The 144,179-nt window shown below is 39.6% G+C and overlaps 2 protein-coding genes and 1 non-coding gene across 5 annotated transcripts; 2 read left to right on the top strand and 1 right to left on the bottom strand.

Moving 5' to 3' along the window:
• Positions 1 to 80,797: 80,797 nt before the first annotated feature.
• LOC126376547 (non-canonical poly(A) RNA polymerase protein Trf4-1-like) lies at positions 80,798 to 121,177 on the bottom strand. Its single transcript, XM_050024014.1, has 9 exons — positions 120,702 to 121,177; positions 102,247 to 102,440; positions 95,433 to 95,572; positions 94,648 to 94,710; positions 93,561 to 93,848; positions 92,911 to 93,015; positions 92,386 to 92,613; positions 91,351 to 91,507; positions 80,798 to 90,015 (listed from the first exon to the last, which is right to left on the bottom strand). Exons 1-9 carry the CDS (start codon positions 121,037 to 121,039, stop codon positions 89,837 to 89,839), a joined length of 1,692 nt encoding a protein of 563 aa, XP_049879971.1. The 5' UTR covers positions 121,040 to 121,177; the 3' UTR covers positions 80,798 to 89,836.
• Positions 99,023 to 99,094, top strand: Trnag-ccc (transfer RNA glycine (anticodon CCC)). Its single transcript has one exon. It is a non-coding gene; the product is annotated as a tRNA-Gly (tRNA).
• A 1,572-nt stretch (positions 121,178 to 122,749) lies between the features above and the next one.
• Positions 122,750 to 143,469, top strand: LOC126376486 (DNA ligase 1). 3 transcript variants are annotated; one of them, XM_050023899.1, is made up of 18 exons: positions 122,750 to 122,913; positions 122,985 to 123,063; positions 123,207 to 123,290; positions 123,608 to 123,703; positions 124,950 to 125,322; positions 125,933 to 126,187; positions 127,091 to 127,294; positions 129,390 to 129,474; positions 131,226 to 131,370; positions 133,431 to 133,621; positions 133,896 to 133,994; positions 135,359 to 135,521; positions 136,053 to 136,215; positions 136,790 to 136,953; positions 137,548 to 137,668; positions 138,919 to 139,039; positions 140,247 to 140,393; positions 141,531 to 143,469. In XM_050023899.1, exons 2-18 carry the CDS (start codon positions 122,989 to 122,991, stop codon positions 141,661 to 141,663), a joined length of 2,619 nt encoding a protein of 872 aa, XP_049879856.1. In that variant the 5' UTR covers positions 122,750 to 122,913; positions 122,985 to 122,988; the 3' UTR covers positions 141,664 to 143,469. The 3 variants fall into 3 exon arrangements, with proteins under 3 accessions (XP_049879856.1, XP_049879857.1, XP_049879855.1); XM_050023900.1 differs by having other exon boundaries at positions 122,969 to 123,063; XM_050023898.1 differs by having other exon boundaries at positions 122,750 to 123,063.
• The last annotated feature ends 710 nt before the right edge of the window (positions 143,470 to 144,179 follow it).

Genomic DNA, 144,179 nt, shown 5'->3' with positions numbered 1-144,179 from the left:
GTATGGGAAAACTTCCAGATCTTGGAAAACTGCTCCGCATCAGGGAGACACCCTACGGCCTGGCAAAACTATCGCACCTGGATCGATTCTTTTTTCACAAAACCTATTTAATTCTTAGTCAAATCCTATGGCCGGTGAAAAAAAATCAAAATGGCGGAAAAACAAGATGGCCGCCATACAAAATTTTGTTTTTTCAGAAAATGCATCGGGAGTAAAAACTGTGTATGGAGATGTAATCGGAACGTCTTGTGGAGTATGAAAACACTTCTCTATCTTCAAAATCTGCTCCGCATCAGGGAGACACCCTACGGCCTGGCAAAACTATAAAACCTGGAGCAATTTTTCTTTCGCGAAACATATTTAAATCTTGGTCAAATCCAATCCCTGGTGAAAAAAAACCAAAATGGCGGAAAAAACAAGATGGCCGCCATACAAAATTTTCGTTTTTCCTGAAAATGCCTCGAGGGTAAAAATGATGTATAGGGATGTGATCGGATCGTCATGTTGAGTATTTCAGTACTGCTCGATCTTGAAAAACTGCTCCGCATCAGGGAGACACACTACGGCCTGGCTAACCTATCGCACCTGGAACAATGATTTTTTCGCACAACGTATTTAAATCTTGGTCAAATCCAATCGCCGGTGAAAAAACACCAAAATGGCGGAAAAACAAGATGGCCGCCATACAAAATTTTGTTTTTTCAGAAAAATGTCTTAGAGGTAAAAACAATGTATGAGGGTGTAATCGGAATGTTATGTTGAGTATGCAAGTACTTCTCGATCTTTGAAATCTGCTCCGCATCAGGGAGACACCCTACGGCCTGGCAAAACTATCGCGCCTGGAACATTTTTGATTTCACGAGACCTATTTAAGTCTTGGTCAAATACTATCGCGGTAAAAAAATGGCGGGAAAACAAGATGGCCGCCATACAAATTTTTAGTTTTTCCTGAAAATGCCTTGGGGGTAAAAACGGTGTATGAAGGTTTTTATCGGAACGTCATGTCGAGTATAGAAATACTTCTCGGTTTTCGATTACTGCTCCGCATCAGGGAGACACCCTACGGCCCGGGAAAACTATCGCACTTGAACCAATTTTTCTTTCACAAAACCTATTTTTATCTTGGTCAAAATCTATCACCTGTAAAAAAAAAATGGGTGAAAAACAAGATGGCCGCCATACAAATTTTTGTTTTTCCAGAAAATGTCTCGAGTGTAAAAATGTAAAAATGATGTATAGGGGTGTGACCAGAACGTCATCTTGGAAATCTACTCCGCATCAGGGAGAAACCCTACGGCCTGGCAAAACTATAGCACCTAGAACTTTTTTGCTTTCACGAGACCTATTTAAATCCTGGACAAATTCTATCGCCTAAAAAAAAACAAGATGGCCGCCATACAAAGCTGCGAACTAATACAAGACACGCGAGCAGCTTGCTGCGAGCGAACCACGCGACATCTAGTTATTATATTATATATAGCTGCAAACCCACTGACTCACTCACTCACTGACATAATTGTTCTCCCAGAAGGAGCGTCGGGGGGTAAAAATAATGTATGAGAAAAGTGATTAGGACCTCCCGGTGAGTATGGGAAAACTTCCAGATCTTGGAAAACTGCTCCGCATCAGGGAGAGACCCTACGGCCTGGCAAAACTATCGCACCTAGAAAGATTATTTTTTCACAAAACCTTCTTAAATCTTGGTCAAATCCAATCGCCGTTGAAAAAAAATCAAAATGGCGGAAAAACAAGATGGCCGCCATACAAAATTTTATTTTTCCAGAAAATGTCTCGGGGGTAAAAACTGTGTATGGGGATGTAATCTGAGTGTCTTGTCGAGAACGGAAAATGTTCTCAATCTTGAAAAACTGCTCCGCATCAGGGAGACACCCTACGGCCTGGCTAACCTATCGCACCTGGAACAATGATTTTTTCGCATAACGTATTTAAATCTTGGTCAAATCCAATCGCCGGTGAAAAAAAACCAAAATGGCGGAAAAACAAGATGGCCGCCATACAAAATTTTTGTTTTTCCTGAAAATGCCTCGAGGGTAAAAATGATGTATAGGGATATGATCGGATTGTCATGTTGAGTATTTCAATACTGCTCGATCTTGAAAAACTGCTCCGCATCAGGGAGACACCCTACGGCCTGGCAAAACTATAAAACCTAGAGCAATTTTTCTTTCGCTAAACATATTTAAATCATGGTCAAATCCAATCCCCGGTGAAAAAAAAACAAAATGGCGGAAAAACAAGATGGCCGCCATACAAAATTTTCGTTTTTCCCGAAAATGCCTCGGGGGTAAAAATGATGTATGAGGAATGTGATCGAAACATCATGTTGAGTATGGAAATACTTTTCGATCTTCGAAAGCTACTCCGCATCAGGGAGACACCCTACAGCCTGGCGAAACTATCGCACCTGGAACTTTTTTGTTTTCACGAAACCTATTTAAATCTTGGTCAAATTTTATCGCCAGTGAAAAAAAAAACAAAATGGCCGAAAAACAAGATGGCCGCCATACAAATTTTTGTTTTTCCAGAAAATGGCTCGTTGGTAAAAAATGTGTATGGGGTTGTAATCGGAACATCCCGTTGACTATGGAAATTTTTCTCGATCTTGAAAAACTGCTCCACATCAGGGAGACACCCTACGGCTTGGCGAAACTATAAAACCTGGAGCAATATTTTTTTCACGAAACCTATTTAAATCTTGGTCAAATCAAATGGCCGGTGAAAAAAAAAACAAAATGGCGGAAAAACAAGATGGCCGCCATACAAAATTTATAGCACCTAGAACTTTTTTGATTTCACGAGACCTATTTAAGTCTTGGTCAAATTCTATCGCGGTAAAAAAATGGCGGGAAAACAAGACACGCGAGCAGCTTGCTGCGAGCGAACCACGCGACATCTAGTTGTTATTTATAGCTTAATTGAAATTAAGGCTAAAATGAATAAGATCATTTTTGATCTCTCACGTCTCACATCTATGCATCAGTTAACCAAACTTGCCGAGGAATGGCCGATTCAATTAAGTCACACACCAGAATATTTATAGTTTTGTGCAAAACCCTTTTAAAATAACCATCCAGAGGATGCTCCGGGGATGTAGCTTCTTCCAATGTTGCTTTAAAGGGCGCTGAGCTGGAGGAAGTTTCAAAATTAAAATATTTGGGTTCTCAAATATGAAATGACTCCAAAGTCATCGGAGTTGCCAGCCCGGATAACAGGTGCGGTGGCAGCCTTTGGAAAACTTAAAATATTAGTGTACAAAGTCTCAGCGGCGTACTTGATACGTAACACTTTAAATGTCTAAGGTCCATCCTTCGCATAAAGCGGCAAAATGGTTTTCCAATAACAGAAGTATTACGTCGTTCTGGCATATTCGGAATAGAAGCTCTCATCATAAAACATCACCTACGATGGTGCGGTCACGTCATGCGAATGGATGACCAAGGTTTTCTATTTCGAGGTGTCTAGAAGGAACTGTAAACAAGGTGGACAATACCTGCGGTACAAAGACGTACTCAAGCGCAACCATGTGGCTTTCAACATGCCAACTGATACGAGTAGTTGGGATGAGTGTGTCTGAACCTGGAATAGCGCGTGATATAGTCCTCGAAAATCTTAGTCCAAGACGCCAAATACGGAAAACTCAACGGAAACCTTCCTACAATTACACGGTAAACTCGGCTGGCCAGCTTGATTGTATGCCATGTGACCAGATCTTCAATTCGAAGTTCGGTTCCGCTAGCCACGTCAAAGTCTACCACAACAACGACTTGGGATAGACACAAATAGAAGTCACCATCAACGGATACGGCTTGGGTGACATGATGACACGCACACTCCCGGTCTTCCCAATCGTAATTTTTAGCTGTGTGAACCGCCCAACCAGGACCTGCCCATACTTATTTTGATATGTTGAAGTGATGCGGGCACAAGGTTTCATACAAAATTGCGATGACTGAAATGTTAACATTATTTCTTTTTTGTTTTGGAAAAACGTTTTAAGTCCTTTCAAAAGAAAATGATAGTTGTTTTATACGACAAAAAATTAAAAAAAATGTAGCATAAATAGCTGAAGTCAAATTCTATGAATATTTTCGGTAAAGGCAAAACAGTTCAAGTGCCAATTTTACTTTTAAACTGTCGAAGGCAAAACGGTTGAAGCGACAATATTTATAAAATCTGGATTAAAGCAAAAAGATTTAAGCGCCAAATCTATTTTCGTTTCGTCTAAGGACAAATGATTTAACCGACTTATCTATTACAAAACACTGTCAGGGAAAACGCTTTAACAGCCTTCGAATCATGAAAATGAAAAGACATAACAGCTTATGTGACCGACTCATATCCCGGAATACGACTGATATGCCACCCGCCCAGAATTTTGTGCATTTTTTTGTCGGTTAAAACACGGGTTTTTAAAAATGTACCCAAAGTGCTAATTGTTTGAAGCGCCAAAAAGTAGCTTCGATTGATCTGAAACCAAGATCAGTCGACGCGGAAAAAATCGCTGATTCCGAATATATATATAAGTCAATTTCGCCCAAAATGTCGCTTAAACCCATTTGCCTTTCAACCCTCGATATGTATACCTTGACTGTCACTTATTGCTTCTGACTTCTGACTGTACCCCAATGTCACCATTTTTTTCTTGAGTGGTTACATTTTCAACGGGAATGATTAAAATATTTAATTATATTGATATATAATATGTAAAGTCAGGTGGAATGTCAAACAATTATGATTTATAAGTAATGTCTTGAATAATGCGCGCCCCGCGCAATTTATTCCGTTTATCGGACCAAATCAAACATAATATATATTATAAAACTTTTTGTGAAAATACATTTAAAAATAGTAGTAAAACCAATCTATTAGCTTCGTAGAAAGGAACGGCGTATCGAATGCTGAATGAATCAATAAATGGCGATTTAAACCACGGGCCATCCACGTTTTGTAACTATGGTGAGCGTTAATACTAGTTTTAAAGTTAGTATGGTAACAAACCTGCAAGGCTAACACACGCAACGTGATAAAATTATCGACCGATTCGATTTTAGTCGAAATCGATAAGTTTGTTTATTCCCTAATATGCGTGCTACGTGATTTCGTTCGTATTGTTACGGAAGTGGGTCTCGGGATTGGAAGGAAACTCAGTGAGTCCAAGGAGAAACGAATTTATGCAGCGCACACGGTACAGCTTCCGCACAGGGCTTCGCGGTATAACTCCGTCACCGTCACTTTCACTTCCACTTTTTCTTCACTTTCACTTTTTCACTTCTTCTTCTATGGACTCGTACCAGAATAGGTACGTCTTTTCTCGAATAATCTCGGGTGGAACCTTCTAGTTAAGAAAAACAAGGACGCTGCTACGCGTCAGAAAGGGATGCCGCTAAAAGGAAGAATTTACGATGACATTCCAGAAGTCTCTGCTTCCGTCACAGTATTTTGACAAAACATGACTAATTTGGGTTCACTCACCAATCGAAAAAACGACATAATTATATTGGCAGAATCGATAAAATGACCGTGACAATATTTTATTACGTTTCGCATGTTAACCCTACTAGACTTAAGTTCGGGTTTAAACCTAGACTAACCTTTTGGGACAGACGGTAAATGTAATAAAACATAATGACATACAGACGTAACTAATTGCATAAATACCTTGCGGTGAATTAACTTATCCGTTAAAGTGTTATCATTAGTCATATTTTCCCTTCTAGTGATTCGGGCGCAGCGCAGATTCTAGCAGTTGACCCACAGGACAACGACGACCAGGCGGACGTCGAAGAAACATACCTCGATTTGTTGGCAAATTTCGACCTTGTTTTAAACAGTTTACAACGCGGCAACGCGGCGTGCTCAACATCACGGATAAAGCTACCGAACGTAGTTATACCTACATTTGCTGGTAAGTACACCGAGTACTACGAATTTATAAAAATCTTCACGGCCATGATCCACAAGGACAACTCATTGTCTCCGGTTCAGAAATTTTATTACATAAAGGGCGCGTTATCGGGCGAAGCCCACGCTCTTATAAATAACTTGCCGATGAACGATGCCAGTTATGTAGAGGCTCTTCGATTGCTCAAAGAACGATTTGATATCAAAACGAAAATAGTTCAATAGAGGAAGTCAAGCAGCATCTGGCAGCATTGAAAAACCTGGGTGAGCCCATATGGGACAACATCATCGTATGTTTTGTACTACGCAAACTAGACATGCTGATAAGCCGAGGTTTCAAGATGGAGCGCGACAACAAGTCTATACCAACAGTCACGAAGCTGGCAGAGTTTTTAGACCGGCGAGCGTTGCCTTCAGGAACCAACGACAATGATCCTGTCCAGAACACGCGCCCGCAACGCCTTATTAGCCATGCTGTAGCAACACCCCCTGCTTCTGCTGCATGTTCTTACTGTAAGTCATCCCAGCACAAATTATTTCAATGTGCCAACTTCAAATTGCTGCACCGAACAAGCGCTTAGAGTTTGCATTAGACAACAAAATATGCAAAGTGGGTTTGTCCCAACATAAGCGCTAATGTAAATATCATTTTAAATGTGCAGAGTGTAAAAAAGAACACAACACATTGTTGCATGGTATTGACTCACAAACTACTCCGTCTGTCGCACTGCTCTCCAGTACCATTCAAAGTCAGGTATTGTTGCCTACTGCAAGAGTTAAACTTATTTCTCAGTCAGGCAGAATCATTTACGCCAAAGCTCTGCTTGACAGTGGGTCGCACTTTTTGTAACACAGCGGGTAGTCGATTTATTACAAGTGAGTCCCACTAAATTTAATACAACTGTAGTAGGCATTACTAACTATGAGAAGTCTGTTGACAAATGTATAAACCTTGAGGTTCACTCCACTGTTTATCCATTCAAGATAAATGTCAACTGCCTCCAAACTGCCACAAACTCATGTCGACTTATCATCCACTCCGCTGCTATCAAACTGCAAACTTGCCGACCCGTGCTTTCATAAACCTGGGGTTGTGCACCTATTGCTTGGAGCTGACATATTTTTTCAGGTCCTCCTGACGTCCCTTGAAGCCACCACTACGAGCAGCCAGCATTCTGCTTGCGGTCCGGGTGCAACCAGCTCTGAGCAGCCATCAATATAACATACATCTTTCGGTCACGTCATCGCCGGCAGTACAGACACGCCTACTACATCCAATAACCAGGTTATATCTTTATTTTGTCAGGAATGTAGCACTGGCTTCAAAGAAAACATGAGTGCATTTTGTAGGGCAGAAAAAGTACCTGAAATCTTCCCAGAGCAAGTAGCTAAACAGAATTATTGTGAAAAGCTTTTTCAAGAGACCACTAAGCTTGAAAATAATAAATTCCTAGTCACTATGCCAGCTAAAGTCCCTGTAGAACAAATTAATTCTGAACTGGGAGATTCTTTTAATCAGGCACTACAAATATTAATTAATTTAGAAAAGAAAAACAACCAGTTCTTTTCACAGAATACAAAAAAAAACATAGATTCAGCTATGATCTTAGCAAAGATCCTGTTTTCTTTTAACCACACCATGATGTTATAAAGGATTTTTTTTTGACGTGACTTATTGTAGATTTGCCCTAGATGGCATTAACTACTTGACCGGACAAATGGGGAGCGCTGAAGGCTCTCACAAAGGTACAAAGTTTAAGACAACAGGCCTGAGGGTGCCCGGTTATAAAGGAGAGCAGTCGAACAACAAAATTAAGAACAGTGTTTGATGGCTCCTTGCGCACAAGTAATAATATCTCTTTAAATAGTCTATTACTGAACGGCCCAGTAGTCCAAAAAGAACTTCTTGAAATCTTACTATCATTCAGATTAGAGGTCTATTTCTTTATTTGTAACATTCAAAAGATGTTTAGATACATTCAATTAGGTCCATCACAACGGTGTCTTCAGAACATTTAATGGCGAGAGTCTCCTAAAAAAGACATTCAATGCATACAGCTACCGGGTCCGCATGACAACCGCGCCGCGCGCGGCGCTTATTATATCGAGCGCTTGGACCAATAAACGATACGAATGCTATCTACGTAGATGGATGTCAAACGTCATTTAGAATAGTATACAGGGTGTAACGGAACGGGGGTATCAACCCGAAGTGTGCCTACTCTGTCACTATCTACAAATCACATGCGAGAGTATTGGCCGCCTAAATTCATATTTGCATTAGTTATGAGCAATTGAATTCCAGGTCTTCATGTAATAAATTCAAATTTGCACAACACTACGTAGCAATCAGCTGTTCAAGGTATTTAACTTTTGAGTGAACAGCTACCACCTCTTTTATTTATGCCTGCCCTAGTAAAGGGTAAACGTGCCAGTGATGGCCATAATAATCAATATTTTTTAAATTGTTTTGTTTCATCCTTGTGAGACCAAGATTTCCAGACACAATAGTTAAAAAAACAATTGGCTTTGGTCCCGGTTACTGCTTACTGATGTAATAAGTAGTCGTTACATGAGCCATGTCAGGGGCATTTGGCGGCTCAATAATAACCCTCGCACCAGGATTGACGAGGTTGGTTATCCACCTCACAACCAATAGGATAGAACAAGATGTGAACATAAATAAATCACGGCTTTATCCCTAATGGACCAGACAGAGCTACAAGTAATTACACATATCTAATATCACACTAACTGCGCTACTGAGGTGGGCAGAGTCACTTTGTTGTACAAGTTTTGTCCAAAAATGTAGTCGATTACCTACATTAATAGTTGATAAAGAAATGTACTTTACAATGCATCTCGTCTCCTTGTGTAGTATGCTTTATTTTATGATTACGTAATATCAGGCTCCCTTAACACCGTCATCCAGGTCAAATGGGCATCACGCTAGCGGCGAATGCGTTCATGGCTAGCTAGGTACGGGACAGTTTCATTAGAATACTTTCAGAGTTTTGCAGGCCCTAAACAACTACTACTACTACTCATACACAGTTACCACCAATCACTGACTAAGGTGTGCAAGTACTACCACCTCACTTTACAATGGATCAAAGGACACAGCGATTCAAGAGGTAACGACGCGGCGGACGAGTTGGCCAGAAGGGGAACGGGAGGTAACAGCCATCGGTCCGGAACCGATATTGCCGATCTCATTCGGACAGGTCCGCTCGCTGCTACGAACGAGAGCAGCCAACAAACACACCTTTTTTTGACGTGACTTATCGAAGATTTGCCGCAAATGACATTAACTACTTGGCCAGACAAATGGGGAGCGCTGAAAGCTCTCACCCGGTACAACGTTTAAGACAAAAGGCCTGAGGGTGCCCAGTTGGGCGCGAACCTCGGCTCAGGGCGTCGTCTGAGAGGAAAAATATTTGAAAGAATTAAACGAACCTAGTAAGTCGATAGCGATAAGCGCTGATTGAGGGAAGTCGTCGACCACGCCGGCGGTGTCGGTATCGGGGTCCTGAAATGTTTATTGTCGCGAGCTGATTGGCTGATTCTATGGCTAGAGTAATCGGGTCGTCGGGATCGTATTACATACTTCGAACGCCGATGCTATTCAGTACCGTTCCTAAGCGGGATGTATTCGGAAGCCGCAACTACCAGGGGATTTGGTTGGTGCGGAGCAGAATCGAAAAACTAATTTGAGCCATTGGGCAATGGTTGGCAGACTTAGGTCAATGTGCAGATTTTCATTGCGAATGAACCACGAACGATTTTGTATTTCCTGTAAACGGTGGATTTGAGAGAGACTCGCGTGAGCGAAAACTACCCCTGCATAGGTCATGATCGGACGGATGCAAGTCGTGTAGATTCCTAAGGGATAATTTACTACGCTTGTTAAGGAGACAATGAACACGGCCCATAACAAACGTGGCGCGATCGCGCACTGCAACGCATCATTGAAGCGTTACTAACGGTGACGCCGGAGATGTTGCGCAATACCAGGGCATCTAGCTACAGGCGAGCAGGTCTGTGCATCGAACGGGGAGGACGACATTTCGAACCTTTCTTGTAAAACGTAAGTCTAATTATTAATTACCTACCTACTTACCCACACTTTCACACTTTTTTTTCCTATTTACTATTAAATTAAATACCTTACCTAAACAAATAGGTAATTTTAACTTATTTTACACGTCATAAAATTATGTGAGAATAGTTGTCAAAGCAAAATGACTCCAATTATTAGACGCTTTAGTGTCATTATTGTTTGTTACAGTCGCCGACGCGCCGCCGACTCGGATTGTTCCAATCGGCCGCCGACTCCTTTTGACGTTGCCGCCAAAGCCGCCGCCCGCTCGAATTTCGTACCTATCGCGGCCGTGCGAGCGCCACGAGTACCAGGCGACCAGGACACGCTAGGAGATTTGTGTAGTGCCAATATTTGAGTGGATTAAGAACAGTGACCTCAATAGTGCTGTGCCGCGTTTTTTACATGCTGGGAATATTAAAATATTTTTTTTAACTGAAATTGAAAAAAATATCAAAAGTGTTTTTTTTAAATGAAATTTCGCAGATAAGATCTACATAAGGTATAGTTTTGGCCCCTTTCGGCTTGATACCCCCGTTCACCCTGTATACAGGGTGTTAGTGACATCGTAACGAATACTCAGGGGAATGGTTCAGACCATGATTCTGAGTTAATATCAGGTGGAATTTTTCGTCGCAAAATTCATGATTTTTTTTTAGTTTTTTAAAATTATTTTCAATTCTATACTTTTGCGATGGAAAATTCCACTTGATATTAACTCAAAATAATCAGCTGAATCATTCCCCTCAGTATTCGTTACGATGTCACTTACACCCCGCACAAGTACATACGGTAGCCATACAAGTAGGTATGGGTGTTAGTGACACCGTAACGAATACTGAGGGGGATGGTTCAGACCATGATTCTGAGTTAATATCAAGTGGAATTTTCAGTCTGAATATTCATGAAAATTTTTGTGTTTTTTTAAATTATTTTCAGTTCCATACTTTTGCGACGGAAAAATCCACTTGATATCATCTCAGAATCATGGCCTCAATCACCCCTCAAAGTTTTCGTTACGATGTCACTAACACCCTGTATTTAGATTATTAATATTTATGGTGGAATGGTCCTTTGTTTTTGCATAACAAGGACTACAATTTTCAATCTACGCTTGACATGCCTAATATACTTATCTGAGGCTAATGTAGCGACGATAAAGTTGTATGTAAGTAATACAACTTCTACATCACACAAATGTGTACGAAAAGTTTAAAAAGTTATCTAACATCAATAAAATGACACGTGTATACCTATTCTTACATTCTAAGTTTATGTAACAATCTCAAAAAGGTGGTTTTTTTGTCTACAGCCGAACTTCATAAAGCCTTATTACATAATACATAAACAGCCTATACGTCCCACTGCTGGGCACAGGCCTCCCCTCTATCAACCGGAGAGGGTATGGAGCATACTCCACCACGCAGCTCCAATGCGGGTTGGTGGAGGTGTTTTTACAGCTAATAGCCGGGACCAACGGCTTAACGTGCCCTCCGAAGCACGGAATCATCTTACTTTATCGGACAATCAGGTGATTCAAGCCTGAAAAGTCCTTACCAAACAAAGGACAGTCTCACGTAGTGATTTCGACAATTTCCCCATCGGGAATCGAACCCGGACCTCCAGATCGTGAGCCTAACGCTCTAACCACTAGACCACGGAGTTAAGAAAGTTTGACAAATTAAACCGTAAGTCTCGTTAAATGTCAAATATGATAGTGCGACAGGGTTCTAAAGTGGGTACATGATATTGCTTATGACTGTCCATTGTTATATTTTTCTGCTTCGTGACAAGATATTCATACAGAGCTCGCGTCTGACCTTACCACGGAAAACTTCCTGGCTTGTTTCAAGCGCTTCATAGCGAGACGGGACCTGCTCAGCGACGTCTATTGCGACAACGGCGCCATTCAAGGGGGCAAAGAATCAATTACATGTTCTTTTTTTGTTTTTGACGTGACTTATTGTAGATTTGCCGCAGATGGCATTAACTTGGCCGGACAAATGGGGAGCGCTGAAGGCTCTAACCCGATACAACATTTAAGACAACAGGCCTGAGGGTGCCCAGTTGGGCGCAAACCTCGGCTCAGGGCGTCGTCTGAGAGGAAAAATATTTGAAAGAATTATCGACCCTAGTGGATCGATAGCGATAAGCGCGGATTGAGGGAAATCGTCGACCACGCGCCACGCTGCGCCGGCGGGGTCGGTATCGGGGTCCTGAATCAATTACATGATTTGTATCGCTTACACACTAAAGCTCATTCCTGTAGGAATTGTCGGCGTGAATTATACTTATGTGTATTCACGTACTAACAAAAAACATAATATAGTTTTTTTTTTTTTTTCCTAACACGTCATAGCAGGTGGATGGTACGCGACACAGGAATTATAGTCGTAAGTTAATTAAAATAAGGTTGGAAGCGTAGTGCTTTGAGTAGAAATAAGGGTAGAGTCCGACTTCGAAAGCGAGGTTTTAGAGTAATAATTTCAAATTTCACATTATAATCTCTATGGTGACCTCATCTGTATTCTACTACATTTATTTAAAAAGTATAAACTTTGAAGAGAAGTGTGTCAGGATCGAAGCAAATGGAATTCTATAGTCTCTGCTTACCCCGGTGGGAAATAGGCGTGAGTTTATGTATGTATGTATAAGCTTTGAACAATTGTTTCCGCAGCCTAATTACTAAAGCTAGTGTTCAAGTCAAGAAAAATAAATAAAATTATAAAAACTAAGAGCGAACATTGGCATAACACCAACTAAATGTCAGTTACAAATATTGCTTTTTAATGAATTGGTGTACTAGGTCCAAGATAAATTGTGAAATTCTGATTACCTACTAAATAAACACAGATCTAAAGCTAATGAAAAACGTCGTCTTTTTTCTATGTAACTTATTTTTTTCTACATTGTTTTAAGTTTACGCGGTTATTATCATATCTCATATTCCCATTTAAACGCGGTAAGAACCCGTTATTATGTGCTTTAATTATTTTTTTCTACTCCTCTACTTTAATCTGGCATTTAAATAACCAAAAAGTCTAATATAAGTACATACATAATTAAACTCTTTGAAAAAGTGTACGCTCTATGGCCTATAAAAGCATTGTTTACAAAGTGTAACTGTACTATAATGTCGCCAAAAAAGCATTGTTGTTGTTTGTTTCTTTTGACCTGGAAACTGGCACCTTTACTTTGTTTGGTGCCATAGATATACTATAAAAAAAAAGTATACATTTGCCGCCATTTTCCCGCGCGTTGGAAAATAATTTTTATAAATAAAATTTTTCTTTGTATAATTTTTGTTTCATTTAAAATTACGTCGTCGTAGAAAAAGTATTGTATGCAACGTTGTATAACTAGGTCAAAAAATGCTCGTGGCGTCTCTTATTGCGATGTTCGCCAAGGCTCACATCGCAACTCACGCCACTCGCATTTTTTGACCCTTCTTATACAACTGTTGCATAAAATACTATTTTCTATTTAACTTATTTATGAATTTTAATAAAGAAACATAATAATAGTAAATCCGATTTTATCACTTTTTTCTATGACACAGTGTGCTTTTTCATACTTTCATAGTAATTTCGTGTTTTGACGTTTAGTAAAAAGCAACTGATTTGACTAGTTGGAAACTAGCGTATTGCTTAAAGGCGTTTTTAGCGCTCTGCTCACCGCATGAACTAGCACCTTACCTCAAGGACTTCATTAGAATATACGCCAACAGCGCTGTTATTGCAAAACCAGTTCCACATAGAATATCTCATACCCGCAGACTTCACATGGGTATATTTATGCCTACATTGACGTGGACTCCATGACGCATTTGGGTCAAGCCTCCATTGAATGGAATAAAACGTAATATTACAGGGAAAAATTGTTTAGTCACCGGATTTAAGGTACAAAGTTCAAAACTTTTATTCATATTAATAGTGGGAATATTTTTCTGGTAGCCACTGCGGTTAACACTTGTTTCTCAAACAGAAAGGGTTCGATTCCCGCCTTGCATTATAGAGTTAGGATATTACAGGCTGATCCCCTGATGCTCCGAAGGCAAAATGATACGTGCTTCGGAAGACACGTTAAGCCGTTGATCCCGGTTCATCATCTCCCTAGCATTATCCCGTTTTTCACAGGGTCTGCTTGCCTAACCTGAAGATTTGACAGGTCCGGTTTTTTACAGAAGTGAATGCCTGTGTGATACAGGTTAGGTCACATAGCTCCGAAAATACATTTTTCGTGAATGTGGGTTTCCTCACGATGTTTTCCTTCACCGCTGAGCACGTGATAATCATGTATGATCCAAACATGAATTCGAAAATCAATTCGACAATCATTGGTTTAGGCCTGTGCTGGATTCGAACTTGCGGCCTCAATCACTGGACCAAGGAGGCTACTAGCTTCTAACTCATGCGGATAGATTATAATTTTGAACAGCATATCCATCGCAAGGTGAACTAAGTGCCCACACCTCACAGAGCATTCTGTTAGACCAACGTGATAGGTGGTGAGCCGTATCGCCATCAAGTGAGAGGCTACCACGGCTCACAAAGCCGTTGGTCCCGGTTATAAATTAAATTTGCGAATCAGGCCAGATATAACATAGCACCATGCATATCCCCGAAGGTGTAGGCAAAGCTGTTATAGTGTCATAAGGCTCTATTATGTTAATTTCCTTTAAGTGCAATGTTCGCTGCAGTTGGCTCAACCATTATAGACGTCGGTACTCACCACCTATCACGTTGGTCTAACAGAAAGCTCGGTGAGGTGTGGATACTTAGTTCATCTTGCGATGGATGTATCTCTGACTATCCCAATTGGGATACAGTCGTGAGTTTATGTTATGTTTACTTATATGTATATCATTGTATAAGAAAACCAGGTACCTATGCTCAAAAGTGACAGCTAACATTTCAAGGTTAGCCCAGCTGTCATCACCCCACCCTGCGTTGCCATTTCGTAAAAAATAATTTACCCACGACCAATGTTTTTATATTTACTTTATCGTTTATTGGTCGAAGCGCTTAATATAAGTCGACACGCGCGCGACGCGGTTGTCATGCAGACACGGCTGGTTTTCTTATACCATGTTGTATACATAGGACGTGAGTCATTATTACGTATAATGAGCAGTGACGTCACAAAATTATGGTACAGATTTGGAGTCATCCTTCCATAGGTTGTACGTCACGCGCAAGCGCCGGGGTACTATTCCGTTCTCGTGTGAATAAACCATAATTTTGTGAGTCATTTTCTACATTTTTCTGTGTAATTTTATGCTTATTTCATGGTCATCCTAATTGTTGTTTATGTCGTGTCCTGTGACGAGTAAGTCCATTATTAATAGTCACCACATAGTCACTGTAGCGAGAAACAAATTCGAGTTTGAAAAATAACATAAGCTTCCCAACTAGGGTAGGCAGAGGTACATCCATCGCAAAATGAACTTAGTACCCACACCTCACCGAGCTTTCTGTTAGACCAACGTGATACGTGATGAACCGTATCGCCGTCTATAATGGTCTAATAATAAAATAAACATTACGAACCCTAACACTACATAGTTCATTATAGTAAACACACCCAAAATAATTACCTAATTAATTATTGTTACAAAATTATTGCATTTGAGATGTGGTGTTGGCGAAGGATGGAGGGTATAAGCTGGACTGAAATGGTGTCAAATGAAAAAGTGCTGGAAAGAGTTGAAGAAAAGAGAACCATATTAAAGACTATAGAGAACCGGAGAGGAAATATGATTGGCCACCTGATACGACACGATGCATTTATAACAAACATTATAGAAGGAAAAATTGAAGGGAAGAGAGGAAGGGGTAGACCTAGGATAACATTTATGAAACAAATAAAAGAAAAGGTGCAGGTCGTGTCGTATCGGGAGGTGAAGGTTTTGGCGGGAAGAAGAGAGGAATGGCGGTTACTCCACCGACAAGAGCGCAGCTCTTAAATAGAGAGAGAGACACAATTATTAAAAATAATGTTAAATATTATTTCGTAGGAAAGTAGAAATGTCCTTCTTTTTTAATTAAGTAGCTTTAGAAAGAAAAAAGAAATACTAATTGTAATATAATTAAATTACTTAATAATTATTATAATGCCGAAACGACTTCAGCTCAGCAAATGTCACGGCCTAGCTGTAGGCTAGACTATGACGCTGATTTTCAGCTGCAGCCGGTTGGGGAATCAAAAGATAGTGAAACAAAAACACTGGGCTCTAGAACAGTGGTTCCTAACCTTTTTAATGTCACTACCCCTGTGAATAAGTATGGAAATTGAGTTTACCCCTAATTTAAAATAATTAAAACCACACAAATTCGAACGAATATATGTTTTTTTTATGTAAGTAAGAAAATGCACGTTTAGGTAACTAGTAAAATAATATATAAATCTCGGAGTTAACTAGTGTGAAGGTTGAAATTGCTTTGCATTCGCCAGTTTGACAATATTAGGTTCGGTTTCACTCAACGCGCATCTCATGTCATGCTCAACATTCAGGCTGTTTCTGGCTTTTGTTTTTAATGTAACAAGAGTTATAAAATTATTTCGTGCCATCCTAGTTACCCCCCTAGAATCTCCATTTTTTCCCCTGAGGGGATAATTACCCCCAGATTAGGAACCACTGCTCTAGAGTCTAAGCACATAATTATGTACCTAAACCGTAATGTAAACTATCTTAACGGCCTCCGTGATCCAGTGGTTGAGCGTTGTGCTCACGATCCGGAAGTCCCGGGTTCGAATCCCGGTGGGGACAAATCACAAAAATCACTTTGTGATCCCTAGTTTGGTTAGGACATTACAGGCTGATCACCTGATTGTCCAAAAAGTAAGATGATCCGTGCTTCGGAAGGCACGTTAAGACGTTGGTCCCGGTTATTACTTACTGATGTAAGTAAGTAGTCGTTACATGAGTCATGTCAGGGGCCTATGGTGGTTCAACAATAACCCTGACACCAGGGTTGATGGGGTTGGTAATCCACCTCACAATCCACACGATAGTAGAAGGAGAAGAACTATTTTATAGGAAATAAAATCGGAGACAGATGTTAGTTAGACTGCAGCGCCCTCTTTAAATGTAAGTAGCAGATAATGTTATGTAAATTCTTCACTAGTATGCCAGTTATCATCGCCTTGACAACAGGAAACTCATATATCCTAATATGTTTCGTTATATATAAAACGTGCGCAGAACACAATTGAACAATAGCCAAATAAAAACTTGGTTTTACCGTCTCGTGATATGGTTTTACCTGTCTTCGGGCTGTATGATCCAGTGGTTAAGCTTGGAACTCACGATACGGAGGCCCCGGGTTTGAGTCCCATTACAAAAATCACTTTATGATCACTAATTCCGAGCCGTTGGTCCCGGCTGCATTAGCAGTCGTTAATAACCATCAATCCGCACTGGGCCCGCGTGATGGTTTAAGGCCCGATCTCCCTATCCATCCATAGGGAAGGCCCGTGCCCCAGTAGTGGGGACGTTAATGGGCTGATGATGATGATGATGATCACTAATTTGTTTAGGACATTACAGGCTGATCACCTGATGGTAAGGAAGATGACCCGTACTGCGGAAGGCACGTTAAGCCATTGGTTACTGATGTAAGAATGTAGTCGTTACATCAGCCACGTCAGGAGCCTTTGGCGGCTCAATAATAACCCTGACTCCAGGGTTGATGGGGTTGGTAATTCACCACACAACCCACACGACAGAAGAGGAGAATTATCTATGATCCCAACATGAATCAAACAAGTATTCATTAGCAGTCGCTAATTAAGATTGATTAATAATTATCTTTAAAAGCACATATTTTACCCTTTCCTGTTAAAATTTATTTATTTCCTCTATTGTCTAGTAAATGACCTCGTAACAGGAACTATGAATAATTTTAAATATAATTATGTGTAAAATTAGTGATGAATTGTTTTGTCACTTTGAATAGTACATTAATATCACGCCTATTTTCCGTTGGGGTAGGCAGGGACCACGGAATTCCATTTAATACGATCCTGACACACCACTTTCACTTCCTCCGCTTTCAAACTTCGAAAGTTTTCTATCAGAGTACTCCTAGTCCTTCCTCTTCCAACACTATCACTTACACCCGCACTGTAAGTCTGTTTTTATAAGTCACTAGCTTTTGCCCGCGACTTCGTCAGCGTGGCGTGTTATAAAAGAGAGATTTTTGTGTGTGTGGGAGTGCATATCAAATTTCAAGCATCTAACTTATGCTGTTTAGATTTTTCATACAAAAGGATTTTCCCGCTAATTCCCGTTCCCGTGGGAATTCCGGGAATCCCTTTCTTAGTGCACCTCTACGGTACCTAAGCTACGTCCCTTCCAAATTTCAAGTGCCTACGTTTAGCCGTTTAGGCTGTGCGTTGATATGTCAGTTTCTCCTTTTATATATTTAGATTATTGTTGCTGGCAACACAAGACAGTTTTTGACATCTATAATTGGGTGAATATCAAAATGTGTCAAGTTTGGTGGCGACTGTCATATAATTTTTTCGTGAAAAATTGGGGAAATTGGGAATTGAAAAATTCCTTTTTCATGTCGGAACCGAGGATCCTTTTGGATCTTTTTCATGTCGGAACCCAATTTTTCACCAAAAAATAATATGTAATTTCGCCACCAAACTTGAAATTTTGAGATTCACCCAATTAGTATACTCCTTGGGGGAGGCCTATGCCCAGCAGTGGGCGTCGTACGGCTGATGATGTATTGTAAAGACTATGTATTTAATATTACATCTTTTATTCTTAACTAACAATGTAATTTAATAACTTTTGACACGGTCTTACAACTATGCTTGCATACCAACTCATTTGGTTAAATGTGTAATAATGTACCTATAAAAATTATTATGACATCTGTATTCGCACCACATTTAAAGCAAATAAAGATTTCATTTCTTTTCATTTCATTTCAAGTATAAACATTTATAATTATTAATAATATTTTTTACATGGCAATAATGTACCGAATTGAATGGCCGACGCCTCCCGCGAAAGTGTATTTAACAATTATAAAAACATATATAAATAGTGACAAGGAACAAACTGGTGTTTTTCACTTGAAAGTAGAACCCTCGACCTCTCACCGTCTAGTTTTGTAAGTCATTATTAATATTAATTAATAATTAACACTAAAGTCGAAGATACGAATCGCTAGGCGCAAGTGGAAATGGCCTGGACACTTGGCAAGACGGGAAGACTGCAGATGGACTAAGGCTGTTACTGAATAGTGCCCAAGGGATGCAACATACAATCGCATAAATGACAATGTTTTCTATTTTAATTAACCATATTCAGGTTAATAGTACCAGATTTTTTATGCCGTCTACAGTCGTAAAACCGTGTCAAAAGTTAATGGCCCCAATTCCTGCAGACACTTCCTAATTTTACTTTAAGTTATACCTGTCATTTTCTTATCCGCCGAAAAGGAAAGAGACGGATGATTGACACCTGTTAATTTTAAAATGAATGAATAACCCCAACGATTACAATAGGAATCTCGTTCATATGTAATCCGTTTGACGTGTGCTGTCAACTTAATCCTGTCGTGTTATTGACCAATATAAAATATTGGAAGGGTTTTTTTTTATATTTTAAATTAACATGTGTTTCATAAATTTTATATGAAAAAGTTGTATCAGATCGTAGAGGTACGAACTGATTGGAGTATCTTGTCAAGAAATTGGGATGCGATATCGAGACAGACTAACCACTTGCCACCAACCCGGTGGTCAGATGATATTGTCAGGTACGCCGGAAAGCAATGGATGAGACTTGCACAGGATTGGAAATATCCCCGATACCGATCCCGCCGGCGTGGTCGACAATTTCCCTCTTACAGCTTTTATCGCTATCGACCCACTAGTGTCGATTAATACTCTTCCTCTCAGACGACGCCCTGAGCCGAGGTTCGTGCCCAACTGGGCAACCTCAGGCCTGTTGTCTTAAATTTTGTACCAGATGAGAGCCCTCCGATTTGTTCGCCCAAGTATTAATGGCATCCGAGGCAAATCTACAATAAGTCACGTAAAAAAAAAGGACTGGGAAGGATTGCGTGTAAGCGAGGAGGCCTATACCCAGCAGTGGGTGGATACAGGCTGAGTAGATAGATAGAATTAACTTTTTAAGTAGGTCCTTAACACTTTTTTGTTGAAATAAATAGTATTTTTTTCCTCTACCGTCTGATAAACGACCTCGTAGTACCTAGAGATTCTACGAACAATGATAAATACTTTATAATAAGTGCCTAAAGTAATATTAGTGAAATCATCTATTGTCACTTTCAATGGTACTTACACGGCTTAATGATAATTGTTAAAAATAAACTTCTATGGAAAAACTTAAGTACTTAAAATAGCTAATTAATCACCGAATTCGTTGACGCCGTATTTTTTATTATTAAATCCATTTGTCCGGCCAAGTACTTTACGTCATTAGCACCAAATCTAAAATAAGTCACGCCAAAAAAAAGTTAAGGCCTCTGCGTCCTAAGTAATGGGGTTTTAAAAAAGCATGTACAAGGTTTGTCACATCTGAAAAGATACAACCTAATCGTCTGCCATTAATTAAGTAAGCAACGCTAAAGGCTGGTTAGATTATCGTGCGCGCGCAGTCTGACGCCAACCGCGATCGTGCGCGTGCGCGTATAAAGAGCGAATAGTTTGCGCTTCTGCGCACTACACCGCGAACAACTATAAGTACTTGTCGAAAGAGGCATTGCGTCCTATAAAGTAGTGTTTTCGTACTTTTCTTGTTACCAACTACTAGTAAATTTGCCTTTACTATTCTAAATGCCAAAAGCGAATCTCCTTTTTAGGTAAAAAGAACCGATATTTAAATGAAAAACAACAACAAAAATCTGTGCAAAATGAGTTTAAAACTTGTTGTGTTGACTTTAGTTACTGTTTCGGCACGAAACGTGCATAGAGACAACATACGTGATGTTTATTTGCCACAAACTAAGTTGGATTTTGATACTCCATACAGCAGTGATGGGAGGAGGACGGACCATTTCAGCGGGGAAGAATTCCATAGTGCTGTGACTAAGGATCTTGGCGATTTTGGTGAACAACGAGGGCTTGGCAGCGAATTTAACTACCATAACGCTCACAGAGCCAGCAATGCACAAGGTAACGAAAGACACCATAACTTTGAAAGTATAAACAGACAGGGTAATCACAGACACACAGAACGAGATTTGGAAAGCAGAGAATTGAACTCTGAAATCGAGAGAGAAAGTCATAGATACGGATTAGAAAACTTTGGCCAAACGAATATTAACCACAGGAGTATAGAAAGTCACAATATAGGTAGACATCAGAATTCCAATCAAAACTTTTACGGCTCCGACACTCGTGAATATGGATCTAGTAGTTTTGGTCAAAACCAAGGTAGAGATAGAATAGACAGTTCAGTTCATCAAACAGATTCGCAAGGACATCAAGGAGTTAGGAGAAATAGACCAGAAAGCTCCAACAATGACGATCAGTTTTACAGAAATAGGGAGCAACAGAATTTGAAGGACTTAGATCGTCAAATAAAAGAGAACGAAAGACGACGGGACGAAGTGTCTAGCTCTAATCAAGAACTCTTTCAAAACAACCGTTACAGAGGTCAAAACACACAAAGAGAAGAAACCTTAAGACATATAAATGGAAATATTAACCAGAATAGTGATAGACGTGTTGATGAGTTTCATTATAATCAGCAAAATACTCAGAATAATGAACAATCTTTCCTAGGCCAACGTAATAATGAAGATACAAGAAACAAGCAGAGTGAAAGAGATTTCGTTTCTCAAAATCATAACGTCGTTAGACATATAGAAAGTCCAAATAACAACCAACAAACTAAACACCAAAACGAAGGACATGGAAATGATGAAAACGTTCCACATATTAGACAACGCCACGAAAATGCACAACGTAGAGGTCAAACAAACCAAGATAACGATAGAATTACACACGATCAAACCTTTGGTCGTGAACCATCTACAAATGACCAAACTAGACAAGATAATGACCACAGCGATCGCAACCAACAAAGTAACGGAAACACAAATAGAAATAGACCTTATGATAATAATCACAAAAGCACAAAAGTGTCTGACAACGAAGTAGGAATGCCCAATTCGGGTAGCAACTCAAACAACGATAACCGTAGTGTGGGTAGAGAATCTCCCGAAGGTGACAAATGGATTTGGAGCGTTGAAAACGAGAAGAAACCAAATTTCACTACTCCCAAAACAGTGACTTTAGATGACAGAACAGCAATCGATGGTGATAAGTGCCCTACAGGAAAGACAAGAATTGGCGATAAGTGTGTTGATATAGATTAAATTAGTAATGATTATACTCTGACGAACGGAATTGATTACAGTGCTAATTATTTTATAACACACGACATAACAAAACGCAGACTAAAGATAGTACCAGCTTTGGCACTAGGTTTAAACCTGGACTACAAAAGTTATTACGGTACGTGGTAATAAAGTTAGTCCATCGGTCCCCCTAGTTTAAACACGGTACTATACCAAGTTGACGAGTGTCAAATTGTCATCTACGATGTTAGCTGTCGCATGATTGTGGAAATTGAAAAAGTGAAAGAAAATTACAACATTAGCCACGTCCGTACACGAAACTAATAAATAGATGCTTCGGTGCGTGGAAGGGATTTCTCCGCCGCCTCCTAAGAGGATTAGAATTACATATGTGGACATAGAAACTGTGAGGAAGGCTATAGTAGCATGTGCACTCCTATAGTCCTTACAATATCGCTGTATACACGTGCGGGAAGACTTATTTCCTGGTGAAGGGTCCGCTTCGAATCCCATTCCAGAGAGAATTCCAAATACTCTGTAAGGAAATGTTAGAGGAAGACAATTTATCGAAACATATTTTGTACACAAAATGTAAGCGTCCTCAGAAAATATCAAATACAAAAATACTTTATTTAAAGTGATACTTTATTGAGAAATAAAACAGTTAGGTACCTACTAGTGATGTGCCGGATCGTTAAAAATGTATATCCGCGGATACGGATCTGAATACGGATATTTAGTGTAAAGATCCGCGGATACGGATACGGATCTTTATTCATAAATAAAAAATGTTATAATTTGCTAATATTGACCTCATTAACATTATAAAAAAAGATTAAAGTTTTAGTTATTTCATTGTTATAAAAGTGATATTTTATCTTGCTTTCATTATAAAGATCTATCTATCTAAATGTTTGCAATATAAAGGTGCCGTACGCCCTCTCTACTTCTGAAAATGCAATAGAGAAATTATGTAATACCGTTGTTTTCTTTTGTCCTAAATCCTCATCAACACGAGGTATTTACAATGAGATTTTGAATCAACATAGTTCGCAAAATTCAAAGTAAAACTGAAGCTCAGTTTGGGTGCGGTACTACCCTTCTCCTTTGTACCTACTCCAACCCACAGGAGTTATTATAATCATTTTAATAATATATAATATGTAAACACAGGTGAGGTGACAAACAATCATGACAAGTAATGTCTTAAATAATGCGCGCGCCGCACAATTCATTCCATTCACCGAACCAAATTAAACATAATATAAAACTTTTTGTGACAATAAATTTTAAAATAGTAGTAAAACCATTCTATTAGCTTCGTAGAAAGGAACGGCGTATCGAATGCTGAATGAATCAATGAATGGCGATTTAAACCACAAAATAAAAATAAAAATAATTACATACTTAAATAATATTTATCTAGTCAAGCTTAAAGCTTAGCTGTGTAGGCATTATAATTTTGAATAATAAGACGCCTTCCAAAATTCCGGGACTCCGGAACAATAGTAATAAATAAGTAATCATATTTAAAAAATCAAGTATTGAACTCCATCGGAAGATTCCCAAACTATATTATTACAAACAATAAAATAAATTCTAAAACAAATAATCGTCTTTGTTTATTCATTACACATCGTTTATTCATATACATCGCACCTACGTACTTTTACGGGGTGTAAGTGACATCGTAACGAATACTGAGGGGGATGATTCAGACCATGATTCTGAGTTAATATCAAGTGGAATATTCCGTCGCAAAATTCACGTTTTTTTTAAATTATTTTCAATTCTATACTTTTACGATTTACAATTATATTTTCTGCAGCCATAATGTATTTACAACGTCTATTTTTATAACATATTTAATAAGTACAGTATTTATTAATACATTCTTAATATAGAATTTATGAATATTATAATTTTATTCCAAACATGAAAAGGAAGGAGTTTTTATAGAGACACTACGGTCCGATGTTCATTTGCCTTTTAGATCATAACATTATTCATATGGTTGACTTAGGTAAACATGTTTTTATTTACATGGGTGTCAGTAGCTATAAGTGCCACATTCCACTCATGATGTATATATAACTGCGTCAAAATGGCAGGACCAATTACTAAAATTTTAACAAACACTAACACCCATTCGTACTCACATGGCTACCTGTACGTACTTGTACGAAGTGTAAGTGACATCGTAACGAATACTGAGGGGGATGATTCAACACATTATTCTGAGTTAATATTAAGTGGAATTTTCCATCGTAAAAGTATAGAATTGAAAATAATTTAAAAAACCTTAAAAAACATGCATTTTGCAATGGAAAATTCCACTTGATATTAACTCAGAATCATGGTCTGAATCATCCCCCTCAGTATTCGGTAAGATGTTACTAACATCCTGTATAAGAATTTAACAGATAAGACACAGGCCTTCTGCCATACTCCCCCTATTCTACTCGCCGTAATCCCCCTTAAAAAAATATTAAGTACTTAAATAGTTTTTATTTTGTATAATAATATCTATTGTATAAAAGTATTTCGTAATAGATTATGATGTTTATTATATTACGTTAAAAAACTGTAACAACAGTTTGATTTATTTTGCTTTTTATTTTGCCAGAGCTTTTTTGAAATATCCCTTAATTATAACTCAGTTACATTAGAAATGTAAAACATACTTGTAAAAATACTTGATAAATATGTAGTTAAATAGTTTAATTTGTTGTCTATTTAGTATTGCGAGAAAAATAAAAATTACTCTAAATGCAACGCTTTTTTATTTTCTTTTTTACGAATGAAGGTAGACTTACACCCCCATTATAAATCTTTTTCGTAAGTGATAGAGTTGGAAAAGGAAGGCCTAGGCGTATGGTCACAAGTATCAATATGCATACATTCTGGTACCATGTCACATGTTTTTTTTTTTTGACAAATGCACTGTAAGTCTCACTAAATATCAAATACGTTAGTGCGACAGAGTCCTAAAGTGGGTACATTATACGTATATTGCTCATGACTGTACATATGGTGATCAGCCGGATCTGCATGACAACCGCGCTGCGCGCGGCGCGAATCATACCTACTCGTATATTGAGCGCGTCGACCAATAGCCGTTTGACGTCCATCTACGTAGATAGCATTCGTATCGTTTGTTGGTTCAAGCGCTCGGTATAATTCGCGCCGCGCGGTTGTCTTGCAAACCCGGTTGATCTAGGATGTTTTAAAGAAAGGCCAAGTCAAGAGTAGTCTATCCCGGCGAACATGCATGTCTTTAGTAGTCTTTGATGAGAGTGGAGGAAGCGAAAGTGGTGCGTCAGGATTCAGAGTCGTAGTAAGTGGAATTCCGTAGTCCCTGCCTACCCCAACGGGAAATTGGCATGATCTTATGAATATGGTGTGTTTTATTTAATTATATTAATGGTCATTGTGATTTATTGCTCTGCCTACTCTGTTGCGAGCGTGATTCAGAAGCGTGAATTTTGTTTGTCAAATAAAAAATACAGCTCTTAGTAGCGAATTAAGTAACAATAACAATACATACATACATAAACATATGCGTATTTCCCACCGGGGTAAGCAGAGACTATGGAATTCCATTTGCTTCGATCCTGACACACTTCTTGCTTCCTCCACATTTATCAGTCGTTTCATACACGCAGCCAGTTCAGAGTAGATCGTACTAAACCTTTACGTCCTTATAGATCTTCCTCGAAAACAAACATAAACTATAAAAATGAAAAAAATAAACATCAAGAAAATAAAATAACAAGGTAAAATGCCTTGGAAATATCACAATAGAGTCGATTTCGTCAAAGACAAGCTGTAAAGAACCTAGTAGGTAATACCAAGTGGATACTTGAAATTAAGTGGTAAGTACCTAGTTAATTGCTACCATAGAGTAAAAAGTAACATAGACAAAAGAACATGTTCGGAGAACACGTCATTTTCGTACCGACTCGTGCCGCAAACTGCGCAATCCCGTTTCCACAGGGTCCGCTTACTTAACCCGAAGATTTGACAGGTCCGGTTTTTTCAGTCCGCTAACCCAAAAATTTGACAGGTCCGGTTTTTTTGCAGAAGCTTTTTTTTAACGTGACTTATTGTAGATTTTCCGCAGATGGCATTAACTACTTGGCCGGGAAATTTGCAGAAGCGACTGCCTGTCTGGCCTTGCAAAAAGGGAAAACCAGCCCAATACAAGTCAGGTAACTCGGACACGCATTTTTTGTTTATCTTTTTTCACTAAATTCGACTTTAGGACTTTAAGTTTATGTTTGGATCATAGATAATTGGTATCACGTAGTTTCCAGGATTTGTGCCTGGTTAATGGCAGTAGTTAACAGCCTCCGTGGTCTAGTGGTTAGAGCGTTAGGCTCACGATCTGGAGGTCCGGGTTCGATTCCCGATGGGGACATGGTCGAAATCACTTTGTGAGACAGTCCTTTGTTTGGTAAGGACTTTTCAGGCTTGAATCACCTGATTGTCCGAAAAAGTAAGATGATTCCGTGCTTCGGAGGGCACGTTAAGCCGTTGGTCCCGGCTATTAGCCGTAAAAACACCTCCACCAACCCGCAGTGGAGCAGCGTGGTGGAGTATGCTCCATACCCCCCTCCGGTCGATTGTGGGGAGGCCTGTGCCCAGCAGTGGGACGTATATAGGCAGTTTATAATGGCAGTAGAGTCCCTTAATGGACTTTACATGGGGCTTAAATATAGCTGGCAAGAACTGGGTGAATAAAGCGTGTCAGGGACGTTACACCGAATACCGAGGGGGATGATTCAGGCCATGATTTTGAGTTGAGTGGAATTTTCCGTTGCAAAATTATAAAAATATAAGATATAATACATACATACGTAAACAGCCTAATACGTCCCACTGCTTGGCACAGGCCTCCCCTCAATCAACCGGAGGGGGTATAATAATAAATATAATTTTCTTTATTGAGTATAATAATAGATATAATAATAAAATTAAATTAATAAGATATTGTGCAGCTGTGAGGCTCTCATACACAGTAGAAGCCGAACACTGGGGGGCCACGTAATGGATCACCGGGAGGTCATGGAGCTCCCTCCTTTTGTCAAAAAACGGACCTGTCAAATCTTCAGGTTAGGTAAGCCGACCCCGAACAGGATGCTACGGAGATGATGATGGTGTCTAGTGGCTATTTAGTCTGTGTCAGCTAGTAGACACGAAGTTGTTCGACGAGTTGCATCGCCAAGGATGCGGTGAGGTCAACTTGTTAATAGCTAGAGGCACGGTAGTGTTGTAACCAAGTTCAAGTCCTCGTACCTACTCAAACATCTCGTGTACAGAGGTCAATGTCCGACCTTACCAACTGTGGTCTCAAAGTCCAATGCCACATTGATAGAATTACATCACTTATCTATACACGTAACAAAACAAAATGCTCTCGATTATATCTTAATTGGGGTAGTCAGAGGTAAATCCATCACAAGATGAACTAAGTACCCACACCTCACCGAGCTTGTTTGTTTACCTTTTGCTTATCCACAAGTTTTTTGTTACCTACTTATCTATGTATAATGTAAGACGGACATCCTAGATACCTAGCATCGACACAAACCATGGTTTAACGATGCTAGTTAGTTTAATCACTGTTTGTACTTAATTTTTGAAATAAATAAAAAAAAAAAAAAAAAAGCTTTCTGTTAGACCAACGTGATATGTGAGCCGTATCGTCGTCTATAATGGTCGTGCCATCTGTATTAATGAAAACCCGATGTCAAGCCACTCGCCGTAAACAGAGTCGCCGTAGAGTGGTTTTCCCACATTCACGACTCGTACGCTGTAGTTTTTTTTTTTTTTTTTTTGACGTGACTTATTGTAGATTTGCCGCAGATGGCATTAACTACTTGGCCGGACAAATACGGAGCGCTGAAGGCTCTCACCCGGTGTACGCTGTAGTAAAAAGATTATCTTCTTCTTCAAATTCAAATTCAAAATTCAAATTCAAAAATATCTTTATTCAGTAGGTAACATAGTTACACTTTGAATCGTCAATTTTTACATAACGAACGTCTCATCCGCCTAAAACTACTGCAGCTTCTCACAACCTGTATAGCCGGGGAAAAGAAGCTGCAAGATAAACCTCGGCACAGGGCCCTAGACTTTCTTTTAAAAAAAAAAACATAAAATATTGGTATACAATTGAGTAATTTAGCTGCCTAATATCAGTTCTCAGACAGTTAATCCCATGCATTCATAGCTTCTAAATAATCTCTAACTTTATAATAACCCTTTTTTGTGTGTTTTTCTTCTATCGTGTGGGTTGTGCGGTGGAGTACCAACCTCATCAACCCTGGTGTCAGGGTTATTATAGAGCCGCCAAAAGCCCCTGACATGGCTCATGTAACGACTACTTACTTACATCATTAAGTAGTAACCGGGACCAACGGCTTAACGTGCCTTCCGAAGCACGGATCATCTTACTTTTTGGTCAATCAGGTGATCAGCCTGTAATGTCCTAACCAAACTAGGGATCACAAAGTGATTTTTGTGATTATGTCCCCACCGGGATTCGAACCCGGGACCTCCGAATCGTGAGCCCAACGCTCAACCACTGGACCACAAACGCCGTTAAAAAGTTGATTGTTTTGCCGCTTCGCATATAATTCAGATTGATGAAAAGCTGATTTACACGATCAGTAGAGCCGTGGTGGTCCAGTGGGTAGAACGCTTGCCTCTCAATTTGAGGTCACAGGTACGAATCCAGGCCTAAACCAACGATAGTCGAATTTGCTCAATTCATACATAAATTCACGTGTATTTCCCACCGGAGTAAACAGAGTAATTTTTTTAAAGGTTTAATTGGTATCACGTGCTTGCTAAAAGGAAAGGTTGTAAGAAAACCTCCGTGGACAGGAAGTACCTGGTAATTTTGCGAAATCTTTTATTAAATGGAATCATCTCTCAAGCATTATTCCGTTTTTCACAGGATCCGCTTACCAAACAAGAAAAAAAGAAGAAAATAATCGTATCTTTTTTCTATTTACAATACAGACGAAGGGTAGCTTGTCTGTCCGTCTTTTATAGGATACACTTCGGTGAGTGTGCGCAGGAACTTCACGAGTTTATTCCACCCACTCCATTTCACCTACGGACAACTAGGCGTCGGCAGGCATTTCATCCTTCTCTCTCTCTCTATTTAAGAGCTGCGCTCTTGTCGGTGGAGTAACCGCCATTCCTCTCTTCTTCCCGCCAAAACCTTCACCTCCCGATACGACACGACCTGCACCTTCTCTTTTATTTGTTTCATAAATGTTATCCTAGGTCTACCCCTTCCTCTCTTCCCTTCAATTTTTCCTTCTATAATGTTTGTTATAAATGAATCGTGTCGTATCAGGTGGCCAATCATCATCCTTTCATCCTTATGTTGTGGATATACCACCAATCCGCACTAAACGTTTCGCCTCTTCCTTTTTAATGCGAACAGCAAAGAATTGAAACTGTCTGCCGTCGTCTGTTTTTCCAACTCGTTATAATCTGGGAGTGTTCAAGGCTAGAGTGAATAGGCATTTGCAAGGTAAGCGTGATCCACCCTAGACCACATCGTCCCATCAGGTGAGATTATGGTCAAACGCGTGCCTATAGTAATAAAAAGAAATAGAAAAACGCTTTATTATTACTGCAGATATAAAAACATCCACAAAAAACAAGAATAAACCATAAATCCACAAATGTTTCGTCAAAATACAAACCGAAATCAGCAACATTATTATTTATTATTACTTATAGTATATAGTGTGTATAATTATAAACCAATATAGAAAGTATATAATATGTATATATTATATTTATGAAATATATATTATATGATATATAATTTATTTAAATGTGGTTTGTAGGTTTAGGTTAATATTTTGTTTTATATTAGTATAAGTATGTATGTCTATCTATATAATATTATACGTTGAAAGTCTCTCTTGTCACGTAGGTCAGCTGGAAGAAATCTCTTTGTTTAGAGATAAGCTTGCCTGTACTATCTGTTTTCTTTGTATGTTTCTTGTCTGTTTTATTGTGTACAAATAAATAAAAAATAAATAAAATAAAAACAACATTAAAATTTCAATTGCAAAAGTGACAAGAGAAGCACAAGCCTTGTTACCAACTATCAATTTCTTCCAGGCGACCTCCGTGGTCCGCTCCGTTGTCCGAAAGTAAGATGATCCGTGCTTCGGAAGACACGTTAAGCAGTTGGTCCCGGTTACTACTTACTGATGTAAGTAAATAGTCGTTATATGAGCCATGTCAGGGGCCTTTTGCGGCTCAACAGTAACCCTGACACCAGGGTTGATGAGGTTGGTACTCCACCTCACACTCACAACCCACACGATAGAAGAATTCCATCCAGGCAACTTTAGGTGTGAACTTACTAAATATTGATTCGGGTACTATTTAACTAGTCACCAGTTACTTTGATATGTTATTAAAATAAAGGAATAGTCTTCTTCTATCGTGTGGGTTGTGAGGTGGAGTACCAACCTCATCCACCCTGATGTCAGAATAAAAGAAAGAAATAAATGAAGAAAAAATAACAAAAAATCAAAAGTCATAAGAGAAAATAAAGAATAAAAAATAATTAAAAAAAAATCGCAATTTAAACGTATTTCTATAAAGCTCGTTTGAAGGGAGCCTCGTGTCAAAATTACTAATGATTCTTTAAAGTCCGAGTGAAGGGAAAGTAAATTAAACTTTATTCTATCATCATTTTGGAAACAATACAAATTGAAAATATTTTCTTTGAATTTAGAAATTCACTCAGACGTGAAATAAATAATTATTCGCCACGTTTTACTCGGGTATCTATGGTATACTTTGACTTTGTGTTAATTGGGTAATTTCCTAGGTCAAAGATAAATTATGTAATTGTGATGACTAAATAAAGACAGATCTAAAGGTGACAAAAACGTTTCCTTTTTCTATTTAACTTATTTAGAATTTCAACGAAGAAAAATGTCTTTAGAATTTCATTTTGTCACGTGTTTCTATGACGTCCCAGGTTGCTTTTTCATACAAATTTCATAGTAATTTCGTGTTTTGACGTTTAATAAATGAATGACGTAATATACGATCCCGACGACCCGATTACTTTAGCCATAGAGGCAGCCAATCAGCTCGCGACACCAAACACTTCAGGACCCCGATACCGGCCCCGCCGGCGTGGTCGACGATTTCCCTCAATCAGCGCTTATCGCTATCGACCCACCAGAGTCGATTAATTCTTTCAAATATTTTTCCTCTCAGACGACGCCCTGAGTAGAGGTTCGCTTCCAACTGGGCACCCTCAGGCCTGTTATCTTAAACGTTATACCGGGTGAGAGCCTTCAGCGCTCCCCATTTGCCCGGCCAAGTAGTTAATGCCATCTGCGGCAAATCTACCATAAGTCACGTCAAAAAAAGACGTTTAATAAAAAGTATCTGATTTGACTAGTTGGAAACTACCCTATTCCGACAATGGGATTCTCTTAAAATGCATAAATGTTTTTGTCATAATTTTAATTATCATAATCCTTTTTGCATAACGTTTTTTAGCATAATGGTACTTTCCCAATTTTTTTCCCCTTTAATGACATCTAGGAATACTGGTTTGTTAGGTATAACTTATTTTTGGACTAATATTTTTTGGTATAAATTTGATTCGCATATAAATAGGTGTCCATATTTCTTTTTTAGAATAATAGCTTTTTGTCATAATTTTTACAAGGCATAACAGTAGGTTAGGGTGCGGCAGGCCTACGCCGCCAGCATGTTTATGTTACATACGAAAAGTATACTGAATGATCACCAACAGCATGAAATAGTGTCAAAATATAAAAAGTCACAATCATGAACCAAATGCAGCCAAGGAAAAAGTAAGTTTTGAAAATGTTCAAAGTTGTGCCAAAACTTTTCTTATTCGGAGTATAGTTTTTATGCTTATATAATAATTATGCTTATATCATTATTGACATTAATTATTATGTTTATACGAGGGTTGTTCCGGAAATTGTTAGCCACACCTTAAATATAATCTCTTTTTTCCTGAAACTATTTTGAACTAACGGCTAATTTCAACACTAATCTCCTTGCTGAAAATCATTGGCCACTAAGAAGTCGTTATTTTTTTAAACATTTTTTTAAATTGGCTGTCATGCTTCTTTTGTTTACAACAATGGACGTCTCGCGGGAAGCTTTTCGTGCTATGATTTTCTACGATTATAAACGAGGGTTAACATTTAAGGAATCACAGGAAAATTTACAGGCTGCTTTCGGGGAGTCTGCCCCTGCGTTAGCAATGATTACTTATTGGTATCGTGAATTTAAACGTGGTCGAGAGAGCTTGAATGATGACCCCAGATCCGGCCGACCATCAACTGCAGTAACTCATGAAAATGTTATTCGACTAGAGTGGCTACTCCAGGAAAATAGAAATATTACACATAGAGAGATTCAGGCTGAACTGAAGATCGGATCCCGGGCAGTTTCCACCATCTTGCATGAACACCTGAAAGTCAGGAAGGTTGCTTCACGATATGAGCAAAAGTCCCGACGTGTAGATTGGTGCAAATTTATGCTGGAAAAATTCGAAGAAGGAACTTCGCAAAACGTTTCCTATATTCTTACATCTGACGAATCTTGGATCTACTGCTACGATCCTCTCATAAAGCAGCAATCCACGCAATGGGTGTTTGAAGAGGACGAGTTGCCTACGAAAGTGGTTCGCGGTCGGAGCGTGAATAAAAAAATGATAGCGGCTTTTTTTCGACGCAGTGGACCAGTTGCTGTTATTCCGCTAGAAGATCGTAGAACAGTTACTAGTGAATGGTTTTGCAACGTTTGTCTGTCACAGGCTTTCGAGGAGTTGAATTATGAACGCCCAAGTACCGGCGTCCGTGGTATTCTGTTCACCAGGACAATGCACCCGCTCACACAGCTGCAAGAACTGTTGACTATTTGACAACTTCGGGGGTACAAATGTTACCACATCCTCCCTACAGTCCAGACCTAGCTCCGTGCGATTTTTTTTTTATTTCCCACGGTGGAAAAAATGCTTCGTGGGCGAAGATTCGAAACAGCAGACGAAGCCGTGAAAGAATTTTGACAGCAATTTTTCGACCTTCCGCAAGATGCGTTTTTCAAATGTTTTGAAAGCTGGTTTAGCCGAATGCACAAGTGTATAGGGGTTGGAGGGGAATATTTTGAAAAAATATAAATATTTCTTTACCATATCTTGGCTAATTTTTATTTTACTAAAAACTTTCGGAACAGCCCTCGTAGTAGTTATGAGTTTCAAAATTATGCTTAAAAAGGTATGACAAATTAATACTATGCGTAACTAATAATAGGACAAGTAACAGTATGCCATGTTAAATTATTACATAAAATTTTATGAGTAAAAATAGAGAACCTTCCGACAATATTACATACGTACGGGTCACATTGATAACCTCCTTCTTTTTTGAAGTCGGTTAAAAACTACTTACAGTGAATAGGCACGCCGCATTAGTCTCGCTAATCACTAACATAGACGCGGTATGGACAACGTGCCAACATGAACAATAAACTAATCACGCATCACACGAAACATTACCAGTTAGATTTTATGTTGTATCATTTCCTAGAAAAACATACAAAAAACGTCCTTGAATTAACGCTAGTGCACCTACTAATAAAATAATTAGGTAGGTACTTATCTACCGTTACGTCGTCTGTTGATGGCCTCGAGTCCTGCACATACACATACATACATAAACTCACGCCCGTAATCCCTAATGGGGTGGGCAGAGCCACAAGTACTCAAAGACAACTTGCAGCCACTGTTGATACGAAGTCCTAAGATGAATTATGATGAACCTTATGGTGATAAGGGATCAGCCTATCGCCCATAACATTAGCCCGTCATTTAGAGGACACAATCCCTCTGTCGGATTTTACGACATGCCCGGGAAGACAAGCAGCTGAACGTGTTCTATGTTTTTTATTTGCTCCCAGAACAGCATAGAAGCAAACCACATACCCTACCCTGCACATACCTCTCGAAAAAGCTTTATATGATAGAAAAAACACATTTTTCTTCAATTATTGTTTTCGCGCGAAGACGGTTGGTCACATTTTGCCCAGTGACCTCACAGTAATAGTTTCCAACTATTCAAAACAGTTCATCACTAATTGTCGGTCTCACTCTTGTCGGTGTAGCATTCTCCTAACTCTCCTTGCTACTGTTTCAAAAAATCAGAAAATCAAATCAGTTACTTTTTACTAAACGTCAAAACACGAAATTACTATGGAATATTTGTATGAAAAAGCAACCTGAGACGTCATAGAAAAACGTGACAAAATGTCGCACTTATTATTACATTTTTCTATATTAAAATTCATAAACAAGTTATACAGAAAAAGATAATGTTTTTTGTTAGTGTTAGATTTGTCTTTATTTAGTAATTAGTAACAGCCTCCGTGGTCTAGTGGTTAGAGCGTTAGACTCACGATCTGAAGGTCCGGGTTTGATTCCCGATGGGGACATTGTCGAAATCACTTTGTGAGACTGTCCTTTGTTTGGTAAGGACTTTTCAGGCTTGAATCACCTGATTGCTTCGGAGGGCACGTTAAGCCGTTGGACCCGGCTATTAGCCGTAAAAACACCTCCACCAACCCGCAGTGGAGCAGCGTGGTGGAGTATGCTCCATACCCCCTCCGGTTGATTGAGGGGAGGCCTGTGCCCAGCAGTGGGACGTATATAGGCAGTTTATGTTTATGTTAGTAATCAGAATTTCATAATTTATCTTTGATCTAGAAAACTTCCCAGTTCAACAAACGAAACTGTCAAACAGTATCACTTGAAACCTAACATATACTGATGATGATAATGATGATGACCGCGGGAGCATAGCCACTATGCAATATGCACAAAACGAGCATATGAGGCAACGATCGTATTTTAAAACGTTCCACGTCGTTCATTGCTTCTTTGATATGGCGTATCCACAACTATCTCTTGTATTACTACGCAATGAACGGCGGGTAATTCGATGTAGCGGTCCTTTCATTATTTTCGCTAAAAACAAAATTTCGGTAATTACCGATTGGTATCTTCTCGTTAAGCGCCAATCGCTAGTAACTCGAAAGATATATCGAAGCTCACTTCACTTCGCAAGTGAGCTTGTGATGTTTACAGAATACCAAATCAAGGTTAGGTGAGATCGAATGCGAAGTGTAAGTGAGCGTCGAAGTGATAAGCGAGTTATTATTCGAGATCTTTTATTATACATACATACATAAACTCACGCCTATTTCCCACCGGGGTAAGCAGAGACTATAGAATTCCATTAGCTTCGATCCTGACACACTTCTCTTGCTTCCTCCACATTCATCAATCGCTTCATACACGCACGCCGGTTCAGAGTAGATCGTATTGAACCTTTTCTAAGGACATCTCCAATTTGGTCATCGTAAGTCCTTCTCGGTCTTCCTCTGCCAGCCCTACCATCAACTTTTATTAAGTATATTGAGTATTTATTATGTTAAGTTTAGTTTTACTTTTAGGTATTTATTTTTTGTTGCACCATCCCGCATCCAAGTTGTTTGTAAATGTTTATTTCCTTTTGGTGGTTGCCTGGAAGAAATTGCTCTAGAGCAATAAGGCCGCCCGTATTGTACTGTATAATGTGTTATGTCTGATTGTTTAAATTTAGTTCTGTGCAATAAAGTATATTTGATTTAATTTGATCTACAGAATCGACATACAGGAATGTCTTGGAGCGGCCGTTTCACACGCCGACATGAGGACTCGTGTAATTTAGTACTGAGGGCATATCTCCCTTGTTTCTATGGTCTGTGGTGAGTCGTTAGTTACTTATCTATGCTTAAATTTTCCATTCCCAACGTTGTTTTCCTGGTATGTGGCCGATAGGATTATGTTAATTCTATGTATAATGTTGACTGCTCTAGTTAGAGTTTATACTTAGTATACTTTTATCGTAGGCTAGTTTCCAACCAGTCAGTACAGTTACATTTTACTAAACGTCAAAACACGAAATCACTATGGAGTTTGGATGAAAAAGCACTCAGTGACGTCATAGAAAAACGCGATAAAATGTCGCACTTATTATTGCGTTTATCTTGATTAAAATTCAAAAATAAATTTATAATTTAATTTAATTATTTTGTTTTTAATTGTACAATTTGAAGTAATTTAAAGTTTATTTTGAATTGCAAAAGCGGTCTATAAAGCAAAAGTTGATGGTAGGGCTGGCAGAGGAAGACCGAGAAGGACTTACGATGACCAAATTGGAGATGTCCTTAGAAAAGGTTTAATACGATCTACTCTGAACCGGCGTGCGTGTATAAAGCGATTGATGAATGTGGAGGAAGCAAGAGAAGTATGTCTGTATGTTATGTATGTATGTTAAAATTTATTTTATATAAAGTGAAATAAATTTCAGTTATTACACTATTAAAATAAATTAATTAGAAAAAAGAAAAGGCTTTTTGACAGCCTTAGATCTGTCTTTGTTTAGTAATCAGAATTTCGTGACGTCTGCCTACCACAATGGGAAAATGGCGTGGTGCGTGGTTTACCCTACCTATGAATGAAATTTAACGATCAGCTCTGTTATGCGATGGGTTTCACCTTGAAAACCTGAACTCCAAGGTTCGATAGCCAGTCGAGTAAATAGGAAGTGAGTTATTGAAACTAATTTTGATCAAATGGTATGTATTATGTGCTAGTGGTTAGAGCGTTGGGATCATAATCAGGGTCAGAGGTCAGGGTTCACTTCCCGATAGGGACATTATCGAAATCACTTTGTGAGACGTGAGTCCTTTGTTTGGTCCTTACATCGCAGGTTTGAATCACCCGATTGTCCGAACCGAAAATGTAAGATCATTTCACGCTTCGGTGGGCACGTTTAGCCCCGATTATAAGCAGTAAAGAACACCACCAATCCGCACTGGAGCAGCGTGGTGGAGTATGCTCCATACCCCCTCCGGTTGATTTAGGGGAGGCCTGTGCCCAGCAGCGGGACGTATATACCTAAGCTAAGCTTGTTTATTTAAGTTATGTGAGAGTATGTGATTGATTTACTTATATATTTAAGTACGACAGACAGTGATTTATTAGCTATTAATTCACGTGTCAATCAAAATGTCAATCAAAATGGGGAAAAAACCCGAAATAAATTATTTTTATTTTATTTATTTTTTTATTTAAAATGTTTCAATTTATAAAAAAACACGAAAGTACTTGTCTCGTTGTCTATACATATATCAATCCCGAGTCGAGATCGCAAATTCGAGATCCCGCGGGATTGTAAATATCAATCTGGCGAAATCCCGAAGTTTTCGGAATCTCGTCTAGTTGATAAAAAAAATGTAAAATTAGGATGGCTGAAGTCGATGTAAACTGTTTGTTTGTGATAGTGAGGTTAATTAAAAATTAAATTATTTTTCGAAACAAAACGAATTCTTCAATATTTATTTATTTATATTTATTTATTTTCGGAAAACCAACAGCTACTTTAAACAATATATACATATAAAAATATACACGATACAGGGGAGCCAATTATAGGTTTCCACAAATAGACATAGTATAAATCGGTCTGATAGCATTAATTATACAATACTATACTAAATACAAGTAAGGTGAACAAGCATAAGCACTAAAATATATATACCACCATCAACTTTATCTACTATATTACTAACTAAATAATTAAGTTTTCTTTGGAAATTAGCATGATCAAAACAAGTGTAACTCAAGGAGATTCGCCCAATCCCGCCAATCTCAAATGGGATTTCGTCATTTATTATTATTACCTATGCTTCCCTAGTTTGGTTAGGGTATTACAGGCTGATCACATGATTGTCCGAAACTAAGATGTTCCGTGCTTCGGAAGCCGTTGGTCCCGGTTAACTTACTGATGTAAATATGTAGTCGTTACAAGAGCCATGTGCTATGTCAGGAGCCTTTTGCGGTTCAATATCCTTCCATACATTTTAGTACAAACACTCCGGCCTCTGTGATCCAGTGGTTGAGGGTTGAACTCACGATCTGGAGGTCCCGGGTTCGAATCCCGGTGGGGACATCACAAAAATCATCTTTGTGATTCCCAGTTTGGTTAGGACATTACAGGCTGATCACCTGATTGTCTGAAAGTAAGCTGATCCGTGCTTCGGAAGGCACGTTAAGTCGGTGGTCCCAGTTACTACTTACTGATGTAAGTGAGTAATCGTTACATGAGCCATGTCAGGGGCCTTTGGCGGCCCAATAATAACCCTGACACCAGGGTTGATGAGGTTGGTAATCCACCTCACAACCCACACGATAGAAGAACTATCGATAAAACATCGAAAGTGGCCTATAGATAAGCAACACTATTATTAAATTTCGTTGCGTTAGATATTACTTGTAGCTCAGCCAACCCTTTGCAGATCGTGGGCGTGAGTCTATCTGTCTCTACATCGGCGAAACCCTTACAAATTGTGTAACCATAAAAACGTCACGACAAGCCGTCCCCGGATTAGTATTCCGATTGTGTTCCTGTGAGTCCGTCTCTCCCGGGCTGGCGATGCGACGTCTTAAACTTACAAACTGTTGTCAAGCCAGGGATGAAGTAGGTATACTGTCTCCTTACGCCAAATAGAGAACATTGATATAAACTGCCATGGATGTCGCAAAGGTTACTTCAAATAACCTCGGACACTTCATTATAAAATACCTTGTTTCACTACACATTGACGTTATCGTACACGCGCATCTGCGTATGTGACGTCTGACGCCCATACGATTGAAGACTTATGTAAGACCGGCGGGGGTGAGGTAAACTTAGTTCAGCCGCTGGTGGGGAGCGGAGAGTTGCCGTTCTGTACTGTAGTATTATTCCTTATTTTATGACAAAAGGGGGCGGTGAGGTAAACCTAGATCAGCCGCTGGTGGGGAGCGGAGAGTTGCCGTTCTATACTGTAGTATAATCACAATAAGTACATCCATCGCAAGAACTCAACCCACACCTTTTTTTGTACGTGACTTATTAAGTAGATTTGACGCAAATAACCACTTGACCAGACAAATGGGGAGCGTTGAGGGCTCTCCCCCGAAAACTCACACCTCGCCGAGTTTTGTGTTAGACCAATATGATAGGTGGTGGGCCGTATCACCGCCTATAATGGTCGAGCCAACTATGTCAGTGAAATTTGCACTCAATTAATAAATTATTGATGCAAGTCCAGTACCGGGTTACGAACCGGCGCTCCCGTTTGAGAAACAAGCCAGTAGACCACATAAACCCAGTGACTCACCTCTGGGTCTTACTGTCTAAATGGTCATAAGCTGTTAAGGAGTATGGTTTTCTGCTTACCCCGGTGGCGAAATAAGCGCGAGTTTATGTATGTTTGTGTTAACCACAATAAAAGCACTACAAACTATTTGCAAAACAGCTTGCAGGCTACCACAGTTTGTCGCTTTATCGCGTAGGAACTTGACGATATAAAATTAGTATTCCAGGCGCGTAGCAGGCAAAACCGTATCTTTTGGGTTCCCCCACTGATGTCATACATACACATATTGCACTTGTAATCCCAATCGGTTACTGTCAGAAGACAAGTTCAATCCACACTGTACTGAAGTTTCTGTAGGACTTGTGGTCTTGTTGTCCTATTGTCCTGTTGTATTGTGGTCCTATCGTCCTGTAGTCCCATGTTCGAACCGGGTGAGAGCCTTCAGCCCTCCCCATTTGTCCGGCCAAGTAGTTAATGCCATCAGGTCCTGTGGTCCTGTGGCCCGGCTTGCTTCTCAAACGGCAAGCGCCGTTTCGAACCCCGGTACCATACTTGCACCAATGAGTTATTAATTTATCTTAAGTGCAGTTTTCACTAGAACAGTTAGCTCGACAATTATACACGGCGATACGGTACACTTATCACGTTAGTCTAACAGAAAGCTCGGTGAGGTAAGGGTACTTACTTCATCTTGTGTTGGATGTCATGTTATGTATGTTTCTATTGAATTTATTCTATCGTGTGGGTTGTAAGGTGAATGACCAACCTCAGCAAGCCTGGTGTCAGTTATTATTGGCTCATGTAACGACTACGTGGTTACATCAGTAAGTAGTAACCGGGACCGACGGCTTAACTATCTCTCTTTGCCTTGCGAAGCACGGATCATCGTACATTTGGACAATCGGGTAATGAGTCTACAATGTCCTAACCAAACTGGGGATCATAATCATAAATCATAAAGTGATAGCGTTTATCGGGTAAAGTTTTTTTTTACGTGACTTATGGGGACCGGACATATGGGGAGCTCTGAAGACTCTCACCCGGTATAATTGGGCGCGAACCTCGGCTTAGGGCGTCGCCTGAGAGGAAAAATATTTGAAAACATTAATCGATCCTATTGTGCTTATGTTTTATTTGTATGTTTATGTCCTTTATATATTATGTTCTTGTGCAATAAAGTATTATTGATTGATTGATTGATTGATTGACCTTATTGGGTCAATAGCGATAATCGCTGATTGAGGGAAATCGTCGACCACGCCGGCGGGGTCGCTATCGGGGTCCTGAAGTATTTGGTGTCGCGAACTGATTGGCCTCCTCTATGGCTAGAATAATCGGGTCGTCGGGATCGTATATTACGTCCTTCGGACGCCGATACTTTTCAGTACCGTCCCTAAGCGGGATGTATTCAGGAGCCGCAACTACCAAGGGATTTGGATGGTGCGGAGCAGAATCGAAAAAACGTTTTGAAGCCAATTTGAGCCATTGGGGGTAAAGATTTAAAGCTGCTAATCTATTGGGTTATTTCGATTTTGCTTGTCCCTCGATTCAATAACAATGGATTAAATAAGAATTTCCTTAGAACCTTTTATATAGAGGCATTGTAATGAGACTTTTTCCAATGTATTTAGGGTCGATCTCCACTATGGAATGCAATCCGGATCTTGCAAGATCTCGTCAAATTTTTCAGGATCAATCCCGAAGCATAATATGACGAGATCCCATTCGAGAATTACGGGATTGGGCGAATCTCCTTGAGTTATACTTTTTATTTAGTTGGTAATATTGAATAAAGGTTACTAAGAGTTGTTTTCTTTCAAAACATAAGTACTTTGTTTTAATTAAACTCACTATCACAAACAACCAGTTTTCATCGTTTTAGGCATATAACTTTACATTTTTTAATAAACTAGACGAGATCAAGAAAATTTCGAGATCTCGCGGGATTGATATTTCAATCTCGCGGGATCTCGAATTTGCGATCTCGAGTCGGGATTGCACGTGGTCGACGACTTCCCTCAATCAGCGCTTATCGTTATCGACCCAGTAGAGTCGATTAATTCTTTCAAATATTTTTCCTCTCAGACAACGCCCTGAGTCGAGGTTCGCGCCCAACTGGGCACCCTGAGGCCTGTAGTCTTAAACGTTGTACCGGGTGAGAGCCTTCAACGCTCCCCATTTGTCAGGCCAAGTACCTAGTTAATGCCATCTGCGGCAAATCTACAGTAAGTCAAAAAAAAGATAATAATTTATGATCCAAATATGAATTGGAAAACAAATTCGACAATCATTGGTTTAGGCCTGTGCTGGATTTGAACATGCGACCTCAAAGTGAGGGGCAAGCGTTCTACCAACTTGTGTAAAGTACACAAAATTATAATAATATAAAAAGCCCTTACTTTACACCCCGTTGCTATGAGCCATATAATCAACAATGCCACGGGAGTTGCCAGATCTGAAGCCAACAGTTCTTTTTTTATGCATTAAGTGAGACTCGACCCTCATGAGACGTATTCGTTTAACCTACTCAGTCCTCAAGGCGGATAATCGGGCGACGTCCCGCCGAATCGAAATTACGTCTTGTGCGCCAAATAGGTTCTTAAACGCTTTTATTTTCTCATGTATTTGTTTTGAGAAGATTTTTGCTTAGTATTTGTACTCCATAACCCTTCAGTTGATTAAGGGGAGGCGCAGCGATGAGACGTATTACGTACTTACCTATGTTTACTAAGTAGGTTTCACAAGATTGTTAAATTACATTCGGTAGGTACATCAAGCCGGGAAAATAGTGATGTCTTTCGATAGGCCACTGACGATAGTCTATCGATAGTTAAAAGTAATACAATAGTATCGATAGGCAAGCAATAGTGTTGATAGTTTTGATAGTGTTGATAGTATTGATAGTGTTGATAGCGTTGATAGTATTGATAGCGTAGATATCGTTGATAGTATTGATAGCGTTGATAGTGTTGATAGCGCTGATAATGTTGATAGCCGGAATTAATTAATCCGTTTATTCATGAGGAGGATAAACATTAAAAAGTATAAAACACAGTCGAAACCCTTTTTTAAACGGCAAACGAAGAGAGCGAGACAGACAAACGAAGTGACCGAAAGGAAAAGTAATTCACAACAATAGCGTCAATAGTGTTGATAGCGTTGATAATGTTGATAGTGTTTATAGTATTGATAGTATCGATCAGAAAAAATACTGTCGATAATATCGATAGTCCTTGCAATAGTCAAAAGCAATATACTATTGATAGTATCGATAATCATTGCAATAACTGTTTAACGATATTATCAATCAGCAATCGAAACTATCGACACGAATAAATTATTTTTACCTCCCCAACAGCGATCTAGGTTTACCTCACCCCCCACGGTGTAGTCTACAATCATATGGGCATTAACGTCATAGGTACAAGCAGACGCGCGTGTACGATAACGTCAATGTGTATTGTTTGTGTAAAACAAGAAGCAGCAGCTATGTTCCTATGCTCCCTCTCATTCTAACATATAAGTAATGTTTTAAGATTTAAATAATAAATGAAAAGCATATTCATATATTCACAGAATACAACGTCATTCGTTTGTGTCTTCAGGCAGCTTGCGAGAGATACTTCTTTGTAAAATGGAGATCGGGAATTTTCGCTTCATTCGCTATAAATATTACGAACATTTCTGAAGTGTTTGTACTTCTTCTTCTATCGTGTGGTTACTCGTATCAACCTCATCAACCCTGGTGTCAGGGTTATTGTTGAGCCGCCAAACGCTCCTGACATGGCTCATGTAAAGATTGCTCACTTACATCATAAAGTAGTAACTGGAACCAACGGTTTAATGTGTCTTCCGAAGCACGGATCAGCTTACTTTCAGACAATCAGGTGATCAACCTGTAATCTCCTAACTAAACTGGGGATCACAAAGATGATTTTTGTGATATGTCCCCACCGGGATTCGAACCCGGGACCTTCGGATCGTGAGCTCAACGCTCAACTACTGGATCACAGAGTGTATGGAAGGATCTCGCGATGGAGTGACTATCCATTATAATCCATAATTATGGGCGATTGTAACCAGTGATTTTAGTGAGTGGCTTCAATACTAACTTTAGCTACAACTTGTAAAGAAAAAACTCACCTAAAAAGTACATACATACATACATACATAAGCTCACGCCCGTAATCCCTAATGGGGTGGGCAGAGCCACAAGTAATCAAAGACAACTTGCAGCCACTGTTGATACGAAGTCCAAAGATGGATATGATGAACCTTATGGAACCTAAGAAGTACCTACATAAAAAAGAAGTATAGAAACACTCACAGTTATTTTTAAATAAAGAACGTTTTGGTAAGTTTAAAAAAAAAAAACCGTATACGAAAAAAACGCTTTTTAAAAGTATGAAACATGAAAAGGTGTAGAAACAATTACAAATATACTTTACTGCACCAAAATAAAAAGAAATAATTAAGTACAAAAGACTCTTAACCAGGTAGGTGTAGTATGCAATGTTTTTTTTTTTTTTATAATATAGGCACATAGAAGAGCGGGGCTACTAACACAAGTAAATATTTGCTTAAAAGTAGTCCCAAACACGAGGATTGTACTGATTTTTGGTAAATAAATATTTTTTGATTTTTGATTCGGTTTTGATAGGTGAACCTTTGACCACAATCTCATCTAATGGCAAGTGGTGTGGTCTAGGGTGAATGACGCTTCCCCAGCAAATGCCTACCTCTATAATAAGCAATGCGAATAATTTTGAAACGCCTATCGTAGAACAATAAGCAATACATCAATCATCCGTGCAACAAACCGACTAATATTGTGATAACCATATCCGAGAAACACCATACATAACCAGTACAGCGCTTGATATAAAAATGCGGGGAAAACCGGAGGGGGTATGGAGCATACTCCACCACGCTGCTCCAATGCGGGTTGGTGGAGTTGTTTTTTTTACGGCTAATAACCAGGACCAACGGCTTAACGTGCCCTCCGAAGCACGGAATCATACTACTTTTTCGGACAATCAGGTGATTCAAGCCTGAAAAGTCCTTACCAAACAAAGGACAGTCTCACAAAGTGATTTCGACAATGTCCCCATCGGGAATCGAACCCGGACCTCCAGATCGTGAGCCCAACGCTCTAACTACTAGACCACGGCTGTTATTAGAAATATGATATTTCATCCTTCTTTTTCGCTTCTATTTTTGCAAGTTTTTACCACGCACTTCCCCGTGTTACCAGTTAGGCGCCTAATCGCGCACTGAGGTAAAGTACTGTCAACGTCGCTACATTGTCAGTAACTGTGCATCCCACTTTTTGAGCGCTGATGTTCAATCTACGGTAGTAGTAAATCTTTAGCGCGCCAAATAGCAGTGCAGTCTACCCGGATAACCTGATCAGAGCCGAGTAACCCGGATAAAATGATCCGGGAACTTCATTAGCGCGATTAAGGGTCTCTGTTTACCTAGAGTGAATAATCTTCATGATGTTATGGCTCTAGACACTTTGCATGACCACCATAGCCACAGAGGTTACCGGGTTTAATTACCGGTGAGGTCAATTTATCATACGAAGTGTTTTTCTAACCCGCAGGACAGTACATAAACAACCTATAGAGGTTGTTTGTGTCATCGTGTGATCGTAACGAATACTAAAGGGGATGTCAGAACATGATTCTGAGTTATAACTTATGATATCAAATGGAAATTTCCGTCACAAAATTCATGATATTTTTTTTTATTATTTTCAATTCTATAAGTAGACTTTTATCGACGGAAAATTCCACTTGATATCAACTCAAAATCATGGTCTGAATTATCCCTCAAAGTTTTCGTTACGATGTCACTAACAACCTGTAGACGTTCCGCTGCTGGGCACAGGCCTCTCCTCAATCAACCTGTGGGGGGGAGGGTGGAGCGTACTCCACCACGCTGCTCCAGTGCAGGTTGGCGGAGGTGTTTTTACGGTACCCATATTCTTGTGTGGTCACAAAAAAATGGATACCTATCACACAATAAAATTTAATTTGTAATTTTAATTGCAATATTTTTTTTCACTTGTAAATCGAGCCCCACTTACCCGGCCCTGATCCGGTTATCCGGATTCCGACTACGCCATTTGTCGTGTTGCCCTTTCACGTTATTTGTCCGGATGAAGTTATCACATATCCGGGACTCGGCCGGGATCTTGACTCGATATCCGGGCATTAGAGTCAGCTTGTTGCAAATTGAGGAAAGGATTCAAGATTTTCAACGGTTGAATATCTTAAGATACATAAACTCGCCTATTTCCCACCGGGGTAAGCAGAGACTGAAATTCCAATTGCTTCGATCCAGACACACTTTTCTTACTTCCTCCACATTAATCAAGCGTTTCATACACGCACGCCGGTTCAGAGTAGATCGTACTACCTTTTCCAAGGACATCTCCAATTTGATCAATGTATTATAAGGTGCAAAAGTCCAATCAGTTTCTTGCAAAGTAATAAATTAACTAGTTGTACTTAAAACCTCTTAGTTACATGTCGTTTCTGTAATTCAAATTCAAGTTCAAAAATATCTTTATTCAGTAAGTAACATAGTTACACTTTGAATAGTCAATTTTATATAACGAACGTCTCATCCGCCTAAAACTACTGCAGCTTCTCACAACCTGTATAGCCGGGGAAAAGAAGCTGCAAGAAAAACCTCGGCACAGGGCCCTAGACGTTCTTTAAAAAAATAAAAATAAACATAAAATATTGGTATACAATTGAGTAATTTAGCTGCCTAATATCAGTTCTCAGACAGTTAATCCCATGCATTCATATCTTCTAAATAATGACTAACTTTATAATAACCTTTTATGTAAAGTTTTTGTTTAACTACTGTCTTAAAACAGTTGAAAAGCAAATTCTGAATGTCAATGGGCCAAAAATAATAGACCAAAAACACCTACAAAAACATAATTTTTATTATTATGACAACTATTATATTATAATTTATAAATATTATAATAATTCGCTGGGCTCAGTGACTGCACTTTTGCTCTTTGATTGTTACATCCTTAGAGGAAAAACTCATCAACAAATAAATCAATACTAGGTAATGAAAGTTCTAATGATCATCAATAATTGTCATGCACATAAAATGACTAAATAATTTACTATAAAGCTTCAAATGTATTTTTACTCACTTACCTACAAATGTGTTTATCATGCCGGTTATTATTTACGGCGAACACAGATCGATATTTTAAATACACAGCAGTCATGTTAGTATATCACTGAATATCAGATAACGAAATGTGAATATTTAACATGAACCGTGATACTCCAGTCTTCTTCTATCGTGTGGGTTGTGAGGTGGAAGACCAACCTCATCAACCCTGGCGTCAGGGTTACTATTGAGCCGCCAAAAACCCCTGACGTGACTCATGTAACCACTACATACATCAGTAGATAAGTAGTAACCGGGACCAAAGGCTTAACATGCTCCGAATCATGGAGCATCTTACTTCTGGACAATCAGGTGATCAGCCTGCAATGTCCTAACCAAATTAGAGATCACAAAGTGATTTGTCCCCATCGGGATTTGAACCCGGGACCTCCGGATCGTGAGCAGAACGCTCAACCGCTGGACCAACCATTGGAATAAATGATTCTGATTCTAATTCAATAGGTCCACATAATAACAGCGTCGTGGTTCACGCCGCGACTTGTGCTGAGTGAGGCCCTTTTATCTCAGGACGTCCACCACCACCTTATGATCATTTCGACTAACATCCGTCTCGCTTTTTTCAGTACAAATTTGATATGATATTGTTGTCTTTTTTTGTGTGTGGCGTCCTTTTATAATAAACTATTTCTATTCTATTCTATTTTAGGTGAGCCGAAAGTTTTCACGCTTATTTTGTCACCATGAAAACTGAATGTATATGCTGTTTGCAAAAAAAAAATACATCGTAAACCATTTCAGTTTGCAGACTGACGTACGAGTAAGCTCCGGGGACTACAGATAAAACCCTCGACGGGACACATGATTGCTTTTATACCGTATCGCGATTTCATTCCCAACATATTTACAAATTGTTGATTTATTTCTTATATTGAAAAAATGTTTACTTAAACGAAATCACTGTCAAACGTAACGAAAACTAGACGGTAGCTACGCCGGGCACCAGCTTCCCCTGGTAGCCGTTGAGCGTAGGCTAGGCGGGAATAGTGTTTGTTGACAATTACAACATAAAAATACCTTTTAAAAAAAGGTTATAAAAAATATTAATTCTTTACTATTTTTAAAATTAATTTTGTATTCATCGATCTTCTCTTATTGTCGGACGTGTTTATAACCTTTGTAATTACCTACTATTACTGAATTATATGCGAAGTGGCTTATTGTTTCTGTAATACAGTCTGCGAGTGGTGAAATAATCAATCCACACACACTTTAAACAGTGTTTCAAAAAAGTAAAATCACTTACCAAAGGGTCGCGCGGGAACTAAAACTATCACTCACCACTTTTCGAATGTTTGAAGCGTTATGATGTATTTTTGAATTGTTGGGTGTACAATAGGTGTGTTTGTGGCACAAGGGGGTTGAATAACGTCAGCGGTTTAAATAAAAACGAAATTGCGGGGTGCGGTAAAGTTAGAAGTCGCGGATTGTAGCCATTTTTAAATTGGCAGCAAAAAAAGTTAAGTCGCTCGCCAGAGGGCGCTGCAGTAGTGATACCACAGGTAAAAAATATTGCGATAACGTTTAAAATAACTAAAATAATTAAAAATAACTGGCGTTACTAGACGGGTTATTATTATTTTTGACTGAAGCGGGGACAAATCACAAAAATCACTTTGTGATCCCTGTGGCGTGATTGTTGAGTAGACCACATAAAGTAATATTTGAAAAGTTTATTGTTTTCTCACATTTTTACACATTTTACACTTTTATTATTATTAATGTTTTATAAATCACCGTGATTTTGTATTGTTTAAATTAACTTTTTAACACAAGAAAATATTATTTATGCATCCATTTTTGATGCTAAGATACTATAGAGACTTCCCTATCTTTGTCTATGACAATACCTTTTTTATGTAACCAAAACCATAGGCATTTTTTTGTTTTGGTTTTCCCCGAAGGGTAAGGCAAAGGAAACTATACCCATACAGCCATGTCTTACGTATTTTTTTTCTTGATGATTAATGAAATGATGAAAGGTGATGACGATGAAACCTAAGCCCCCACCCTCGGAGTAGACTCCTACTCCGAACCCCAAACGAATTAACTCAAAAGTCTGCATAAACTTTCGAGTTATGAAGCGGCTTCTTGGCACGAAGCGAAAATAGGCAATACACTTTGTTTATTGAATACTCCGATATAATAACACTCGCGAATGTCTTCCGACTAACTTAATGCGATCATTAACCACAAAACACCACTTCGTATTAATTATTTAGATTATTCAATGAAGAAAGCAACTGTCCCGTTTCCGTTTCCCGCTAAAAAGCCAAAAACCATAGACATTTTTAATTTTGTTCGTGATCCCAACAATCCCTATTTTGGTTAGAACATTACAGGCTGATCACCTGATTGACCAAAAGTAAGACGATCCGTGCTTTGGAAGGCACGTTAAACCGTTGGTCCCGATTACTACTTACTGATGTAAGTACGTAGTCGTTACATGAGCCACGTCAGAGACCTTTGGCGGCTCAATAATAACTCTGGCACCAGGATTGATTGAGGCTGGTAATTCACCTCACAACCCACACGATAGAAGAACGATCATCTTACTTTTGGACAATCAGGTGATCAGCCTGTAATGTCCTAACCAAACTAGGGACCACAAAGTAATTTTTGTGATGTCCCATCATGGTATGAATCATCCCTTAAAGTTTTCGTTACGATGTCACTAGCACCTTGTACATTTATGACGAACAGGAACTAAGACGCCCACCACTACCTTACGATCATTTCGACGAACATCCGTTTAACTTTTTTGTATAAAGTTTTCTGAAAATTTTAAATTCAAATTCAAAATTCTAAAATATCTTTATTCAGTAGGTAACATTGAATCGTCAATTTTTACATAACGAACGTCTCATCCGCCTAAAATTACTGCAGCTTCTCACAACCTGATAGCCGGGGAAAAGAAGCTGCAAGAAAAACCTCGGCACAGGGCCCTAGACGTTCTTTAAAAAAATAAAAATAAACATAAAATATTGGTATGCAATTCAGTAATTTAGCTGCCTAATATCAGTTCTCAGACAGTTAATCCCATGCATTCATATCTTCTAAATAATCAGTAACTTTATAATAACCTTTTTTGTAAAGTTTTGTTTAACTACTGTCTTAAAACAGTTGAAAGGCAAATTCTGAATGTCAATGGGAATCTTATTGTAAAAACGTATACATTGCCCCTTAAAAGATTTAGTAATCTTATGTAATCGACTGACTTATAAAGCAAGTTTATTTTTATTCCTGGTATTAACAAATGATGTTATTGTCTTGTTTTTGTGTGTGGCGTCCTTTTATAATAAACTATTATTCTATTCTATTCTATACATACATAAGTCATAGTAAGTAAGAAACCTCATTATTCAAAAACAAAACGGTCCTGCCTTATTTCAACTCTTACAAAAAGTCAGTAATGAAGACTAATGACTGGTGCACAATTAGTGAAATAAATCTTATAAACCGACATCTGCATTATTGTTATCAATTATCCAAGTCGCTCTGAGCTTGCCAACATACATACATTAACTCACGCCCGTAATCCCTAATGGGGTGGGCAGAGCCACAAGTAATCAAAGACAACTTGCAGCCACTGTTGATACGATGTCGTAAGCTGGATATGATGAACTTTATGGTGTGTGGTGAGCTTGCCAAGAATAAATAAAAATAAAGCGGCCCCGTGCTGGGCGCCAATTAACAATTCTAAATAGGATAGTTTCCAACTAGTCAAATCAGTTATTTTCCACTAAACGTCGAAACACGAAATTGCTATGGAGTTTGTAGGAAAAAGCAAGCTGTGACGTCATAGAAAAACGTGACAAAATATCGCACTTATTGTTACATTTTTCTTTATTAAAATTCATAAAAATAAAACGTTGTTTGTCGCCTTTAGCTTTATTTAGTTATCAGAATTGCATAATTTATCTTTGACCAGGGAAACTACCCAATTATGCCTTCTTATACAGAAAATTATACAATACAATACCTAAACTCTTTATTCCACTTATATACTATTATCAATTTAAGAGCCACGCTCTTGTCGGTGTAGCATTTTCCATTCCAGTCTATCAAAGACCAATTCCTTGACTTCCCTATAATACACGACGTTTTACCTTTTCTTTAATCTGTTCCATGTAAGCATGTGTTTCATGTATTGCACTTATAACAAACATAAAAAATACTGTCTATCAATTACGAGGTCTATGTTTTAAAAATTTTGACAAAGTAAAACTAACGGGGAAAGCAAAGTCTTACTATTCACTAAGTCTATTGAGAAGGAAATTCCCAGTAGTGCAACTGGTATGACTACTCGCTAAGACTACTGGTAATAGAATTCTTCTTCTTCTTCTTCCTAGCGTGAATCCCACCGTCTTGCGCCGGGGTCCGCTTTCCTACTGTTCTTCCTCCACTTTGCCCTATCCTGGACATCATCTTCGGATAATCCGCAACTTTCCATGTCTTTCTCCACGACACTCAACCATCTCAGCTTAGGTCTTCCTCTACGTCGCTGACCAGTAATATTGAAGTCGAGTGCCACGTTGCGAATGTACTCAGGCGGTCTTCTTTTAACATGCCCATACCAACGCAGCCGGTTTTAGAATAGAATAAAAAGTTTTTTTCCCGTATTGTGCTTTAAGTTGCATAAACCCAAATTTAAATAAAAAATAAAAGTGACCAATTATTAAAAACCATCACTGCGACGTTTCCGACAAGAAAACAAATCTACCGTCACTTTTAGTAAGATCAAGTCAATAGACGTTATATTTTTTCGTTGCGGTGTCCATCACGACCCGATTACTCTAGCCATAGAGGCAGCCAATCAGCTCGCGACACCAAACATTTTAGGGCCCCGATACCGACCCCGCCGGCGTGGTCGACGACGATTTCCCTCAATCAGCGCTTATCGCCATCGAATTTCCTTCAAATATTTTTCCTCTGAGGCGACGCCCTGAATCGAAGTTCGCGCCCAACTGGGCACCCTCAGGCCTGTTGAAGACAACACTGGATGATGCCTTCAGCGCTTCCCATTGATCCGGCCAAGTAGTTAATGCCATCTGCGGCAAATCTACAATAAGACACGTCAAAAAAAAGGTGTCCATCACCCTGCATAGTAGTTGGGTGAGGCAAAAACGATCATTAGGTATACAGGGTGTTAGTGACATCGTAACGAAAACTTTGAGGGGTGATTGAGGCCATGATTCTGAGACGATATCAAGTGGAATTTTCCGTCGCAAAAGTATGGAATTGAAAATAATTAAAAAAACACAAAAATTTTCAGGAATATTCAGACTGAAAATTCCACTTGACATCAACTCAGAATCATGGTCTGAACCATCCCCCTAGTCAGTATTCGTTACAGTGTCACTAACACCCATACCTACTTGTATGGCTACCGTATGTACTTGTGTGGGGTGTAAGTGACATCGTAACGAATACTGAGGGGGATGATTCAGCTGATTATTCTGAGTTAATATCAAGTGGAATTTTTCATCGCAAAAGTATAGAATTGAAAATAATTAAAAAAAAAAAACTAAAAAAAAACATGAATTTTGCGACACCCTGTATAATGGGACGGCCTAAATTTCAGTTTCATAAGTAAATACGTCCCGGGGAACCAACCAGGCAGAGATCGTTTTGGTAATAACCCCCTAACGTATGGCTTGTTTTCAATTAAATCCGACGATCACTTTGGGACCCCAACGTGAAAGTTTGACGTCACTTCGGCATTAAGGCATTAATTTTAATGCCTTACTTTACTATGGGTTTTCTAATACCTACCCTATGTAAAAAGCTTATTATAACATTCATCATCATCATCACCAGCCTATTAACGTCCGCACTGCTGGGGCACGGGCCTTCCCTATGGATGGATAGGGAGAACGGGCCTTAAACCACCACGCGGGCCCAGTGCGGATTGAGGAGCTCGGTGGCGCAGCGGTAAACGCGCTCGGTCTGCGATTGTTGAAGTTAAGCAACTTTCGCAAAGGCCGGTCATAGGATGGGTGACCAAAAAAAAAAGTTTTCGTCTCAAGCTCCTCCGTGCTTCGGAAGGCACGTTAAGCCGTTGGTCCCGGCTGCATTAGCAGTCGTTAATAACCACCAATCCGCATTATAACATTAATGATTACCTAAATGATAAAAATGTCTTGTATTAAATGTGTTCCTCTAGTTATTAAATAACTTGTAATGTATACCCTCATTGATTTAAAAGATGTGTTGCTGTTGTTTTCATTGGTTCATTTCTCCTCGTCAGCCATAACACCTTGCGAAATGACGTAAGTAAATTCAAAAATGTTACATTGACCTTCAACAAGTTTGTCCATGATAATTACGTTGAATTAATGATTCCGATTTCTGATTTCTACTTGCGTACGGCAGTTATCGCTGGAGAACTCCCAGCGCTCTCTATACAAAAATCTTATTTCCACCCGTGTGCTTTCTAACGCGTAAGTGTGAAAGAGACACAGTCCTCGCTCTCCTTACTTCTTAGCAGCCGTTCTTCTTATCGTGTGGGTCGAGAGGTGGAATACCAACCTCATCAACCCTGGTGTCAAGGTTATTATTCAGCCGCCAAAGGCGCCTGATATGGCTCACGTAACGACTACATACTTACGTCTTTAAAACGGGGTTAAAATGGCCACATCGAAGCAATTCATCTAAGAAAGCAATATTGCAATTTGACATTTTGCGCATTTGCTTCGATGAGGCAATTTTAACACCCCAGTAAGTAGTAACCGGGACCAACGGCTTAACGTGCCTTCCGAAGCACGGATCATCTTACTTTCGGACAATCAGGTGATCATAATTAAAGCATATAATAACGGGTTCTTACCGCGTTTAAATGGGGATATGAGACTCCCGATATTTCGACACTGTTGCTATGTACTTTAATTATGATAATAACCGCGTAAACTTAAAACAATGTATAATCAGGTGATCAGCCTGTAATGTCCTAACCAAACTAGGGATCACATTTTTTTGATATGTTCCCACCGGGATTCGAACCCGGGGCCTCCGGCTAGTGAGCCCAACGCTCAACCACTGGACCACGGAGGCCGTTACTACAACATAATGTAGATCGAATATCGATCAGGAACAAGCAACAATTTATACCACGGTACGTAATCGATGACTCGAATTAAAAACTCTTTTCTACGTCCAATAAAAAATGAATAACCAAATGAATAACAAATTGGTTTTCCAATTTTTTATTTTTTCGGATCACGGAATCGTTTAGGGGATGGATTGTGGTAAATTAAGCCTAAATTAATCCACAGAGATTATGTTTTAACCGATTTTTTAATTTATTATTCAAGGGACGTCTTTGGCTTCTTTTGTTTTTTTTAAATGAGGGATTTTCTTTTATTTATTTTTTATTATTATACTAATCTTTTTGAAATCATAAAACGAAACTTACCTAGATTATGTTTTGAAATAAACAAATAATGAAGAAATGGGTGAATTGCAAAAGCGAAAAAAAAAGTTGTCTTGGCTGAGAACGGTAGTGCAAAGTTCTGCTAAATGATTTTGAATATTTTTTCTGGGTAAAGTAAGTAGTCCTCTACCTTGGCAAAAAAAATCATTCAGTTTCAGCAACTGTAACACGCTGAAAAAAATTTTTAAAGTGTCATTTTATCATTTCGGTAGCTTGTCCGTAACCCATTATCGCTTATAAAATGTCTTGCTCTACAATTATTTTCTATTATTGGGATTTAAAATGATAGAATTTCGTTAAATTATTAAATAATCTAACAACAAAAACTATTTCTGTCTGTTTACCTTCCTTCTCATACATTTGACAGGCAGTTAAATTTTGTCCGAAAAAAAGTTATAATTTCAGAGGACAGTAAGTTTTGGTAGAATAACTCCGTCAACATTGCGTCTATGACACCTCCTTACCAGCCAACACCTCGCATTGGTTCGGCTCGACCGCCAGACGTGAACATACCCGTCACAGCGTGTAATGGTTTCCCGCCAAAAAAAGAAATTTATCATTTCGGTGATAGGGGGACAAAAAAAATCAGTAAAAAATCATTTCGGTAGCCATTATAACTCGTGTTAGATTAGTTCAATTTATTTCATATTGAAGTGTTAAATCGGCTGCAAGTACTGTTTTGTTTGAGAAGTGTCGATTTTTCGATAGTTATTTAAATTCACAGTTTATACAAAAATAACCTGTTTTTTATCATCTCGGTGTTATCATTCCGGTGGATTCGGTGGACTGAAATGCCAATAACAGTCCATGGGAATGATAAGTAACACTGAAATGATAAAACCGTTAAGTTTTAGAGATCCGTGTGTTAAATTTTAGTTTCGAATTAGGTATTGTTTTAAGGGCCTTTTTAACAGTTCTGTGGAGCTATTTTATTTTTCCTCGAGATGATCTCATGGTTTTCCAAAACCATTTTGGGTGATTGGAAAACGTCATATAACCTTCTATCAAACTCCTCTTTCTGCTTTTCTCGGTAACCTTGAATACCCAGACTTATCCATTCTTTAGATCCTGGTGGACACTGGCCTGGATAAAATAGTTTACACCAGTGTCTACCGATCGCACAGCGGTAACTCTGAGACAAACAGGTTATTCACCTACCTCAGTAGGACAGTGGAGTTGGCACGGCGGAGGTATCTCTCAGCGCAACTTGTTCTTCTCCGGGACTCCAACGCCCACCAGCAAGAGTGGTTGTTCCCATTCCAGAAGACCAAACATGCTGGCAAAGAGGCGCAAGCTTTTGCCATGTGTGGCAAAATCTCTCACATCTGGTGAATTGCGTTACAAAGATACCTGACGTTGCTAACTATAGCGCCAACTGCTTGGACCTTTTGCTGATAACTGATCCGGACCAATATCAATCTCTATCAGTGACTTCCCCCTTGGGAACATCCGACCATTGTCTGGTGAGATATATGTGTCTGTCTATTCCCCACCTGATTCTAGCCCCAGAGGATCGAGGCAAATATGGTGACACACGCTAGCAGATTGGGATGAGATGCGGCACTTCTTCGCAAAACTATCCTTGGCGTGAGGTTTGCTTTTCTTCAGAAGACTCGACGAGCTGCGGAGATGCCATATTAGTTGTCAGGCAATGGAATACTCTATCCCATTTTCTGACTATCATCTGACGATAAGGCTCGCTCATGGTACATCGCGGAGTATGCTAGTGCAGAAGCTCTAATATGCCTCCTAACATGCGGGCTCTGAAACATTCCCTGAATACCGCTGCAAAGTCTTGCAAGCAGACAATGCGCAGGGCACGTTTCGACAATATTGGCCAAATTGATGCCAAACTGACTGAGCTGGTAGTAAAACCTTTTAGCCGCTAGTCAAATCGGTCGAAGCAAACTTCTGCCGTATAAAAATGCTTCGCACTCTAGACGTGAATAAGGTCAGTAGTCCTGATGATATCCCAGCAATAGTACTGCGGAACTGTGCACCTGAATAGTCTCCTACTGACACGCCTCTAACTGCTCTCTCTGGGTTCAGGACAATTCCCGAAACCATGGAACCTTGCCAATGTGCAGTGTATGCCCAAAAAAGGCACTCGTACCAACCCTGCTAACTACCGCCCCATCTCGGTACAACCGCCGCTAATCCTGAACAACCGCCTCCTGGCGTACCTTGAAGCCAATAATTTACTCAGAGATAGATCAACTGATGTTCTTCTTGTGTATGCTACACGCTTAAGGAGTGAGGCAATCTAGAATCAAGGCGAGGATCTTGTTATGTCCCTTGATATATTCAGGATCCCTTCTAGCCTATGTAATTGGATAGATAGGGATAGATTGATTCGGGTAGTAGTTGATGGGTGCTTGTCTGATCTACATGCTATTAATGCCGGACTCCCTCAGGGATCTGTTCTCTCCGCCACGTTTTTTCTATCAATGATCTGCTGATTATGCCCGGTATCTTTAGGCATGCAGACGATAGCACAGTGACGGAGAGATACATGTCCAATGCACGCGTAAGCACCAGAGATGATAGTGCCCTCAGAGAGGATCTTGTGAATCGTGTGAAACCGCCCCTTAAGTCCGTCTCAGACTGGGGTGACAACAAGTAGGTTGGACTCAACGCTTCCATGACCCAGGCGTGTCTATTCGTGGGACTTTCCGGAGTGAATTACCAACCATCTCGAGCTCTTGGGTATGGATATAACTTCCAACTCGTTATAATCTAGGAGACTTCAAGACTAGGGTGAATAGGCATTTGCTAGGTAAGTGTGATCCACCCTAGACCACATCGTCATTTACCATCAGGTGAGATTGTGGTCCTACGTGAACCTATATTATTTAAAAAAAATGTAGGTAAGTAATAAAGAAGCAATGACAATAGCCACAAAAAAGACATATTGACAATAAGCATCATCCCCCTAGCATTATACCGATTTTTCACAGGGTCCGCTTACCTAACTTGAAGATTTGACAGGTCCAGTATTTTACAGAAGCGACTGCCTGTCTCACCTTCCAACCCACGAAGGGGAAACCAGCCCAATACACATTAGGTCACATACCTCCGAAAATGGAATTTTCGGGAATGTGGGTTTCCTCACGATGTTTTTCTTCACCGCTGAGCATGTGACAATCATTTCTGATCTAAACATGAATTACCTTACCACCCACCCATTAGCTACCACGGCTCCACATATTGACAACAACTTAATGCATTTTTTATTGCTCGATGAAAGAAACGAACAACAATCTATTACTATTAGTAAATAGTATTAAACTATTTTTTATTTAGCAAGTATTGAACTATTTATCTAAGAATGTATAAATCGATCTCCACCAACCCGCAGTGGAGCAGCGTGATGAAGTATGCTCCATAACCTCCCCCCCCACCCCCCGGTTAATTGAGAGTAGGCCTGTGCCCAGCAGTGGGACGTATATAGGCTATTTATGTATAAATCGAACTTCACTTTGTACGGAACCCTAGCTAAGCAGCACAATTTTTCTTGACTGTATCATTTCCGTGGGTTAATTTCATTTCAGTGGACTCATTATCATTTCAGTGTACATTTATATCATTTCGGTGTATATTTATATCATTTCAGTGGGTACTTATCATTTCAGTGGACTCATAAAAATTCAATTTTAAATATCTCAGTAAGTTTCGATCGTATTTGATGCCCACTCACGCACATAATTCAAAATAGGTTAAAGTTTTATTTGTCGTCAAATATGTGAAGAAAAGTATTAAAATAAAAAATCTCACCGAAATGATAAAAAATGAGACTTGTTGAAATTCACCCAAATAAAACAGAATCTTATCAGAATGTCCCTAGAGAATGAAAGTACGTTGTCGTTACTTGAGTCACGTCAGGGGACTTTGGTGGCTAAATAGTAACCCTGACACCAGGGTTGATGAGGTTGGTCATCCACCTGAAAACCCACACGATAGAAAAACACTGGAGTGTCACGGTTTGGGGAACGTCGATTGGAAAGTCCCTTATTGATGCGGGGCGGAGGTTTACCGTTACGTGGTACGGTCACGAGCATTAATACACTTTGGTACCATGTCACATTAACTTTTTTGACAGATTGAACTGTAAGTCTCACTATATGTCAAATATGTTAGTGCGACAGGGTCCTAAAGTGGGTACATTATATGGCTCATGACTGTACCTAGTATTAGTTATTCTTTATTCTATGACGAAAATCACTACATAGTATAAAACAAAGTCGATTTTTCTGTCCCTATATCCCTATGTACGCTTAAATCTTTAAAACTACGCAACGGATTTTGATGCGGTTTTTTTTAATAGATAGAGTGATTCAAGAGGAAGGTTTATATGTATAATAACATCCATTAAATAGTGGAGAAATACTGTTATTTTTGAGGTGTTTAATGTGATGTCGTAAATAATTTCATTTTTGCCTCAGCATTGCACCCGAGCGAAGCCGGGGCGGGTCGCTAGTACCTTAATAAGATTCTGTAGACGTCAAATTCTATGAATACAAGTTCTGAAGAAGTGATAAATTCCGTTCTTTATAACTTCAACACGCCACAAACTGAGTATCGGCTTTCGAAAATAACATGTTTCGGATACTTTGGTGAGAATTTTCTGAAGGTTTTCGTATATAAAATAAGGGCCATTGACGTAATACTGGTTTACTGATAATACCCATTTCTTTAGACCTTTTCTTTGTCATCTTTCAACCCGTATTTTCGTAAAAATCCAGTTTAGCTACGTTCACAAAAATTGGGACTCACCCTCTTGTGACTCATGTAATTTTTTGATGTGACTTATTGTTGATTTGCCGCAGATGGCATTAACTACATGGCCAGACAAATGGGGAGCGCTGAAGGCTCTCACCCTGTACAACGTTTAAGACAACAGGCCTGAGGGTGCCCAGTTGGGCGCGAACCTCGGCTCAGGGCGTCATCTGAGAGGAAAAATATTTGAAAGAATTAATAGACCCTAGTGGGTCGATGGTGATAAGCGCTGATTGAGGGAAATCGTCGACCGCGTCGCCGGCGGGGTCGGTATCGGGGTCCTGAAGTGTTGGTGTCGCGAGCTGATTGGCCGCCTCTATGGCTAGAGTAATCGGGTGCTCATATCATAGAATAAGAAATAATACTACGTTTAGAACGGCAACTCTCCGCTCCCCACCAGCGTCTGAGCTAGGTTTACATCACCTACCTACGTGTCAGACGTCACACACACAGATGCGCGTGTACGATAATGTCAATGTGTAGCGTCTGTGTAAAACGAGGTTGTTTGTATGAAGTGTCTGGTCTGGGGTGGGCTCATGTGACTGGACCAAGCGTGTATAACAGATTGCCGAAATCAATCGTTGACGCGTCTTCCCTAAAATGTTTCAAACGTAGGCATTTACCATGTAATATTAAAGTACCATTAATGATGCAGTGGGCGTCGTACAGCTGATGATGATGATCAATGATGCCAATTCCTGTAGACACCACCTAATTTTATTTTAAGTTATAAGTACCTTTCATTTTCGTGTCCGCCGAAATCGACGTAATCGACGGGCATAAAATTTATGGAACACACATCAATTTTAGACAGGAATTTTAAAAGCTCTCCCTGAATATATTGGCTAATAACCCGACAGAATTAAATAGCACACGTCAAACGGGTTACATACCAGCGAGATGCCTAATTTATTCGCCCGGGTTATTCATTTATTTTAAAATTAACAGTTGTCAATCCGTCCCTTTCCTTTTCGGCGGATAAGAAAAAGACGGGTATAACTTAGAAGGTGTCTACAGGAATCAGGCCGCCATAATATCTTCCATATGACATGTAATAACATAAAATATTACGAAATATATGAATATGAATAGGATTATATTTGCCAAGAAGTTTTTCTTCGATGTGGCCATTTTAAGCCCCCAGGTCTTCTTAATACCTTTTTTAAGTAAGTACTTGGGCGTCGTACGGCTGATGATGATGATGAAGTAAGTACTTAATATTTATAAAATAATATCCATTTGTAAGCAACATAAATATAGCAAGCATCCTGCAATCTCATTGTCTGAATCTTTAACTATTCTCTTGTAAATAGAATTATTTAGTAGGTAAGTAGGGCGCAGTTTCGTTTGAATACTTTGTTGCGTGATAAATAAATTGTGTTACAACCATTTCGCTTACAAAGTTGGAGTGTATTGGTCTGTAAGTAGGTAAATAATAAATACAGGGATAATCGCCGGTTGGTGTCACAATACAATTAGTTTAAACTGTCTTAAAATGCCTCTACGTGTTGGCTTCGGCCCCACGCACGCCTTCCAAAAGTCCGGGACTCCATAGGCCCGAGATATGGAAGCGACATACAAATGATAATATCTTTTATTCAACATAGACTTACAATTTTACAATAATAAAAATATAGACAACTATAGTATGCATTGTTTCAAGTTTACGAGGTTATTATCATAATTAAAACACATAATAACGGGTTCTTACCGCGTTTAAATCAGGGATATGGCCTCATCATCATTGGCCTTATACGTCTGTTTCAGACGATTTATGACGTCATTGCCTCGAAGAAATGCACTTTCTTTCTTGGCTGTGCAAGCCAATCCTAGAGCGGCAAACTCTACCGCACACTCAGGCAGCCGGGATATGAGACTCCCGACAAGCGGCAAAGAAAGAGGGTGGACAGATATGTCTGCCCGTAGAAAATTATGGATCTACCTACTGCACTCTAATCTCATCAGTCAACCCGTGATCATGGGACTTGCAACAATGTCGAAATATCAGGAGTCTCATATTAAACGCGGTAAGAACCCGTTATTATGTGTTTTAATTAACTATAATATGACCAATTACTCTAGATATGCGGCGGCCCCTGCACTAAGCTCAGCTTGTATCTCAGGGGCCAGATTACGATTTCGTATGTTAGGATTTACAAAATGGACACACGGATACTTCGGACGAGTGCTTCGGAGGGCACGTTAAGCCGTGGGTCACGGCTATTAGCCGTAAAAATACCTCCACCAACCCGCAGTGGAGCAGCGTGGTAAAGTATGCTCCATACCCCCTCCGGTTGATTGAGGAGAGGCCTGTGCCCAACAGTGGGTCGTATATAGGCTATTCATGTTATGTATTTTACACACGGATAGAATACAGAGCACTATGACAAATTTATATTAGGCAGCTAGCTACAAGGTTATTATTGACCCGCCATAAGCCCCTGACATAACTCATGTAACGACTACGTACTTACATCAGTAAGTAGTAACCGGGACCAAAGGCTTAACGTGCCTTCCGAAGCACGTATCATCTTACTTTTTGAACAATCTTTCGCTCCCAATACATTATTTATTTTAAACTTATTAATCAAAGAGGAAGCTAAGCGAGTATATTATTTATGTACCTACCTGTATTATAAAAATGAGCGTTAAAAATTGTTGATTTTTTTTCCAATAAATTCCCGTCGCTTCGCAGCGTATAAAACTAATATTTCTTGTAATAAAATATAAGTAATACCGGCTGTTAGTGACATCGTAACGAATACTGAGGGGGATGATGTAATTATCTGTCGATGGGAAAATTACTCGGGCATTAAGAAATAGGTAATTATCACGTTAAATCTGTACAACGCCATCTATAGTATGTTTTTAAAAGAACGTAGCCTGGAAAGTCCCTGATTTCCATTGTCTACGCGCCAAAACCTAGATGCGTCTCTGTTAGGTATTGAGGACAATCGAATAAGGACCACGGGAGCGAAATACACGGATACGTCTCCGGGGATTACCCGTCCTTTTGTGTTGCCATGTGAGTGTCAGTGTTGCCATTTCCATACCACAATTGCCTTTGTTCCTGCGGTAAATAAATTCCGAACGGCCTATATTGCAGGTTGGTTCATCGTCTCCCTAATATTGTTAAATTGTGTGTGGATTAATTATTTCACCATTCGCAGACTGTATTAAAGGAGACGCTGATTGTTTTGCCACTTCGTATATATTTCGGTTTTAGTAGATAATTACAAAGGTTATAAACACGTCCGACAATAAGAGAAGTTCGATGAATACAGTCTGCGAGTGGTGAAATAATTAATCCACACACAATTTAACATGGTCCTTCGAGCCGGATATGAACCAGCAACCTTATCCCGTTTTTCACAGGGTCCAGCTACCTAACCTGAAGATTTGACAGGTCCGGTTTTTTACAGAAGCGACTGCCTGTCTGACCTTCCAACCAGCGAAGGGAAAACCAGCCCAATACATATCAAGTCACATACCTCCGAGAATGCACACACTTACTTAAGTAAATAGTAACCGCGACAGGTAACTAGGTACGTCCGGATCGTAAGCCCAACGCTCAACCACTGGACCACAAAGGCCTACCTACAAAGTGTAATTTAATCTGTACCTAAAGATTTACTCCACATTGGTTTTTAAAAGATTCTCCTCAGCCATAACACCTTACGAAATGACGTAAATTCAAAAATGTTACATAGACCTTCAACAAGTTTAGCCATGATAATTACGTTGAATAATTGGTTCTGATTTTGATTCTAAACTGCCAAATAAGTTAAAAATAGGTACGGTCACGAGCATTAATATGTGTACACTTTGGTACCATGTCTCATAAACTCTTTTGACAAATTGAACTGTAAGTTTCACTAAATGTCAAATATGTTAGTGTGACAGAGTCCTAAAGTGGGTACATTATATTGCTCTGCATTGTTACTGTACATTGTTTCTGTTTTCAGTTTACAATCTAGAAACAATACAGTAAACAACAAGTATAAACTATGAACTATGGCCCCAATCTGGGCGCCAATTAATGTTACAATAGAACTGCGAATATAAATGAACCAGAGACAAAGCTAACTATAGTAAAAGTACGGATCATCTTACATTCGGATATTCCGGCCAAGTAGTTAATGCCATCTGCGGCAAATCTACAATAAGTCAGGTCAAAAAAAAATAAAAAAATCTTACATTCGGACAATCAGGTGAATACACGTGTAATGTCTTAACCAAACTAGAGAACACAAAGTGATTTTCGTGATAAATTCCTCACGGGGTTTGGAACCCGTGGCCTCCGGATCGTGAGCGCAACGCTTAACTACTGAAAGACAGAGGCCGTTCATTAATTAGTTATTTAAATTCGGAAATAAACGATAAAAATATTTGATTTTTTATCATTTTAAATTGGCTTGTTCTTCCACATTATCTGTCTATTATTTGACAAGATGAGATGAAATATGTCATCAAAGCCAGGAATCTAAGAACAATAACGCGTATTCTGAAGATAGGATAGTCAGAGTAGAGTATAGAGTAGTCAGAGTAGAGTATAGAATAGTCAGAGTAGAGTATAGAGTACATATACACCTCTCTCAAAGGGGGGTTTAGAACAGCTTTCTGAAGCACGCGCCCCTCACTGAGGATCCGCCGACTTCCCTAACTACTTACCCCGTTTTGAGCCGAAACTTTTCGAGCCTGAAAGCTCTTCCGTGGTGTAATGACTTGCGTGGTAACTACTGTATCGCGTTGTGTAATTAAAACAATATATTTCTTATATAACAATGTATTTTAGGTATATAAACCAGCGAGCATGTGTTATTTATAGAAATTGAACATGGATATTGCCCTAACACAATCCGTCGCTGACGTCACGAACTGACGTACGTATAAACAGCCTATATACATCCCACGGCTGGGCACAGGCCTCCCCTCAATCAACCGGTGGGGTATGGAGTATACTCCACCACACTGCTCTAATGCGGGTTGGTGGAGGTGTTTTTACGGCTACTAGCCGGGACCAACGGCTTAACGTGCCCTTCGAATCACGGAATCATCTTAATTTTTCGGACAATCAGGTGATTCAAGCCTGAAAAGTCCTTACCAAACAAAGGACAGTCTCACAAAGAGATTTCGACAATGTCCCCATCGGGAATCGAACCCGGACCTCCAGATCGTGAGCCTAACGCTCTAACCACTAGACCACAGAGGCTGTCACGACGAACTGACGTATGTGAAATTTTTGGCGAATATGATTTGCACCTTTTATGCAAAAGGTCAAATGTCAATAAGACACAAAATATTTTAGCAGAAAATTGGAGATACGTCAGTTCACAAAGTTAGCCACGAATCAAGTGCTGTACCAAATGTTAACACGTTCACTGCATGTGTATGAACCTTTGAAACTCATACGTGCATGTCCCATATGTGGAGCACAATTTTTATGTACTTAAATTCCAATATATTTATCGAAAAATAACATTGCTCGTGAGGGGTTGATATCTAATTTTCAGTTACACAGTGGACGTGTAAAATAAAAAAAAATATTGGGATGTTCGCATCATTTTACACCTTAATTCTCAACGCGAAAGAAAAATGTGCGTTGGGATATTCACCGATATGAATGGTATACCGTGGTCTCTGCCCGCCCCAATGGGAAACAGGCGTCATCTTTTGTATGTTGTAAAAATTAACTTTTTTTTTGACGTGACTTATTGTAGATTTACCGCAGATTGGCCGGACAAATGTAAATATTAAGCAGCAGCGTGTTGATGTATGCTTTGTATTCTATCGAATAAAAAAAAGAAACATAATAGAGGTATAATATAGAAATATCACCTTCTTTATTACCAAACCGTGCGTGATTTGCGCCTACTCCAATAGTCTGTAATATGCGTATTTCGATATGGACCGATAACGTTATAAATGTTCTGATACCTACCTCCATCCATTAGCGTTTATTGAATGTAGTTTATTAGGAATTTATATTGAAAAATAAATAATGTAATAACAATAGAATAACCGTGTAATAAGAGGGAAGCATTTAATATTAATATCCTTTGTCTCCTATCGCGCCAGTTCCGGCGTAATTACGATAATTATTAACAAATATCATAGTTTATTCATTAATCGCACAATGAATAACGAAAAATACTTGTTCGTGGGTAATTGAAAACTAATAGAAATGGTCCCATGCTGGGCGCCAATTTCAAAAACTAAGAATGAATAAAGCACTGTGTGCCGACACCAGCATGCGTCAAGCCGCACGCACGGCGCGCGGCGTCACCATGAATATGGAAAGCACAAACCTCTTTGTTACGTAAATCTCATGCAAATAATGGAAAACGTTATTCTAATACTTTCTACCTAACAAACGCGTTGCCACACGAAAAAAGCAATTTAGTTTTTCGAACCGGCCAGGTTAAACGTCGCTGTGACGTGACTAGGGTGTTAAAAATTTCACTTACCGTAAAATTCCCTTGGTGTTTCACTCACGTGTGCAAATAAAGGGTTTCCCTTTATAAGAAACAGTAAAACCACAACACTCGCGGCGGAACTGCGGCAAATCGACACCGGACGCGACAATCACCCTCGGCGGCCGACGTACAACTGACGTGACATGCTGTGTTTTTGTTAACCGCGCATGCGTACTACCCCCTCCAATTTACAACCTTACCCTCGTAAACCTGACTGCCAAAATCAGCCCTCTGTCGCTGGAATAAGTTAAATTAGAGCAATTTCGTAACTTTGTTGATGGACAAACTAGATGTCAGAATACTTTGAATGGATTTGAGGTGGTACGTATACTTTTAGGTGTAATTTTCATCGTAATATTCTGTTTGATAAGGGTCTACGTCATAGACTTAGACTGGAAATTAAATCGTTTTGTTTCGTTAAGGGACATATACTTATACTGATCTAGACTTTATAGAGTGCTAGACGTTAGAATGACTACTCGAGTAGTCTTAACTTCATAAGACGGACAGACGAGGGTTGTTTAGGTAAATGATTTAGTGGTTTATCATTTCACACGCAATTAGTTGATTCGGGTCCGAAATTAAAGCCTGAAGTGTAGGATTGCGTCATTTACGAAGCGTCTAGGGCCCTGTGCCGAGGTTTTTCTTGCAGCTTCTTTTCCCCGGCTATACAGGTTGTGAGAAGCTGCAGTAGTTTTAGGCGGATGAGACGTTCGTTATGTAAAAATTGACGATTCAAAGTGTAACTATGTTTATTTGAATTTGAATTAAGTACCTCTAGCACCTACCAGGGTGTTAGTTTTTTTATTTGAAATGGTCAGTACTCAGAAATCAGAAATATTTATTCAGCGTAATTATCATGGATAAACTTGTTGAAGGTCAATGTAACATTTTTGAATTTCCGTCATTTCGCAAGGTGTTATGGCTGAAGAGTAGAAATGACAAGAAACTTCAACAGCAACACATCTTTTAAATCAATGAGGGTACTTTACATTACAAGTTATTTAATGACTAAAGGAACACATTCCATACCAGACATTTTTATCATTTAGGTAATCATTAATCTTATAAGATTTTTTACATAAAGTAAGCTGCACCTGGGCGGCAATATCATAGATAAAGATCTATTATTATGTTTTATTTATTATAAACCGCATTTGGCAACGAAAATTTGGGTAAACAGACTACCTTAAGTCATAAATGAAAGATCAAATAAATATACGATTACCTATTGCTAAAATAAACACCATCCGACTAATTTGAGAGCTAAAAATAAAGAAATAAATGTAATTAAGACTAAATCTCGGAATGGTTTTAGGATTAACGTAACTTTTTTCCCTTACCTACCGAATTATAGCTACCTACTTACTTTCAAATAGGTACGGGAGTGAAGCAGCAAACTTCCAAGAACTGAGTCAGTCTGAGTCACTGTACTTATCCCTTTTGGCGTCTATGAAACTTAAGGGGAACCCCAACCAAGCGCTAATATAAAGGTTTGAATCACTAAAGACATATATATTTTATTGTGCCATAACATAACATAAACAGCCTATAAGTATACGTCCCACTGCTGGATACAGGCCTTCCCTCAATCAACCAGTCGGGGTATGGAGCATACTCCACCACGCTGCTCCACTGCGGGTTGGTGGAAGTGTTTTAACGGCTAATAGCCGGGATCAACGGCTTAACGTGCCCTCCGAAGCACGGAATCATCTTACTTTTTCGGACAATCAGGTGATTCAAGCCTGAAAGATGTTTCGAAAGGATCTGGTCGGTGTAAGCAGCAGGTCCACATTCTAACTGAATAATGAATGAATAAACTCGTGTTTCATGAAACAAAAATTGGAAATTATCATGATCTGACCTTTAAATGGGTAAAGGAAAAAAAGCAAAATTAATCCGATTTTTGATGAGAAAAAGGTAGATCAGGTAGGTATCTTTTCTAGGAAAACTATTCTCAACTCACGCTGTTCCCTAGTAAGGCGGACTGAAATAGAAATCTACTAAAATTACTTAGCAGACCCTCGACATTCTTGTACAAAAATAAATAAAGAACTGAAAGGTTGCCGAGTCTGGAAACAAAGTTTGTCAGTTCTAAAATTGTCAGTACGAGTATCTCCTGCTTGCACTTATCGTAAGTGAAGGACAGCACTATTTTTACAGCTGTCAAACTAGCATAATGTATAATTCCGTTTTTAGCCAAAGAATAGGTATCATTATCACAGCCTGGACACCTTACACAAAAATATCGTTCTTAGGGTGCCTTTCCACCAGAGATGTGCTATGCTACGATGCTACGGATGCGTTTGATATCCACCAATCATATTCATTGGTGCACATAGCTTAGCACCGGTGGAAACAGAATCAACTAAGATATATTTTTATATGGAAGGATGCGTGCAATAGATGTGTGCTATGGATGCGTGCTATGGATGCGTGCTGTGGATGCGTGCTGTGGATGCGTGCTGTGTATGCGTGCTATGTATGCGTGCTATGGATGCGTGCTGTGGATGCGTGCTGTGTATGCGTGCTATGGATGCGTGCTGTGGATGCGTGCTGTGGATGCGTGCTGTGGATGCGTGCTGTGGATGCGTGCTGTGGATGCGTGCTGTGGATGCGTGCTGTGGATGCGTGCTGTGGATGCGTGCTGTGGATGCGTGCTATGGATGCGTACTTTAGCTATGTTCCGAGCAGAGTACTATCGATACGTTAGAGTAGTTTCGTAACGCAGCTTATACATCTCTGGTGGAAAGGCACCCTTATAGCCGCCTTATCCCGTGTGTTAGAGAGACAGACAGTCCGCGTGCGCTCCCTTATTTTTTGTCAAAATGGACTTTTCATGCGACGTTCCTCAAAAACAATATAGATGGCGCTGTACAGATTTTCCTTCGTTTAACCTAATTTCACGAATAACAGACATATGCATCTTTTACCTTTGTTTGTGAGTGTATTTTTCAGGCTTGAATCACCTGATTGTCCGTGTGTGCCCTGCAGTGGGACGTATATAGGCAGTTTATGTTATGTTGTTGTGAGTATAAATGATTCAAAAGCCTCCGTGGTCCAGTGGTTGAGCGTCGAGCACACGATCCGGAGGCTCCGGGTTCGAATCCCGATGGGGACATATAAGAAAAATCACTTTGTGATCCCTAGTTTGATTATGACAGTACTAGCTGATCACCTGATTGTCCAAAAGTAAGATGATCCGTGCTTCGGAAGGCACGTTAAGCCGTTGGTCCCGGTTACTACTTACTGATGTAAGTGCTCGTACGTAGTCGTTACATAAGTCATGTCAGGGGCCTATGGCGGCTCAATAGTAACCCTGACACCAGGGTTGATGAGGTTGATATTCCACCTCACTGCCCACACGATAGAAGAAGCAGTATAAATGATTCAGACCCTTTTTATTACACCCAGGGACAATTACATCTTCCACCCAATATTATTCTGATCAAAATAAAGAGAAGCAATATAGATAGCAACATAATTAAACATAATGTGATCCAAATATCAAGCAACAATTATTTTTATATAAGTATGCTTCTGCCATTGTATTACTTACCCAATAATTATGTACGCGAGTAATTAAAAAATAGGTAATTATCACGCTAAAGCTGTACAACGCTCCGCACACAGCCTTCACGATTCAAGTCTAAAGTATGTTCGAAGGGGGTGAGGTAAACCTAGCTCAGCCGCTGGTGGGGAGCGGAGAGTTGCCGTTCTATACGTAGTATTATTCCTTATTCTATGCCTACACTCAAATAGTCACTTTCTAAGGTACCTACCCAGCTCGTTACTTATGTACCCAACACAATCTAACTTCGTTGAAATACAACCGCCACATTTTACGTCTTCAGAACTGATTTGATTACCTTAAAACACGTTTAAACCCTCACTAAGAGCGTCGTAAAGTTTATTTTGTAAAATAATAGAAGTTAACTTCAGTGATGTTTTACTTTGGATTCATTTGGCAGTACGTATACCCATTTTTATGGTTCCGCATAATAAAGCAGTTGAATACAAAACCTTTACGATAGGCGTAACTTTTTATATGATGCGCGTACTTTTGCAAGAAAGTTTGGCAATTGATGGGGGCATAAGCTTTTATGTCTAAAATAAATCATGCATGTGTTTAGGTAACAGCCTCCGTGATGTAGCGGTTAGAGTGTTGAGCTCACGATCTGGAAGTCCGGGTTCGATTCCCGATGAGGACATTGTCAAATACCTCCAACCCGCAGTGGAGCTGCGTGGTGGAGTATGCTCCATACCCCTCCGGTTAATTGAGGGGAGGCCTGTGCCCAGCAGTGGGACTTATATAGGCTGTTTATTTTATATGTTTAGGTTAGGTTACCTAGTAATGCTGATTTGGGTACACACCATCTAAGATTTTTTTAAAGTTATACCTGTCATTTTCTTATCCGCCGAAAAGGTACGGGACGGGTAATCGACAGGCATAAAGTTTATGGAGTACACGTCCATTTTAGGCACAAAACAAATCAACTGCTAGTGTTTATCCTCAATTACAAGAAAATGTGATCTTCGCCTTTACGAAGCCCAAAGATGGTATGAACATCACATCAGAAATACCAAGGGGTCCCAACATATAGGACACAATCAGTGAACACATCCAATAAATATGCCTTTTGTAGGTACAAATTAAGCAAGTAAAATATGTGTCATTCGGGACTAGAACATTGTCGATATAACCAAATAGACTCCTACAGTGTTACAACATATATAAACAAGCTTTTAACGTCCTTTGACCATCCCACTGCTGGGCTCAGGCCTCCCCTCAATCAACCGGTGGGGGTACGGAGCAGTCTGTCAATGCTCTGTTAGCGTCAGAACCCCTGGACCAACTGCGATATTTTATGTTTGGAAACTATCAAAGTTCAATACCTTTTTGATACTATTTGGTACCTACATTAAATTATCTAGTACCTCAACGAACAGTGAAAAAACATGTTAAGAAAATGGCCAGACATTTTCGGCGTTGTCTGGACCACATTTTGTAGGTATCAAATAGTATCAAACATGTATTGAACTTTGATAGTCTCCAAACATAAAATATCGCACTTGGTCTAGCGGTTCTGACGCTAACGGAGCACTGACTTCTGAGACACTCGTGATCAAGGTCACGGAAGCAGTCGTCATTGGCCAAACTATTCATCACATGTGTTGACATAACACGTTCGCCTGTTATTAGGAGTCTAGAGGTGGTATAGCCGATGGGACGGTACCTTTTACGTACTTTGATATCAAACTTTTCCGGTATACGGAACCCGGCGTGGTTCCGCTCTCACTTGATTTGGGTCCGGAAGTATCTTTCATTTCGTTTGTGAAATTCATCTTTGAAGTACCCCAATAAACTTGAATAGCCGAGTTAGACCTTGTTTTTTCAGGCGTTAATACACTTCTCATCAAAAAAATCGAAACACTTCCGTTTTCATTGTTTCTGTCCGAATTTAACACAAAAAAGAATTCATACGATGAAAAAAAATACATAAATGTATAGCTGGCAGTTTGGCCATTACAGTAATAAGCGAAAATTCTAAATTCAAAATTAGAATTTCATTTGTTTATCTTATAAACGAAATGAATCACTGTTTTGAGACAAATGTGTGTTTAGGGTTGGAGTACATTTAGCGTTTAAAAACTAAAAATTGGCGCCTATCCTTAAACTTTTTGTTTTTTATTTCAATACTGTGACTTTGGGACGTCTGAAAAAAGGTTTTTTTTCTAAAACGTATGGATACTTCGCCCACAGAAGCCGCCCAAGTTGTGGCATTGCTGGATTCTGGCCTTAGTCAGCGTGTTGTGGCTGCAAGACTGCATCTAAGCCTGTCATCTGTTCATAGAGTCTATAAACGTTATCGGGAGACTGGTTTGTTCACGCGCCGTTCAGGATCTGGCAGGAATCGGGTCACTTCTGAGCGAGATGATCGATTTATTGTAACAACTTCTTTAAGAAATCGACGCCTTAACGCTTTTCAACTGCAGCAGCGGCTTCGTGTTGTACGAAGGGTGGCTGTAAGTGACTCTACAATTAGAAGAAGGTTGAAGAATCGTGGACTGGTACCGCATAAGCCAGCAAATGGGCCGAAATTAACTGCAGACCATCGAAGAGCGCGCCTTAACTTTGCACGTGAGCACCTAAATTGGTCATACCTACAGTGGAGCAAAGTTCTCTTTTCTGATGAGTGTAAAATTATGCTGTATGGTAACGACGGAAGGAACAAGGTCTACAGAAGAGACGGAGAACGCTATGCACAATGCTGCATTGAAGAAAAGGTCAGCTATGGTGGCGGTTCGTGGACGGTTTGGGGAGGAATCAGCGCCGACGGTAAGACAGAGCTTGCTTTCGTGTCTGGGCCACGTCTGCCTGCACTAAACTGTCATCGGTACGTCGAAGAGTGTCTCGAGCCTCATGTGATGCCCTATGCACATTTTATTGGCAACGGCTTCATATTCATGCACGACAATGCTAGGGCTCACACCGCGGGCGTCGTACGAGATTATCTTAACGAAGTCGATATCTCTATTGGAATGGCCAGCAAGAAGCCCGGACATGAATCCCATTGAACATCTGTGGGATGAATTAAAGAGACGAATTCGAGCAAGAGATCCTGCCCCAGAAACACTTAGCCAGCTGCAAGATGCAATCCAAGAGGAATGGGACAATATACCACAGCATGTGATCGTGACTCTCATCCGATCGATGAAGAACCGTATGGAAGCAGTAATTAGAGCTCGGGGAGGGAACACAAGTTATTAAATAAACGTTTTTTAGCTTTTTTTTTTATTTACGTGTGTTGTTTTATCCATTTCCTTTATACTCCATACGGAATAAAAATGACTCATTTAACAAAATACGAAACCTATGAAAAATTCATTTAAATTTAGAACATTAACATTAAGATTTGATAAGCTCATATTACTCACTATTAAACGACATTTAACATTTATTCCTAACATTTTTCTGATAATCCTGACAAAACGTAAACTTGCAAGGTGTTTCGATTTTTTTGATGAGAAGTGTATTTTCAATGCTGATTAACTCGCATTCTTACCGATTTATTGGTGCCAATTCCTGTAAACAAACATGAGATAAACAGCCTATACATATACAACCCCCTGTAGGCACAGGCCTCCCCTCAATCAGCCGACGAGACGGGGGATAGAGCATATTCCACCACGCTGCTCCACTGTCGGTTGGTGGAGGTACTTTTAGGGCTAATAGCCGGGACCTACTGCTTAACGTGCCCTCCGAAGCACGGAATCATATTACTTTTTCGGACAATCAGGTGATTCAAGCCTGCAATGTTCTTACCACGACAGTCTCACAAAATGACATCATCTAATTTAATTTTAAGTTATACTTGCATTTTCTTGTCGGGACGGATGATTGACAGCTGTTAATTTTAAAAAGAATGAGTGAGGGAATGTAGCCCGGGCGAATCACATAGGTATCTCGCTGATATGCAATCCGTTTGTCGTGTGCTGTCAACTCAATTCTGTCAGGTTATTGGCCAATGTAAATTTTTTGTGAGTTGTTTTAGTTGGGTGGTGGATGTGCTTCTATCCCAATTATGTTATATTGTCCAGTTATGTGTGTGCTTCACCTACAGAGCGTGTGGTTGACCTTGTCCCCTCCGGACTCGTGGTCACACCAGGTTGTCACACCAGTATGACAAACAGGATTATTTTTCTTGTTTGTCACACCGCTAACAATACAACACCTTTTATCACACCATTGTGAGTGCGGAGATATCTGTCTCGGATTGGCTTATAGTCATGAAAAAAAGTGCAGTGTACAGAGCGTGTGGTTGACCTTGTCCCCTCCGGACTCGTGGTCACACCAGGTTGTCACACCAGTATGACAAACAGGATTATTTTTCTTGTTTGTCACACCGCTAACAATACAACACCTTTTATCACACCATTGTGAGTGCGGAGATATCTGTCTCGGATTGGCTTATAGTCATGAAAAAAAGTGCCGCCTAGACACTGTTTAAATCATCTGAAAAGATGGATAAGGCCTAAGTAGTAGTAATAGTAGTAGTGTGTTCCTCCTTCTTCCTCTTCCCGTCCTCCTCCGGTAGACTGGTGGAAGGCCTGTACCCAGCATTGGCACACATAGGTTAAATTTCGTGTATGTATGTTGATTCTCCAAGGTCTTAAATGAAAGACAAAATTGTTTTTTCCGGTTCATACTCACTGTATGTATTTATTTTATTTTTTTGTGTTTTTATCAGTTTATTTTTATTTAAAACTTTTCTTTAAATCAAATTTTAATATTAAATATAATATATCTCGAGTGTATTTACATGCTATGTACAAGTGAAATATGTACATTATCTAGCTACCTATGTACACCAACATTATATGTATACCTAACAACATAATTGGTATTGCTAGTTACAAGTTCCGTACATAGATATAAAAAAAAACACTAGCTTACACTTCAGGCCACTGAAAGTTGCCAACGAAAAAAACCCTAAACAATTTATTAAATGCATGCATTGCTGTCGAAACACGTAACGTGCCAATTATAAGCCTATGATTTTTTGTTAAAGCCGGAACTATCAGTGGCATGAAGTGTACCTACTTACAACTTAAGGCTACATTCGTACATTTTAGTTGCACTCGTTACAATATCATTTTTATTTTTTTTTATAAGTTATAGTTTAGCAAGAACGTTTTGGCACCGTTTTGTCGTTTCAAAATGGCGTCTATTACGTCACTTTTTCTGTCATAATTTTATTTTAAGCTTGCAAGACCAATAGCAGCTATGTGAGCGTTATCCTCCTTGGCTAAACTGTGACGTCTGTTAACTTTATACAGAAAACGGAATCTTGTCTTAGTAAGGAAATGGACATTTGCCGTAGATCAGGGTCTTAAGACAATCACACCTATGGTAAGTTAACGTTCCCACATTTTAGAGGATATTAATCAAACCAATTGTCGACAATTTACAGCGCCCGCAGTCCTCAGTCTTCCGAAACAGGTCACGTAGATCCAGTCACAACCCAAGCTCTCATTACCTTCCTATATCTACTATTTTTAGAACACCCTGTAACAACTATTATTACTTTGAACAGATAAAAAAACAGCGATCTTCACAACACGACTTTTACAGAACAATCTAGAACAACCGTTTTCCAGCGAACATGGAAATATTTCCAAGCTTGTCTAACCATCGTAGTCACTGTGGTCTTGTGGTTCACCGGGTTGCTTGTCAGAAGGGGAGCGCCGGTTTGAATACCAGTACCGGACTTGCACCATTGAGCTATTCTTCTTATCGTGTGGGTTGTGAGGTGGATTACCAACCCCGTCAACCCTGGTGTCGGGGTTATGATTGACCCGCTAAAAGCCCCTGACACGGGTGAGCTATTAATTTATCTTAAGTGCAGTTTCATTGTCACATTTGTCTTGACCATAATACACAACGATACCTCTGTGAGGTGTGGGTACTTAGTTTACCTTGCGATAGATGTTCTGACTATCCCAATCGGGATATAGTGCTGAGCTTATGATATGTATAACCTTCGCGTATTCACTAATGTAATCGATATCATATTACTCGTGTAAATCAATATCCTGCTTTCAGAACCTATCACATAAGCGACACTAAACAAGCATTATAACAACACTAACGTTGTTAATACGCACACAAGTGTATGCTTTTACGTGTAGTGACGTATTATATGGCTAAATTCATTCGTCGCCTCTCTGATTCAGTGAGCGGACTCACGGAGGTCCAGGTTTCGGATCCCGGTGGGGTCCCTAGTTTAAGGCTGATCACCCGATTGTCTGAAAGAGGGCTTCTTGAGCTAGGACATGATCTTACGAGCCATACGAGAGAAGACCCGAAGATACAGATTAGATGGGGGGGGGGTGCAGAATCGCTACAAATGGGGGTAGAGCGTCATGTGAAATAACCTTATTATAACATTAATGATTACCGCTCCTCTAATTGTTAAATAACTTGTAATGTACACCTACATTGATTTAAAAGCTGTGTTGCTGTTGCAGTTTGTCATTTCTTCTCCTCAGCCATAACATCTTGCGAAATGACGTAGTATCAAAAATGATAAATTGACATTCATTTAACGTTGAATAAATGATTCAGATTTCTGATTTCTGTCCCTGGAGACATCTGGTGACGTTGCTGGCGACGTTGCCACATGTCTCTCGACAAATGTCGCCTTGTGGGGTCGAGGCTTTATACAGTTCCATTAATCCACTGAAGCTCTATATTCACCCAGCTTCCAACAACTGTGTTATATTACACGTGCGTCTATCGTGTGTAATAATTTTCCGCAAACTAAGAATGCTATTGGATATGTCATCATCAGCCCATTAACGTCCCCACTGCTGGGGCACGGGCCTTCCCTGTGGATGGATAGGGAGATCGGGCCTTAAACCATCACGCGGGCCCAGTGCGGATTGATGGCTATTAACGACTGCTAATTAACGTGAGTTCCGAAGCACGGAGGAGCTCGAGATGAAATTTTTTTTTTATGGTCACCCATCCTATGACCGGTGTTTGCGAAAGTTGCTTAACTTCAACAATCGCAGACCGAGCGCGTTTACCGCTGCGCCACCGAGCTCTTCATTTGCTATTGGATATGTATCGAGGCCATAAATCAAAGTCTCATTACCTTACGGCCGCGCGTTAACGCAGCCAGAGCCTCATTCAGGTAATACAGGGGTCTCATTCTGAACAAATATCACCTCTCGTGTGGATTGTGAGACTAATGACCGACCCCATCAGCCCTGGTGTCAGGGTTACAATTAAGCCGCCAAATGCCCCTGACATGACCCATGTAACTACATAGTTACTTAAGTAAATAGTAGCCAGGAAATACTGCTTTGCAAATCACGAAAAAATTATACGTTGCCTATTTAACGGCATTGAACACTTTGGTTAAAAACTCACTCGACGCTAGAGTACAGTCATGAGCAATATCATGTACCCACTTTAGAATCCTTTCGCACTATCATGTTTGACATTTAATTAGACTTACGGTTTAATTTGTCAAAAAAGTTAATGTGATATGGTTTCAAAGTGTATAATATTAGTACTCGTGACCGTACTAACACTCGTATACTAAGATGTTGATTCGAATCTTCTTCGACTCGGTCCTCAGTTGAGGCGAACTTAAAAAAGACTTTGAACTCAGGTCAAAATCGGTATTCTTAGACGTTGCCTCAACGTTACCTCGAGTTTACTTCAGTGAGACATGACGTCATTATTTTCGTATTATTATGTTGGCAGTATGATGTGCTCGACTCCAGTGAGTCTTCAAGTCAAGGACGTAAAATACCAAATTGCTTAGCTGACGCCGAGTGGAGGAAGTTTCGAGTAAACATCTTTGAATTCGTGTTAAACTCGGATCGAGCGAAATTCTTTGCAATGTCCAAATTCCGACAGATACTGGCTACTTTGAGCGTCTCTGGCACGTCGTAAAAGGCTTTTAGCTCTGCTCTAGCCGTAAAAGGCAACTTATGCGCCGCCATGTTTGCAGACAATTACTGATGCACGCCCATACACCCGCTAATCGAATTGGCCTGTCACCGTGTTATTTTTAAGGCAAATATCATTCTGGTTCCTTTAAAAATATACGTATGGTCATTTAAATCAATTACTGAGCACTCAGTTGGGTGTAGTGTTTTTTAACTGATGAAAACTGGGGGTGAGTTTTAGGGTTCCAAAAATCACAAATAAAACGTGAGTTAGGGGAGGAACAGTGGTGTGAAAGCGAAGGCTTTTCTGCTTCGACTTGTCCAGCCAGACTTCGTCATGTCTTGCAACTCCAGCAGACAAATAGAAGCGACACTGTCTCATATGAGCCCGATTCTTCCAACTACTAGGGTGGTATTAATTAACTAATCTCAGCTGAACCCTCAAGACTATGCTCAAGTCCCTGTTTTTATATAACAACTATCACATTGCCAAGATCTTGAGGGCAGTCTCTGAGATTAGTTTATTAATGCCACCCCTAGTGTATATGCCAAAACATTCCATATCGCACACGAGTCTTCGAATCTCAACATGGGGCCTACTGGTCTCCCGAGCATGATTTCAAGGGACAATAGATAGGGACCATGCGATGAACACATCACATGGATTATCCATTATGACTAAAGTACTCAAGTGCGATTTTTACTAAAATGAAAGGAATACTCTGAATGCAATATGCCACGTCCAACGTCACTCGCCTCGCCTCGTCAAATTTTCACATTAAACCGTTCCATCGAAACGAAAAACAGTTTTTAACACGTTTTAAAACAACAAAACGATGCCTGCGATATTACTCGCATACAAAGCATTAGCCCCAAGATACATTTGTCGATTATACTCTTGTTTTATTTTACTCGTACAAGTCCATTACCATACCCGAGGGACCCAATTTTAAGAGAGTCAGTTAATTTTTTTCGAATTTTTAGCTATAATGTTGCCAAATAGCTATATGTTGCTGTTATTGTTGTTTTCAAAAGCAAATAAAGAGTATTTCTATTTGATATTTAAATACTTAAGGATTGTTTAAACAATCTGCTCTGCATAGCGCGTATGACAACAGGACAGAATAATAGAGTATAGCTTAGTGTGAAAGAGATAGACCAAGAAAATACATTCAGACAGTTGTCTAACGCGCCATCACACCACGGACACTCCACACAAAAATCTCATTCCTATGTGTCGCTTTACCGCGTATGTGCGAGCGAGTCCGCGCGCGTTATAACATACTCCTAACGCGAAAGTAAGACCCAGAGGGGGTGAGGCAAGTCCAGTTCGGCGCCCGATACAAACTGGTGCGGGGTAGAGTGTGTGTGACGTAGTATTATTCTTTATTGTATGATTATGCTTATAACCATAGAATATAGAATACAGAAAGGCAACTCCCCGCACCCCCAGCGGCTGAGCAAGGTTTACCTCACCCCCTCGGTCTTACTTTAGTCTTCAATCGTATGGGCGTCAGACGTCACACACACAGACGCGCGTGTACGATAACGTCAATGTGTAGTGTCTGTGTGTAACGAAGTCTTTTGTGTGAAGTGTCCGGGGTGTCTTTGGGTCCCTTTAAGTTTTACAATTTGGATTATTATAAGGCTACACAACCCTTAGTACATTCCTTCTAGTCGTCACAGCAAGAACAACACACAATAAATACAGTTAAAATACAGTATAGTTAAAATACAGTATAGATAGAATACAGCAAGGCTAGAGATCTAGGTACTAATTCACGGGTATTGTTTATGAGATAGAGGCGATTCACACTGAAAGGTGTGGCGGTCATATGTTGAGGAAAAAAAAATACGTGCGCCATTGGCTTAACTATAGTAATATGCACCCAAGAATACGTGACAAATACCGCGGGTTTCGATAATGATAAATACAAAATAATAGCATCATTCAGTGTGAATTGTCTCTTAGGGTCGAGCAACATTTTAATTTGAACAAAATCAGCTCAATTTTATTATAAATCGGTTTTCAACGTTCTATTTTTTTGTTATTCCGTGTCAAAATTCGAATGTTTTTTCAATTGTAATTATTATTTGTAGATATATAAGATAGGACTAAAAACTAGCTCCATCCCTTTCTTGCACATTCTAAATGAAGGATAGCACTAGTTTTGAGAGCTTTCAAACTAAAATTTTGTGGTGTCCGCCCGAATAAGCGCCATTTGTATGCATTTTTTTCTTAAGCAAATCCGATCAACTTAATGTGCCTCGACCCTTATTTTCCTCTTAACTTGATGACTTAACATTATTACAGAAAAAATGAAATAACATACAAACACGTAGGAGTATACATTAATTATCTTAATGAGGTCTTAAATGAACACTGAAGGAAGAACGTAAAGGCACAATTTAGCATGAACATTTTCTAGGTTTTGAGTCTAACTGGTTCAAATTCCTGAATTTAAAAGCTTGTTTCACATATGTACCACAAGCGACCCGACTTACGCGCACGGGTACTGTATTATGTGAGTTTGAAGTCGATAGCTTTAAAAATATAATGTTTCCATACAAACTTACACCACTATTTCACCCCACTGTCAGGATTGTTTGGAAAAATAATTAAATTTAATCAAATAATAAGCAAATTATAATTTGGATACTTCTATAAAAAAAACTATAGAAGTTTTACAAAACCGTTGTAACCCTATTACATAATATTCTATAATTTATAAAGATACACTCACAGTGCATGTCATGGGTGGCAGCTAGCGATACATATGTGTACACCGCTTTAAGATTGCTAAAGTCTCACAAGTCACAAAAATTGGAACCAATTTAGTATACTTTGTCAAAGGACAGGCACGCAATAATTTATATTACTTTAAAACATTTTGCCACATTACCTATTGGTATAGATTCTGGCGAGTCGAAATTAATTTTAGTTTATTTGACAGTTGTATAAGTGACGTCTATCTCTTTCATGCACTAACTCCCGTAATCTAAGATGTTAACTCCAACATTTCTCGGCTTCCTCAGATGAGGCGACCTCAAGGGTTTCCTCAAACTCCAACTCAAAATCGGATTTCTTAGAGGACCCTTCAAATTTAACTCGAGTTTATTCTGGTATGGGATTTTTTGATTCATTTGACTTATATCTGCAATCAGTAAGCGTCCGATTGTGTTACTATGAGCAGATGAGCTGAAGTGGAACTTGTTTTGGTATCATGGAGATAGAAAAAAACTGGTATGAGATGACGTCACTACTTTCGTATTATTATGTTGGCAGTAATGCTCGACTCCAGTGAGTATAGTCCCAGAGGACGTAAATGTTTACTTAAAATACTAAAATGCTCAACTAAGGCCGAGTCCAGTGGAGGATAAGTCGAGAGAACATCTGAAAATACGCGTGTTAGTGTAAATGAAGGACGATTCCGGTTAGTAACATAATTATTTGCCACATTAGGCATTCAACTGTCAAATGTTGTCAATTATGTCCGCTAGGTGACATTTATATGAAACTATGGCGCCACTAGTACTGTTATTTTTAAGGACATGTCGTTCAGAATGAACTCTGAATTACCTCTTAATTTTTTGTCATTAATTTGATGAACTATAACCCCATATTTATTGAACAAAGTGTTACAGTTTTGAACAATTGAATTTAAAATTTTGTCATCAAAAATTGCCAACATTTTTTTTCTTATATAAAATCTTGAAGTTTTTTTTTTTGTTTCCGCAGCGTGGTTGAATATGCTCGATACGATACCCCTTCCGGTTGATAGGGGGGAGGCCTGTGCCCAGCAGTGGGTACATAGGCTGTCTATGATTTTTATGTTTAAATTTTTAAGTACTTACTAAAGTTTATTCACTTTTTAATTTAAAAACCAATGTCGAAAGCAGTCTGACACGACTAAATGCATGTTTCAGTTTTCACTTGATTAATTTTGATGTTAATTATTCTAGTCATAAACGGGTTAAAAAAAAAACATTAATTTTTCTCAACATCCAGTGTAAATTTCTAAATAATATATTGCTATATTTGTACGGGGAAGGTTGATATATTTTTATATTGCTTTTTTTTTCACAAATATCTTAAGAATTATTTTATAAAATAAAAGCAATGTATCTCTAATGTTGCGTTTCCCAAACTATGTGAAGTATAAACCACACCCGGGACACTTTATACAAATCACTTCGTTCTACGGACACTACACATTGACGTTATCGTACACGCACATCTGTGTGTGTGACGTCTGACCAGTGGCGACCCTAGGGCGGTGCGAGCGGTGCGACCGCACCGGGCGCCGGAATAGTGGGGGCGCCAAAACCAACCAAGACTGGTCCACGCTGGCCAACAGCCAATACCGACTTCACCATAAGGGCACACGGGGCCCGTGCCCAGGGCCATTCTCGGAGGGCCCCGAAGGATCCACAATTTCTCTCACACATTTATTCTCAAAACATTTTTGTCAGGCACATTACACTTTTTTTTCACAAATCAGGAATCTTATCAGAATGTTAGATTTACATGGCATATCATATACTACGCCATTATCGACGACTGCGACTTTTCCAAAAACCAAAAAACTTATGCTGTATTTGATTACCTATAAATGGGTTCATAGGTACTTAGTAAAAAGTGTAAGTGCTTTTCTTTTTTTACTTTCCAATTCGCCTTCTTTACTTTCAAAAAAAAATATATACGGTCGAATTGAGAACCTCCTCCTTTTTTGAAGTCGGTAAAAAGGGCCCCAAATTCTTGTGTGCCCAAGAGCCCCAGCCTAGTTTAAGACGGCGCTGCCAACAGCCCCGTATCTAGAGGGGAGCAACTGGGTTTTGTTTTTGAGGGACTGAGAGGCACCACTAAGTCCTCGCACCACCTAAATACTTTACTAGGGTCGCCACTGCGTCCGACGCCATACGATCGAAGACTAAAGTAAGACCGAGGGGGTGAGGTAAACCTAGCTCAGCCGCTGGTGGGGAGCGGAGAGTTGCCGTTCTATACGTAGTGTTATTCCTTAACCTACGGTATAAACGAGCGAATATAGAGTGGGCCTGCAGAAGGAGACACCAACCGACCGAGTCGTAATGTACGTAAGGCTCAGAGGGGATGAGGTCGGAGCCCGATACAAATTAGTGCGGGGCGGGGAATTACCGTTCTATGCGTAGTATTATTCTTTATTCTATAGTATAGTTTAAAATCTTGCAGTGTTTTTATGTAGTCTATATCCAACAAATGCCGACATTTTTTTTTGTGTCCCGTACATTATGCCTACGTACATTACGGATAAAAAGCCGCAATATACCTTGTACTTTTAAATCTACAAATTATAATAAAATGTTGGATCGGACCGTTTCACAAGTTTCTTTAAATAATATTTATTATTAAATATAATAAAATATTAACACTAAACGAAGACTAGCCGGTTAATTATAACCACTGGTTAACTATTACTAAAGTAACTATGATAAAAGTTAGAAAATGGGACCCTTATTTTAAATTAACGCTCAGAAAAGATATAAATACGTTTTTTATTTTCATTTTTTTTTCTATAGTCCGAAGTGTGCTACTCACCCAAAAACTGGGACCTGACACACCACGCAGGAAAAAGTATTCTATTAATATTTTTTTTAGTTTTTAGTAACCCTATTCGTAGTTTTATTTAGATAATAAGTAGCCATCAAAAATTATTTAAAAAAAAACTTTTTTTTCTTTTATAACTCGCAATATTATCGTATCAACCTGTAGCTGCCCCGTGTCGCCACTTCTATCTCAAAATCAAATCAAATCAAAATGATTTTTCTCTTCGCCTTGACACCTCGTACTGTACAATAAAGTTAAATAAATATATTTGCACGGTACGTCCTTTCAAAGAACTAAGTTCACTTGACTTCGATTTAACGATATGTGAAAGTCTTATTCTGCACACGGAAATGGCGGTGGACTGGTCATGTCCTTAGAAGACCTGTGGAAACCCGTCCCGACGAGCTCTGACCTGGGGGGTTAAAATGGCCACATCGCTGCAATTCATCTAAGAAAGCATGCTATCTGACATTTGTTTGCAGTGCGCACTTACTTTTATATGCGCAAAATGCCAAATTGCAATATTGCTTTTTTAAATGAATTGCTTCGATGTGGCCAGTCCGGTAGGTGAGTCTGAGCCGACGTTGTGGTCGTCTCCCGGTGACCCACAAGACCGCAGTTATTTCCTTAAGAGTATCAGTTGATATTATATAAGAATGTAGAATGTATAATGTAAAAGGCAACGATCGACGTAGACAGCAGAAGTCGCGACTATTTGTCGACACGCGTCTGTCGTGCTTCGCTCGCCATAACCGCTGCAGAGCACATAAAATATGATCCGACATATTGGCCTACAATTTTATGTATAACCCTCAGAAACATTGTCAATCAAGGGTCTTACCAAACCAGTATATGGCTTAATAGCTCTATAGCTAGCTTAGCTATTCGTCAAAATGTAAGATGAATATACTCATAGATGTTTCCAGAATTCAAAGTGCATCTAGGTTATTGGAATCGTCTAAATGAGGTTTATTGAATGAATGAATAACTAGGAAATGTGATACTGGCCGTCGGTTAGTTTATGTTGCTTTTATTTGAATTTTTGAATTTCGAATTCTTTGAGAACACGTCGGTTGATCGAGGTTGGACAGACACATTTTCTCTATTCGGGCTATCATTTCGTCTATGGAGGTCCGTTAGACCTCTGGAAGAAGTTTTATCTCTTGTTTTGTTTTATTACATCTTTTTCTTTTTCAAAGTGAATACAACGTGAATCGTGCCTGTGTCTCAATTATCTGAACCACTGCGCTCCTACTAAATTCATACATCATCACATACACCACAGTACTATCTCCCTGTTTTTTCTCCATAGCGTTTACCTAACCTGAAGATTTGACAGGTCCGGATTTTCACAGAAGCGACTGCCTGTCTGAACTTCCCACCCGCGAACGGAAAACCAGCCCAATACAGGTTACGTCACACACTCCAAAACGCATTATAGGGAATCACATACACCACAGTACTTATTAGGAATGCCTACTGGACAATTCTTTCACCACGCTGATGAAAATGATATGGCAAGAAGTAAGCTGGCACATACTTTATTGGATAATCAATTGTCTTTACATACATACATAAAATCACGCTTATTTCCCAGAGCTAAAGAGTAAGCAGTCTATGGAATTCCATTTGCTACGATCCTGACACACTTCTCTTGCTTCCTCCATGTTTATCAATCGTTTCATACACGCACGCCGGTTCAGAGAAGATCGTACTAAACCTTTTCATGGACAACTCGTCATTGGCCCGAATTCCTACTGACACCTCCTAATTTTATTTTAAGTTATACCCTTCTTATACGCCGAAAGGGAAAGAGACGGATGATTGACAAGTGTTAATTAAAAGTGAATGATTGAATAACCCGGGCGAGTTTGACGTATGCTTTCAATTAAATTCTGTCGGGTTATTGGCCAATACAAAAGGGAGGGTTTTTTTATATCTGCATAAAATTGACATGTGCTCTTAAAATTTTATGCCTGTCGATTGCCCGTCCCTTTCCTTTTCGGCGGATAAGAAAATGACAGTTGTAAGTAATAACTTAAAATAAACTTAGATAGTGTCTACAGAAATAGCACCATGTCCTTATTTATTTAAATTATGTATTGATTTTCCAATCATTCTTAGTAATATTGTGTGGGTGGCATGAACCTATACTGTTTATTGTTGTGATCACGAGAGTATATTCATCCACACGTCTTTTTTGGTTCTAAACTGGTTTAAACCAGTAGCCATTTATGTCCTAAATATAACAGGAATTTCATACGTTTCCTCTCATTTCTCCTGATAAGCGACAGTTCATTAATATTGCGTCGAAGCCGCCAAAACGCAAGAGTATAAAAAATGAACACTAACCTAATACTATTTTTATACAGTTTAATTCTAGGTCTATATAACAGTCACAGCACTATATTTATTAATTAACAATAATATTATATTTACATAATATAATATATACAAGACAGTCGACTGCTGTTCAATTTATTGCGAAAGCATTGTGTTGCCATGGTAACGCTGGGGTGCGGGGGCGCGTTGCTCTGACCAATCACAGATGAGTTCTATCGCGCCATCGATACCTCTGATTGGTTGCAGCTTGTAATGTAAACATTGATTATTGCTTATCGATTGTTCGGTTTGTTACTTTTAATTTAAAATTAACACCTTTACTTTGATGATACCACTCTCCTTTTTATTGTAGATTTTTTTCAAATTTTTTAACGTCAACAACGCGTCAGCCTAACGATTTTTTTTTTTTATTTTATATTTTTTTCCTTTATGTATATATTTGTTTAAGTATTTGTATAACATTATAGTATAACTAAGCGTAGAGTTCGTATTGAATTTCCCCACTTTTTGGGCTAATTAATAAGTGCCATCTATTTTTTTTTTACTTGTCTTTAAAAGCAACATGGCGCTCGAATGTCAGTGCTATTATCATCATTGATATTTCAAAGGGATGGGATTTTTTAATAATAGAATAAACAGTAAGTAATAAGTTTTTTTTTTTAATTAACCCACTGCGTGGGTAGGAGCAGCGTGGTGGAGTATGCTCCATACCCCCTCCGGTTGATTGAGTGGCCTGCGCCCAGCAGTGGGACGTATATAGGCAGTTTAAGTATGTATGTTTATGTTATGTATTAAATTAAATAAAGAAAATTTTGTAATTTATTTATTTCGAAGAATGCAAATACGACAAGTAAAAATATACAGATGACACCCAGCTGCTTTTATATACAGCTTTATTTTGCTTCTCATCATTATTAAGTAATGTTATACTAATAATGTTATATAATATATTATTATACGAATATTTATATTCTTATTTATTCCCTCACGAATATTGTAGACGCCCTCTCGAAAGTTCTATTCTAAGTCACTAACAAGAGATCCACTAGTTTATACAGTTAATTTATTGTATACATCTTACTATACGCCATTTTAACATATTTTTCTAAATATTTTGTAGTTGAGTTGTTTTTTTTATCTCTGGCGGCCGAGTCACCTTGACACCAGGTTTGGTGAAGTAGGTCATCGACCTTGTAAATCACACAAGAGGATAAGTTATAGTGAGAAATGAGAGGGTCCTTATAAGTCGCAGGCAGTGTTCAGCGGGCTTAGCACCGTAAGCGCGCGACTCTTTCTCGCCTCGACATACATCACCCTTCACTCTCTCACAGTGATGATGATGTCACAGTACTGCACAGAAAGAGAGACATATGATCTCCGTCGCGGCGAGAAAGAGTCGCGTGCTTACGGTGCTAAGCCCGCTGGTCATACTCCTCCTACACTCCACTTATGCATATAACCCGGGTGCTTTCAAGGCCAGAGTGAACAGGCACCTTCTGGGCGAGCTCGCTCCATCTTAGGCCTCGTCAATGCCTTCGGTCAAGTCTGGGGCCAAGAGCAAACCCATCAAAGGTAAAAAAAATTCCACTCTGCCCCAACAACTAAAACGACTGCTGGCGGTCAACTGCCGAGCATTCTGATGGCATGGCGTTTTCTGACACCGAGCTGCCTGCTGATTTATGTTGTCAATGGCCCCGATTCCTGCAGACACCATCTAATTTTATTTTAAGTTATACCTGTCATTTACTTATCCGCCGAAGTGAATGAATAACTCGGGCGAATAAAATAGGCATCTCGCTGTATGTAACCCGTTAGACTTGTGCTGTTAACTTAATTCTGTCGGGTTATTTGTCAATATAAAATTTTACGAGGCTTGTTTCAATTTTTACATAAAATTGACGTGTTCCGTAATTTTACGCCTGTCGATTACCCGTCCCTTTCCTTTTCGGCGGATAAGAAAATGACAGGTATAACTTAAAATAAAATTAGACGGTGTGTACTGGAATCAGCACCAATATTAAACTATATCGCAAGACCACGACTCAAAGCCCATATTTGAACGGCATTCTATTAGTTGAGTGGCAGCGGAGTCGTGAAAGGCTATGGCGTCTAATATTAATTATGAACAGCGACATCTAGCGTGACTACTAACAACATTTACAGGAACTTGAGTTACTTATTTTCTCTTTTTATTGTACAATTGCGACGTGAAGTGGAACAATTTTGTGTGTCGATGCTACTATAGCGCACCTCGGACATTCCATACAAAAATCTAAGTATATGCGAGTGAGACAGACACCTCGCGCGCTCTCTTTTAGCAGCTTACGACTAGGACTAAATTAAGACCCAGAGGGGGTGAGGTCGGTCTCCGATACGATTTGGTGCGGGGCGCAGAGTTACCGTTCTATATGTAGTATTATTCTTTGTTAAGTTACTGTAGTAGGGCTGTAATAACTTTTCATATATAGTCGTGTCAGTGACCGACTTTTAAACCTACATTCAAGATGAAACTAAAATAAATAACAAAAAACACAATTATAAAATTTAAATGTAACTAATCAGCTAAACAACTACATAAAAAAATACGAAAAAAAGATAATAAATATTATTAAACTTTCTATCAATGAAACAAAACAAATGAGATCTAAAGTTTCTTCTATCGAAATAAAAAAGCGGCAAAATCAAACAGTACCACTTAGTGTGAAATCGCGCGAACATGTTCACAACAAACGCGAATCGCCTACTTACGTTGACAGCCCAAATTCAGATTTATAAACAAAACACACAAAAATTGTTCCATTCCGGCGTCAATTGCGCGAACTTAAAAACTATATTGACCTGTGCAAAGTAAACTGCACTGTATTGCAACTATTGGATATGTTTTATTTTGCAACAATACCGCCCGCACCCCACGCCTTAGGCACTTATATCACAGAACAAGATACCAACACGGTGAAATGGGAAACGCGTGTATTCATTCTATATTATGTACTTTAACACCGATTGCACGAAAAAGTTTACCGGGTGAGAGCCTTCCCACCGAAAGAGCTATTACCAAGAGAGCCCTTACGGAGATATTTCTCGATAACGTGACATCTCTGCCAGAAGAGCCCTAAGGGTGAGAGACTTACCAGGTGAGAGCCTTACCGAGTTAGAGCTTTACCGGTTGAGAGCCTTAACTGGTGAGAGCCTTACCGGGTGAGCGCCTTACCGGTTGAGAGCTTTATCGGGTGAGAGCCTAACCGGGTGAGAGCCTTACCGGGTGAGAGCCTTACCGGGTTAGATTCTTACCGGCAGCGAGCTCTTACCAAGATAGGGTCTTTACTAAGAAAGAACCCTTACCAAGTAAAAGCGGCAAATGGAGTGAATTGAACCCGAAATCATAACAGCGTTTCCCTAAGTAAATCTTTGGCGAAGCCGTTACAACGTTTCTATTTTCTGGTCGTATACCGGTGGTACCTATCGCTAAGTAAGTATTTAATTGTGATTGGAAGCTAATCATAATAAGGCTATTTGTTGTATATGCGTCTATTGATCTGTAGCTCAACTTGAGGTTGGAACGTTTGACGTCAACTTTAAGCTGTTACGAGCGGGGGTCTAAACGCCACATTCAAACAATTCATCTAAATATTGATCTTTGACACGTGTGCACTTAAAAGTAAATGCGCAATGTCAATATTGCTATTTTAGATTAAATGCTTCAATGTGGCCTCTTTAACCCCCAGAACATCATGTCGTCAAAACTAAGGCAATGTCCAGCCGCAATTCGCGCATTGTCGTACAGTCATGAGCAATATAATGTACCCACTTTAGGACTCTGTCGCACTAACATATTTGACATTTAGTGAGACTTACAGTTCAATTTGTCAAAAAAGTTAATGTGACATGGTACCAAAGTGTATACATATCAATGCTCGTAACCGTACCACAGAGTACTATTATTGTATTGTTTTTCAGAGCTAATCCTCCGATACTTTAACTACGTCATTAACTTAGCACACTTAACATCCCTCAACTATACTCCACGTCACACAGCCACGCAAAACGTCACAAAAACCCACACACGTCACCAAATCACACGTGCATGTCAGTCACGCAAACGTCACAAAACCACACTTAAATGTTACAGTCACGCAAACGCGAACGTCAGTCACGTAAATGTGACAAACCCACGCAAGACGTGTCCCAGTCACACTGAACGCTCAGTCGAACGTCCCACGATCCAACCAAGGGAGCTGGTTATAGGTAATATTGGTGTCGTCAGAAGTCTTGCTATTACTAAATTTAAGTTTATGTTTTCTTGGTTTTCTTGTACCGTCGCGTCACAATAGTATCGAGTAGTGTGGTAACTTTGTAACATCCCTATGTGACCAACTGCGCCTCTATCTCAATTAATTATTACTCTTATGAAAGACTAATTTCTGATTTTATGCAACAGAGTAACATTAGTAACTCCGCAGAGTAATGTCAAAAACGAATATGCATTAGTCACATAGAGAAGTTATCACCAATTTTCAGACGATTCGATAAGTTTTGTGTATCTCATCACAAATTATTATATTTCCGTGACAAGGTATCACGAAGTCGTGACAAATTATCGCGTAGTCGTGACAAATCACCACGTTTTCGTGACAAGTCACCACGTTTTCGTGACAAGTCACCACGTTTTCGTGACAAGTTACTACGCAATCATGACAAATTATCACCTATCCGTGACAAATTATCACGTATTTGCGACAAATTATCACGTATTTGCGACAAATTGCCACGTATCTGTGACAAGACTCACACGTTCGTCATAAATTAGCATACTTTTGTGACATGTCGCACGTCACGTTACCACCCTCGGTCGTCGGCGCGGCGCCACGTGTATCATCGCTGCGGCTGCTGCGTGTACTGGCGCCGCTTCTTGTTGTGTCGCGGCGGCGGGTCGGCGCGGGCGCGCGGCTGCGCGGGCGGCGACGTGTACCGCCGTTGCTTGGACGAGAACGAACGCGGGGTCCGGGATTTCGTGTTGTTGTCGCCGCCGCCGAAGCGTTGTTGCATTACGCCTGCGAATGAAAAGGGATTGGATGTAGTTGTGTTGTCAGTGTCACCAGGAGTTTGGTAATTCACCTCACAACCCACACGATAGGAGGACCAGTGTCCTGCAACACTAAATCGTCGGTTTTATTTTGATACATAACCTGAGAAGTTAGCCTCAGCAGACTAGATGTTGTTTTTTTTTTATGATGAATGTTGTGTTCACTTGTAGTTGGCTTACACATAAGTACTGTTTTACTTTGTTTAATTATGTCCTAACTAAATGTTATAATGTGCATAGCTGTAAGTGATCCATTAATAAATAAATAAATACATTGTCAGAGTTAAAAGTAAACATCCAACAAAGGACGAAATAAGTACCCACACCTCACCCAGCTTAGACTAACATGATAGGTGGTGAGCCGTATCGCCGTCTATAATGGCCAACTGTGTGAGTGAAAATTGTACTTAGGGTAAATTAATAAATCATTGGTGCAAGTCCAGTACCGGGGTTTAAACCGGCACTCCCCGACAGAGAAGCAAGCCGGTCGGTTAACCACAAGAAGTCATGGTGATTTGATTTTGAAATCAAACCTTACAACCTTTGTCCATCTTCTACTGTTCAACCTTACATCATCACGTATAGGTCCCGGCAAACTTCTTGAGCATCGACCTTGACTGCGCACAACCGAATTTTAGATCTCTTTGGTGGTGCGGTACGGGGCGCGGGGGCGGGTGAGTCCCGCATCGACCGGCTATTGGTAGATCAGTCGATACTTCCCCCGCGCACTCAGTCTTCGTCCCTTTGACTACCGAATACACTTGCGTGCAGTGAAACTGTCACGTTTTTGTTATTGCTCTTTTGTTAGTTTTTTTTGTTATTGCTCATTTGTTAGGTAATTTGTTTTTGTTTTATTGTGTTGTTAGATGTTTTTTTTATTATAAATATTAAACTAACCTCATGGAAGGAATATCACACTTACCTGACGATTAGTTTTTTATTAAATATAATAATATAATATAAGTTTTAATAAACTATAATAATATAAGTTTAGTTTTATTTACATAATTAAATAATATAATAATTGTTTTTTTTTAATGAAGTTAAGAAAATAATCATAAGTTCATTTTTTTGCACGGAAGTGTACGTGCGCGAACTTTCCCCCACTACGACACTCGATGCTCAAGAAGTTGGCCGGGAGTTATACGAGTTTCAATAAAGGGTATTATTACCACGACCAACTAGCACTGTGCTCACTCCCGTAGCATTTGAAAGGTTAGAAATGTTCCTGCGTTTTCGTTCGAGGCCGATTACGAAAACGCACCCAGAGCGCATCCGGTATACTCTGTAAGGTCATGCTCACCTGAAGGAATATTGTTGAAGTCTGAGTTGGAGGTGATGTGGTGTATAATGAGGCTTTGGTGCGCGGACACGCGCCGCGGCGTGGGGGAGGAGCACTGCAGCGCGGACAGCGGCGGCGGGGAGGTGCGCGCGGGGGAGCCGCAGCGGTCCGACCACTCCTGCGAAGGGAAATGTAACTTTTTAATTTTTGACTTGGTATTGAGGATTTTTTTTTGCTTCTATGCTGTTCTGGGAGCAAATAAAAAACATAGAACACGTTCAGCTGCTTGTCTTCCCGGGCATGTCGTAAAAACCGACAGAGGGATTGTGTCCTCTAACATGATGGACTAATGTTATGGGCGATAGGCTGATCCCTTATCACCATAAGGTTCATCATATCCAGCTTACGACATCGTATCAACAGTGGCTGCAAGTTGTCTTTGATTACTTGCGGCTCTGCCCACCCCATTAGGGATTACGGGCGTGAGTTTATGTATGTATATATGTATGTATTGAGGATTTTCTGGCGTGACTTCAACTAGTTTCAACCCAGCACTTTTAAAAGATACGTGCATTCTTTTTTGCACGGCTATCGTCCGCTCAATGTTCGAGGACTCTGGATTAGGTCACATTACGCGGCTATTCGTCCACTCTCTATCCACGGTCCTTTGACCTGGTGGGCTCTATACAATGACGAATCATATATAGAGACGAAACCCATATAATGACTAAATCCATATAGTAACGAACCTCATATAGCGACGAGGTCCATCCCATATTCTGACGAGACCCATATAGTGACGACGCCCATATAATGACGAAGCCCGTGTAGTGACGACGCCCATATAATGACGAAGCCCGTGTAGTGACGACGCCCATATAATGACGAAGCACGTATAGTGCCGACGCCCATATAATGACGAAGCCCGTATATTGACGAAGCCTATATAATGACGAAACACGTATATTGACGAAGCCCATATAATAACGAAGCTCGTATAATGACGAGGCCCATATAGCAACGAAACCGATGTGGTATGGCAGTATATTTACTCACCCGGTCACTATCAGAGGGCTCAGGAGAGGGCTCTCGACTAGGTCGGAGCCTTCTCGGGGCCCGCTGTGGGAAGAAATACGGCTCGAATGTGTCGCGCACCCAGCGCCGGTATTGTAGTACGTGGTCGGTCACGCGCACTATGCGGCCGAGCACGCTGTGTCGCGCCAGCAGCTGCACGTTGTGGGGCGCGACCGCTTGCTGAAGGATTATGTAGCCATAGTCGAATGCCTGGAAAGAAATAAGTAGACTTTTAGTATGATTTTACTTGACTACGTTGACTGTTTAGATGATTCCGTGTGAGCCACGTTAAGCCGTTGGTCCCTGGCTACTAGCCCAAATGCCCCTACCAACCCGCAGTGGAACAGCGTGGTGGAAAGCTTTCTGTTGGACCAACGTGATACAAAGATTTGGAAAGACGGCTCTTGCTGCACGTCTAGGTGCGCGTTCAACTTTGTAAAGAAAAGATTTGGCTTTGGATAAAACACACATTCACAGGTAAATAAGGACTGCATGGATAAATCATACCTGTTTGACTTGAATAGCGCCGTAGCTGGATCGTCCGATATCGTTGCCGGGCGTGAGAGGGTCTTCTATACAGAGCAGTGACGGTCTATGCCCGTCGTTCATTTCCTGAAAAAACAAAATATTTAGAACTATATATAATATTTTGGAGGTAAGTGGGGTATGGTGCGCTGAAGCCAGGAACTTTGCGCGCGAGTTGGGGCGACGCCTCAGGAATAGTCGTTCGGATCCCCGCTCAGAATCGTACCTGGTGCAACGCATATCGCTGGCTATTCGACGCGGAAACGCAGCCAGCATTATGGGTACATTTGCCTATAGTGGTGCCGATTCGGTAAAGTAAAATCTTCATCTTTCCTGTACCTAATATAAGTGAAGAACAGCACTAGTTTAAGAGCTGTCAAACTAAAATTAAGTTAAGTTTGTGTGAATAGGCACCAATAACATAGAATAAATATAATACTATTTATAGAACAGCAACTCTCCGCTCCCCACCAGCTGAGCTAGGTTTACCTCACCCCCTCGTCCTTACTTTAGTCTTCAATCGTATGGCGTCAGACGTCACACACACAGACGAGCGTGTACGGTAGTGTTTGTGTAGAACGAGGTGCTTTGTATGAACCGTCGGGAGTGCCAATACCAAGAAAGCAACTCACCTTCTGAATATCATCCTTAGAAACATAGGACCCCCCATTCTTGACTCTGATCGCCGTCTTCACATAGTTAAACTTCCTTCCGTACAGTTCAAAGAATTCCACTAACAACACCCCTAGATTCTGAGGCTGCCTGAGCCTCTCCGGTCTGGGGTGCAGTTGGAGGAAGCTGATGCACATCAGGATGAGGGAGTAAGAGGATATCCCTCCCGTGAACACCTCGTTCAGGTCGCGTTGGAGTAGGAACTGTTTCAATACCATCACAAGGCGAGAGAGACACGGATACTTTTCCTGGGGAAAAAAAAATAGATCGGTTGGTTCTATAATGCTACATTATACTAATTATAAACATTATATTAAATAAATTAAGGCCTTTAAAAATCAAAGGCAGCTATATGCCACATAGTTTAGTTAATTAGACCCGCTTACTATATTTTTGGGTAACAAATGCAACTTAGACACGCTTTGTACATTTATTTGGCTAACAAATACAACTTATTCAACTACCTTTAAATCTAAAAAAAAAAAAATCTAATCTAGCCTACAAGATCTCACTGCTGGGCAAAGGCTCCCCCTTCCTCTTTTCATTTTTCGCGGTCCTGTGCACACTCCGGCCAGTCCCTAAATATCTAAAATCCTAGTGTAAGCTACGATGGTCGATGGCCGATGTATATGATGTGGACTGTATTACTTACTATATGAATGCATAACAAATACTTAGCTTATGAGAGAGTTATTTATTGTATTTTCACCAACAAGAACAAGACGTAACTTTTCAAAACAAAACCAAGATACAAAACGTTGTCAAAAAAGAAGAAATTTAAAAAGCATTATAAAATCTGCGAAGAGTTCGCAACACCTAGTATCTTTAAAATCAAATTAAAAATTCGATGTTGGCATTAAATACTGTGTAAAATACAATTCGTCGTTGTCTTGACAAAATTGTTTTTGATTATGTTAGATTGGCTTCTATTTCTAGACCAGATCTATCTTCGATCTCCCGCGGGATTTCAAATTTGCGATATCTAGTCTAGCCGTGCCACATTGGACTCGCGTGCAGCTAGATATCAGCTGACAATTCGACACTGACCTTATACTGTTTGATAAGTTCCGCGCTCTTAACACCACTGCTCATGTTGAAAGATATATCCACCTGAAACACACAAACAGCATTTTTTTTTCACTTAACCAGATGCCATAGCATCACGCCTGTATCTCCAAGGGGGGTAAGCAGAGGTGTATAGTATATACACCCCTCAACAGCTATGTTTAAGGCCATTATCCGGCCACAAATCCTGGATTACACATGGTATTATTTTTTACGATACAAACATGAATTATTCTTCTACCGTGTGGATTGTGAGGTGGATGACCAAGCCCATCAACCCTGGTCAGGGTTATTACTGAGCCGCCATAGGCCCCTGACATGACTCATGTAACGACTACGTACTTACATCAGTCTCCTCATCTCCCTAGCATTACCCCGTTTTAAATCAATCTGTTTTTCACTGCTTACCTAACCTGAAGATTTGACAGGTCCAGTTTTTTACAGAAGCGACCAGTCTGACCTTCCAACCCGCGAAGGGAAACCAGCCCAATACAGGTTAGATCACATACCTCTGAAAATGCATTTCTCGGGAATGTAGGTTTCCTCACGATGTTTTCCTTTACTTTTAATCACTCACTAACACCCTGTATATAGATTGTTATTACATTATAGGTTGTTAGACGCTTTTCTAAATATAGATTGTTCAATTAATTAATTAATATTCACGTAACTTCTACTTATTGGACACCGAGTAGTAGGCCCTTTAGCGGACTAATAATATTGGCCTACTTCCCGACTATTCGGTGAATCGCTACTGCCTAACTCACCTTAACATCCGAGTATTTGTCGGTCATCTTGACGATGGGCACCGTTGCCTTCTCCAGAACCTTGATGCTCTCCTTCTCAGCAATGTCCTGGCCGACCAGCTCGCGCTCTAGTGTCCACAGTGGCAGCTTCTCCCATTGTCCTGGAACAGACGCGTCAATGAGGGACTTTCCAGACCATCATCATCTCCTTAGCGTTATCCCGTTTCTCACAGGGTCCGCTTACCTAACCTGAAGATTTGACAGGTCCCGATTTTTACAGAAGCAACTGCCTGTCTGACCTTCCAACCCGCGAAGGGAACACCAGCCCAATACAGATCAGGTCTCATACCTCCGATAATGCATTTGTCGGGAATGTAGGTATATTGGGTAGCCAGTCAGCCCCTCTATCTCATTTTTCATTTTGAACGTGAACCTCTAGGCCACCCTGTGTATGTTTTAACGAACGTATCTTCCGCCTAAACTAATGCAGCTTCTCCCAACCTGTATTGCCGAGGAAAAGTACCTGCAAGAAAAACCTCAAACACAACATTGAATACAATTTCAGTAATTTGGGAGCCTAATATTGGTTCCCAGGTGGTTTTTCTGTTAATTCCTATCTTGTAAATACGTGCCCTCGAAAGCACGGAACCTCTTACTTTCGGACAAGCGGATGATGAGCAAAATGTCCCAAACCAAACTAGGGATCACAAAGTGATTTTTGTGACATGGGGACATTCGAACTCGGAACCATAAAGACTACATACATACTTGCATAAACTGTTGATATGAACCTCTAAAAAAGTATTTAAAATATATCTACCTAACCTACCAAAAAATAAATTAACTTATTTCTTCGCATAGGGACACGTTATTTTAACTCCCAAGGTTTATAGACCGTTAGAATTGTCGTTAATGGGTCGTCTCCGTCGTGCTAATGTTTATATCTTTGTTTACATTCTGTTTATTGGCTTGGCCTTTCAGCGTTTACACGGCGGACATTTTTATTTTCTACTCTTTTTTTTCTAATCGTTTGCGTTAATAATCAAGGAATTGGCCTTTGATAGACTGGAATGGAAAATGCTACACTGACAAGAGCGTGGCTCTTAAATTGATGATGATGATGATGTGTTAATAGCTCCAGCATAGAATAACGAATAATACCACTTACTCATATAGAACGGTACCTGTCCGCCCCGCACCAATTTGTATCGGGCGCCTACCTCACCCCCTCTGGGTCTTACTTTAGTCTTAAATGGCCGTAAGCCGCTAAGGAGTAAGAAGGAGAGTGCGCGGACTGTGTCTTGCTCGCACTTATGCGTTAGAAGGTATACTGTAAGAATGAGTTCGCGACACCAAACACTTCAGAACCCCGATACCGACCCCGCCGGCGTAGCGACATACGTAGTTTTGATAAACACATTCTTGTAATAATGAAAAATTTTACAAGAAAATTTCTTGTAATACAGAGCTTGTAACAACCCAAGGATACTTAAGCTTGGGTCCTTGGGTCATGGAGATCGGACTGCATTAGTAAACTGGTATATTAGTCACAATAATCACAAGAGGTTGGAAAACAGACATCGTTGGCAGAGTACATGGCGTATTTTTAAACGTGTTTTACGGCTCTGGCTAGTAGCCTTTTAAGCCTGTCATTTGACTGTTCTACGGATAAAATAAACATTAAAAAAAATATCAGAACACTTCTTTTTTAAGGGTAAGTAGCGTAGTAGCGTAATATTGCCAGAGTAACTAGACTTCTATTTTGTTGTGCCCGAAAGGGTCTATGATGTGAAACTCATTATGTAACTTACAAACTTGTACACCATCATAGTATGCAAATAAAGAATATTGAATATATTAAATATATTATTAATATGTGATCGTTATTAGGACGTCGTATAAGCTGTTTGTGTTATATACCATCAAATCAAATACGTGTTCGATCAATGTACCTACATGTTACTTAAATTATCTTCCTTATTATACCGGATTTAATTCGATTCAAAACAAGAAATATCAATGTCGATGACTAAGCAGGAAAATTGGAATGGGAATTGGAGATGTCCTTAGAAAAGGTTTAATACGATCTACTCTGAACCGGCGTGCGTGTATGAAGCGATTGATGAATGTGGAGGAAGCAAGACAAGTGTGTCAGGATCGAAGCAAATGGAATTCTATAGTCTCTGCTTACCCCGGTGGGAAATAGGCGTGAGTTTATGTATGTATGTAAGCGGGAAACTCCCTTTTACAATTCATAGTTTTTTACTAGCTTGTTTCTACTGGGAGATGTCGTAAAAACCGACAGAGGGATTGATCCTGTAACATGTGGAACCATTATAAAGGGCTATGGGCTCATCATCTGTCGCTAGACAACTTTGGATACTTCATACAAAATTATTGTTCTGACCGAGTGCCGTTGTTAAACGAGATCTGTGGTCCAGTGGTTGAGCGTTGGGCTCATGATCCAGAGGTCCCGGGTTCGAATCCCGATGGGGACATAACAAAAATTACTTTGTGATCCCTAGTTTGGTTAGGACATTACAGGCTGATCACCTGATTGTTCGAAAGTAAGATGATCCGTGCTTCGGAAGGCACGTTAAGCCATTGGTACCGGTTACTACTTACTAATATAAGTACGTAGTCTTTACATGAGTCATTTCAGGGGCCTATGGCGGCTCCGTAATAACCCTGACACCAGGGTTGATGGGGTTGGTAATCCACCTCACAACCCACACGAAAGAAGATCATAAGTGACTTGAAAAACATGTCGCCAAACAAGGCGTGATTGATAAATCACGCTTTATTTTTAAACGCCACTGTTCTTTAGAGAAGTAACGTCATATACCGAGCAAAATCCCCATTTGTCCTATCAAATAGTCTTCTTCTTATCGTGTGGGTTGTGAGGTGACGTACCAACCTCATCAACCCTGGTGTCAGGGTTACTATTGAGCCGCCAAAGGCCCCTGATATGACTCATGTAACGACTACTTACTTACATCAGTAAGTAGTAACCGGGACCAACGGCTTAACGTGCCTTCCGAAGCACGGATCATCTTACTTTCGGACAATCAGGTATCAAATAATTAATGCCATTTACGGCGAATTCACAATAAGTCACGTCAAAAAAAGCTGAGCAAACAAACTCTGACTCATGCCATAATGGCGAAGACGGGTCGTCATGGTCAGCGCTTCACGAGATATGGGCGCCCCCTGACTCCGAGTTGATAATATGTGTGGCTTGATTCTGTTTACTAAAGTAACATTACATAGTTTCGCGCCAATATCTATGAAAACTACAAGCCGTCATCATTCTTAATAAAAAAAACCGGATTCCCCGAACTGTGATGTTTGTAATAGGGTTGAAGATGTGGCGCATATTTTGATGGAATGTGTCAAGAATCGGAATGAAAGGGAGTCGCTGATGAAATATTTTAAATTAAACCAATTAGACGTAGGTTATATACCAGCCCACCTTAGTGCTCCAACTTCCGAGGCGGCTGTGGCTTTTTACAACTTGGTAATACAATATTTTCAGGGACCCCTTTCAGGGTGAGTGTATAATAATTACATAGTAATAAGGTCTAGTTATTTGCTATTTTAATCATTTTACGGCCTCTGTCGTTCAGTGGTTGAGCATTGGACTCCCGATCCGGAGGTCCTGGGTTCGATTCCCGGCGGGGACATATCACAATAATTACTTTGTGGTCCCTATTTTGGTTAGGATATTACAGGCTGATCACCTGGTTGTCCGAAAGTTAGACGATCCGTGTTTCGGAAGGCACGTTAAGCCGTTGGTCTCTGTTACTACTTACTGATGTAAGTACGTAGTCGCTATATGAGTCATGTCAGGGGCCTTTGGCGGCTCAATAGTAACCCTGACACCAGGGTTGATGAAGTTGGTAATTCACTTCACAACCCACACGATAGAAGAAGAAGATTATTTTAGTTACGATGGGGTTGGCATTTATACATAGATAAAAACCGCTAAAATAAATAAAGTTTAAAAAAAATTAATTCTCGATGCTACTTTTAAGCAAAAAATAGAGCAGTGGTTTCCCTCTTGCCTCAGGTCTGCTTCTCTGTCATTATAAAGAAAAACCCTAAAATTTCCGAAAACAAAAACAAAACAATTCTTATCAAGATATAACGAATTATTTATGTGGGTAACCGCGATTAGAAACTTTATCTGCATATCAACAAGCGTATCACTTGATGCATTTTGTTTCATTATACAGGGTGTTAGTGACATCGTAACGAAAACTTTAAGAGATGATTCAGACCATGATTCTGAATTGATATGAACTGAAAACAAATACAAGAAATCGAGGCTTTCGCTTTGTTCGATGTACATTGCGGCGCAGAAAAAAACTCAAAACCTTAAACATTTCCGACAATAAAACACCTAACATCGTTTTAAGTACAATCAAGTAGAAGTTCTAAAATTTATTTCGTTAGTGTCATTTAACACCTGTATATTCAAAATTCAAAAATATCTTTATTCAGTAGGTAACATAGTTACACTTTGATTCGTCAATTATTACATAACGAACGTCTCATCCGCCTAAAACAATGCATATATCATAAATTATACGTCCCACTGCTGGGCGCGAACCTACCCTGTATAATAATAATAATAATAAAAAAATATTTATTTTCTCTTCACAAAGGTGACATAAATTATGTAATCTTAACTAGGGTAATGATACCATACTGTAATGCCTTCGTGAGAAACTGGTATCTATACTAGCCCCCGACCCTGTGTGACAGATCACCAGGCTCCCAAACTCTTACAGAACTCCTATATATCTTGTTTGTTTGTTTGTATACTCTTTATTGCTTTAGAATACAAGAAAATTTACATATAATTTATCGTTAGATAAAGCATAGGCGAGCTTATCCCTAATTGGGATTTCTTCCAGCTAACCTTGGACAGCCTGAAAGAAACTCAGTGGGCCGGTATTATCACGCAATAAATGAGTTAATATATATGAATAGCAAGTAAACTAAATGTATACTTATTACTAATATTACTAAATACGTATATAGATACTACTTATTGATAATTACATAAATAAGTATATTACAAGATAAGTATATACATATATAAAACAGATATAATATAATATATAGTATAGTTTAGCTCAAAGTCAATGTTCCAGAAAATACTTCTTCAATAGAGCTTTAAAGCATACTTCTTTTGTGTACTACTCAATTTTGATATTTTATGTTTATGTTTTGGCTTCACATTCCTGTATCTCTAAGGTTGTAAACTAGCCATCTTACAAATAAAAAATAATCCTGGGATGAACGTGGGTTTAAGTATTTGACAGCCAAGCAAAATTGAATCCAAATATCATACATTCGACTGAACTTTGCTAAATACTTAAACCCAGTTCATCCCTGGTTTATTTTTTATTTGTAAGATGGCTAGTGTAGGTATAACCTTAGAGATATAGGAATATGAAGCCAAAATATAAACATAAAATATCAAAATTGAGTAGTACACAAAAGAAGTATGTAAATAAACGTAAAGATTCTGTGTGTGTGTGCGTGTATGTGTGCGTGCGCGTGTGTGTACGCGTGTCTGTACGCGTGTGTGTACGCGTGTCTGTACGCGTGTGTGTACGCGTGTCTGTACACGTGTGTGTACGCGTGTCTGTACGCGTGTGTGTGCGTGTGTGTTTGTAGTATAGCTTTTCATATAACATCAGATGATTCAACAATACATTTAGTTCGAGCAAACATTTCTGTTCGTGCAAGTACTAAACGGCTCTTAGATTGAGCAACTATTGCACAACAGCTGAGTGCTATGTTTATTGACGTGAGTCATGGCTCCGTTATTCGTAGTACAATTACTTACTATCTGCCAATGATCAGTTCCTACTCATCAGTGTACTAGACACAGAGAAGGAAGTCCTTATTGCGTAAGTTTATGATAGATCCCTATCGAGGCGGGAGAAAGGCTTGCTGCCTCATTTCGTTTTGACATCCAAAGATGGGTAGAAATAGTAAAAGATAAGACCGGTTTTATCTTTACTGACTGATAAAATCTCGTCTTGTCCAAAATAATCCAATTTATAACACCTTTATTTAACTACTAATGGGAAGAATTGTTTACGAAAGCGCGGGTACGAAGACAGTAAAGTCACTGAAATGTGAAATTACGCGAGCAAATTATCCTGTTTAGGGGAATTAGGCCAAATTAACTCACTGTCAAGTGTGATTCAATCATTCAATCAGGATACAAGGCCGGCAGTTAAACACGTATTAAACCAGATTTATCTGGTATTCCAGTTCTGGCGTCGGAAACTTGACTTATAATTTGATATTTTACACAGTTAGTCATTTTGCTAGTAGGAAGTAAAATATTCATATTCGTAGACAAGCAATAAATCATTTTTTTATTACGGGTCTCTAACGCGACGGGTCTCTAGCGTGACGGGATACTAGTGCAACGGGGCTCTAGCGCAATGGGGTACTAGTGCGACGGGTATTTAAAGCGACGAGTATTTAGCGCGATGTGTCTCTAGCGCAACGAGTCTCTAGCACGACTAGCCTGTAGCACGACGAGTCTGCAGCGCGACGAGTCTCTAGCGCGACGGGTCTCGAGCGCAACGGGTCACGAGCGCGACGGGTCTTTAGCACGACGGGACTGTAGCGCGACGGGTCTCTAGCACTACAGGTCTTTAGTGTAACGGGATCCTTGTGCAACGGGGCTCTGGCGCAACGGGACGCGCTACGGGTATTTAGCGCGACGGGGCTTAAATGCGACGTGTCTCTCGGAAGACGCTAGAGCTTCCATTGCGGCGAAACTTTTAACCACATAGACACTCACCTATGACAACCAGATCAATGTCGCTGGTGGGCAAATACAGGCCGGTGCGGAAGGAGCCGAACACCTCGACCCTGGCTTGCGGCCACAGTGTGAGGATGGCCTGCCGGATCCGGTTCACCACCGTCGTCCGGACCAGGTGCTCAGTCTCGGTTGGAGACATGTACATGTAGAAGTGCTCGATCTCTTCGTGGAGCCTGGGGAAGAGACATTTGGGTCATAATTGGATACTAAAAACTTTACCACACAATCCACATTGGAGCATCTTGGTGACCGTTATTATATTGGTTATCGTGTGGGTTATGAGGTGGATTACCAACCCCATCAACCCTGGTGTCAGGGTTATTATTGAGTAACCCCTCCCCCCTACGCAATCCCCCCCACCCCTATGCGACCCTCTGGTGAGGACCCATAGTTTGGGAAACCCTGTTCAAGAGCATGTATGTAGCCTGACATAGCTCATGCAACATCAACGTATTTCCTTAGCAAATAGCACCCGGGAACAACTGCTTCCGAAGTACGGAAATGAATCGCTATTTAGCGACGTCACCAGCTCACGGCCATGGAGATAGGCGCAGATAAGAATCGTTACGTTTTGTTTACTACACGTTGCGCAACGCGCAGGCATTCCGTTCATTCAGCTTCCGCGCATGCGCCGTGCATATTGCATTGTGATGGTAGCGAATTATGTGGGTTTTAACGGGCTATTTATAGAATACTGTTGAGTAATGATAAATATATGATCAAACGAACTTCTCAAGTGAAGTTCGATCGATATTATATGAGTCGCTTCATTCGAAGATATAAATAAGATTTACTAGGTAGTCCTTTTAACCTACAGGCAAATGATCGCACGTTCAAAGCATCGATTTATCAATCGATATTTTTTTTTTTGTATTATCTGTGTCAATCTGTCATTCTTTTTGAGAGAAACTATAATATTTTCTGATAGAACAAGGGGATCGACAGACGGGTTGGGAGGGAACTTATATCTTCGAATGAAGCGACTCATATAATATCGATCGAACTTCACTTGAGAAGTTCGTTTGATCATATATTATATTTCGTCGCTTCATTCTTCAGATATAAATAAGATTTACTAGGTAGATGTTCAGAGACTAGTGTTTATTAATCAAAACACTTTTATGAAATCAGAAAATATTTATTTCTTTACCTTTGAGCAAACGAAACTTAAAATTATAATCACAGATTATTCTTATCATTAATAATTAGTTAAAGGAATTATTTACGAGCAGTATACAATCATTTATTTATTATAATATAAAAATATATTAAGGAACGTTTTTATCCCTCAGAATCATTTTAGCAAAAACTCCTTCTTCTATAATTGGACGGTTGTAAAATCTAGCGAAGCTCTGCGACGTGGTGGACCAACCGGCTGTTTTCCTTATAGTGTCCAGACATACACCAGCGGAGGCCGCAGCCGACGTGGACGCGTGCCGCGTACTGTGCGCGCTGAATACCCTTCCGTCAACTCCACTTTCTGAAAGTGTTTGCTTAATCCATCTGCTGATCGATTGGGCAGAGGCTTTCTTATGGGGCTTCTTATGAGTAATGAGAAGCTCATCTATGTTGTCGGGTCTTAGCGATGGTGTCCTCTCGAGGTAATCTAGTAACGCCGTTGCTGGGCATATCCTCGGGTTCTCTTCGTAGAACGGTAAAAATAATACGGGAGGTTCTCTACCCGCCGCAGAGGTCTTAATAATATCGTGTATCGAGATCTTTATTCCTGAGGTCATTTTGTGGATATTGTTTACCTTTATGAGGGACAATGTCTGTACTCTATGAGCGGTACATAGGGCTAATAAGACAACCAGCTTTTTAGTGAGTTTTTCTAACGACAAATCTTTGTTAGGGAACCAGTCGGAAATGTAATTTAGCACAGTCTGGGGGTCCCATGTACTAGAGTACTTGGGTCGGGTTGGTTTCTGCTTATAAACGCCTTTCAGAAGTCGTTTGATTCGATCGTCTGAGCCGATATCGTTCCCAACAAGCAACGATAACGCAGATCGATGGCTGTTAATTGACCCGTAAGACGCACCATTTTTAAACTGTATTGTCAAGAAACTTAGTATAGAAGAAACATCAGGATTAAAGACCTCAATCTTATTCTCAGTACAATATACCCACCACAACTTGTATGAAACATTATATTGTTTCAACGTATTGCATGAGATAGAGGACAGCATAAGGTCTAGCGCTACTTGGGGAGTATTCCGTCTTGCGAACGCGATCCTGAGAGCGTCGCGGGCCCCAGGGTAAGGGTCTTGTGCAGTGGGTGTATTGATCTGGAACGAGATAGTAACAAATTCTTGTTAGGGCTAAAATAAATTATATCAGAAACTACCATTCTTTTTAGCAATGGGAACCATGGTTGCCCGGGCCAGTAAGGGAACACTAAAATACCTGTCGCTCTCTCGTTAACTATTTTTCTTAAGCATTTGAGAATCAAAGCGAAAGGAGGAAAGGCGTAAAAGTTGTATGAATGCCAAGGAATTGTAAAAGCATCCACCGAGAGAGCGTCAGGGTCCTGCTTCCAGGATACATAAGTAGCGCATTTGGCATTAGTGCGAGAGGCGAATAAGTCTATATCCGGTTCACCTAGAGTGGCGACTATTTTGTAAAATGCCCAATCGGCTAGTTCCCACTCTATATCTGCGTTAATCTTACGCGATTCTTCGTCGGCTTCTATATTTTCCTTCGTGTTGATGTAAGATGCGTAAAGCCAAATGCCTCGCCTCTCGCACCATTGCCAAATTTGTTTTGTCAGTTCGTTAAGGTGTGGAAACTGTGTCCCACCCATACGGTTTATATAACATAAAGCCGTCGTATTGTCAACTCTAAGTAGGATAGAGCAGTTAGTTAAATTTTTAGAAAAACTTTTTAATGCTAAAAATACGGCTAGGAGTTCTAAATAGTTAATGTGATGAAAGAGCTCATCATCTTTCCATTGACCATTAACTCGGCTGTCATTGCAATAAGCTCCCCATCCAGATCTAGAAGCGTCGGAAAATATTTCCAGCTTGAAGTTATCATCGGGTCTTAAAGAGTTTGAGACGGACATAATATTGGTTCTCCACCAATTTAAGTCATCTAAAATGCAATTTGGTAATTTAATTTTAACCTCAAAATCAGCATATTTTTGAAGTGCCAAGTATTTTTGTCGCTCAAATTCTTTAGTGTATAGCCAGCCATACTTAACAGCCGGACAAGCAGCTATAAGGACCCCGATTAATTTGGAAAAATCCCTAATGGTGCAAACGGGCAGTGTAGAGAATTTATTTAATAATGTCTGTATATTTCTTCGTTTTTCATCTGGTAAGCCAAGAGTCATATTAACTGTATGAAATATGAAGCCTAAAAATTTACATGTTTGTTTAGGAATTATTGAACTTTTTTCATAATTAATTACAAATCCGAGGCAGGTAAGTAAATTAAGTGTCTCCTTAACGTTAAGGGAGCACTCCTCGAAAGTATCGCCTATGCACAAGATATCATCGAGGTATATTACAGACTTATGATTTCGATCTCGCAAATAACTGACAACTTCTTTCATAATCTTAGTGAATACTCTAGGTGCAACAGAGAGACCATAGGGCATAGCATTAAACTGATAACATTTTTGATCAAATTCAAAACGTAAATATTTACGATGACCTTCCCAAATAGGCACTAATAAATAGGCCTCTTTGAGGTCAATTGTGGCCAAATAGCCTTTTTTCGGAATTAGCTTTGCTGCTGTCCTATGGTCCTCCATTTTAAAGTGAGATGATAAAACAAATTTATTAAATGATTTAAGATTGAGAATAAATCTTTTACCTCCACTTGCTTTAGGGGCCAAAAATATATTAGATAAGAAATCTTCTTTGGATCTTTTACATATAGAAATTGCACCTAGAACAGTAAGTTTTTCTATAGATAAAAACATTTCTGCCTGTTCGCTTTCGGGGATAACATGAGCATGGAAATTGGCTTGTGAAATGTTACTGTTGAGTGGTATAGTAAAACCATCTCTAATCCATCTAAGAACTTCCTTATTTTCTGTAATTTTAAGCCAGCAATTATAAAAATGTCTAATTCGACCTGCATGTACCTCTATGGATGGTGCGACGGGGCATGTTGTCTGCTCGATGGTGGTGCTTTTGATTGAGCAGCATGGGTCGTCCTCCTTGGAGCTTGGGCCGGCTTCCTCTGCCCCCCTCTCCCACCCCTGTTGGAAGAGTATCGAGGAGGGCCCATCCAGTTTCCCTGAAACCGAGGGCGGTTATTGCTCGCCGGGGTAGGAGATGCAGTTACTGCCTTTGTAGTTGGGACAGCCTTCTTTATTTGGAAGCCCTGCTTCTCAATAGCCTTGGAGGCTTTGATCTTGTTTGAGAGGCCATTTCCAAACAGGGTATCATCTCTCTCCACGTCTTTGATTATAGATAAGAACGTCTTTTCTAAACTCGGTGTTATAAATCGTTTTCGGGCCTCAGTTTCCAAGAAATGTAAGTCACACAGTATGCGGCAGCTGTCACTTAGATGTTTTATTGCTAACACCCTTTCACCATCAGGTTCTAATAGTAAGGATAATCCCTTATTAAGAGCTGTTAGCCCTAGCCCCAGCTGTTGTTGTACCTGTTCTACTCTTTTGTCTTTGAACCTAGTAGGTTCGCTTACCGCAGCCAACAGCTCTGGGTTTAATTTAGGGGCTTGTAGTAGCGGACAGTTCTCAGGCACTGCAAATTGTTTTATCAATTTCTCTTTAGCTTCTTTTGTTAAGCCTTTCCGCAGAATAGGCTGCCAAAGCTGAGCCAGCTTGTCGTGAATCTTTTCTCCAAACTTGGGTGTCTCCTCAGTTGTTTCTCCTAAAGCAGACAGGATGTCTGGATCCAGCTCCGGAATCATACTCTGTATGGGGTCTGTGTTTCCATTGATGGCCACTTCGGGTGCGGTTGGTTCTGTACCGCAATCAGACACAGGTGCATAATTGGACGGAGTCTCTCCAAGCGCGCCGGCTTCGTCGTGTGAGGTCCTGTCGGGTTCGCCCTCAATCTCACTTTGACCATGTGGCTCATTATCTACAAAGTAGAAACAGAAATGTCAACTACAGTACCCGCTGTCATATAAATATGAATAAGTTGGAGGTGTTAACCCTCGGTTAACCTTCTCCCGAGTAACTGAGTTCAAAAAACCGTAAGCGATAGGTTAGAGTTTGAGGTTATGATGACAAACTATTTATGTAAGTCATAGAATTAAATTCAGGTTAGTTTTCGGGTTATTATTATCATTGCTAAAGCGTGTGGTAGCCCACGGTTACCCTCAAAGTGCTTCAAAGCAAGTTTTATGTGTGAAGTGAGCCACGCGTTAACCCGCGGTTAACCTCTAGGCAGAATTTGCTTAATTGTGATAACCCACGGTTATCATCTAAGCCTTTGTTTTAATTGGATAAAATAGAACTCACTGAACACTGTAAGCACAGCACAGTACTTACCCGAAGTTTCGTCTGAGGATGAGTACACAATCCGACGTCGTTTTTTATGGTGTTTTTCTTCTTCCTCCAGGCGGCGTAATTTTCGACGATAGGATTTAATTTTCTCACGTTTACTTTTCGGCATGTTAAAACAGGATTTTTAACGTTTAGAATCGAAAAATCCAGGAACGCGTGCTTTAGTTTGCCTCGCACGAAAAAAGAATGACAGATTGACACAGATAATACAAAAAAAAAAAATATCGATTGATAAATCGATGCTTTGAACGTGCGATCATTTGCCTGTAGGTTAAAAGGACTACCTAGTAAATCTTATTTATATCTGAAGAATGAAGCGACGAAATATAATCAAAATCAAATCAAAAATGGTTTGTTTCAAATGTAGAATCAGAAGAGAAGAAGTATTCATAATAATAAAAAAACGGACATAATCCATAAAGGTTAGTAACAATGGTCTTAAATCTAGTCTAGGAACAATGGGCACACACTTCTAAACGTAAGTTCACGACTACATAAGTTCACGACTATATCCCAATTCGGGAAGCCAGAGGTAATCGCAAGATGAACTAAGTTTGAAAGAACCAAGAAGATGTTTGTAAGTTCTATCTTACTATCCTGTCACTACCGTTTTGGGACTGCTTTATTGTTTTGAGTCTGTTATGTCTGGGGAGAAACGACGCAAACTCCCAACAAGTTGCCGTTCTACATGTAGCATATCCCTTATTCTATGCCTAATTGACCTTAGTCCTCTTAAACCTATATTCAAATTCAAATTCAAAAATATCTTTATTCAGTAGGTAACATAGTTACACTTTGAATCGTCAATTTTTACATAACGAACGTCTCATCCGCCTAAAACTACTGCAGCTTCTCACAACCTGTATAGCCGGGGAAAAGAAGCTGCAAGAAAAACCTCGGCACAGGGCCCTAGACGTTCTTTAAAAAAATAAAAATAAACATAAAATATTGATATACAATTGAGTAATTTAGCTGCCTAATATCAGTTCTCAGACAGTTAATCCCATGCATTCATATCTTCTAAATAATCACTAACTTTATAATGACCTTTTTTGTAAAGTTTTTGTTTAACTACTGTCTTAAAGCAGTTGAAAGGCAAATTCTGATCCGGTTGATTGGAGGGGAAGCCTGTGCCCAGCTGTGGGACGTGTGTAAGCTGCTTATGTATGTATGTTATATTATACTTGCATACCTACATAAACTCACGCACTCACGCCTATTTCCCACCGAGGTAATCTTGCTTCTAGATTCATCCACATGCATCAATCAGGTTCAGAGTAGTACTAAACCTTCCAATAATAAAACCATAATCTTTAATAATAATCTGTCCATATCGAAAATAAATTTCAGATAGCCTTGTTTAACAGAAAATTAAAACGAAAAAAATTCTAAACCCACAGCTCTTGTCAAGTTGTCTAAGGTTCAAGTCCCGTGCGACTCATTTTTTCGATTTAATTTTCTCTTTGTGAATTTCCCTAAACACAGATGAGTGCTATACAAACCAAAAAAAAAACTAGTTTAACACGCATTATTAACCTATAAATTACACCTACCCACCCAATAACCTTGCTCAAATGTTAGTTGGAGTAAATTCCTCACGCGTCATTTTCAAGGCAGTCGCGCAATGACATAATACTGCATTAAAATGAAACTTATTTATTATTTATTTATTTCACATTATACATAGTCATTACAGATAAACCAAATCGACAATGTATGCAAACTATTTACTAAAAAACTTTAGACTGATATTAGTGAATTCCGCCAACGAACATGTATATAAATCTGTATCCGGGTTTTCTTGAGCTATTTCGTTAATCGCGCGAGTAGCCCGGGCAATAGGTGAGTGCTTCCCGAGGATGGTACGACCAATACCTACTGCGAACATTGTAGGAAGACGCCTAGCCGAATGAGACTTGAAGAGTTCTGATACCGGGTTGGATTTTGTATTATAAAATTTGTGAAGTTTTGGAGAAATACGTTTCGGCAGTATGTGACTTAGCAATCCTAACACGTATTGGGTTATTGGGTTGGTAGTGCATCATCATCATCAGCCCATTAACGTCCCCACTGCTGGAGCACGGGCCTTCCCTATGGATGGATAGGGAGCTCGGGCCTTAAACCATCACGCGGGCCCAGTGCGGATTGATGGTTATTAACGACTGCTAATGCAGCCGGGACCAACGGCTTAACGTGCCTTCCGAAGCACGGAGGAGCTCGAGATGAAAACTTTTTTTTTTTTGTGGTCACCCATCCTATGACCGGCCTTTGCGAAAGTTGCTTTACTTCAACAATCGCAGACCGAGCGCGTTTACCGCTGCGCCACCGAGCTCCTCACGGTAGTGCATACAGTCTGTAAAAACCCTGACCTGTCAAATCTTCAGGTTAGGTAAGCGGACGCTGTGAACACGGGATTTCGCTAGATGGTTAGATAAATGCGTAAAATTATTTCTATGCTGCACTTCGAGTAATTGGGTCATGTACTAAGTTCAAGATAAATTATGAAATTCTGATTATTAAATAAAGAAAGATTTAAAACAGACGAATAACATTTTATTTTTCTATTTAACTTATTTATATATTTTAATCAAGAAAACGTACCTAATAATATAAACGTAACGACATTTTATCACGTTTTCTATGACGTCACAGTGTGCTTTTTCACACAAATTCCATAGTCATTTCTTGTTTTGACGTTTAGTAAAAAGTAACTGATTTGACTAGTTGGAAACTAGCCTATTCTATACAGTACTAGCTGTCAATAATAACCCTGACCAGCGGGCCTAGCACCGTAAGCACGCGACTCTTTCTCGCCGCGACAGAGATCGTCTGTCTCTTTCTATGCAGTACTGTGAGAGAGTGACGGGTGACGTATGTCGAGGCGAGAAAGAATCGCGCGCTTACGGTGCTAAGCCCGCAGGGTTGCTGAGGTTCGTAATGCGCTTAGAAGAAGCTGGCCGCCCGCGACTAAAATATACTTTATAGCATACATACATACATACATAAACTCACGCCCGTAATCCCTAATGGGGTGGGCAGAGCCACAAGCAATCAAAGACAACTTGCAGCCACTGTTGATACGGTGTCGTAAGCTGGATATGATGAACCTTATGGTGATAAGGGATCAGCCTATCGCCCATAACATTAGTCCATCATGTTAGAGGACACAATCCCTCTGTCGGTTTTTACGACATGCCCGGGAAGACAAGCAGCTGAACGTGTTGTATGTGTACTTTATAGCACACAGGAATAATGTAGATATCTCCTTATGAAATAATTTTCAAAATAGGTGCAGTAGTGAAGACCTAGTGTAGAATAAAAGGCCGTGTTTCGTCATGACTGCGTTGATTAATAGCGACATCTGTTAGGTTTTCTTGTTACTACTTTACATTTTCAAATACCTTCGAACGAACGAAGGGAATTGGTTCCTAAAATATGCGCTAGATGGCGCTTGTCCGTAACAAGTGGCTCCAGAGATTTCCCCCTACAAACTCACAACCCGTGCTTTTTGTTTGCCTCTTCACCAACATCACATAGGCGTGACCATATGTATGTGTGTATTAATCATATATCTATAAATTCTCGAGCGAATACATTGTACGTTTTGCAGCCTCCAAACACTGGTTGAATAAAACCGTAGCGGTGTTTGCGTATGCGCAGCCTGTCTAGAACGGTAGTTTGAGTCACGTGCCTTTCGCCACGTGCTTTTAATCAGATATTTATTTTTTTAGTTGATAAATGTCAGCTGCATACATTCTACCGGTTGTCAAATACGGAAGGCTTTTTTTAAAACCTAAGTATAAAAAGCTGACAAAGGTGTGGTTGATTATAAAAAACACAATACTGTTTAATTTAGATTATCTCTGTCTGAAATGATAACCCGGGCGATTCAAATGGGCATCCCGCTGGTATGCAATCCGTTTGAAGTGTGCTTTATTTCTTCGGGTTATTATATTACCTTATAGGAGTTAAGCCGTTGGTCCCGGTTACTACTTACTGATGTAAGTACGTAGTCGTTACATGAGTCACGTCAGGGGCCTTTGGCGGTTCAATAATAACCCTGACACCAGGGTTGATGAGGTTGGTCATCCACCCCACAACCCACACGATAGAAGATTACCTTATTATATTTTTTTTACCTATGTTATTTAAGATATCTGTGTGTTTCATTTTCATAAATTGTATGCCTATTGATTACCCGTACCTATCCCAATGGGGTAGTCAGAGGACATCCATCACAAGATCCTTATGGTTGTCTGGAAGAAATCGCTTTAAGCGATAAGGCCGCCATTTGCCATGTACTTAATTAAGAGACTTTTTGTATTTATTTCTTTTTATTTTAATGCAATAAAGTGTATTTGTATTGTATTGTATTGTATTGTATTGTAAGATGAACTAAGTACCCACGCCTCACTGACATTCTGCCACAACATAAAGAAACCACGAATAAGTATTTATCTTAATGAATTTATGAGACTGGATAGTTATAAAAAAAAGAGAGAGATAATTAAAAGGATAAAAAAGATCTCTAGGTCAACCAACGTCCTTTGAAGGTAGTTTGTCTACTCTTAGTCTCGATCTGCGCACGCGGCGGCCTTAGCGTGTGCCTTTCACCACGTGTCGAGCTAAGTACCAGCTCGCTATAGTGTTTGAGTTGTATGGTTCATAATGTCCATATCGTCGACTTATAGTGAAATTAATTATAAAGCGCCTTTATATACAGGGTGTTAGTGACATCGTAACGAAAACTTTGACCATGATTCCGAGTTGATATCAAGTGGAATTTCCGACGCAAATATACGAAACTGAAAATTATTTTTTTGACAGGAAATTCCATTTGATATCAACTCAGAATCATGCTGAATCATCCCCTAAAGTTTTTGTTACGATGTCACTAACACCCATACATACTTATCCAAGTACAGACCATACGGCTACCTGTTAGTACTTGTACAGGGTGTAAGTGACATCGTAACGAATACTGAGGGGGATGATTCGGCTAACGATTCTGAGTTAATATTAATTCTGAGCAAAAGTTTAGAGTTGATTTTCCATTGCTGGGGGTAACGAGTTATTCATTTATTTTAAGTGCAGTTTTCACTAACACAGTTAGATCGACACTTATAGACGGCGATACGGTACAGCGCCTATCGCGTTGGTCACAGAAAGTTCGGTGAGGTGTGGGTGCTTCCGTGGAAGAATGCGAAAGCGTCCCCGTAGCTTGGCATAACGGCGGTGATACGAACACCGGGGGGTTTTAGTCGGTGTGAGCCCGACATAACCCTCTCGCTGCCCCCGCGGTGGGAGGGTATGGGGTAGGCATTTCCCCTCGAGAAAAAAAAATGTGTGAGTGCTTAGTTCATCTTGCGATGGATGTACCTCTGACCACCCCAATTGGGATGTAGTCGTGAGGTTAAGTTACGATATGTTTTACCTACACCTTATAGCGACCAGTAGGCCCTGCACGGTAACTGCGCCGCGCGCGGCGCGAATCATATCGAGGCCTTCGACCAATAGCCGTTTGACGTCCATCTACGTAGATAGCATTCGTATCGTTTATTGGTCGAAGCGCTCAATATAATTCGCGCCGCGCGCGGCGCGGATGTCATGCAGACCCGGTAGGAGGTTGAGTTGATGTATGTATGTGTCCAGTTTTTACCAGAGCAGTGAAATCTAAATTTTAGCGGTAGACGCGGCGACCTCGTTTCCAGCTGCGCGAGCGCAAGCAGAACGGTTTTATTGGTTTTACTAACACATTTTTGTCTCGGTTTTTGCCTTTCATGTTGTAGTTTAGAAAATAGTTTCTTTCTTATTGCTTCTCGGATCGAATTTGTGTTAGAGATGGTCTATAAAATGTCTTTAGCTATTTATGTATTTCACTTTTGTGTTTTATATTAAATAAATAAAATAAAAATATTTATTTTCAGACAACTTAAGTCCATAGAGTGTTAAACTATGTTAGTAATTATTATTATACTAGGTAGGTAAAAAGAAGATAAGTTTAGACGTAAGATTTAATATGGGCCTGCAATAAAACTTTATTTTATTTTTTATTTATTTCATTTGCATCATAATTATAATCATTTATTTGCCATTGAGAAGGGTACATTACAATGTTGGTCGTCATTAAAATTAGTTCCTCCTAGTCAGCTATTAACAATAGCATGCAAATATCATCGGTATTTTTCATTTGATACATACATAAATTTACACCCGTAACAAACAAAAATTGTTTTTTGTGTTTGTACAAATTTTTGATAAAAAATTTAATCGATAAATTCGGGTTTATAAATAACGGCCTCCGTGGTCCAGTGGATAAGCGTTGGCCTCAGCCCAACGTTCCGGGTTCGAATTCCGAAGGAGACATATCACAACAATCACTTTCTGATCCCTAGTTTGGTTAGAACACAGGCTGACCACGCGGTTGTCCGAAAGTAAGCTGATCCGTACTTCGGAAGGCACAGCCGTTGGCCCCGGTTACTTATTTACAATTTTCTTACTAATTACCTATTTCACATCAAACTACCGGGTGCATTATGAAGCTACGCTCCCCATATGTCCGACCAAGTAGCGAATGCCATTAGTGACAAAATTCAATCACGTCAGAAAAAGAAAAACAAAAAACAAGCTAGTTTCCAACTAGTCAAATCAGTTACTTTTTACTAAACGTCAAAACACGAAATTACTATGGAATTTGAAAAAGCACACTGGGACGTCATAGAAAAACTTGATAAAATGTCGGACTTATTATTACGTTCTTCTTGATTAAATTCATAAATTAGTTAAATAGAAAAAAGAAAATGTTTTTCGTTATGTATGTATTTTGAACCTAGTACAGTCATGAGCAATATAATATACCCACTTTAGGACTCTGTCGCACTAACATATTTGATATTTAGTGAGACTTACAGTTCAATTTGTCAAAAAAGTTAATGTGACATGATACCAAAGTAACATGGTACCATATTAATGCTCGTGACCGTACACGACCCAATTGTATATATAATAAAATAACATGCAATAAAAGTATTTAGGCGCGAAACGATATCAGTTTGAAAAACACCAGATACGCTATCAGGCCTCGTATTTATTAATAGTTCGTCCTCAACTCACGTGCGAAAATATACATATGTTACCTGTCTCATCTTGCAAATGACAAGTTCTGGGGGTTTAAAAAGGCCACAACGAAGCAATTCATCTAAAAAAAGCTATATTGTGTGTCTGGGGTGTGCTAGTGATAAAACCTTATTCTGTATAGGTATCTTTTTACGTGATGAGAATATTATAAGAGATATTTCTATATCCCCGTAAACTTAAAAAGCATAAAGGAAGCAAGTCTTACGTAGGCGGTAGGTATATAAGGCGAAGGTTTGGTAGCGCTGGCAGAGGAAGACCTAGAAGGACGTACATTGACCAAATTGGAGATGTCCCTTAGAAAAGGTTCAGTACGATCTACTCTGAACCGCCAAGCGTGTATGAAATAGGCATAAGTTTATGTATGTATGTCTTCTTCTCTAGTGTGGATTGTAAGACCAATAATCGACTTTATCAACCCTGCTATCAGGGTTATTATTGAGCCGGCAAAAGTCCCTGTCATGGCTATGTAACAACTACGTGCTTAAGTAACCAGTAGCCGGGTCCGTAAGTGCGCAATCAAATGTCCAATAGCAAAATTGCTTTATTAGACGAATTGCTTCGATGATCTTTTAAACCCCCCGATGTGCTAAGTGAAATGGGTATATTCTTCGAATGCGAATCGAAAACGAACGATTGAAAAATACGGCTCATGTAGTCACTTGTGTTGGATGACATAATCGCCTGCGAGAGGGCAGTGACTGCCACACACAAGGTCACGAGCGGCCGAATTCGCGCGATTTACATTCATTCCGTGTAGCCATAGTAAAAAGAGAACAGTATCCGCAAAACGGAGCACGCATATCGCGTAGCTAACAAAACCGGCCACAGCATACTAACCGGCGTATTGCGCGGTGGGATAGACGAGCTAAATGATTTGCTGGTATTGGGCTAGTTTATATATCGTGTCGCGTGATATGCATATAATAAAGTATAATTGTAAGGTTTTATTTATTTTCATAATAATAGTAGGAAAGAGAAGGTGCAGGTCGTGTCGTATCAGGAGGTGAAGGATTTGGCGGGAAGAAGACGAATGGCGATTACTTCACCGACAAAGAGAGAGAAAGAGAGGGAAACTATTAGCCTTTTTACTGGCAACACTATACGGTAGAGGGAGAACTTGGCAGGGCGCGAGCACTCTGAAGGCACTGCCTTCAAGGCAGTCTTGTCTGGACAATCGAAGTGATCGGACGTAAAAGTTTCTGTTGGTGCTGTAAATAGTTTATAGAATTTACTAGTTGGAGAATATAATCATTTATTCAATCGTTGTGGCAACATAAGCTCACAACTGTATCCCAATTAGGGTAGTCAAGAGAGTCCGTCGCAAGATGAATTAAGTACACCTCTTTCTGTTAGACCAACATGATAGGCGGTGAGCCGTATTGCCGTCTTTGTCGAGCGAACTGTGTTGTTATAATTTTGTGATATTATTAAATCTATCACGATTTTGCTTACGTACTGTTAGATAGAAAAGAATCGACTGATACATCACTATGCTCATAAACGTCACAACGCTAGCTTACGTACTTTGACAGATCTAATTCTCAGCGCGCATTGAGACGATTGTAAAATGTTATCTTATTAAAATATAGTCACTAATTGTACTGAACTGGGGGGTTAAAATGGCCACATCGAAGCAATTCACCTAAGAAAGCAATAATGCAATTTGTCATTTGCGCATATAAAAGTAAGTGCGCAATGCAAACAAATGTCAAATAGCAATATTGCTTTCTTAGAGGAATTGCTTCGATGTGGCCATTTTAACCCCCCTGGTCGTTCTGTTTAATAGTACCTACCTACTATGTATTTTATTGACTTCAATTTTACGTCACACGCCTTATGTTAATTTATCCAAAGCGCAAACAGCACGCGCGACAATCATTCAACCTTTTATTTACAGTTTTTTACGCGTTACGCTTCGGTGTGAGAGTATCCAGTCTAATTTTAGTTCTATGCGCGAATTTAGAAGTATGCTACTGTCATCATTGTAACAACACATCGAATCATCTTTTATGCTCTAATGAGGTAGGTTAGTGTGTTTAGAAACATAGCACTAGTGTTACTACCATAAATCTATGCCGATGTGTCATTGTTTAAAGTTCACTTTGATTGGCAACAGGACCTTCAACTTTTGTGTTTATAGTTTGCAGTTTCGTGAACTATTTACCTTACAAATAACGATAACAGTACAAATAATAAGATCGTTTTTTTTAAATCCTAAATCATGATTGAAAGATTTAATACTTATCGCATTTCCGAGAAATGCATTTTCGGAGGTGTGTAACCTAACCTGTATTGGGATGGTTTTCCCTTCGCGGGTTGACAAGGTCAACCACCAGGCAGTCGCTTTTGTTCTCCATACTGTCCAGCTAAAATTCGTGAAAACTGCTATAAAATGTGAAGCAACGTGGAGTGTATCCCGTCTGAAGGATGACTTACGAAAAAGAAAAGCAGTTGAAAAAGGCAGTTATCATTGAGTTCAAGTTTTTCTAAGTTTTCTTCTTTCCAATTTTTAGGGAATAAATATAACACTATTATTTTGCAGTTAAACGAAAAGGGTTATAGTGTAAAAATATAACCAAAACAATGTTTGTTTACTTAAATGGTATGGGGAACTGTCAAAATTTAAGAAAACTCAACAGTAGCCTCACCTAATAAGTGAAATAGGCAGTTTTTATCCTCATTGGTTGAAACCCTAATTCATGCCGTGTGCGAAGCGGAACCATGCCGCGGGCGCAAGAGCAACTGCTAGATATTTTCTAGACTTCGAGAAAAAACTTTTAAATAATACCTGCGACCCAGGGTAGGGCAGCTAACCAACTAGGGTAACTGGGTCGTCAACTAGTTAGATCACGTGACGATGACAATTGGACATTCTGCGAAATGGGCATAATGCGAAATGGACATTTTGCGAATTGGACATTCTGCGAATTGGACATTCTGCGAATTGGACTATTTGCGACCGGTGGACATTTTGAAAGAAAGAAAGAAAAAAAAACATTTATTCCATATTGGACGCCACATTCGACAAGACCAATTCGTAAAATTTTTAGGTTTTCATTCTCCATTCTTGTCTATCAAAGGCCAATTCTTTCGCTTCCTTAAGACCCGTATGTACATGTGTTATATATTATTATGTTATTGGTAACATTCACCCAATCAATCGAAGCACTCATTGGCTTAGCATGAATATGGGCCAGTAAACTAATTTGGGCTTCTATTCTAACCAACGTGTGGGCTGCTGGCTGCAGTCCAGACTGTGTCAACAACCGTAGGAGCTTTGGCTTGTTACTGATAAATAAATGCTAAGGGTCCATTTTGTAGCTGGTACAATGAAATAAAATGGCTGACTAAAAATGGCGGTCGTCAGCGTCCCTGCGTTGTCATGGTTACGCGCAGCCCCTCGCGCGCCACCTCATACCGCACTTGAGACCCGAGTCAACGGATTTTATTTATTGTGTCTGAAAGTTTATCCAATAGTTACCTAGCAGAAACGGTATTAAACTGTTTATTATTTATTTATTATGGTGCATTAACAGCAGTACATACACAAACACACAAAATAAAATACACATAGGAAAAGTTCCGGTATGCCTGCCAATTATAGACGCACACAACACTGACAATAAAAAGTAGAAACTAAAGTTAACAAATTAAAAAGAACAATAATTGAAAATAAAATTTAAAAAAGAAAAAACATAGATCATGTAAAGTTTCTTTAAATAATGTTTAAATGGTATGAAAAAAATAAAACTATTGCAAAATAAAACTTAGAAATAGGTAGGTAAGTACATAAAATAACATGACATTTATGATTTCAATGTGCTTTCCCCTTTTTTTTAATATGAATGTTGGTACTGATGAAGCCTGTGGTGGATTTACATTCTGTTTATTTTTATTGGTCAGCAAAAATTTAGTATTGATCGCCATCGACTCGCAAAGAAGAAGATCTCTTTATTGCATTAATAATAAACAAGGCAAGAAGATCTAAAACAAAAAATAAAAACATAAAATTTGTCAAACAGTTTATTAAGCAATTGGTCAAACAGGACCTTAGAAGGCTAAACTCGCGCGGATCCGACGTGGGTCAGGCTAACCGCCCTTTAAATTGAAGACGGACGGACAGACAGCCCAGGTTTAATAATAAAAATGAAATAAATTTTAATAATGTCAAGTTATTAACATATCTCAGTCAACAAAAAGCTTATTATAAGATTAATGATTACCTAAATGATAATCATTAATTAATTAAATGTGTTTCTCTATTTATTAAATAACTTGTAGTGTATATCTACAATGATTTAAAAGATGTGTTGCAGTTTCTTGTCATTTCTTCTTCGCAGCCATAACACCTAGCGTAATAACGTAGATTAAAAAAAATATAAATTGACCTCTAACAAGTTATCTATGATAATTACGTCGAATAAATGATTCTGATTTCAAAGTAACTTCCTCAAGTTTTAGGAATTCATAAATACCTACTGAGAAAACCCAGTTTCAAAATATGTTTACTAATTGCATGGCAACATAATATAAACAGTGAAACATACCTACCTAAACCAGTTTCATCTCTTGCTAATAAACTGTAATCGTAACTTTAATATTAAAAACAAATGAAATGAGGTTAGTAATCCACCTAACAACCCACACGATAGAAGAAGACAATGAAATATTTTTTATCTACATACATACATAAACAGCCTATATACGTCCCATTATAATTTTGGCTTTTCTGGTTGATTGAGGGAAGCTTGTGGCACTGCTGGGCAGTGTTGCATTATAGACTATTAATGTTATGTTAATAACTTTTTCCAGTTAGGCAGAAATTTAAAAGTGGCTTATTTTTTTATATTTTATGTTTATTAAAGAAACAATGTGGCCTATAACTCAGAATAATGAGCTTAATCATCCCCCTCAGTATTTGTTACGATGTCACTTACACCCTGTACAAGTACATATGGGTGTTAGTGACACTGTAGCAAATACTGTGGGGGATGATTCCGACCATGATTCTGAGTTGATAACTGCTAGTCTGAATCACCTATCAAAGTTTTCGTTACAATGTCACTAAAACCCTGTATGGAATTAAAAAACATGTAGGTAGGTATTAAGAAAGAATTGAATTGTTAATTTGTAGGTACCTAATTTTCTGACGTTCTTTTTTGAGGAGTTGTGTGTCAACAGTGGCTGCAAGTTGTTTTTAAGTACCTACTAGTGGCTCTGCCCATCCACTGTGAATTTAAGTATGTATATATCTAACATTCATGTTTTACATATTTGTGGAAACCTAATATAAAATAAATGCAGCAATACCTACATAAAACTGACTTTTTAGCGAAATAACCGAATGTTATGTATTGTGGTATGTTTTTAAGAATTCATGTTGACAATGGTGTAATAAATTCTTATCAGAGGTGGAAGTTAATGTTTGATAGACAAAATTGGGTCACATAACCTATACACTTCTAAAAAACTTTCGCAAGTAAACAAAAAATTACGTAAACTCACTTTGTTTAGCGTTTTTAAACATGTATTTGTAATTAAAAACCTAAAGATAAGACAGGGGACGGAGGGTAACCCGTTTTTCGCCGAGTTTGGTTATGTCTAACGACTAGTAGAATATGACAAGTACAGGACGGAATTTCGTGTGTAGTGACACAGTGTGCTGTCTAATGACGAGCAAGTCTCTCCCCCGACATCCAGTGCTTATTTTAGCCCGTGCACTGATGTCCTAGCCTCGACCAACGCGCCAAGCACGTTGAGACAGCGACGTAGCGCGCTCCACAACTGCACAAAATAAAGAATTCCAACTTACCCCAAGATCCCAGGCTTGTAAGCATAGTTGGGCACTCTCCACGGACACCCTCCGTATTCACCTATAAGCGCATCGTGATTCTTGTTCAGGTTAAAAGTCGACGCACGGTTATCGTTCATTTTCCTACGCGCGGGGTTGAAGTAGTTATTATTCCTATTTTCACCATTCACATCGTTTATAGGTATAAAGTCTTGCGCTTTATTCGCATTTGGGTTAGCGTTTTCTAAATTTTTTAAGTTCATTCTTTCTATTTCACTTTGAGTTTCCCAAATACGAAGCCACAGGCGCTTCGCTGGTCCTTCCTGCTCGGGCTGATACCACGCGACGGCGGGATCCATTCAGCCGGAGCAAGGTTCCACTATATGGGATGACACATACTGTAGCATTTCACATTTATATTTATAAAATTACATTGAAAATTATCACAAAACAAAAATAAGTCACACCACATTCGTAACATGGACGACACGCGTAAAGTTGACAGTTCAACTAATAGAGGGCGCCATCTTTGCAAAATAAGTTCTAGATTTTGCGTCATTATGCGAATTCATAAATGGAATTTATAGATTAAAGGTAAAATATCAAAAGGAAATATCGAATTTTATTTGTTATTTTATATTTAGCTGTATGTTTACTAGATAGTTTTCGACAATAATAGTAAATTGATTTAAAAGTTCCTCAGTAGACCATATTTTTTACTTATAATTCAATAATGTAAGGCAAAAAATAACGTTCATACTGCCTTACAAATTCGGATACATGTCTCGATTATTTTATCGCTTGTCAATATGGACTTTCCAGACTACGTTCCTCGTTATAATTAACTATTTTGTAATGAGGAAAACGAACGAGCATTTTATTGGCAAATATGCAAGTCGCATGACGCCAGACAAAGAAAAAAAAAGAAAAAAACGAACGAGCAATGGCTCGGGTACATAAAAAAATATATATTGCCTGTTGTGTTCATTTTTATTCGTATTTATATATCCTGTGTATATGTTTTGTGAATAATTATTGAAAAAAGAAGAATTAATGTTTGATTGCTTGATTGATAGGCTCTCGTTTGGCCACAATATCATCTGATAGTAAGTGACGATAGGGTCTAGGGTGGATCACGCTTACCTCGCAAAGGCGTATTCACTTTAGTATTAAAGGCTCTCAAATTCAGACGACCGATGTCAGACAGTTCCAGTTGTTTGCTGTCCGTAACACAATTAATTAAAACTACAATGTAACGGGAAAAGCATATAAAAAATAGTTGTTGCTTGATATTTGGATCATAATATGTATAGAATTATGTTGCTAACTATATTGCTTCTCTTTATTTTGATGAGAATAATAATGGGTAGAAGGTTGGTGGAAGATGTAATTTTATTGTGCCTGGGTATAATAAACAGAGTCATCATTTATACGCCAAAATAAAGATAAAAGATGCATAATGTCTTCTATCCATGCAATTAGACGATTAAACGAAGGAAAATCTTTACAGAGGGCATCTATATTGCTTTTGAGGATCGTAGTCTGAAAGGTCCCTAATCAAAACATTTCTTGTTTGTATCCGATTATCGAATTCGTTCAAAAATTGTGAAAATGCGCAGATTCCCGCCTAAAAACCTGTAATGTCAAAAATTTTCAAAGGGGGCTTTTTGGCGGGAGGCGGGAACGGGACAGTTGCTTTCTTCATTGAATAATCTAAATAATTAATACGAAGTGGTGTTTTGTGGTTAATGATCGCATTAAGTTAGTCGGAAGACATTCGCGAGTGTTATTATATTGGAGTATTCAATAAACAAAGTGTATCTGCCTATTTTCGCTTCGTGTCGGGAAGCCGCTTCATAACTCAAAAGTTTATGCGGACTTTTGAGTTAATTCGTTTGGGGTTCGGAGTAGGAGTCTACTCCGAGGGTGGGGGCTTAGGTTTCATCATCATCACCTTTCATCATTTCATTAATCATCAAGAAAAAAAATACGTCAGACATGGCTGTATGGGCATAGTTCCCTTTGCCTTACCCTTCGGGGAAAACCAAACCAAAAAAAAAAAAAAAAAATTTTCAAAGGGTTATGTGTTTTGTAGTGTAATTTATTGTTTATTTTCGTATATTTTCAATGAATTATTGCGAAACACGTACATAAACTTATGAATAACTTGAACAAATTACTAAAGTCATGTAGAATAGTAGTATCACTTGCTAAACGACCTGTATTTGTAGAGGTAAATACAAGAATATATTCCAAATATTCAGCAATAGTTTTCACACATAATTTAGATCATTTTGTTATCAGAAACATGTCTCAGAAGAGTATAAAATCGTTTTTCACTATCACTCCGAAGAAAACTGCTGAAATGAAGGAGGAAACGAAGGTAATAATTTTGTCAATCAAGTCTTTTGACTTACTTTTACATAACTATTGCTTTTAAATAATTATGCTCCTTGTGTCACGGGGGCACTGCAGAGGTGTCTGTTTGCTTCACACTATGTATATAAGTATATTGTGACTTTCCAGGACGAATCTCCTTCAAGTTCTCCTAAGAAGAATGATAATACAATGATAAATGAATCACCGCCTGTTACTAATGGAAAAGAAAAGGTAACATTATTTACTTATTAGTTGTGAAATTGATTTGTTCCAAAAAGTAACAATCAAATTATTCGAATGATTCCATATACCTATGGTATTTGAAATTTCTAACTTTTTAATTATAGATGGATGTATTGGCTGTAATATTTTTTTAATTTTTGACAAATTTCAATAATGTTTTCACATTATCCCATCAGTTTTCTATTTTGATAATATAGTGAAAAGGATATAGTTTTTCATCCTTGTCAACTACCCTATAGACACAAATATATTTGTGTGTATGATAGATAATTAGAATATGTACATAAGAGAATTTACCATTGCAGAGAACTTCAAGAAGACAAAGGCTAGAAAGTAGTGATGAGGAGTCCCAGTCACCCAAACCTACGAAAAGGAAGTCATCTCCTACTAGTTCTGAAAAGGTACATACATACATAAATTCACGCTTTCTACTATTATGGGCTGGCATAACCACCAAGAGTGGCTCAAGCCTCGAAAAAAAAATTAGATAAAAAAAACTATTAGGGTATGTAGACGTAACATAAATTCACGGCTATATCCTCAAGAGTGTACTTGACTGGGTCAAAGATGAATTATAAAATGCTAATTGAGAAAAAAACAGTCTAAGATGATCAAAAATCATATTCGTAAATTTTTCGAGTAGTTTTCGAATTTTATCTTTGAATTCATTAAACTAAAAGCCTTACTTTAGTTTATACTACTATTCGTTCTGGTCACATGCCACTTAATAAATTTTACTTTTTAATGAGGAAGAGGGACTCGCCCAATTGTACACGCTGTGGGACTGTCGAGGATCTTATGCATTTCTTGGTGGAGTGTGACCGGAACAAACAGATTAGAAGGAAATTATTCCACCAAAATCTTCATGGAGGAGAGATTGTGTGCCTCTTGGCAGATCCAGTGTCCGTAGCGGCAAGGCTGGTATATAAATACTGTACTGTGTCTCTTAGGAGTAACAATCCCTGAACAGCATGGTGTAGTGCTGTAATGGTATTCTTTTGTAAATTGTTGATTTGATCATCATTAAACACTCTAAACTATGAGGCTGGCATAACCACCAAGAGTGGCTCAAGCCTCGAAAAAAATTAGATAAAAAAAAAACTATCTGGTTGACCAATCCCTTGTCTAAGGGATAGGTACACGAAAGCACCTATGAGGTTGGCATGATCACACAGGGTGTTCAAAGCCTCGTTAAAAATAAGAATAAAAAAAATAAAAAAACTATTCATTAAAAATTAGTACGACATTTGACTGCTTCTATTGATGACGTCACAGCACAGTATTTCCATACAAACTAACAACTACAAACTCCAAAATACAAACTCTTTTGATGTTTTGTAAAAAGTATCTCATTTGACTATGTTGTCAAGTAGCCTATTGAGCTATACAAAGGTATATCCATTGCCCAATGAACTAAGTGCCCACGCTGTACCAAGCGACCTTCCCAGTTAGTGGTCTAACACTTTGGTATATGATAGGTGGCGAGACATATTGTCTATAATGATTGGACCAATTGTAGACCAAAGTGAGATCCAGGCAGGGCGTGAGGTAAATTTATCTTGTCGCCAAGGGTGGAAGGTTTCCATTCTATACATAGAATAAATACACTTTGCTTAAGTTTTCCTAACAATATTAACTACCTTTCAGAAAAAGAACACGAAGCGGCAAAGAATTGAAAGCTCAGAAAGTGAAGCAGGGTCACCGGTCAAGGTTGAGGAGAAAATTGAAGTGAAAATAGAAAAGACGCACCAACCTAAGACATATGCATCACCAAAAAGTAAAAAAACCAAAGCGACATCAACAAAAGATAAAATATCATCATCAGTAGAGAAAAAGACTTTACGAGAGAAAAATGAGAAGACAAGTCCGGCTAAAAAATCTCCTACTAAATTGACTGTGAAAGAAGAGATATCTCCTACTCAAAAGAAGATAGTTCCTATGAGTGCTTTTGTTAAGAAAGAGAATGGAGTGGGTGAGAAGAAAGATGGGGAAGTCAAGAAGGAAGGAGACAGAGTACCAGGTAATGGTCTACACATTTGAATGCAATAAAAATAATAACTATAAGTTCAAATGTAGGTGGCAATGCTGTTGAGTGTTCCTAAATTTTGACAGTTCTTCATACTGTCCACCTAAAATTCGCGATAAATTGCTATACAATGTGCAGTGTATCCCATGGGGCGAAGGAGAAACAGGCAGTTTTTATCTTCATTATAAATGCAAGTCACTTCGTGATATTGAAATTCTACAATACAAGATTTTATACAATAATTTCAAAAATAATAATCTGTGAATGCGCCTATTTTTTTTACCTAACCTAAATAAAATCCCAGGAAATAAAAGTATGGAAGTGGCTTCTTTAAAACAAGACCGTATGTACTAATACACTTCTGCTCTTTCAAATATTTGTCCTCTCAGACGACGCCCTGAGCCGAGGTTCGCGCCCAACTGGGCACCCTCAGGCCTGTTGTCTTAAACGTTGTACCAGGTGAGAGCCTTCAGCGCTCCCTATTTGTCCGGCCAAGTAGTTAATGCTATCTGCGGCATAAAATATACACCTCTGCCTACCCCTTCGGGGATACAGTCGTGATGCTATGCTATATAGTAGCCTAATAAAATTTCCTCTATTTCAGAGGAAGAATATAACCCAGCGAAACCAAAGTACCATCCGATCGACGACGCGTGTTGGTCAAAGGGCGAGGAAGTCCCATACTTAGCTCTAGCCAAGACCCTAGAAGCCATAGAAGCGATTTCAGCTCGACTCAAGATCGTGGAGATACTGGCTAACTTCTTCCGTTCAGTACTAGCACTGACTCCTGAAGATTTACTTCCTTGTGTGTATATGTGCTTGAATCAGCTGGCACCGGCGTATCATAGCTTAGAGTTGGGTAAGTAATAATAATAATAATCCCATTGTTTTAAGTTTACGCGAACCCGTTATTATGTGTTTTAATTATGATAAGAACTTATCATAATTAAAACACATAATAACGGGTTCTTACCGCGTTTAAATGGGGATATGAGACTCCCGATATTTCGACACTGTTGCAAGTGCCATGATCACGGGATGACTGATGAGATTGGAGTGGAGTAGGTAGATCCATAATTTTCTACGGGCAGACATATCTGTCTACCCTCTTTCTTTGCCGCTTGTTTATGGTTTTGATATCAATCCACAAATATTATCGACAGAACGTCGATAATATTACATCCCCAGACTCGACGAAAAATTTCAACAGGGAAGACGGGTTCAAATTATCGACCATGTGGAATCCAGTAGTAGGTGTTGTAAAAAGCTTGAAACGGCCTAATGTGGTGAAAAAACGTGAGGACACACTGAGTGCGGTTTGTCGTAGTGAGTTTGGTGCGAGTTCAGATGGTTCCGAACATTCCGATTCATATAATGATAGGAACAAAAAAAATATAACAAAAAAGTAATAAAAAAAAAGAAAAAAAAATTCGTGTTTTATTAAATGGTACATAATATATCTCAAATGATTTTTGATAGTTTTTCCACCTGCATAACCTAGTGAATCTAGCGAATGAGAGATTCCAGGCAGCTCAGAGCTCAATATACGGTCATGAGTGCTAATATGTATACACTTCGAAACCATGTCACATTAACGTTTTTGACAAATTAAATTTTAAGTCTCATTAAATGTCAAATATGATAGTGCGACAGGGTTCTAAAGTGGGTACATGATATTGCTCATGACTGTACTCTCCAGATAGCACATCTGCCTGTTTAATGTAATACTTATATAACTTATCACGCCCTCCTTTCTCAACAGGTATGGCAGAAACCTATCTAATGAAAACGATAGGTCAATGTACGGGGCGCACTCTAGCCCAGGTCAAGAGCGCGGCACAGAAGACGGGCGATCTCGGGCTGGTAGCGGAGCAGGCGCGTGCTACCCAACGAACCATGTTCACTCCGCCACCGCTCAAAGCCAGGAAAGTCTTCGCTGCTCTCAAGGAAGTCGCCCATATGACTGGTATGTGCTGGAACTTTCTAGAATGTTCTACAATAATATAGATGTAGCCGAGGCGAGGAGCTCGGTGGCGCAGCGGTAAACGCGCTCGGTCTGCGATTGCTAAAGTTAAGCAACATTCGCAAAGGCCGGTCATAGGATGGGTGACCACAAAAAAAAAAGTTTTCATCTCGAGCTCCTCCGTGCTTCGGAAGGCACGTTAAGCCGTTGGTCCCGGCTGCATTAACAGTCGTTAATAACCATTAATCTGCACTGGGCCCGCGTGATGGTTTAAGGCCCGATCTCCCTATCCATCCATAGGGAAGGCCCGTGCCCCAGCAGTGGGGACGTTAATGGGCTGATGATATTGATGATGATGATGAGCCGAGGTTAAGAGCGCCACACAGAAGACGAGTGATCTAGGCTTGGTAGCGAAGCAGGAATGCGTTACACAGCGAACTATGTTCACTCCGCCACCGCTCAAAGCCAGGAAAGTATTCGCTGCCCAGAAGGAAGTCGCCCATATGACTGGTATGTGCTGGAGCTTTCTAGAATGTTCTATCTTAGACAGCAGAAATTCCGCCTTATAAGTACTGACGGAACAGGAACGCGTTTACTCAACGAACCATTTTCACTCCACCACCGCTCAAAGCCAAGAAAGTCTTCGCTGCCCAGAAGGAAGTCGCCCATATTACTGGTATGTACTGGAGCTTTCTAGAATGTTCTATCTTAGACAGCAGAAATTCCGCCTTATAAGTACTGACGGAACAGGAACGCGTTACCTCAACGAACCATGTTCACTCCACCACCGCTCAAAGCCAGGAAAGTCTTCGCTGCTCTGAAGGAAGTCGCCCATATGACTGGTATGTGCTGGAACTTTCTAGAATGTTCTATTTTAGACAGTAGAAGTTCCGCCTTATAGGTACTAACGGAACAGGAACGCGTTTACTCAACGAACCATGTTCACTCCGCCACCGCTCAAAGCCAGGAAAGTCTTCGCTGCTCTGAAGGAAGTCGCCCATATGACTGGTATATGCTGGAACTTTATCGAATGTTCTAGAATAATATAGATATAACCGAGGTTAAGAGCGCCACACAGAAGACGGGTCATCTAGGCTTGGTAGCGAAGCAGGAATGCGAACCATGTTCACTCCGCCAAAGCTAGGAAAGTCTTCGCTGCTCTGAAGGAAGTCGCCGATATGACTGGTATGTGCTGGAGCTATCTAGAATGTTCTAGAGCTGTGTAAATGTAGCCCAGGTTAACAGCGCCACACAGAAAACGGGCGAAGGAAGTCGGCCATATGACTGGTGCTCTTGAATCACCTGATTGTCCGGAAAAGTAAGATGATTCCGTACATCGGAGGGAACGTTAAGCCGCTGGTCCCGGCTATTAGCTATAAAAACTCGTCCACCAACCCGCAGTGCAGCAAAGTGGTGGAGTATGCTCCATACCCTCTGGTTGATTGAGGGGAGGCCTGTGCTCAGCAGTTGGACGTATATAAGTATTAATAATTATAACCACCTTATAAATAGAAAATAAACCAGGGATGGACGTGGGTTTAAGTATTTGACAGTCAAACAAAGTTCAGTCGAATTGTATGATAATTAAATTCAATTTCACTCAAACCCACGTTCACCCCTGGTTTATTTTTTTTATTTGTAAGGTGGTAAGTGTTAATGTATTTTATGTAATTTCAAATGAAATAATCATCATCATCATCACCAGCTCATTAACGTCCCCACTGCTGGGGCACGGACCTTCCCTATGGATGGATAGGGAGATCGGGCCTTAAACCACCACGCGGGCCCAGTGCGGATTGGTGGTTATTAACGACTGCTAACGCAGCCGGGACCAACGGGTTAACGTGCCTTCCGAAGCACGGAGGAGCTCGAGATGAAAACTATTGAATGAAATAATACTAATTAATAATTAATTATTTTCAATAATTTTCTTTTCAATGTACCATTTCTTTATTTTTTGTTTTTTTTTTATGTATATTTCTACGCCTGCATGCAGGCCGAACACATCACAACATTGTTATTTGAATTATTTTACCACCTTTTTGTATTCTGTGTTCTCGCAAATAAATTGATTTGATTTGTGTTTTCACTATTTCAGGGCAAGCTTCAGTCAACAAGAAGATTGCTAAGATACAGTCCCTGTACATCGCGTGTAGGAACGTCGAAGCAAGATACTTAATCAGGTAATGAATGAACGGTGGTATTAATAAACTAATCTCAGCTTCGAGACTGCTCTCAAGATCCCATACCAGATAATATTTTAAATTTGTCAGACAATAAATTTAAAGCTCATGTGAAGCTTACTTTATGTAAAAAGCTTATTACAAGATTAATGATTACCCAAATGATAAAAATGTCTGGTATTGAATGTGTTCCTCTAGTTATTAAATAACTTGTAATGTATTTCCTCATTGGTTTTTAAAAGATGTGTTGCTGTTGCAGTTTCTTGTCATTTCTTCTCCTCAGCCATAACACCTTGCGAAATGACGTAAATTCAAAAATGTTATATTGACCTTCAACAAGTTTATCCATGATAATTACGTTGAATAAATGATTCTGATTTCTGATTATCAACTTGGCAGTTCCAATGTATGTGTCATGTGTGAGTAGGATAGGTACTAACACAGTTTATGTTCACATTATTACTAGAAGTATGGTGTGAAATAAAATAATACATTCAGTCATTATTATGATATTTAATAAAAAAAAATATTAAAGAATTGAGAACCTCCTCCTTTTTTGAAGTCGGTACAAAGAAAACTCATCAATCATGTCAATGTGACAGTTCTTATATAAAAACAGGGACTTGAGCATGATCTTGAGGGCAGTCTCACCCTAACTCTTACACATTGTTATGTCCATATGCAGGGTGTAAGTGACATCGTAACGAAAACTTTGAGGGATGATAGAGCATAATTCTGATTTGATATCAAGTAGAATTTTACGTCGCAATATGGAACTAAAAAAAATAATTTAAAAATACACAAAAAAATTCATGAATTTTCCGACAGGAAATTCCACTTGATATCAACGCAGAATCATAGTCTGAACACCGTAACGAAAACTTTGGGGGTGATTCAGACCATGTATCTGAGTTGATATGAAATAGAATTTTCTGACTGAAAATTCAAGAAAATGTTGTGTCTTTTTTTATTTATTTTCAGTTGCATAGGTACTTTTGCAACAGAAAATTCCACTTAATATCAATTCAGAATCATGGTCTGAATCATCCCACAAAATTTTCGTTACGATGTCACTAATACCTTGTACAGTCATGAGCAATATCATGTGCCCACTTAAGAACCCTGTCGCACTATCATATTTGACATTTAACGATTTTTTTTTGTTTTGGTTTTCCCCGAAGGGTAAGGCAAAGGGAACTATGCCCATACAGCCACGTCTGACGTATTTTTTTTCTTGATGATTAATGAAATGATGAAAGGTGATGATGATGAAACCTAAGCCCCCACCCTCGGAGTAGACTCCTACTCCGAACCCCAAACGAATTAACTCAAAAGTCCGCATAAACTTTTGAGTTATGAAGCGGCTTCCCGGCACGAAGCGAAAATAGGCAGATACACTTTGTTTATTGAATACTCCAATATAATAACACTCGCGAATGTCTTCCGACTAACTTAATGCGATCATTAACCACAAAACACCACTTCGTATTAATTATTTAGATTACTCAATGAAGAAAGCAACTGTCCCGTTCCCGTTTCCCGCCGAAAAGCCTGACATTTAACGAGACTTACGGTTTAATTTGTCAAAAAAGTTAATGTGACATGGTTTCAAGGTGTATACATATTAGTACTCGTGACCGTACATTATACCTTATAGACTGTTTCTATTTTGTTAATATAATTCGACCATCTAATTTGATTAACATAATCGATCGATCGATTCGATCTAATCTATCTTCCTGTATGCCCAGGTCGCTGGAAGGCAAGCTTCGTATCGGCCTGGCGGAGCAATCTGTGCTCCAAGCGCTGGCGGTGGCCACGACGCTGACGCCTCCTGGACCCAACGGCGTCGAGACGTTAGACGCTTCCAAGGGATTGTCTGCTGAACAGCTCAAGGTATTATTGTAGGGACTTTGAACTGCCGTTTCTTACATACATACATGTAGGGTAACTACACACTCAATTCGTCAGGCCAGCTTTATTGTGTGCCGTGTGACCGGACCTTCAAGTCGAAGTTCGGTTTCGCCGGCCACATCAGAGCCCACCACAACAACGACCTGGGATGGATATTTAGGAAACGCCGTCGCCGGATACGGTTTGGACGACATGATGATAATGACATGTAGGGTGTTGGAGTTAAAATGAAAATGACTCGTAGTAATCTTCAACATTTTATATTTTTTCACACAAAATAATCACTGAGCGAATTACTGACTAATGTGAGTACGGTCACGAGCATTAATATGTATACACTTTGGTACCATGTCACATTAACTTTTTTGTCAAATTGAACTGTAAGTCTCACTAAATGTCAAATATGTTAGTGCGACAGAGTCCTAAAGTGAGTACATTATATTGCTCATGACTGCACGTAAAAATAATTAAAACTGCAAGTAAATCTTTACCTAAAATTAAAAAAAAAATAGCCTTGCAAAGTAAATTAAAATTATTAGCCTCGTGGGTATTTTTTTTTTGCAAATTGGTTCATCGGTACGGCAATGCATGGAAAGGGCAAGCCACAGAGACTGTAACCTGGAACCTGACAGAGGGCAGCAGTAACTGTCAGTACTATTCAGAGGCGGAGGACAGGAGTCCTAGTACGACTTTGGAATAGACTACTCTGGGCGCCATCCCGCTCGCGTCAGACAGAGTACTACGGGGCGGAAGACAAGAGGGAACCCACTGTCCTATTTTTCCCTAAAAAAGTAGCATGGATAATGCTACGCCGACAAGAACGAGGCTCTTAAATTAGTGATGTGTGTCTTCACACAATAATACCTCACCTACAGAACGGTAACTCTCCCGCTCCCCACCAGCTGAGCTATGTTTACCTCATCCCCTCGGTCTTACTTTAGTCTTCAATCGTATGGGCGTCAGACGTCACACACACAGATGTGCGTGTACGATAACGTCAATGTGTAATGTCCGTGTAAACCGAGGTGTTTTGTATGCAGTATCCGGTATGTGCTATTACGACTTTTGTCCGGCCAAGTATTTAATGCCATTTGCGGCAAATCATTATTTTATTTTATTTTATTAAAAAGGACAGATACACAGACAGATTGTAAACAACACATGTATAACATAACTCGAAACAGGTTTTGAACTAGTCTACAATCCAAAAAATACTGTACACAGCATTACAAAATAGTAGATAGGACAGAACTTAAGATAAACAATACATAGGCCCCGATTCCTGCAGACACCGCCTAATTTTATTTTAGGTTATATCCGTCATTTTCGTATCCGTCGAAAAGGAAAGGGACGGATGATTCACAGCTCTTAATTTTAGGAAGAATGAGTAAATGAATGAATAACCCGGGCGAATCAAAAGGTACGTCGCTGGTATGCATTCCGTTTGACGTGCTGTCTACTTAACTTTGTCGGGTTATTGACGGATGTAAAATTTTTAGACGGTTGGTTTAGATTTGTGCTTAAAATTGACGTGTGTTCCATAAATTTTATGCTTGTCGATTACCCGTCCCTTTCCTTTTCGGCGGATAAGAAAATGACAGATATAACTTAAAATAAAATTAGATGGTATTTACAGGAATTAGCACCATACTTAAACCAATTAATACATTAAAAACATCAATATTAAAAAAAAAACCAACAAGGATGAAACTAATATAAGTAAGATAGCTTAATGAAGCAACTATCGACAATAAGTCTCGTCAAAAAAGCTATTACGATAAAGTTTTTGGTGCAATAAAGTACGAACATTCCGATATCAAAAACATAAACAAGCGGCAAAGAAAGAGGGTAGACAGATATGTCTGCCCGTAGAAAATTATGGATCTACCTACTCCACTCCAATCTCATCAGTCATCCCGTGATCATGGCACTTGCAACAGTGTCGAAATATCGGGAGTCTCATATCCCCATTTAAACGCGGTAAGAACCCGTTATTATGTGTTTTAATTGCAATAAAGTATATTTGAATTTGAACTTTCCAGGCAAAAATAGACGAACAAGCTCTGATAATAAAGACGACATACTGCGAATGTCCGAACTACGAGCTGCTGGTGCCGGCGTTGCTGCAACACGGGGTGCAGCAGTTGCAGCAACACTGCCGGCTGACGCCCGGAATACCGCTCAAGCCCATGTTGGCACATCCCACCAAAGGACTACACGAGGTGTTCAACAGGTCAGCATATATACGGGACTTCTTATTGTGTGGGTCGTGAGGTGGAATACCAGCCTCATGAACCCTGGTGTCAGGGTTATGATTGAGCCGCTAAATGCCCCTGACATGGCTCATGTAACGATTATTCACTTAAATCAGTAAATAGTAACCGGGACCAACGGCTAACGTGCCTTCGGAAGCACGGGACTTCATTCGTGATTCGTTCAAGTCGTGAAAAAAAAACGGGATAACGCTAGGGGGATGATGAGGTGTGATCTTGTGTTATATTCGGCAGATTTGAGAACCAAGAGTTCACATGCGAGTGGAAGTACGACGGAGAACGCGCTCAGATCCACGTCCCAGCTGTACCTGACAACGACACACCAGACTTCAGGTAAACAACAGAAGCACATCCCGAACGTTATGATGTCCCAATCAAACATCCCGTACATAAATCTTACACTGGGGCTGTTTCTTGAAAAAAAATTGTATGGCAGCCATCTTGTATTTCCGCCATTTTGATTTTTTATCACCGACGATTGAATTTGACTAAAAATGAAATACGTATTTATTTTTCGTTGAAGAAAAATGATCGAGGTGTCATAGTTTGGCCAGGCCGTAGGGTGTCTCCATGATGCAGAGCAGCTTGTCAAAATCTGGAAGTTTTCCTATACTCCCCTGGACTTTGTGTTCACACCTCCATACATCATTTTTACCCCCCGACGCTCCTGGGAGAACAACTATGTCAGACAGTCAGTCAATGGGTTTCCAGCTATACATTTTTTTGTTTTAATTATTTTCAATTCTTTACTTTTTCGCTGGAAAATTCCACTTGATATGAACTCAGAATAATGAGCTGAATCATAATCATCCCCCTCAGTATTTGTTACGATGTCACTAACACACTGTACAACTACATACAAGTAGATAAGGTGTTAGTGACACCGTAACGAATACTGTGATAGATGATTCAGACCATGATTCTGAGTTGATATCAAGTGGAAAAGGGTGAGAGAGAGAGAGAGAGAGAGAGAAAATGTTTATTCAACAAATTGTGACACATTACATACGAAGTGTTACAAACAGAGTAAAAACAACAAAATATCATAAAACAATTTTTAAAACTCAGTACATAATGTGGCACAGCAGTGAATAGGACACGAACTCAGCATTGTGTCTATTTCCGAAGAAACAGACGCTGTTTTTCAGTCGCTCCTTAATTTTCCGTCTGTTGGATCCCGCGAAGCTGACATGACTCATAGCGCAAATAAGCAATGTAGGTATCTATCAGATAGAGTTACATATATAAACAAAATATATTTGAACAATTATATATTAGGTATGCATAAATATTAATAGAGAATAGGTAATAACACTGCAACAGCACAATTATAACAATAAAGATAATACGTAAGGTGAATAACAAAAGTATCAGTACATAATTATAATATTGGGAAACAGGATGCTTTACCACCAGGACGCCCGTTGTTTCTCCACAAGCAAACCTTTAAGTCGATTTACAAACAGAGCGTCTGAGAGGAGGTGGTAAGTCATTCCAACATTTGGACGCCTGATGTCTAAAACTTCCTTCAAAGGTCCTGGTACGATGAAAGGGTGTTTTTAGCAAGAAGCTATCCATTCTCCGCGAAGAGTAACTATAGGTAGCCCACTGGGTGAAACGAAGTTCCGGGTCATCTAGGTTTTAACACTATCTTTTTTTAGATTTTATTTAAAAAAATATAACCTCATTTGAAACAGCAATGCAGCTGTATTCAGCCGCAACCAGGAGAACAACACGAGCAAGTACCCGGACATACTGAGGCGTCTGCCCACCCTGCTGAAGCCGGGGGTGCATAGCTGCGTGCTCGACACAGAGGCTGTGGCATACGATGTCGAGAAGAAACAGATACTGCCCTTCCAGGTATGTGGTAGACGCTAACGAATGCTTTGTACACACCAAACACTTCAGGATCCCGATACCGACCCCGCCGGCGTGGTCGACGACTTCCCTCAATCAGCGCTTATCGCCATCGACCCACTAGGGTCGATTAATTCTTTCAAATATTTTTCCTCTCAGACGACGCCCTGAGCCTGAATATTGTTTTAAAACCGTAAATAGTAGTATTTAGGTGTACTATTTTCGCAAACTAACAAAGATTTTGGGTCAGAATACGAGAAGTACCATATTTCAGACCCTCAATTTTGATCAATTCTACATTTGTAGTGGTGCAGATTACAGTGTACTTGCTGAGCGTGTAGAGGTGTCAATGTTAGTTTGTGTGCGTGATAGGTCTTTTTTCTCTAAAGGCTTTGAGTGCTTGACAAGCGTAATAGATAGAATGCGGTGACAATTTCAAAAGAGATTTTTTATGAGCTGACTGAAACGAATCACCTTAATATTTACTCGATGCGCGAGTCGGAGTCGCAACTTGATCGGATTTGTTGTTCACAGATCCTATCAACCCGTAAACGCAAGGACGCGAACGAAGCGGACATCAAAGTGCAAGTGTGTGTGTTTGTGTTCGACCTGCTGTACCTCAACGGGCGCGCGCTGGTGCGGCAGCCGCTGGCCGAGAGACGGGCTCTGTTGAAGGAGCACTTCCACGAGGTCGAAGGTAAGTCACATTCTTCTTCTATCGTGTGGGTTGTGAGGTGGTGGTGGAGGTCGCCATGACGTTTTTATGGTTACGCAATTTGTAAGGGGTTCGCCGATGTGGAGACAGATAGACTCACGCCCACGATCTGCAAAGGGTTAGGTTGAGCTACAAGTAACCAACGCAACGAAATCTAATAATAGTACTTGTGTTGCTAATCGATAGGCCACTTTCGATGTTTTATCGATAGTTCTTCTTCTATCGTGTGGGTTGTGAGGTGGATTACCAACCCCCTCAACCCTGGTGTCAGGGTTATTATTGAGCCGTCATACGCCCCTGACATGACTCATGTAACGACTACGTACTTACTACGGACCAACGGCTTATCCGAAAAGCACGGATCATCTTACTTTTTGGACAATCAGGTGATCAGCCTGCAATGTCCTAATCAAACCAGGGCCCTCACAGAGTGATTTTTGTGATATGTCCCCACCGGGAATCGAACCCGGGACCTCTGGGTCGTGAGCACATCGCTCAACCATCGGACCACAGAGGCCGTCAGGGCAGGAGGATGATGATACCTTTATCAAAACAGGTGAATGGCAGTTCGCGACGTCCAGAGACTGCACGTCGATGGAAGAAGTACAGCAGTTCTTGGACGAGTCCATCAAGGGCTCCTGTGAGGGGCTCATGGTGAAGATGCTGCAAGGGGAGAACTCCAGATATGACATCGCACGCCGCTCGCATAACTGGCTTAAGGTAAGGGTTTGTAAAGTCACAGAACACAGAAAAGAGAGAGCCTGGAAAGCTCTTCATTAAATATAGGATTATTTGCAAAAAATAGCGATCGGCACATTGTTAATACGCGGAATAAAAATAAACTTGCTTTACAAGTCAGTCGATTACATAAGATTACTAATACTAAATCTTTTAAGGGGCAATGTATACGTTTTTACAAAAAGATTCCCATTGACATTCAGAATTTGCCTTTCAACTGTTTTAAAACAGTAGTTAAACAAAAACTTTACAAAAAAATTATTATAAAGTTAGTGATTATTTAGAAGATATGAATGCATGGGATTAACTGTCTGAGAACTGATATTAGGCAGCTAAATAACTCAATTGTATAACACTATTTTATGTTTATTTTTTTTAAAGAACGTCTAGGCCCTGTGCCGAGGTTTTTCTTGCAGCTTCTTTTCCCCGGCTATACAGGTTGTGAGAAGCTGCAGTAGTTTTAGGCGGATGAGACGTTCGTTATGTAAAAATTGACGATTCAAAATGTAACTATGTTACCTAATGAATAAAGATATTTTTGAATTTGAGTAATTATTTCTGATTTTGCATTCCCAGCTAAAGAAAGACTACCTGGAGGGCGTGGGCGACAGTATAGACGCGGTGGTGATCGGGGCGTACCTCGGCCGCGGCAAGCGGACTGGGGTCTACGGCGGGTTCCTGCTAGCGTGCTGCGACGGTAACATAACACATACTTTATACCCAGGGATCGGGTAGCGCCATTTGGGGTCAATAACCCTGAACTTTAACAGCCTCCGTGGTCTAGTTAGTGGTTAGAGCGTTAGGCTCACGACCTGGAGGTCCGGGTTCGATTCCCGATGGGGACATGGTCGAAATCACTTTGTGAGACTGTCCTTTGTTTGGTAAGGACTTTTCAGGCTTGAATCACCTGATTGTCCGAAAAAGTAAGATGATTCCGTGCTTCGGAGGGCACGTTAAGCCGTTGGTCCCGGCTATTAGCCGTAAAAACACCTCCACCAACCCGCATTGGAGCAGCGTGGTGGAGTATGCTCCATACCCCCTCCGGTTGATTGAGGGGAGGCCTGTGCCCAGCAGTGGGACGTATATAGGCTGTTGATGATGATGATGAGTGCACCCTGTGAATAACGGGATAATACTAGAGAGATGATGATGATGATGAACCCTGAACTACTCAGAGGCGGAGAACAGGAGTCCTAATCATCTCCCTAGCATTATCCCGTTTTTCACAGAGTCCGCTTACGCAACCTAAAGATTTGACATGTCCGGCTTTTTACAGAAGCGACTGCTTGTCTGACCTTTTCCAGGTTAGGTCACATACCTCCGAAAGTGCATTTCTCGGGAATGTGGGTTTCCTCACGATGTTGTCCTTCACTGCTGAGCACGTGACAATCATTTATGATCCAATAATGAATTTGAAATACTTTAGATCGTAAATCATTGGTTTAGGCCCATGCTGGAATTCGAAACTGCGACCTCGACGTGAGAGTGAAGAGTTATCAAACTGGGCTACCACGACACACACCACGGAGGCTGCAAACTCATAATAAACTCTTTTTTTTGACGTGACTTATTGTAGATTTGCCGCAGATGGCATTAACTACTTGGCCGGATAAATGGGGAGCGCTGAAGGCTCTCACCCGGTACAACGTTTAAGACAACAGGCCTGAGGGAGTTAGGCGCGAACCTCGGCTCAGGGCGTCGTCTGAGGAAAAATATTTGAAAGAATTAATCGACCCTAGTGGGTCGATGGCGATAAGCGCTGATTGAGGGAGCATACATAACATAACATAAATAGGCTATATATGTCCCACTGCTGGGCACAGGCCTCTCAATCAACCGGAGAGGGTATGGCAGCATACTCCACCACGCTGCTCCAATGAGGGAGCATAAAAAAGTCGAATTCGTCATTCATACTAGCGATATAGGCTATGTTATGTTTTTTTTTAGGTAGCGGCGAAGAATACCAAGCGCTTTGCAAGATCGGCACGGGGTTCACAGATGAGGGGCTGAAGGCCAGGGCTGAAGAGTTGGAACCGCACATCGTATCTGGGCCCAAGTCTTATTATAGGTAAGATGTTACGATAGGCTAGTTTCCAATCAGTTCATCATCATCAGCCCATTAACGTCCCCACTGCTGGGGCACGGGCCTCCCCTATGGATTGATAGGGAGATCGGGCCTTACACCATCACGCGGGCCCAGTGCGGATTGATGGTTATTAACGACTGCTAATACAGCCGGGACCAACGGCTTAACGTGCCTTCCGAAGCACGGAGGAGCTCGAGATGAAAACTTTTGTTTGTGGTCACCCATCCTATGACCGGCCTTTGCGAAAGTTGCTTAACTTCGACAATCGCAGACCGAGCGCGTTTACCGCTGCGCCACCGAGCTCCTCCAATCCAATCAGTTACTTCAGTCAAATCAGTTACTTTTACTAAACGTCAAAACACGAAATTAGTATGTAATATGTAAAATGCATCCTGTGACATCAAAGAAAAACGTGACAAAATTTTGCTCTTATTATGACATTTTTTATAAATATTCATAAATAATATGAGGGGAGATCCAAAGATCAGGGGGGTTAAAATGGCCACATCAAAGCAATTCATCTAAGAAAGCAATATTGCTATTTGACATTTGTTTGCATTGCGCACTTACTTGTATATGCGCAAATGTCAAAGATCAGATCAGGGAGTGGAAGGCCCCTGTCCCCTATAATCTGTCTTTATTTAGTAATCAGAATTTCATATATCTTTGACCTAGGAAACTATCTAATTACTGGCTTTGATCCGACCGGAAAATCCGTTTGATATCAACTCTGAATCATAGTCTAAATCATCCCCCTCAGTACTTATTACGATGTCACACACCCTATCTGCTTGTATGGCTACTTGTATGTACTTGAACAGGGTGTAAGTGACGTCGTAACGAATACTGATAGGGATGATTCAGCTCATTATTCTGAGTTAATATCAAGTGGAATTTCTCATCGCAAAAGTATGGAAATGAAAATAATTTGAAAAAATACACAAAATATACATACATTGTTTTAAGTTTACGCGGTTATCGAGGTTATTAGTCTCATATCCCTATTTTAAACGCGGTAAGAACCCGTTATTATGTGTTTTAATTACAAAAACATACATGATTTTTGCGACGGAAAATTCCACTTGATATCAACGCAGAATCATGGTCTGAATCATCCCCCTCAGTATTCGTTACGATGTGACTAACAGCCTGTATATATTGGCGAGGTAATATGGCGACGTGCCCGCAGGTTCGACGCGTCGCACACGCCGGACGTGTGGTTCGAGCCGGCGCGCGTGTGGGAGGTGCGCTGCGCAGACCTGTCGCTGTCGCCCGCGCACCGCGCCGCCATCGGGCTGGTGGACCCCGACAAGGGCATCTCCTTAAGGTTCCCCAGGTCAGTTTGTAGTTCCTAGGAACAATGACCCCGATTCCTGCAGACACCTCCTAATTTTATTTTAAGTTAAACCCGTCATTTTCTTTTCCGCCGAAAAAGAAAGGGACGGATGACTGACAACTTCTTCTATCGTGTAGGTTGTGAGGTGGAGTACCAACCTCATCAACCCTGGTGTCAGGGTTACTATTGAGTCGCCAAAGGCCCCTGACATGGCTCATGTAATGACTACTTATATCAGTATGTAGTAACCGGGACCAACGGCTTAACGTACCTTCCGAAGCACGAATCATCTTACTAGTCACCTGATTGTCCGAAAGTAAGATGAGATTGACAACTGATAATTTTAAAATGAATAAACAACCCGGGCGAATAAGATAGCAATCCCGCTGATTTTCACATGTGCTGTCAACTTAATTCTGTCGGGTCATTGGCCAATATAAAATTTTGGGAGCAGTTTTTAAATTTCTGCCCAAAAATTGACTTGTTTACTATAAATTTTATGCCTGTCGATTACTCGTCCCTTTCCTTTTGGATAAGATAATGACCAAGTATAACTTAAAATAAAATTAGATGGTGTGTACGGGAATCAGCACACGTAACGGTGACGAGCAAAGACAAACGCCATCTAGCGTACATGCTCTGAACCAATTAGTACGATGTCGTAAGTTGGTTCACGGAATGTACGCTAGATGGCGCTTATCCGTGACAATCTACAATGTATATTGTTTTAAGAATACCAAGATGAGATGAAATGATGATGGTGATGAGATTTTTTTTATAATAAGTATATTTTCAATAATTTTCTTTTCAATGTACCATTTCTTTATTTTTTATGTATATTTGTACGCTTGCATGCAGGCTTTTTTTTTTTTTTTTACTTATTGTAGATTTGCCGCAGATGGCATTAACTACTTGGCCGGACAAATGGGGAGCGCTGAAGGCTCACCCGGTGCATGCAGGCCGAACACATCACAACATTGTTATTTGAACTATTTTACCACCTTTTTTGTATTCTATGTGTTCTTGCAAATAAATTGATTTGATTGATTGATTGATGCAGTGACGACGAAATACGGCCTTCTTTTTACGCTGTACGACAAACCAATTTCTACCAACCTCAACCCTATTTCTTCACAGATTCATACGTGTTCGTGACGACAAGACGCCGGAGGAGGCGACGACTGCGCAGCAGATAGCGTCCATGTACCTCGCGCAGGACCAGGTCAAGAACACTGGTACTAAAATTACCAACCTTGACGACTTTTATTGAACCGTCTCTACAGCAGCAGGGTCTGCACGGTAACCGCGGCGCGACCAATAGCCGTACGACGTCTATCTACGTAGATAGCATTCGCGGCGTCTATTGGTGGAAGCGTATTGGTCGATATAATTCGCACCGTGCAGACTGTACTGGTCTAAACAGGCCACTTTTTAAACCACATTGAGCGTTTCTTCTTAAGTTAAATTTTACCGTTTTACTGACCCTGATGCCTACAGACACCTCATAATTTTATTTTAAGTTATACCTGTCATTTTCTCATCCGCCGAAAAGGAAAGACGGATGATTGACAGCTGTTAATTTTAAAGTGAATAAGTGAATGATTGAATAATCCGGGTGAATCAAATAGGCATCTCGCTGAATATGCTACCTGATCGACGTGTGCTTGAGACATAATTCTGTCGGGTTTATTGACCAATGTAAAATTTAGAGACTATTGTTTAAAGTTCTGCCTAAAATTGATGTGGGTTCCATAAATTGTATGCCTGTCGATTACCCGTGCCTTTTTAGGTGAATAAGAAAATGACAGGTATAACAAAATATATATTTTTTTACTTTTGATGGGTTTGCTCTTGGCCCCAGACTTGCCCGAAGGCATTGACGAGGCCCAAAATGGAGCGAGCTCGCCCAGAAGGTGTCTGTTCACTCTGGCTTTTTAATTAGATGGTGTTTACTGGAATCGGCCCCATTGAATAAATATTATACAGGGTGTTAGTGACATCGTAACGAAAACTTTGAGGGATGATTCAGGCCATGATTCTGAGTTGATATCAAGTGGAATTTTCCGTCGCAAAAGTATGGAACGGAAAATAATTTAAATAAGCTCTAAAATTTTCATGACTTCTCCGACAGGAAATTCCACTTGATATCGACTCAGAATCATGGTCTAAATCATCCCCTTCAGTATTCGTTACAGTGTCACTAACACCCATATCTACTTGTATGGCTACTGTATGTACTTGTATGGGGTGTAAGTGACATCGTAACGAATACTGAGAGGGATGATTCAGCTGATTATTCTGAGTTAATATCAAGTGGAATTTTCCATCGCAAAACTATAGAATTGAAATTAATTAAAAAAAAACTAAAAAAATAACATGAATTTTGCGACGGAAAATTCCACTTGATATTAACTCAGAATCATGGTCTGAATCATCCCTCTGAGTATTCGTTACGATGTCACTAACACCCTGTATAAAATATCCTTTTTGAGTCTGAATTGCATTTCGCTTGTAAAGTTTAATACTATTTTATGAAATAGCTGATTTCTAGACTACCTTACTCTATTAATCTATGGCGACCTTACAAATAACAACTTCCCTATTCATTCTGATTCAATGCTTATACTAGGAATAGTTACGTCAAGAATTAGGAAAGAGTCTTTTTCCACAAATAAACAAGACAAAATTTAAAAAAATGCCTAGCTTAGGTTTATTTGTAAGGCATTCAGGGTTTATGAGCAATCAGTGGCAGCCCTGGTAAAATATTTAGGTGGCGCGAGACCTCAAATTTGCACCCCTCAGCCCCTTAAAATAAAAAATGTTTACGGGCACCCGGTATGGGCAATCTAACCCGATGATGTTAGTTTGCGGCCAGGGTGAACCAGTCTTGGTTGATTTTGCAGTGTCACACCTCGCTCCGCCCTATGGCCGCCACTGTATATGTCGAAAACGTCTTTTAAAACCATTCACAATTCATGCATTTTATACGACCTGTCTTAGTTTGAATTATGTACGCAATAAAATCACATGTCAATAATGTATAAGTGTAAATAAAACGAATATGTTCTTTGATAAATTTGTTTTATTTTATCATTCTGATATTCTTACGGCTACTTACATTCATAATTATAAAACAGTGTATTGTGACGCTAATCTAAACAAATCGACTCATATGAGATACTATCTCCAACTATTATATAAGTGCTGCAAGAAGAAAAACAAGTATTTAAAACAGCATTTTCCAAAAAAATATTACGTAAACTGACGTATCGTACAAAAAGTTCAGAAATCACAACAAGAACAAAAAAAAAACATGCACCGACTAAATTTGCCAAATGTCCATATCTGACCATCAAATAAAGCAAATTGTCGGTCAGAACACATTCAAAATGATTAATTTGACAACAGGACAGACATATAGTATACACTCTAGTGCGAAAGAGACAACTGCCAAACAATAATGTCGGACTGTACTGTTCGATAATCGGGCCGATTTTTCGCCGATTTAATTTGACAAGACAGAAATATAGCATACAGCCTAAGTGCGAAAGAGACAAGAAGTGATTTGACAGCTCCCAACAACAATGGCTGGCTGTTTGATAACAAACTTCTACAAGCCTATGCTATCCTGGTACTTGAATCTGCGGAACGCTACGAATGAACCACGTAAGTCGAACGAACAGAACAAAAATTTCTATTTGCCGTCTCAATGTACCCGGAAAACATAAACACCAGGAGACCAAATCATAATCAAAATAGTAAGAGTATTTGAAATACAATTTATTT

Source organism: Pectinophora gossypiella, chromosome 21, assembly GCF_024362695.1.
Source record: "Pectinophora gossypiella chromosome 21, ilPecGoss1.1, whole genome shotgun sequence".
NCBI lineage: Eukaryota > Metazoa > Arthropoda > Insecta > Lepidoptera > Gelechiidae > Pectinophora > Pectinophora gossypiella.
The sequence above is the reverse complement of the archived record's forward strand: the minus strand, read 5'-3'. Positions and strand labels throughout refer to the sequence as shown.

Coding starts and splice junctions, on each gene's coding strand:
- LOC126376547 (XM_050024014.1), bottom strand. CDS start 121,039: ATGGATCCCGCCGTCGCGTGGTATCAGCCCGAGCAGGAAGGACCAGCG. Junction 102,441..120,701: donor TACAAGCCTGGGATCTTGGG/GTAAGTTGGAAT, acceptor TCTCTTCCCCAG/GCTCCACGAAGAGATCGAGC. Junction 94,711..95,432: donor ACAAATACTCGGATGTTAAG/GTGAGTTAGGCA, acceptor TGTGTGTTTCAG/GTGGATATATCTTTCAACAT.
- LOC126376486 (XM_050023898.1), top strand. CDS start 122,839: ATGAATAACTTGAACAAATTACTAAAGTCATGTAGAATAGTAGTATCA. Junction 123,291..123,607: donor TTACTAATGGAAAAGAAAAG/GTAACATTATTT, acceptor TTACCATTGCAG/AGAACTTCAAGAAGACAAAG. Junction 126,188..127,090: donor GTATCATAGCTTAGAGTTGG/GTAAGTAATAAT, acceptor CTTTCTCAACAG/GTATGGCAGAAACCTATCTA.